The sequence below is a fragment of the Felis catus genome, chromosome X, assembly GCF_018350175.1.
Source record: "Felis catus isolate Fca126 chromosome X, F.catus_Fca126_mat1.0, whole genome shotgun sequence".
Lineage (NCBI taxonomy): Eukaryota > Metazoa > Chordata > Mammalia > Carnivora > Felidae > Felis > Felis catus.
The window spans coordinates 16589092-16733270 of NC_058386.1; the positions used below are offsets into that span (position 1 = coordinate 16589092).

Sequence of the window (144179 nt, forward strand, 5' to 3'; positions counted from 1 at the left end):
GGTGGCTCATTGGCCAGGACAAGAGCTGAGAAAGATCTTTCATTCGATTATTTTAATTTTTTTCTTTTTCCTGAAGTTTTATGTGGAAAATATAGACTTGGGCTCATCACCAAGCCATTTGCTGAGTTCCTACAATGAAAAAGGCACTGTTTTAGACACTGCTGCTTATTATTATGATCTGGAATCTCTTAAGGATGGGCTAAATTTCTGAAGATGGCAGTACAGTTGAGGAGGCCATTTGCAGTTTCAGATTTTGTGTGTGTGCGTGTCACTTGAACTGTATGCTCTCTGAAGCTGAGTTGCAGAACCGTATTACTGAACTCTTAAATTTTACTGACTAGCCTCTGAGCCTCAGCATTGTTCTTGTGTTTTCCACTTCAGGTACAAAGGCAGTTAAAAATGTTTCTTTATTAAACATAGTCATAAGTGAAAGAGAAAACATTAGTAAAAGTTGAAAAAGCAGATTTGTGGTGTGTGGACATGCACAGGAAATAAACTACTCTTAAAGGAAATATGATTTAGGAGATATCCAGGAACTTGTACAAACATTTCTGTCATATGAGAATTTGCATCTAACACGTTTTAGACACATTTTATTAAAAACTGTTCCTACAGAAACAATGGTGGTTAAATGATTTGTGTTTCAATTATCTGAAGGCTTTTAAAATGTGGAACACTAAATTTTGTACCACAAGTGACTGAATGGTTGTCATTATTGGAGGTAGTTTTTGTTGTTGTTTGTTGGATGGAATGGCAAATTGTTCATTTGAAATCTTTGAAGCAAATGTGGGTATCTTGCCCATACATAGTGTGGGATGTTTGCTGCTGATACTTGTTAATTGGAGGGACACAGTTAATCCTAGTATGATGCAGGCACAAGGGATTTGAAGTATGAAGAGTTTATTTGAGTCCTTTCTTCCTAATCGATCATCATCTTTGGGAAGTCACCTAAATCTTAGAGCCTCATTTTCTTATCTGTAAAATTGTTAATGCTGGCCAAAGGATTTTGTAAAAACCAAACAACATTTGAATGGGAAGGTACATTCTAAACATAAAAGTCCTCTTCCAATGTGAATCTTATTATTTAGCCATAAATAATAAAAAGAGGGGAATTGCATTCATTCATCCATTCTTTAATAGTTTCTGATTATCTGCCATGAAGCAGGTATTGAGCTAAGAGCTAGAATAATGAAATAAACAGGCGTTATAGTTTACAGGCCACTGGAGATGGTGGTCAAGATAATGTCCAGTCCACTCAAGGCTGTGCTGAAGTTGGCTCATTCAGGCTCACTAGAACTGACTGCTAAATTTTCAGGAATTCTGTGAGTGGGTTGCCAAACATAGTCATTGTTAAGAATTAAGTTATGTATATAGTTGACTCTCACTACTTACGGATTCCATATTCATGAATTCGTGTACTCACTAAAATTTATTTGTAAGCCCCAAATCAATATTTGAGGCACTTTTGTGGTCAGGTTGCCTGATGTGCACGTTCCCAGCAGAGGTCAAACCAGGCCTTCTTGTTCCAGCTCTCATACTGTAAATAAGTGTCCTTTTTGTGGTATATTTAGTGCCAGGTTTTCCACATTTTTGTGCTTTTTGTGGGTGATTTTGGTGTTGAAAATTTCTCCTAAGTGTAGTGCTAAAGTGCTGACTCACGTTCCTAAGCACAAAAATGTTGTGATGTGCTTTATGGAGAAAATACATGTACTAAATAAGCTTTGTTCAGGCTTGAGTTATAGTGCTGTTGGTCATGAGTTCAATGCTAATGAGTCAGCTACATATATTAAATAAGTTGTCTTTAAACAGAAACATGCGTAACACAAAGTCATGCACTGAGTGGTTGACAAATATTTTGACCAGAGGCTTGCAGGAAACTAACCCTGTATTTCCTCTAGAAGCAATAATTCAGTATTTGCTAATTCGGTGTTTGCAGCAACTTTACAGTACATAACAATCGTGAATAATGAGAATTGACTATATACACTTAAAATAAATTACATTACATAAAAGGTAGTAAAGACTCAAAACTCCTTACTTCCTAATTATTTTGCTACATATTACTATTATCTATGCTCTCGAAGTTATTTATGTGTATTCTATCTATATAGTACAAACACAATACAGTGGAGGGTCTGTTCATCTCTTTCCAAGCACCCATGGTTAGTGATGACAAGTTGGTAGTTGGACATTGGCCACAGTGGGAGTATTTACACTACAGAAATCAGCAAATGCTACAAATCAAGGCACCCCTGTCTCAGCCCCCAACCAATTGTTAAACTTTTACCAGAACTCAGCTGCCTTCAACTTTCTTTAGGGGTCTATCTTTGTGCTACCGGAGCCAACTTTCAGACACTAGTAGAGAACAAAGTTAGTGGGGGTTTGTCTCCTCCTACCGCTGCAGCAAGTCCATTAGCCAATGACTGACAGGTGCTCTCATGCCTCAAGGTGGGATTTAAGTTTCAGAGCTCCCCATTGGATCCACATGAGCTGAGATCCCCAGATACCTGAGATCCCACCCCTGTTAGGGTTCTTCGCCTTCTCTGTTATATTTCCCTCTTATCCTTACTGGTTTCTCCTGGGAGCTCTACCTTGATAAATCACATGTACATAAACCTGAGTCACAGTGTCTGCTCTTAAAGGATGCCATCAAAGACAGTACTCCAGAAAACCTGAGAAGAAAGTCAGGGGGTCAGCAATGAGTGTGTCAAGACCTGGTAGGTCTTGATTTTCTGGCTCGAACTCCTCTTTAAGAAGGCAGTGCTTTCCAGTTTTATCCTTCCATTTATATATCCTAATAACCTGTAAACAGGTGTGAATTAAAATCCTTAGGTTTTACACTTGCAACTTATGTGCTTAATGCATTCACATTTTGATGTGAATACAAGATTGCTGGAGTGTCCTTTATTCAGTGTAGCTTATTGGTGGGTTTGCCTCTGCTGAGCTTGGCTAGTGGCCCTGAACTCTGACATGCAATCATAAATCAAGCTTTCATCAAGTTCTTCTCAGCCTGTTGGGAAACAAAACCCCTGTAAGCAATGCTGCAACAACTTCCTTTGAAATTCTAATTTGTTTTAGCATGATAAATAATGTGATAAGTAGTCAAGAAGTCCACTGTGCTGTTGTATGCAGCTGGAATATGATTTTCTAAATAGTTTCTTTATTTCTAAATTATTCTTGGTATAGAGTTAACAAGTGGCAGTTCAGATGCAGGGTCTAGGTAATTGTGCAGTAATTAAATGCTTGCTTGGGAAAATAATTTTAGATCACTGAATTGCTTTATTGCATTGTGAAAAGCTGAAAGGGCCATTCAATCAGGTAGAGCCTGTGTGTGTGTCTTCTAAACCAGACTTGTCATAAATTATTCACATAGGCAAAGACTGAATTGGAAAAGGAAGAGACCTGGGGCATAGGGCAGTTATTGTTCCGACAGTCAATGTGGAGTTCAGTAGGCCTCATAAAAGGTGGCCTGGCTAGAAGATTCTTGGCAAGGTTTTTGGGATAAGGATAAAGTGTCTTCCTAGCAAATCTGTTTTTAAACTGAGACCACTCACTAAATGGAGGGATTTTGCTTACTCTCTTGGAGGCTGCTACAGCTCAAACAGCCCTGGAGAAGAAAGGGTTCCCATCAACTTTTGTTCAATTACATAATTTAGAGGAAAGTATAATAATATGATTTCACAACGTATGACATAGGTAAGAGAAATATTAGTGTAAACACTGAGCATCACATATATTACTGCATGCAAGAGAAATTCTTCTCTGAGACTTCTAAATATATCATTTTGTATTTGTCCTAGATTATTTTATTGAGGAATAATTTACCTATGGTAGAATACACACATCTTGAGTGTATCATTTGCAGAATTTATATCTATATACTCATATAACTGCCACCTAAATAAAGATATAGAACAATTCCATCACCCCAGAAAGTCCCTTCATGCTCCTACACAAATGACACCCTCTGCCAGAGGTAACCATTACTCTGAGTTCCAACATGACATGTTAGTTTCACCTGTTCCTGAAATTCATCTAATTAGATATACTTTTTTTGAGGGCAGGGGGTCTGGCTTCTTTTGCTATGCACAATACATTTGAGATTGTCACAGTATACATCCATACTTCATTCCTTTGTATTGCTAGGTAGTATCCAATTGTATGGATGTACCAGTTTGTTTATCAAATCTCTTATTGATGAGTTTTTCTGCAATTTTGGCCTACTATGAGAAAAGCTGCTAGAAACATTCTTGTATAGGTATTTTTATGGAAATGTACATTTTTAGGAAAATGTGCAAAACATGGATGTTTGGGCACTTATTGCTTTTGGATACATACCCAAGAGTAGCTTTGCTGGGTCTGTCTTTAGAATTTAGCCCCCACCCCATTATATATCTATTAACATGTATTAATACACACACACACACACACACACACACACACACACACACACACACCAGTCAGAGGAGTGAATAGAAAGTGATTGTTTTTCTAATATCTGTTCTTGGCAAAGTGAGGACACAGCCTTGTACTGCCTGATGGCATTATTTCAGCAATTGGACTTGAAATATTTCAAGTCATTGCTTAGCCATAGGGAATTGGAGAAAAAGAATTCCAATGGTTTCTTGGTGAGATGAATACAGGTCCTGTGTGTCTGAATAGATGGAAGCGTTCATGAGCCCTTGCAACGGAATGCTTAGTACCTTTGAAATTGGGTTAATTTGGGACTCATCACCTGCAAACAGTACAGTTTGGTTCACCTTGGGATCACTCATGGCTGAAGACAATCAAACTATGTTGGGGGAAGGAATCCAAGCAGGATGGGTTATGAGACCTCAGTACAGACAAAGGGCTATGGGGCTACCAGAATTGGCCTGGTTGTTCCCCACGGGATCACATTTGAGAGTTATTCTTTGCTACCAATCCTCTGATAATGGAACTGGGTTGCAGAACAGCCTCACCGCAGAAGTGGGTTGGTAGGTCTGTGAAGGGGTTATGGCGCCCCCCTGAGGGACACTGAAATGTTCCTCCTTACAGGACATAACTTCCCTGTCTCAGGCCAAGTTCAACTTGTGTTGAGTAATGTCTCAGACATCACTAGTTCAATAATCTTCTTTCAAGATTTCAAAATAAATTTAACGTATATTGGAGCTTTATCTGAAACAACCCAATTCAGAGAAGGCTTAAGAGAAACATATATAATGTTTAAGCTCTCACAAAGGGGAGGAGGAATCTTTTCTGGTTTCTTTCTTTATTGTTTCTGGATACAAGGGCATCACATGATTGGATAAGTTCTAATTTTTGCTTTGTTAATGAAGGCGGTAGGATAAGATGACAACTTCATCTTCAAAATTCTGTAGGCAAAATGCCTCTACAAGATGGCTGTGAGCCTTTTGTGTCTTGCTTGCTCAGGGTGTAAAATGAGCGATTCTGAACCCACGCCAGTACCACGCTTCCAGCGAGCATTTGGAAGTGTGTGGGTGCATTTTTGATTGTCACAATGACTGGGGGGCGTGATACTTCCATTTGCTGAAGTGGGGGAGAGAGTGAAAATGTCTAGCACGAGGAAGAGTTGTCCCATCTAAAATGCCAGTAGGGCCCTTGTTGAGAAATACTTTTTCTTTCCCCCTTCAAGCGATCTGGAGACGTTTATATGCAATTTATATTCAGAAGGTTTAACAACACAAACAAAATATGTCAAGTAAGTGAAAGTTAGCAGACTTAAAGAGCTTATTGAGACAGAAGGAGTGGAGCTGTCTGGTTTTGGACATTTTGAGTGTATGATCACTTTATATAAAGCAGAGATGGGGCAATACTCAGCACTGACCTTAAGTGGGATATTGAGGTGGGGAAATTTGTTTTCCAGGCTCCCCAGCATTTTTTTCTTTATTCTCCTCCAAACTTTCACTGATCCTGCCCTTCTTCCATGCTTCTTGGGATAAGGAAGCAGCTGATAAATTCATTAAGTTGTGAGAGTTTTCTCTTGCTCCTCCTAGCAGGATACCAGGAAGGAAAGAATCTCAAATGTTGGAATTTCAGATGTGGGGGAGGTAGGTAGGTGTTTTTGGCTGTGAGATATTTCTAGAACTTCTTAAATTATTCCTGGGCAAGTAATGACTTATTTTCCTGTGAGGCTGGCTTTAGATGTGGAAACCAAAGTGTTAGAATTTGCTGTAACCATGGCAAAGAGAATGAAGGGGGTGGGGACTGGATACCTTTGTGAGCTTATTGGCATAGGATTGAGCTGAACCAGACTTTTTTGAAGTATAAAGTTTAGAATGCACCATGTACTTTGTGAACTTTAAGGTTCTATGCAATTTTGATGTATTATTATTATACCAAAACTTCCTAGTATTTTTCATAGCACTTATTCAGAACTTTACACAAAATATCCATTCAGTAAATGTGTCCCAAATGAAACAAATGATCAGGCACAGGAGTTGCAGTGGATATTATGGAATAAGGTCTCATGTTGCCACATAATGTATTGATGGGCTGGCGTGCCTTAAGTCGGACTGAGAAGGAAATCTTACTGCAGCATTTCTTGGGAGAGAATTCTTTTCCTTTGTGAACAGGATTGATGATAGCTCTCCCCCAAGCTTCCAAATGACATGGAATTATTCTGTATCTATTTAATTTATAAAGGAAGGGTTTGGGGAACCACCATTAGTGTCATCATTATTTGGTGCCTGACCCAACTGGTGATCATGAGGATCTAAATACAAGAGCCCCTGGGACTACTGGACCAAGATTCTAGGATCAGAATGTTAGGACTATCTTAATCACTTCCTTCCCTAGTTGGGAGAGAATCAGAAATGGTAAGCTCTTTTTTTTTTTTTTTTTTTTAATTTTTTTTTTCAACGTTTTTATTTATTTTTTTTTGGGACAGAGAGAGACAGCATGAACGGGGGAGGGGCAGAGAGAGAGGGAGACACAGAATCGGAAACAGGCTCCAGGCTCCGAGCCATCAGCCCAGAGCCTGACGCGGGGCTCGAACTCACGGACCGCGAGATCGTGACCTGGCTGAAGTCGGACGCTTAACCGACTGCGCCACCCAGGCGCCCCAGAAATGGTAAGCTCTTAAATACATTGAGCAACTGTTGTGCCAGCCACTATGCTATGCAGCAAGGACATGAGATCAAGTATGACAACAGTAACTGCCTTCATGGTGTTCACAGTGTAGAGAGGGTGTTGGCCAGAGGGTCTGAACCTTGCTTGCAGATTATAGCCACCTTAAGAGCTTAAAAAAACTCCTATGCCCCAGTTGCACCAAGTTCAATAAAATCAGAATGTTTGGGGCAGAATCCAGACTTCAGCACCCAGACTCCCCAGGTGACCCCAAAGTGCAGCTGATGGAAAGGGGAGGGAGGCAAATCTGTAGAGAAAATTTTAGATTAAAACAGGACAAATGCTCTGGAGAGGTAAAAACGAAGTGCAGCTGGAAGAACACAGAGGAGAAGAAACTACTTCTCACACCCAAGAGCTCCTCATGTCATCAGAATTAGAAGAGCAGTGACAAATGGTGAGCTCTGGAGATAAGAATGAGGGTGGTATCTGAATCATTTTCTGATGGAACAAATTTCCCTCTGCATTTTCATCTTTTTTGGTGACTTTGGGGGTTTGAAAATGAGAGTTGAGAATTTGAGCAGTACACGTCCCACTCCTCTTCTTGCCTCCCTGTCCTTTCTTTATTACCACCTCTGGCACACAGAGTACACGGAATGCTACGTACAGGTTAGTGGTTGATAACATGTTAAAATAAAAAGGGAAAATGAAAGCTTGCTGTTTCTTTCTCCTTGTGAGAAAAATACCCTTACTACAGTATGTGGTGTGGTCTTGTGGCTAAGCCTAGACCTGAAAGTAGTAAAACAAAAGAACCATTTAATGTATTAAATTTCTATCTCTAAGTACATTAACTGTGATCCTTGTAACACCCTCTAGAAAGTATGATTATCACTGGTTAATATATGAGGAAACCGGCTCAGGGAAGATAGGTAACTTGTTAAGCCACATGTCTTTTTGGCGGCAGAAGTGGGATCTAAATCCGTGTTGGTCTCACTGGAAAGTGCTGCTTTCTATGTTGTATTTGAGCTTGTTATAGCTGTCAAATGACTTTGTTGAGGTGGGAACGTTGATGTATTTACGGAATTCATCTCAATGTCACACTGACACAGTGGAGCTGGCAACTAATTTAGTGCTTTCACCAACATCACTACCACCACCACTACCGCTGAGTGTATGGATCTGATGGATGAATTCTTGAATAAATCTCAGTGTAAGGGGGGAGATACCTTGTAGGGAGAAGTAATTTGAGGGTTCAATGGGCCGTGAGATTATAAAAATAATGGGAACTATAAAGTATCTAACTGGATTTTTAATTAAAAAAAAAACACAAGACAGGATTTAATTGTGCATCCTAGAGGAATAAGCTTCCAAAACATGCAACCATGTGGAGAACTGTACCAACTCCATGTAGAGACTCGTTGCCACAAGATTAATAAAGTGATCTGAGCTTCTGAGGGGGAAAAAAGAAAAGAATGAAAAACAACCTAAACTCTAAAAAGCAAACTGCCTCCACCACCACCACCACCACCACCACCACCATCACTAATGGCAAAAACAGAAGCTAAGTACTATGGGCTGGATGTTCGTGTCCCCCAGCCCCCAAATTCCTATGTTGGAATCCTAACACCTAACATGACGGTATCAGGACGTGATGCCTTTGGGAGGCACTTGGGTCATGGCAGTGGTATCCTGGTGAATGGGATTTATTCCCTTATGAAAGAGACCCAGGGAGTTCTCCCACCCTTTCAGCCATGTGATGATACAGGGAGAGGACATCCCCATATGATCCATGAAATGGGCCTTCACTGGACATAGAATCTACCAGCACCTTAATCTTGGAACTCCCAGCCTCCAGAACTGTGAGAAATAAGTGTATGTTGTTTGTACACCACCAAGTCTATGGTATTCTGTTATAGAAGCCTGAACTCAGACACCTAGTGATTACCCCATTTCCCCTTTTTTCTTGAAGAAAACTAAAGAATCTCATTTTTAAGGCTTTGTTTTAGATCCTTGTAGCAGAGTAATATTTAGATGGTGACCTCTGTGTTATTCATCCATGGGAATGTATATTTCCCTCTCTGTATCTTGCACCATTCAGGTAGCAACGAAATCTTTCTATACAGATTGTCACAAGTCAGGATGGCTATAGCAGGAAAAAAGAAAGACATGACCTCTCACAACTTTTGAGTTTCTAAACAGATTCACAGAAAAGGCTTTGAGATTCACCAGCATAGTTTTTAACAGTAGTAGAGCCCAAATTTATTCTGTAAACTAGTAGTTCTCAGTCTCCTCCTTGTATCACCATGACCTTGGGGTGTTTTAAAGTCTGCCAGTGCCTGGACTTTACCTGCAAAAATTCAGGTTTCATTGATTTTTGGTAGGATTTCATTTCATTTCATTTCATTTCATTTCATTTCATTTCATTTCATTTCATTTCATTTATTCATATATACACAAACTTCTGATAGTGCCAATGTGCAGCCAGGTGGAGAGCCAAAGCCTTAAAACAGTTGTTCTCAAACTTGTCTGCATGTTAAAATTACCTGGGGAGTTTTTAGAATCCCCAATGCCAAAGGTGCACTTATATCAATGAAAGAGAATGTGTGGAGGTGAAAAGTGGGTGCCTTAAACAGAAGATTTGGGAAGAATTCCTGTTAAGAGTTCTACTACATTTTACTTGGAAGTTTACATAGATTGACAAGTGAGAGGAGAAGTTAAAAGTACAGAGTAGCATAGATGTGACATGTGCATCCTACACTCCCCATCCCCATCAAGTTGTGAAGTGGCATGGGCAGTGATGTGTTGGTAAATGTTTAAAAGATGGCTATCCAAGAAAAAAGCCCTGATTTATAGTGTTTCCCACTTGCTGTGGTGTAAATACTCCCACCATACAAGGCCAAGTTCAAGTTATCAACACAACATCATTGTTTGTCGAGCTGGAAACAGATATTTACACCTGGCTCTAGCGACACCATATGACCTGGCTCTAGTGATACCATATGACCTGGCTCTAGCATGCCACCTAAGGTGTATGAACACGATACAGCCTTCATGCAAGTTTGGGGATCTGAGGGCAGAGAGTCATGTGCTTTATTTCTAGGCATGACCCAGAAAAGAGGAGAAAGAGCCTAAGGTTTCCCCATAATGTGCCATCTAGCGTGGACATTGGGGCATATCTAGGAGGGTCTAGGTAGCAAGGGCAGAAGACCACTTCCCATGTCTTTTGTAATTTCCTACTGAGAGCCAGATTTTCCTATACCTCTGAGAGCTTTGTGGAAGTGGCTGGACATAGGCTGGAAGAGCTCAAGGGCCTTGGGGTTGAGATGAGAAAGCCATAGAGAGTTTTGAATGACTGATTATTGGTGGGTGAACAGAAATAGGCTATAAATGTAAATAATGGTGCCAGCAAGGGCAAAAGACAGTAACAATTAATAATCAGTTACCTTCTTTTAAAGCCATTGAGCTACTAACCTCTATGATCCACAGTCAGAGAACGAACAGAAAGACTGGAGGTAACCAAAAAGGTGGTGGCTGTTAATCACTATAATAATTAAAGGTTATTACAGGGAATAAAGCCAGAATCTCTCTCTCTTTTTTATTTCTTGGCAGAAGACAAAAAAGGAAAACAAAACCCGATTTTAGATTCATCTTGTTAGAGCTATTGAAATGATGCAGTAGGATATTTTTCTCCTTTGTTGTTTCTGAAAGACATAACTGGCAGTATTTTGTAAATTTACTCTGACAAAGAACAGCTTGCCCCAAGTTCACTGCAATGACCTTACTGAAGGTTGATGTAAGATGGAATACCTTAGAAAAGTGCACAAGTAAACATACCACTTAGAATAGGGGTGTAATGTGAGCTTCTGTCTTCTATCTGGGATGTGCGTTGCTGAACCTCTCCTTGGCCATTTGCAGATGCCAAGTAGATAGTACTAATTGAGTGTCTGGTGGTGTTTAAGCTAGTGTTGGCCTTGTGCACTGTGGTCTTCACATACTGTGTATGGTAGGAAAATTTTTATTAGGAGAGGCCGAATAGTAAAAAGAACACTAGAGTGAGGATCAGTAGACCTCAATTCTCATCCTGTCTCCCTATCAGCTATGTGATCATGAGCAAATATACTTTTATTTTCTTTCTTTTTTTCTGTTTTCTTTTCTTTTCTTTCTTTTTTTTTTTTTGAGAGAGAGAGAGAGGGAGAGAGAGAGAGAATGCATGAGCAGAGGAGGGTCAGAGGGAGAGGGAGAGAGAGAACCTTAAACAGGCTCCACGCTGAGCCCGACACAGGGCTCAATCTCACAACCATGAGAGCATAACCTGAACCAAAATCCAGAGTTGGACACTTAACTGAATGAGCCACCTAGGTATCCTGCAAACTCATTTTTCTAAATAAAGTTGTATTGGAACACAGTCGTTCATTTACTTATCTATAGCTGCTTCCACACTCCAACAGCAGAGATGACTAGTTTTAAGAGATTAGCCTGTAAAGCTGAAGATAATTACCATTTGGCTCTTTACATAAAAAGTTTGCTGACCCTTGGTATAAATTAATGGGATTATAGTGCACTCAATTATTCAGGCACCAAACTGGAGTCACCCTTGACTCCTCTCTTTCTTTTACTTGGCCATCCCAATTCTTTAGTAATCCACTTGGCTCTTAGAAAAAGATTCTGGTGTCTTCTCATTATCACCACTGGTCCAAGTCAATGTCAGGTCTCTTTTTCCACCTTCATCTCTTGGCTGGATTGGTATCCCAGGTTCTAGTTTTTTCCTGTTTACAGTCTGTTCTCAACATAGCAGGTGGAGTGATCCTTTAAAAATGCCAATCAGATTGTGTCACTGTCTTGTCCAAGACCTAGAATGGTTTACCACTGCAATTAGAGTGAAATTGAGAATTCATAGTATGGCCTCTAAGGCCCTATATTATCTTCCCAGCCTCCATCCTGCTCCTATCATGTGATCCATCTCATCTTCCACTCTTCCTTTCCTTCTCTCTGCTCTGACACCCGGCCTCCCTGCTGCTAAACTCTCCTAGTACTAATACGTTCTTATCTGAAAGCCTTTGCACTTGAGGCTCCCTCTAACTGGAATACACTTGCCATGCACATCCATCAGCTAACTCCCTCCCAGCCTCCAGGGCTCTGCTGAAGGCATCCTAGAGAAGTCTTCCTTGACTGCTGTATCTGAAAGGGCACCCCTGTCCCTCCCCATCCCCTTACCCTGCTTTTTCTTCAGAGCAGTTATTTGCTTATTGTTCACTTCCCTCATTAAAATGCAACTCTAGATACTGTACTGCAAGCACAGTGTTCAATAAATATTTGAGTGAAGGGCCTCAGTTTCCTCATGTGTAAAATGAATGAGAGGGCCATCTGGCCAGAGCATCTGTTACTGAACTGGTTGCCAAGATTGTTTCCACTGATCTGACTGGCTAAGTGGGAGTCCCTTTCCTCCTTATGTCAGTCCCTCCCAAAGCATGTGGGTGGAATGGACTCTTCCTTTTCTTTGGTCAAGAGTATCAGAGTCCCAACACGTGCTTGTTAGAACCTCAAAACCAGCTCTCTCTCTTAAGGGGCCACCACAGTAATGCCTGTTCTGCCCACCTCTTGTAAGTATGGTGCAAATCAAATATAATAACAGATTTGAAACTCTAAAGCTCTATGTAAGTGGAAAGAAATAAAGAAAAAGCAACATAGGTGACCACTGTCTCTCTTATCACACAGGATCCCCTACCCCACCCTCACAGGCTACGTGAGACACAAAGCAGGGATTGAAAGCAAGATAGAGAAACAGCAGGAACCTGAGGTTAAGAAGATACTTGTTAAAATGATAAAAAAAAAATCAATTAATGAAAGGAAAACCCAAATATTTCTATCTTCAAGTTCTGACTAATCCCCTTACATTACTGGGCTCAAGTACTGAAAACAGAAACACCCGTCCTCCCCTAAAAGAAACCACTTTCATCACTTTATGATTTTATAAAATCAGTTAACTGGTTATTTAGACACTTAAATAGTAATAATTCAAAAGCCTAAAATTCTTATAAAATATTGAGACTACTGAAACACTACATTCACATCTAAGTTGTTATTCACTCAAAGGTAACTTTGACCTGTTCCTTAGCTGTCTCTTTGCCCTAATGGACCTCATGGCATAATGACAGTTTGTCTCTAGGTTTTGCAGGAGAGCAAAAGAGACAACTGAGTACAAATACTGGTGTACCTTCAACCAAGCTACTGCAGGTGGCTAATGATCATTTAACTCTGGCATTTTTCACCTAGGCAACAGTAACGTATGTTTTGGATCTCATTTTTTGGCTTTATCTCTGTCCTAATAAGGATAAAAGACTGAGTATTTTGAGTGCCTGATGGGATAGAACTGACCGAAAGCTATTTTAGGTTCACTTGGGTTGTGAGCTGTGTTTGGAAACAAGGAAGAGACATCAGTAAGTGAAAATAAAAATGCTACTTCTTTGATTGATAGGGTAACTGAAAATACCAAGTGTACCTGGGTCCCCAGTCTTTTAGGGCCCTGACTTTTGCTGCCTCCTGGATGGGAAGTGATAAAAATCTATATGTACTTGGACGCTAGACTGACTGAACCACCCAGGAGCCCCTAATTTAGAGGATTGTTCTAGGATTGGATTAGATCATTGTATTTAAGTACGTAGTCCAGTGCCTTGCACATAACAAACACTCGATAAATGTGAACTAGTGATGATAATAATGTTACTCCTTTTGAATTTAGGATGGGATGTTTGCCCAGTATATTCGTTTCCTAGGGCTGCTGTAATAAAGTTCCACAAACTTGGTGGCTTAAAACAGTAACAATTTTTTCTTGCACATTTCTGGAGGCCAGAAGTCTGAAATTGAGGTATTGGCGAGGCTCTGGAGGCTCCAGGGGAGGATCCCTCCATGCCTCTTCCTGGCTTCTGGTGGTTGCTGGCAATCCTTAGCATTCCTCGGCTTGTAGACACATTGCTCCAATATTTGCCTTCATTTTCACATGTGCTTCTCCCTGTATGCATGTAGGTGTCTGCATTTCCCTCGTTTTACAAGGACACCAGTCATAACAGATTTGGGGCTCACCCTATTCCAGCATGATTTCATCTTAACCTGACTACATCTGCAAAGACCCTATTTCCAAATAAGGTCACGTTCTGAGGTTATGGGCTTTCAAAGGACACTATTTACACCAGTACACCTAGTACAGGAAGGTACAAAGTCCTGCAAAAGATTAAGAGCAGATTTGCAGACCTCACTCTGAAGTAAGCAGAATCTGGGCAGAAAGGAATGTGACTGGATGAGTCACAGGGGGCACTGTCTCTCTTCCTCCCCTCCAGGAGAACTGTGCATATTCAGTAGGTGACTGCTTCACCACACTGTGTACAATAACATCTCTTCTGACCAGACTCCTCTGCTCAACTCTGGAGTTGAAAACTGGGAGCTTCCAGGAGCAGTTAGAAGACGAGAGTGATGGAGCACCTGGGTGGCTCAGTTGGTTAAGTGTCTGACTGTTGATTTCAGCTTGGGCCGTGATCTCATGGTTCATAGGATTGAGCCCCATGTGAGGCTCTGCACCGACACTGCAGAGCCTGCAGCAATTGACAAGTTTGTCACAACGTTCTTCAGTGTTTCCTTATGAAGTCAGATCCGTGCACTACAATAATGCTTATCAAAATGCAGTGTGCAGAGGAATCCCAAGGGAAACTTGTGGAAATGCACACTCTGATTCAGTAGGTCTGGGGTGATGATTGAGTCTGCATTTCTAACAGGCTCTCAGATGATGCTGATGCTGCTGGTCCATGAACCATACTTATTTCTAGGCTTGGCTTGTGCCGTACACCACTCTGAAGAAGCTACTGAATATGCATCTTTAAAAAATACCTTTGGCAAAATAACATGATCACACTTGAAATTACAATTATGCACATTTAAAATATGATCTAATATCCAGTTGATATTCAGATTTCCCCATTTGTTTTCAAAATGTCCTTTAATGCACCAGAATGCACTCTGGGACCACCCACTGCATGTAGTTATTTCCTTCAAGTCTCTTTTATTCCAAAAGAGTGTCTTTTTCATGACCTCAATGTACTGATGGGCAAAATCTTCATAAAAAATTATTTCATTCTCTGGATTTGTGTGGTTGATTCTTTATGGTGTCACTTTGCTATATTTAGTTCTATTTCCAGCAAATTGGAAGTTGGCTCTAAAAACCTGATGGGTACTCATTAAATATTTGCCACTAGAATTGGTCACAGATGCTGGTACCTTATAATGAGTCACAACAGGTGACATGTGAGACCTGCTTGTTCTACCATTAGTGATGCAAATATTGAACCCTGGATGAGGGTGATAACAGCTTGACCCTTCTGCCAGATACTTGAGTTTGAGTGTTTGAGACCTAAGTTCTGAGATTGCTTGGTTTTTCTTTGGACCCGTTATGAATGCCTTGTTCCTCATCTACCATTTCTCTAATAGTTGTTTCTTTCCTTCCTTCCTTCCTTCCTTCCTTCCTTCCTTCCTTCCTTCCTTCCTTCCTTCTTTTCCTTCCTTCCTTCCTTCCTTCCTTCCTTCCTTCCTTCCTTCCTTCCTTCTTTTCCTTCCTTTCTTTTCTCCCCTTCTTTCCTTCCTTCCTTCCTTCCTTCCTTCCTTCCTTCCTTCCTTCCTTCCTTCCTTCCTTCTTTTCCTTCCTTTCTTTTCTCCCCTTCTTTCCTTCCTTCCTTCCTTCCTTCCTTCCTTCCTTCCTTCCTTCCTTGCCTTCCTTCCTTCTTTTCCTTCCTTCCTTCTTTTCCTTCCTTTCTTTTCTCCCCTTCTTTCCTTCCTTTCTTTTCTTCCTTTCCTTTCCTTTCCTTTCCTTTCCTTTCCTTTCCTTTCCTTTCCTTTCCTTTCCTTTCTCTTCTCTCTTCTCTTCCCTTTTCTTCTTTTTTCCTCTTTCTTTCTTTCTTTCTTTCTTTCTTTCTTTCTTTCTTTCTTTCACACCAATTGATAATCCTTGCCTGAATCAATAATTTCTCTGGGGGCTGCAAAATGATGATCGTATAATTCTAGCACTCCTTTTACATTTATTAGCTGGCATTGTTCTGGAATGAAGAGCTATTTGGCTACCTTTCCAAGATAAATGCTTAACTCTTCTCCTTTAATCACCAACTTGCAAGCGAAAAAGTCAGTTTAAGAGCTGCCCTGAAGAGGGCCAAGTGAGTTTTCCTCTGGCTTTCTCTTTTGTGATTTACGGATTTTCATAGATTCAATACATTTCAAACAACTACATTGTCACCGCTTTGGCCAGTAGGAGGGGCACTTTCAATCTGGCCCCTGTGACTTTTGCCATGACCCAATTAATCTTGAAAAGTTCCCTTTTTTTTCTTGCCCACATGGTGTCTCAGACTCTAATTGTACTTTCTCTGCCCCAGGCCTGGAATCTGCCGTTTCTCCAAGGAGCCCTGATTCCTTGGAATGAGAGGTATTCAAGGAAAAAAAAAATTCAAGTTTATGTATTATGTTTGGGGTGACATTGCTTCTAGAGCATTTTAAGGCAGAGCTAGAAGAATAATTATATATATAATTTTTCTTACAAATGACTTCATATCGTTATCACCAATTAATTTTAACATCACTATTTTTACTTCTTTGATTTTACAATTCTTTTATTCTGAAAGTCTTGATTCTTAATATAATTGTTTTCTTTATCTTACAATATTAAAAATAGTTTCCGAATAAGAATATTCCTATTATGTATAACAATATTACTGAATGATTTAAAATTTTTTCATGACCTAAGATAAAATTTCCCCCTTAGACTGAGCTCAAGATTAAAAGCCACGATCTGGTTAGATATTAGAAACTCTGCAAATGTTACTTGAAAGAATAGCTTATTGAGTTAAAAAAAGTTTCAACTCCTAAATATGCCACACAACAGAACAAAAACGTATGGGGACATAGGCGAGTTATCAAGTGGACTTTTCAACGTCAAGTTCATTTGGTAAATAATCCATAGCTATTTGAAATCCATGAGCCTGTTTGCATAAAATTTTAATTTCCCATTTCAAATACATTGATGGAATTTAAGAAGATGGTTTATATAAAGTCCTGAATTTGGACTGAATCCTCATTAGCAGGATTGTGGACTGGAACTTTTTCTTCCTTGTTTCTGTTCCCATTAAAAGGCAGGAGGAAAAGAGCAGGGGATCATGGGAGGTTGTGAAGAACTAGGGCAGGGTTTTTCCCCGTCAAAGTATTAGCATCGTGTATGATGCCCAGCCTGCATATACTTCAGTTATCCATTTCTAACTTCAGAAATGAGTTCATTGTCATCTTAATCCTCTCAAATGGATCTCAAGCATTTAATCATTGCCCTTACATAGAAATATTAGCTTTCACGTGTGAAGAAGAGCAGAAATATCCATGAGAGAAAACCTCCAGGACCTTTTCTGATACTGTTTGGGTGTTGGGGATTTTTCTTCCTAGCCTATGAAGGGTCAATAATCTAGAAATTGTTTTTCATTTTACTCCATTCTGAGTCAGGGAAGACTTTCATAGTCATATCACACATGCTTCATTTGGTGATAAAATTTGAGAAAGGAATGCCAATCTAAACATGTAATTTAGCTCTGTTCCTGACAATAAGCAATGGGTGCAATTTATTCATCACACATCAGTACTCCTAACGCATAACAACAGGAAGGTTACTGAAGACAGTCATTTGGGAATTAAAGGAGTCTATACATGCTGACAGAACAAGTGGCTTGAAGCATTTTTTTTTTCAATTTATTATTGACCCGATGGTTCTTTTGAAAACACTCCACGCAGCAAAAGAAAATAGGGAGATGTGAAAAAGAAATTGTTCGTGGAGTCAAGATAGAAGCTCTTTCACATTGGGATGTTTTTTGTGGATTTATTGGCTTGAGGCATCCATCCCTCTCTGCAAATTCCCACTCTCTTCACTTCCTTTATAAGCATAACCTCGGGTCAGAAGCTGTGTGGCTAATTGGAGAATAAGAATTCATGTTATGTATCCTGGCATAAATGTCAGAGCCTGACAAGGATAAAAATACCCACTGCTTTTTTTTTTTTTAAACAAGGTCTTTATTGTGTCCCAGGGTTGTTGCTCTTTGATGACGTACATTGCTTGTCAGAGGCAGGAACTCTGTCTGTCCTCATGCTTTTTTGAGTCCTTAGCATGATGATAGGTAATGTAGTCCACTTCCACAGGGCCAAAGGCTCAAAAGTGAGAAGCATCTGTCAAAACATAAGGGTGGAAAGAGCAAGTGTGACCTTGCTACCTTCTTTCCTTGATACACTTGTTCACTGAAGGTGGAATTCCTGATCGCTTAAGACTTTCTTAAGGAAACCTCTCCTGCAGTGAGATTTGGGCATAACCTACTGATGAGACTCCAGCACTTTACTACGTATTGTGACCATATTTTCTCTATGAAAAATCAGTACCGGATCTGGCAAGATGATAAAATACTTGAATTTGGGACTACTCTAGAAATCATCCACATATGGCTGCCATACCTTGATGTCTTCAGAAAATCCACACTTGATTTGTGTTTGATGTCATCTGGATATCATATGATATCATATTTGAAATGTCCAAAAGGAAGCTGGGCTTTTTATGATTTGAGGGTTAACCACCATCATACAGAATTTGCAGTAAATGGAATATGTACATCAGTAGTGTCCCTAAATTATTTAGTTTTGGTATTTTTTTTAAATATATTAATCTTATGTTTCAGTTGCATCTTAAACTCCTGGAAGGCAGGTCATTTGGAACTGCCATGGGATCTAGAATGGTAGCTTTACTGTTTACTGATTTAATACATATATTTTTTCAGTACCTACCCTCTATCCTCAAATCCTCAGTGCCTGAACTTTCCTGCCAGAGCTGTTTTAGGCAATCACTGCCTTCTGATGTAACATCACTAGGACATAAATGCAAGCAGCGTACAGAGCTTATCAGAGTAAGGTGGCTATTAAGTGCAGGCTGAAATGTTACTCCTTTTACAGAAAAGCATCTCTGCACAGAAAATTAGGCCTTAGGGGCAGGTGGTCTTTGAATAAATGTCCTTGTCATCCCCAGTGAATGTATTGCTCTCATAATTATGCGTAGATGGGAGAAATGGGCTAATGCTCTTAGTCATCCATTTAATGCTTTAGGCATTTTAGAAATGGCAACAAATTGGGCCCTGCTAGTGCACAATTTTTTCTAATAGGTGTTTGAAAATGTCAGACGCGAGTTGGAAGGCAAGGTATGGTACACCTGCCCCCATTATGCTTGACACTGTTCACTGCTTTCTTTCTTCACAAGAGGCTGAACAATGAACCAAGACAGCAGCATAATGTACCTTTGTGCAGATGCTTGGAGTCTAGATGGGGCAGGAAATGAGAGACAGGAGTCAAATGTCTGAAAAACCCAAGTGTCTGTGATGCATGGAAGGAGGTTCCATGTGTATAGGAAAAATTCACTTGAGCACAAACACCAACTTCATGTTTCTATTAAACCTTCACTGAAAGAGATGTGACTTGGGCTTACTTTGCCTTCTACTCCTTGTGTCTTGGAGTATGCAGGGAATTTGCCAGTCACATTCAGGTCAATATGAACTTGCATTGCCTGACCAAGGACAGCTACAGCTCTGAGAGGGAGCTGGGGAGGACAAGAAAGGGGGTATAGATGGAGCTTGGTGATTTAAATGGATCTGTTCAAATTCTGTTCAGTAGAGAAAAAATGAAAATTAAGAGCTTTTCCTGGCTCTTACATTGAAAAGGAAAAAAAAACTCATGCTTTTTTAAACTTTGAGAAGGCATGAAAATACTCATCATCTTAACCTGTCATTAGCCTTTGAAACAAGAAGTACTGTCCCTTCACAGAGGTGGCACATTTGCTTTACTTTGCCCTGAACTGGCTGATGTTTCCATGGAGAACACTGATTGATCTTTGTGTGATCTTGAGAAAGCAGCGTGGGTTTTATTTGCCCCATAAAAAGTACCAAATGTGGAAAATGTACTTAGCATATGCGGACGAGCATGCAGTCTCGCAAGTGCCTCGGTTTGCAAGTCAGAGCGATTGTATTTGGTTTGTAGCTTCCTGTGGTGATCAGCAGCTTCATTTGTGAACTCGAGAAACCCAACCAGACCCCAGCCACATCACACATGTGTTAGAAAAAACCTCTAATGAGTAAAAGTTATTTCAGGAAAAGGTGGTATGTAAATTAGGTAATGGAAAAATTTCACATTATTATTAGAACATTTAGAACAGGGTTTTTCAATCCTGGCATTATTGACATTTGGGGCTGGGTAATTCTTTGTTGTGGGGGCCGTCCTGTGCAATGCAGGATGTTCAGCAGCAGCCTTGGCCTCCACTACCTAGTTGCTAGTAGCATCCTCTCCAGAGTTGTGACAACCAAAACTGTCTCCAGCGTCCCATGGAACGCATAACTGTCCCTGGTTGAGAACCACTGGTTTAGAATTTGATATGGAATAAATGTGTGCTCCCAAAGGCAATGAGTCACCCGAGAGACTTAAAGCTTGGAAGGATTGTTTAATTGATGATGATTATTTGTCTTTGCCAAAACCAGCTTCCTGCCAAAGCATAAGTAGATGGATAATTTTCTTTCAAGGGCTGAGAATTGACAAGAGGCTGTACGGTTCATTCAGCAAAGATAGGACATCATTTGATTAGGCAGGTGATCAAGACACTCCCTTTGAAAGAGAGCACAAACCCCTCTGCTCCACACTGGAGGTAGAAGACAGAATTCACGGTGGAAGTACTTAAGAGAACAATGTCTCTTCTCGATTTGTTCATTACCCCCACCTCCCCTTTTTATTTACCTCTGTCTTCTTTCCAGCCTCTCTCTATCTCTTGAAGAACAAAAATTGGGGGCTGCGTGGGGCATCTGGGAGGCCCAGTTGGTTGAGCATCTGACTTTGGCTCAGGCCGTGATCTCACAGTTCTTGAGTTGAGCCCCACGTGGGGCTCTTTGCTGATGGCTTGGAGCCTGGAGCCTGCTTTGGATTCTGTGTCTCCCTCTCTCTCTCTGCCGCAGCCCTGCTCATGCTCTCTCTCTCTCTCTCTCTCTCTCTCAAAAATAAATAAACATGAAAAAATTGGGGGCTGTGAAATCAGCTTTAAAAGACGTTACCTCACTTGCTCAACTTTTGGAATTGGTGCTGCTATGGTTCTGAGTCCTCGAGATATTCCTTGGGCACAACTGTAATGTCAGAAACTCCATGGTTTCCTAGACTCCATCTTCTTTGTTCTTTACCCTCCCTTCTTTGCCCACACCTTTCCTTCACCATGTGTTATATCTTCTGCAAATCCAGCTCCCCGGTGCCCCAAATGCCTTCTTAATCTCCTTCCTTCTCACTCTATATAAATCAGATTTGGGGCAAGGAGGGAATTCATTATCTTTCCACACTATAGCTAAATATACATCTCTGTTTTTTCACTTTGATAGTGGCATGCATTGTCTTAAATATTCTTTAATCAACAAACTATAAAATTATTTTTTTGATATATAATTCAATGAGTTTTAATACATGTATAGGTTTGTGTAACCACCACCACAGTCAGGATGTAGAACACTTCTATCACTTAAAAAACAAAAACAGGGGCGCCTGGGTGGCTGCTGGTTAAGTGTCCGACTTTGGCTCAGGTCATGATCTCACGGTTTGTGGGTTCTAGCCCCTCATTGGGCTCTGTGCTGACAGCTCAGAGCCTGGAGCCTGCTTCAGATTCTGTGTCTCCCATTCTCTCAGCTCCTCCCCTGCTCACATTCTGTCTGTCTGTCTGTCTCTCTCTCTCTCTCACACACACACACAAACACACACAAATAAATAAACATTAAAAAATTTAAAAACCAAAACCCAAAAACAACAACAACAAAAACCACGTCTGTTCTGCTCCTTTGCAAAACTCTGCCCTCATTCCTAAACTCTGGCAATCACAGATCTGTTATTCATCACTATACTTTTGCCTTTTCCATAAGGTCATGTAAATGGAATTATACAGAATATGACCTTGAGAGTAGCTTCTTTCACTCAGGATAATGCCTTTGAGATTCACCTATGTTGTTTTTTGCATTATCAGTCATTCCTTTTTCTTGGTGGGTTGTATTCCATGGGATAGACAGACTACAGCATGTTTATCCATTCACCTGTTGGAGGAAATTTGGGTTGAATGAGCTCTTGGCAGTTATGAGTAGAGCTGCTAAAAATATTCCTGCATAGGCCTTTGTGGGAATGTAAGGCTTCATTTCTCTAGGAATGGCATTGTTGGATCATACAGTAGTAAATAAGTCTCTTTATTTTCTAGAGGAATTTTTACTTTAATTGGGTGCAGGAATGAATTGGGCATTTGAACTGTAATAACTCTTTAAGTGTGGATTTCAGACTGTGATTTTGAGATTTACAATAAAGTGAACAAAATATGAATAGGTGTGTATGAGTGTGTGAGTGCACATGCTGAGTGTGGAAAAGGTTGGGAGCCCTGAAATCACATTAGCTTAAATGGATAACCTATTCTTGTCCACCTTGTGCTTGTGGGTCGACATGGCAATTTTTCTCCCAATGCTTTAATACTGACCTATGGTATCATACAGGAAGAGCTATTTAAATTGGAAGACTGTTTGACAAACAACCCTCTGTTCCTGATGAGTGGATTTCCTTCCATCTCTAAAATCCCATGACTATGACTGCAACTCTTATGCTTGAATCATTCTCTAGCTACATCAATTTCATGGTTGTCAGCAATGCCTAATCCATCTTCCATAGTCTGGGGCTACTCAGGCGGCAGACTCCCTTGAGGTGGGAGTGCTCCTGTGTTCACTGAGGTACCTGCCATCCTTGCGGTGCCTACAGTTTGTGTGTCCTAGACAATTATTTAATTTTAATTTTTGCCTCAAGAAATCTTTGGTGAAGGGAAACATGAGCAATGCATCAAATAATTCTAGTGATATCATTTCATTTTCTTTTTTAAAAAAAAAACTTTCATTGCCAGCGGTTTTGTTCTAAAGTTCTAAAATTCAGATTTTGCACAGACAACTATTCTTCATCTTAAATATCATTGCCAGTTGTGACTTATGGTCAGTGTTCGGTAATGTTTGTTGAGTTGAATGAGTGAAAAAATGATTTGATGGAAAACTCTAAGGTCTATGAAATGATCATTTTCTTTCTCCTTTTATCACTATATCAAGCCTTCTGTTTTTTTCTGAGCAAGAATTGACTTTAGAAATGTTTATTAACTATGTTTTGTGATTAGGTATTTTATATTGGAAATTTCAGAACTCACTTGTCTTAGGAAACAGTGACCCCTCTGAATTTTGAAAGATAGACTCACTGATTATTCTATAATTTGGGGTATTAATTTAACAACTCCAGTTACCAGAAAATGCATACTCATCCTTTAAACTCCAGATAAAACGCCACCTTCTCAATGAAATTATCCCAAACCACCCCATGCAAAATTGTTCTGTTATCCATATACCATAGTTCTATCATAATTTATGTGAATTCAGATCCACATCTCCCAATGGTCTGTGAGCAACTTGAGAGTAGGACACACGTCTCATTCTCCTTTGCAATTTAGCATTTAGCATAGTGCCTGGCACATTTGTGCTAAACATAAATATTTGTCACATTGAATAAGATACCTGAGGTATAATGATAACCTTGGCCACCTGAAATATTTCAATTTTTTGCATGGATTTTTATACATATGTATGTATATGTGTGTAATATATATTTGTGAGAAACTTACAGGTGGTGAAATTGAATGAAAGCAGAGCTCTTCCCTGGAGTTGTATAGACTGGGCAGGTGGATTTTTTCTAATGGGGCTGATAAATCATCAGCAAGAGGAAAAGTTTTAGAATCTTTTGTTATAGAGGGGAAGCAGCTCTTTGATCAACTTGAGAAGACAAGGGCCCCAATTCCCTCTGTTAATTCGATTTCAAGAACTCTCTGACCATGCCTTGAGCCAAAATTTCTTCACAAAATGGCTTTTCAAATTGCAAAAATAATTCTGTTGCCATCACTCGAAACCACTCTGTAGAGTGATGGAAAAGCTAACTACATGCGAAAAGCTGCATGAAAACTGTGGACCCCGGTGAGGCTAGCAGCACAAATCACATTCCCTGCAGTTCTATTTTGCAGAACAAGTTGACAAAATTCCTAATGAGATAAAGGTGCTAAGGGCTACATCAAATTATTTCAGCTGAAATGAGGTGGGAGTAGTAGCCATTTAGGCTGACACTGTGTGTTACTGCTTTCTATTCTAAGTGGAGATTTAGCTTTTAGCACAGTCTTTCCCGGGTGGCTCGCTATGATGCAGACGTCCATGTGATATGCCCTTAGACAGCAGTGAGGGTCAATGGGTTGCTACTTGAGGCAGCTGGCCAAACTGTCTTGGAAAGAAGTAGTCTGGTTACATTCCTTCTGAAGAAGAAGGCCACACACAGAAAAGTGGATTTTCTTACTGGAGGATGACTCCAGGTAGCGTGCTGTGACAGGCTGCTGGTGCTCCACTCAGATGCTTTTTACTGGGCTGGGGCAGTATAATGTTAGAGCTGGCTGCTTGTGGCTCATAGTTGCACTCTTCTTTGGAGAATCATCCTTGGTCAGTTGGAACTGCTTTTCTTGGAACTGCCTGGGAGGTTATGCCCTTCCCCTGAAGGCTTACACAGCCTGCTTTAGGGGGAGAGTACAAAATCCTGCTACCCCACACCCCAGCTGTTGCTTCAAGGTGGGACAATTGTATGGTGCCATTTTAAAGCTGAGGCCAAACTTCAGCTGAAACTACATCTTTGCTTGGATTTTTCTGTCCTTTCCTGTTTCCTTCTCTTCCTTGATCTTGAGAGTAGTTCTTCAATAAATCACTTGCACAAAAATCTCTGTTTCATGTTCTGTTTCTAGAGAAACCAACCTAGGCCACAGGTTTCTGGCTAAATGAGCTGGCATGACAGGGTACTAGAAGAATTGTCTACGTGGATACTGAAATTTCCAAGAATTTTGACAGGTGTAATGTCGGAGAGAAAGAGTTGCTTAGGTATTAAAATTACTGAGTATGAGGCCAAGAGTCCTGGGGTTCAAAACAGGACTTGGTTTACTCCACATCTGCACTGAGAAGGTTAACATGGTTGGAAAGAAACCCATAATCACCCAGTGATTTGCACTTTGAGTTATTGATCACAAAAGTCATGTCAGTTCTAGATGCAGCCTGGTTAGCTTGCTACATTGCCCAGTCAACCTGCTATATGAATTGACTATTTGCATTTATGTTATTTTACCTATTGAAAAGATAAACTCTCAACATTACAGCCTTAGTCCAACAAAAAGTTACTTTCTTTCTTCTTACATAAATCTCAAAAAAGTATTCCTGATTGGCAGGTGGCTCTAACTCTAGGTCATGATTCAGGGATCTGAGGCTCTTACCCTCTTGTCCCCTTGCCATCTTTGATTCTTGGTTGTCAAGCTTGCAGCTTGGGGAAGGAGGATTTTGTGGGTACACATTATTATCACAACTCATTGGCTATATGATGACTGTACACCCGATCTTCCACTGACCACATGACAGTATATCAGTCTCCCATGCTTTTGACACAATTGTGGGGAAGGGGAAGTGCTGAATTGCTGGGGATTAATTTTCTACCATTGACTGAATGGGGGCCTAAAAAAGGAAATTAAGTTTAGCTATTGAAAACAAATTAAAGCTTTTCAACTTGGGTTTGTGTATTGAGATTCATACATACTATATGGGTTTGAAATGATATCTGGAAGAGGCAGTTTTGGAGTAGAAGGGGGTAACTGAGGTAGAAGAGCATGGAATTGAAAAACCCGATGAAAAAGTTAAAATTATATCTAGTGGGAGGACAGTGACACAGCTTTTAAATCCTTTAATGGTGAATTTCAAAAAGGGCTCTACTAACCCATGTAGCACTTTTGTTAGAAAAAGGCCACAGTCCCATGCCAAGGGTACATGGCTTTGGGGAGTGGAGTGTGGGCTGCATTCCAGCCCCAACCACCCCTTTTGCCAGGTACTGTTGTGCACATTGCATCTGTGCATTGCTATGTGGCAGTCCTGATATTAAAGCAACTACACATCTTCCTTCCTAGTGGTAGACTGAATTAATGGCTCTATTATTTTTTACTTCTTCCTGTACCCGTACCGTTTACCATATGACTTTTCAGTTCTTCCTACTAAAGAGGTAGACTTTATTTCTCTGATGCTCGACTTTCACTTTGGCTATGTAATGAGCTTTGGCCAGTGGAATGTTAAAAAATGTGAGATGACCCAAAAGTTGAAGCACTTGCATGACTGGGCCTGCCCTCTTATACCTGTGCCAACACTTTGAGAAGCATGGGCAAGGCTAGCCCACTGATCCCAAAAAGAGGATGAGAAACATGTGGAACAGAGCCAAATCACTCAAGCCAAGCTCAGACTAGATCCACTGATATTCAGTCAACCTTACAGATGCATGAGTAAGCCCAGCAGACATCAGCAGAACCACTCAGCCAAAGCCCAGGCTAGCTCAGCTGGACTTTTGTTGACTCATAAACTCATGTGCTAAACAAAGGCTTATTGTTGTTTGTCCCCAAGATTTTGTGGTTGGTTGTTACACAGAATTATTGCAGCCATAATTAATTGGCACATCCTCTTTCTTCCCAAGAAGCAGTGGGAGTACGGAACATATAGATTGTCGCTTCTGCCATGACTGCCCTGTCCCATCAGAACTTTGTATTCCTTTTCAGAATCAATGTCTTCGCAGCTTTTCATTAGAATCAGTTAAAAACACACATTAGAAAAGATTTAGGGATACTAGGGGCACCTGGGTGGCTGATTCGGTTAAGCTTCTGACTTGATTTTGGCTCAAGTCATGATCTCGTACTTTGTGAGATGGAGACCCACATTGGGCTCTGCACTGACAGCGTGGAGCCTGCTTGGGATTTTCTTTCTCCTCTCCCTCTGCCCCTCACCCGCTCTCTCTCTCTAAAGGTAAAGAAATAAACTTAAAAACTGGTTTAGGGATGCTTGATATAAATGGTTCCAATGACAAATAAAGCTGGTACTAGATCCTAGACCTTGAGGAGGAAAGCAATCAGAACTTACGGTCAGATGATTCTGATAAGAAGTGTGGATGGTGCAGAGTAGATGGAGGGGAAACAAGTTAACCTCTTTATTCTTGGTGAGGAAGATTTCTCAGTACAACAACATTTCATTTCATAACTTTCCTTCTATTTATAATTCCTTTCATGTAGAATTTGGATATGTCATATAAATTTAGCAGGCCATAATTTTCTATTTATAGATAGGAGAGATGTCATTTTTCACCTTGATAGAATATGGGAAATGAATATATCTGAAGTCCCTCTACATAATGAGAAAAAACAAAGGGACTCAGAAATTCCTGACATGTGATGTATTACAGTGTTTTTATTTCCTTTCTATTTTGTTTGCCTATCCTTGCAAATGAAACAGTTGATGACACTTTTCTTGTCACTCTTCACATTAAAATACATTTCTATCATTATATCTAGTGAATTGAATAATTTTATCAGCTAAACAAACATTTTAGTCATCAGTAAAACTCTTCTAGCAGCAGATCAGCTGGATTAGATTGTTAGGCCAAAAGACAGTACACTGTAATAGTTGTCACCACTGTGGAAAATTTCAAATAATGACAATTTTTTCTTTTTCAGTCTTGAATGCTTTGGGGACCAAGTAGCAAGTCCACCCACAGCTATTGTCAAGCATTTCTTTTTTCATCAGTAATGAGAAGTGATCCTTACTTTGCCTAAATTTATCATCTTAGAAAAAGATCTAGAGATTTGTGTTGCAATGTTGGATTCCTTGTGATTTATTTTCTTCTTTTTAAAGTCTCCCAGTTTCTAAATTAGTCAGAATCTTTAATCTTAATATTCCATGGGATGTCTAGATTTTCTAAATCTAAATATGTTTACTATATTGAACATCCTTTCCTATAAGATTGGATGGTTAGGATTTTATGTTTTTTAAAATTCCAGTTTTCCCTATCTTTTCTGGTTATCAACCAGTATAGCTCATGAGAAGACATGGTTATGTGCATAAAGGAAACTGTGCTCTTTTGGCTAGTGGGTATTTTGGTTTAAAACTACCTGAGCCTAAGGTCTGACCATACTCAGATGAAATCATATTTAAGCTGAATGGGCAGAAACATTTTTATTTCCTTATGCTAAGTGCTATAATGCATAGCACCACTGTTATGAGTCGGGTTTCCCAGGAAGCAGATCCTGACATGGAGTTTAATGGACAAGATATTTATTAAGTATTGCCCTTGTGATAATCACATTATCACTCAACTATCCCCTCTGCCTAATTCTACTTCCTTCCGCTCCCTGCTGGTCACATTTCATTAGTTTGAAGACTATTATTTAAGTGTTTATTTATTTTTTAGAGACAGAGAGAGAAAGAGTGAGTGTGTGTGAGTGGGGGAGGGGCAGAGACAGAGAGGGAGACATAGAATCTGAAGCAGGGTCCAGGCTCTGATCTATGAGCACAGAGCCAGACACAGGTCTTGCACTCATGAACTGTGAGATCATGACCTGAGTTGAAGTTGGATGCTTAACCAACTGAGCCACCCAGACATCCCTGCAAAGTACTTAAAATTAACTAGTATACCTACAATTACAACTGGAATAACCATATTTGAGAACAAAAACCCAAATGATCTTTTTTTAAGCATACAACTTAAAAGATGGGAATGAGTTGTGTGGGTGGACTGGAAGGGAGCCTGGTATCTGAGGGCAATCCAAGTATCATGAGCCTTGGTCACATAGTTTTACATAGGAAATGATAGGGTCAGTTAGTAAGTTAAGCAGAAGACTTGCAAGGGAAATTCTATTCTACATTTTCGTCAGAGGCAAACTGTGTCTTTAGCTGTATTCATGCATTTGTGATACAATTCTACATGTTTAAAATTTTTTTAACCTTTATTTATTTTTTGAGACAGAGAGAGCACTAATGGGGGAGGGTCAGAGAGGGAGAGAGACACAGAATCCAAAATAGGCTTCAGGCTCTGAGCTGTCGGCAAAGAGCCTGATGTGGGGCTTGAACTCACAGACTGTGAGATCATGACTTAGCCGAAGTCGGACGCTCTACCAACTGAGCCACCCAGGCGCCCCACAGTGCTACTTGTTTTAAAGTAGCAATTCAAGACATTAAGAAATTGAAGAAGACACAAATGAATGGAAAAATATTCTGTGCTCATGGGTTGGAAGAAATAATGTTGTTAAAATGTCCATACTACCCAAAGCAATATACAGTTTCAATGCAATCCCTATCAAAATTCCAATGGTATTTTTCACAGAAATAGAACAAACAATCCTAAAATCTGTATAGAACCACAAAAGATTCTGAATAGTCAAAGAAATCTTAAGAAAGAAGAACAAAGCCGGAGGTATCATGTTCCCTTATTTCAAACTATATTACAAAACTATAGTAATCCAAACAGTATGGTATTGGCATAAAAACAGACACATAGACCAATGATGCAGAATACACGGTCCAGAAATAAGCCCACACTTATATGGTAAATTAATTCATGACAAAAGAGACAAGAGTATGCAATGTAGGGAGAGGGCAGTCTCTTCAATAAATGGTGCTGAGAAAATTAGACAGCCACATGCAGAAGAATGAAAATGGACCACTCTCTAATACCACACACAACAATTAACTCAAAAAGGATTAAACACTTGAATGTAAGACCTGAAATCATAAAACTCCTTGACATTGGTCTTGGTGATGATTTTTTGGATATGATACCAAAAGCAAAGACAACAAAAGCAAAGGAAACTATCAACAAAATGAAAATGCAACATACTGAAAGGGAGATAATGTTTGTAATCCATGTATCTAATAAGGTGTTAATACCCAAATATATATAAAGAACCCCTACAACTCAACAGCAAAAAAACCCAATCTGAGTAAAAATGGGTAAGTCTGAGTAGACACTTCTCCAAAGAAGTCATTTAGATGGCCAAAAGGTCTATTACAAGATGCTCAACATCACCAATCATGGAAATGCAAATCAAAACCACAATGAGATATCACCTCACACCCATTAGAATGGCTATTATTAAAAAAGCAAGAAATGACAAGGACTGGCGAGGATGCAGAGAAAAGGGAACCCTCATGCACTGCTGGTGCAAATGTAAATTGGTACAGACAATATGGAAGTTTCTGAAAAAAAATTTAAACATAGAACTACCATATGACCCAGAAATTCTACTTCTCAGTATCTGAAGAAAGCAAAAACACTAACTAGAAAATATATCTGCACTCCCATGTTCACTGCATTATTTACAATAGCCAAGACATGGAAACAACACAAGGGCTGGAAAGACGTTGGCAGGGATGTAGGAGAGTGTTGTGTGTGTGTGTGACTGGAAAGGTGGTTGGTGGTAGGGGCAACTTTTTTTTTTTATTTTGACTTTGCTTTTTAAGAGAACTTTTTGGTTCACAGCAAAATTGAAAAGAAAGTATAGAGCTTTCCCATTTACATCCTGCCCCCACACATGCATACCTTGCTCCATTATCAACATCCCCTATCAGAGTGGTATGTTTGTTACGATTGATGAACATATATTTACACATTATTATCATCCAGACTTAATAGTTTGCAATAGGGTTCAATTTTGGTGTTGTACATTTTATGGATTCATAAATAACTATCACAGTATCCATCATTATGGTATCATACAGAGCATTTTCACTGCCTTAAAAATCCTCTGTGCTCCACCTATTCATCCCTCCCCAACACTCCCCACCCCAGTTGCAACCCTGGCAACCACTGACTTTTTAAATGTCTTCATAATTCTGCCTTTTTCATCCTGTCATAATAGTTGGAACCATACAGTGTGTAGCCTTTTCAGATTGGCTTCTTTCACTTAGTAGTGTACATTTAAATTTCTTCCATGTCTTTTCATGGTTTGATAGCTCATTTCTTTGTAGTGCTGAATAATTTTCCGTTGTCTGGATGAACCACTATCCATTCACCTACATGCTGGCTACTTCCAAGTTTCATCAATTATAAATAAAGCTGGTATAAACATATGTGTGCAAGGTTAGTTGTGGACCTCAGTTTTCATCCCTTCTGGGTAGATACCAAGGAGTGGACAACTTTAATTTTTAATTTCATTTACTTCTAAGTTGTTTGAGACTTTTAGTAATGATCTACATTAATTTTATAACTGAAGTTAATTAAACACTTAGTAGCCCTATTTAATTAAATTAACTGAAAAATATACATGAACTTGTGAATCTAACAAACCCAGAGTGTGGGATGAATTTATTGCCCTGGGTTTAGCATGGCAGTGTTGGCTTAGGCTATTGACCAGAAACAACAGATTGTGCCTCACAATAGGCAATAAGGCACTATGAGTACACATGATTTGATTTGTTAAATGTATTCTCTCTTTTTTTTATATGAAATTTATTGACAAATTGGTTTCCATACAACACCCAGTGCTCATCCCAAAAGGTGCCCTCCTCAATACGCATCACCCACCCTCTCCTCCCTCCCACCCCCCATCAACCCTCAGTTTGTTCTCAGTTTTTAACAGAAATGTATTCTCTCAAACACACATTTAAATTAAATGATTATGAGTGGAATCATTCTAGTACTGGACCTTACAGATTAGTTTTCACAGGAAACAAAAAGACCAAGAAAGCATAAATTTCCACTAAAAGAATTCCCTAAGACTATGGAAATCTTCACATTTAATAGACAGGCAAATAGTTTTCCAGATAAGAATTAGAAATAACAGAGAGATCAAATGGTCCCCTGAAAGTGCAGCATGGTTCAGACAGTGACTCCTGTCAGGAAGCTGGGGAAAGAAGATGGCGAAGTACCCCAAAGATGGACGAGCACTCACTGCGTGGTTTTGCTGCATTTTTATATTCTGAGAGATCTGCTTTCAAACAGCTCTTTCCCTCAGAGCTCTCCTTTTCACTTAGTGCTCCCTTTGAGTCACTCATTTTCCAGGTGGCGAAGCTCAGGTATTAGCATAGCGTTTCCTCTATACTTAGTAAAGGTGCATTTTTGATGAGTTCATTTATCCTTCTCTTTAGCAGAGTGAAGCAGTAAACTCACCAAAGGCAAAATACCAAAGGTGCAAAGGGCAGGGGCAGAGGCGAGATGAGGGGAAATGAGTCATTGGCGGTTAGCCATGGAGCGGAAGTAATATTACTATGTGCTCAACTACACATACCAGGCATTGCATTTACTTCACCAGATTTAACCTTCTCAACATCCTGGCACCTAAGTGTTATCTACACTTTACAGAGGAGGAAAATGGGTTTCAGAGCACTTAGGAAACTTGCCTAGGTCACACAGGAAGCATAATAAGAATGTGCTGTAGATTCAAAATTCTAACCTAGGTGGATCTGGTCTCTGGTACATCCTTTTTCATTATGGCAGGCTGCTCCGGGAAAGAAGCTGAAGATAGAGTGCTGGGTAATGGGTATCTGGGGCTGGGTGTTTGACAGTGCCTCACCTAAAGGCATCTAAAGTCTAGTGCTTTAAAAACACCATCGAGGTTAAACTGAACACATCTGCAGAACTGAATTGGCACTAAGAATTAGCATGCCACGCCTGAAAATAAGGTTGGAAGAAAAATCACACAGATATTATCACATTCAGTACTTCTTTTCCTAAATTATTTAAGCAACAAGATGGGGGCTGCTGGTGGTGTAAGAAAAATACCCAGGCAAGTGAGAGAAGATAGCTTTCACTTCACAGAAGTTATTTAGTGCAGAATGACATGTCCTATTTTGAACACACATTAGATGATATTGTGTAGGTTAATGGAAAAGGGGTGATGACTTCTAAGCATCTATCAATGGCTCTCTTATTTTAAGGAATATTTGACACAAAATTTAAATAGAAACTAATTTTTACCTATGGAATGTGTAGTGAATATGACTTATACCAACCAAAGTTACTCACTGAGTCGTCCCTGGACAATTCCCAGTCCACAAACTGTTAGTGGTGTATGTTAAATACAGGGATTGAGAATGAGCATGTAGAAACTTCTATAAAAATCTGGTATTATTGTAATATGTGATCAGTGGGCTTGAATTTTAAATGCAAATATTTAAATATTTTTCTAATAACTTATTTTCATTGTATTTTATAAAGTTATTGGTCTATGACAATAATAGCTTGACAAGCAATGATCTAGGTGACATGTGAATTAAGAGGATATTAAGTTCTGTCCTAGTGCATGTTAAACCATATGAACATGCATGGCTTCTATCTCTGACTTTTTATTCTTTATTCTTTTATTTTGTTTTTATATTTATCTTGTTCTTTACAGAAAAATGAGTGCTGTTAGATATGTTTTGTTGTGTCTTCTTTTTGTTGATTGATTTAGTCTCAGATGTGATAATACAAGGTACAGCCATGCTGGCATACTACACGCAAACAGGATGGGTAAATTGGTACTCCATGTATGACTCAGTGTGTTTCAGAAAAGAGAAAAGCTCTATGCATGTTCTAACAAATATAATCATGATATCTTTAATTTAAGAAATATAATACTACTTGCAAGGGAAACAAAATCAAAAATGAACTATTGGGACCTCATTAAGATAAAAAGCTTCTGCACAGTGAAGGAAACAATCAACAAAACTAAAAGGCAAACTTCAGAATGAGAGAAGATATTTGCAAATGACATATCTGATAAAGGGTTAGTATCTAAAGTCTATAAAGAACTTATCAAACTCAACAGCCCCCCAAAACAAGTAATCCAGTGAAGAAATGGGCAGAGGACATGAATAGACATTTTTCCAAAGAAGACATCCAGATAGCTAATGGACACATGAAAAGATGCTCAACATCACTCATCATCAGGGAAATACAAATCAAAACTACAATGAGATATCACCACATACCTGCCCGAATGGCTAAAATTAACAACACAGGAAATAAAAAATTGTTGGTGAGGATGCAGAGAAAGCAGAACCCTCTTGCACTGCTGATGGGAATGCAAACTGGTGCAGCCACTTTGGAAAACAGTATGGAGGTTCCTCAAAAAGCTAAAAATAGAATTACCCTATGATCCAGCAATCACACTACTAGGTATTGACCCAAAGAATACAAATACACTAATTCAAAGGGATACATGCACCCTGATGTTCATAGCAGCATTATCAACAGTAGTCAAATTATGGAAAGAGCCCAAATATTCCCATCAACTGATGAATGGATAAAGAAGATGTGAGATATATATATATATGGAAGATATATATTCACAATGGAATATTATTCAACTACCAAAAAGAATGAAATCTGGCCATTTTGCAATGACATGGATAAAGCTAGAGTGTACTATGCTAAGCGAAATAAGAGAAAGACAAATACCATATAATGTCATGCATGTGGAATTTAAGAAACAAGACATAAAAATAGGGGCTGAAAGAGAGAGGCAAATTGTATAAAAGACTCTTAATGATAAAGAACAAACTGAGGGTTGTGGGAGGGAGGTGGGTGGGTGATTGGTATAAAAGAGGGCACTTGTGATGAGCACTGCGTGTTATATGTAAGGAATGAATCATTAAATTCCATTCTTGAAACCAATATTACACTATATGTTAACTAATAAAATTTAAATAAAAACCTGAAATAAACAAAAAACCCCAACTAAACAAACAAAAAACAAGGCTAAACTTACCAACTCAGAAAACTCACAAGTTTTAAAAAGCTTTATTAGGGGGGCACCTGGGTGGCTGAGTAGGTTAAGTGTCTGACTTCGGCTCAGATCATGATCTCGTGGATTGTGGTTTCAAGCTCCGCGTTGGGTTCTGTGCTGATAGCTCAAAGCCTGGAGCCTGTTTCGGATTCTGTGTCTCCCTCTCTCTCTGCCCCTCCCCTGTTCATATTCTGTCTATCTCTCTTAAAAATAAATAACAAACATTAAAAAAATTTTTTTAAAGCTTTATTGTGGTGTAATAAGAATAAGTTCAACTGTTTTAAGGCTATAAAAAATAAAAATGTTTTATAAAATTGGAAAAAAAGAAATATAATAATACTTGAATATTCTGACTCTTAAACAGCTCTTTGTTAAATGCCTTGACTGTGTTATTGTGTTTCCCTTAAATTTGTAAAATGAATTTTATTTTTATCTCAAGTCTGCTATAATACACATTTTATATTTACTTCTTTAATTTCTAATGTACTAATGAATGATTTCAGTACCCACAAATAAAGCCATTTGCTATTTAACTGTAACACAGAATTTGATTTCAAATGTTTATTTCAACCCACAGCCAAGTGGTCCTTAATTATGTTAAAAATCTCTGAAGTTTGGGGCAACTGGGTGGTCAGTCGGTTGAGTGTCCAACTCTTGATTTTGGCTCGGGTCATGATCCCAGGGTCATGGGATTGCATGAAGCCTGCTTGAGATTCTCTTTCTCTCGCCCTCTGCCTCTCTTCCCTGCTTACATGCTCTCTGTTTCTAAAATAAAAAAAAAACTCTTTAAAAAAATCTCAGAAGTTGTTCTAAAATGTCTGAGCATTGAAAGGCCTATCATCAACCATTTATCTTTCCATAAAATTCTAGAATTTTTAGCTGCTGTGCCATTATGGCAGCAAGAGAACCAATCTGGGGCTGGGACACAGGAAGATGGCTCACCTACAGGCCATTGGGTCAAAGCAAGCCTTGCAGTGGTTCTCCTCTAATTAGCAAGATGTCTATCAAGGCCACAGATCAACTTCTAGTTCTACCTCTGGGCCCCTGCTAAGGGACATGATGTACCCACCCCACCCCCATCTTCTTTTTTTAGACCTTCCTTTCTTTTATAAAGCCAGCAGCCTCTTGAGGTGGTCTCTCCAAAACTAGTTGAGGGGTTGGATGAGGTCTCCCTAGCTTCCCATTTGTTGTTATCATTGAAAATAAGCTGTCAGTTTCTTTGCATGTAGGTGTATTTCTTGACCCTGAACTCATCTCAGGGCATTATCCAGAAGCTACAACCACCCTTTCTTAAATCTCCACTCACCTTTAGTACTTGTCCCCTTCTAGTCTGAGGGCGGGTGATCCCTTTCTTTGTCTAGTGCTTTCAATCTGTATATTTTCTAACTAAAATAATTGATCTTCAATTGGCACTGAATCAGTTTTGATCAGTGATAATATTATTTCAAAAGAGACATATTTTTCTGAAAGTAGTCTACTATTTGTTTCTTATGAGTGGTGACAGTATAATTTAATTTTGCATGGCAAAATAAAATAGCAGTCCTTTCATAGCAATCCTTTCCCACCAGCTTTCTTGTCTCCATTAACCTTTTAATGATGCAATCATGGTAAATTTACAGGACATGAACAAATTAACAAATACTGCAGTACCTGCAGTATTTTATAAACAGCTATACCTGCTAAGAGTCAATGGGCATATTTAAAAAAATTCTCTAGAAGGGAGCATGTGAAATGTATTTATACACTGAACTCTGGTGACTCATCAGAATAAAGGACACAATTGTATAGAAGGAGTATGTCAATCATGAGTCCTACTTTTAGTAGTCAGAGCACCCTAGTAAAACAGTTTCTGACCTTCAGATTGTCATGTTTTATTTACAAGATCAGAGTGTGGCATACTTAGCTAATATTGCTTCAGGGACTCTGGGATCTGAACACATGAACACACAACACAAAGAACTTTTTCTTTTAACCAATGATCTTTGTCCTCTCAGTAAGTTTGCCTGGTGTTCAAAGCCACTGCAATTTCTATGGAATTTGTAAAACAAATCAATTCCATAATTTCATTCAGCAAAGACGAAAAATATGTGTTTAACATGTGGGGATTCAAGTCAGATTAGAACATTCATCTCCGTGGAAAAGCTCAGAGTCATGTTCCTTTCTTCTCACAATGAAAGGCCCAGCATATTAAAATGTAAATTCCTGAGTATCCTTGAACAATCCTTATATATAGTGTAAATAACTGATTTCAAGGATTTATACAGCCAGCTAGACTACATATTCCATTAGTTCAACCAATGTGCATATTTCTAATAGTTTAGAGGTCTTAAAGTTCAACATAGAATATGAAAATAAAGCTTTTTTTTTTAAGACAGAAAATATCAAAGTTGTCACCAAAGTATTTGTTAGCAGAAGTAGCTGATCATAAGGAGACTTTTTATCTTGGCCTTATCAAGGAGCTGCATTCTGTGATCATTCTTAAAAGCTTCTACCATGTGCATTGTTAGCTTAAGTGGGCTGCTTGCTATGTTTAGCTACAATATGCCTGACAAAGAATAGTGCACACACTTGATAAACTCTTCATAAATTTATTACAAGCAAGATCTACTTGTCAGTCCTTGAGTTGTTACTTTCGACATCAAGCTAAGATTCAAACGGAAGGTGAACATAAAGTCTCTGCAATTATTTTAAATGACTAATATATATCATGAGGAGCAGTTAATGAGAGTAAATGAAATAAATATTTTCCAGCAACATGACGATTGCTTTCATCAAACCAAGAAGTGGTTAAAATTTAAAGTTGACTTGGATCTACTAAACCAGAGGTAAGTGATGTCAAAATAAATCCAGATTAAAAACCACTTTTACAGAATTTTTTGTACATATTATATGTCTTTTCTACAAAATGTACTCAAGTTTCTCTTTTGCAGTGCTGTTAAAATTATGTTAAAATAATATTCATTGGCCACCCTTGTGCTAGGTACCACTGAGGATATGATCTAATGCTTTGCAAAAAGAATCTTAAATACATGGTTGTGATTAATTTGGTGGTTTCAATAAATCACTTTACAGATTATTGAGCTATTGTGGTCACAAATCATAGATCATCTACCTCCACTGGTCTCTGCCCTCCAAGATCTTAAATATAATTGGGAAGACAAGATATACAGACATGAAAAGTTAAATAATCATCCCAGACAGTGATCTAAGAGCTATCAAAAGGAAATACACGATTCAATATCAAACAATGCCTTCTGTCTCTGAACTAGTCACATTTATTGCTGCATACAGAAGAGATCAAGCCAAGAAGTGCTATAGGCATTCAGGGGGGAATGAGGCCTGAAATGCACAGAGACAATTTCATGAAGGAGACAGGGAGTAGAGATGGCCTGTTAGGGTAAGTGGATTTTGCAAAGATGGAAAGAAGGGCAAAGTGTCTCCAGTCACTCTATGGTTTGAACCTGGGTTCTCAATTATATTTCTGCTTGATTTTATTCTCAGTATTCTGTCTATTCCTGTGGAACAGTGTGCAGACTGCTTAGCAAAATCCATGTTCTCCTCTTCTTTGTGGGCTAGGCTACATTTCCCATCCTCCTTTGCAGGTATGTGTGGCCATATGGCTTATTTCTAGCTAATGAGTGGAGATGTATTAGTAATCTATTGTTGCCTAACAAATTACCCTGAAACTTAGCAGATTTAAACAACAGATATTTGTTATCTCCTAATTCCTGAGGGTCAGGGAGTCAGGAGTATATTAATTAGATGTTCTGATTCAAGGTCTCTTGTGAGCCTGCAGTTAAGATGTGGGCTGGGACTACAGCCATCTGAAGGCTTTCTCAGGGCCGGTTTCTGTTTCCAAGCTGGCTCACTTACATGGCTGTTGGTGGGAGGTCTATGGGCCACTCCAGGGGGATACTTGAATATCCTCTTAATATGGTAGCTAGCTTCCTTCAGAGTGAGTAAGTCAACAGAGTAGGACTCAGCCTTGGAAGTCACACACTGTCATTTCTACAGTATCTTATTTGTTACATAGATCAACCCCACTCAGTGTGGGAAGGAGCTACACATGATCGTGAACACCAGGAGGCAGGGCATATTGGGGCTACCCTGAAGGCCGGCTACCACAGAAAATGATATCTGCTACTTTCATTCTTGGTACAGAAAAACTCCCAAGTGCCCCTTCAATCTCTTTCCCCTTCCTGCTGGCTGAAATGAGATAACTCCCAGGGCAAGTTGGGACCCACGTGTTGAAGGTAGTAGTGCCTTCGGCAGCCTGGGTTCTGAATGACTGCATGGAGTAGAATGCCCTGTTGATCTGTTTGCCTGCCGAGTACTAGTGAGCAAGAAATATAGTTACAATGTATTTGAGCCACTGTACAGTTTCAGGTCTATCTGGTTCAGCAGTTAGACCACCCTAACTGTATAATTCCTATGGAGTGAATCTTTACAGTGTCCTCTATCAAAATAAGGTCAAGCACCACAGAATGTTGACGAAGCAAGTGACAATCTCAGTTGTTTTGTGGCAGTTTTTCTTATGTTTCTTAAAAATTTTGAACAAGTATCTATTGAGCGCCTACCATGTGTCAGGGATCATCTAGCTGCTAGGGGCACGGGTGTAACAAGACATTCATTGCTTCATGGAGCTCACATTCTAAAGGAATACCTAGTGAATGCCTCATGGTGAATGCACCAAACAAGTATGCTAATGTTCTTATTCAGGGGTTAAAAGATTTATTTTTGAGAGAGAGCACAAGCAGGTGAGGGGCAGAGAGAGAGGAGGACAAAAGATCTGAAGCAGGCTTTGTGCTGTCAGCAGTGAACTTGATGTGGGGCTCAAATTCAGGAGCCGTGAGATCATGACCTCAGCCGAAGTGGGATGCTGAACAGACTGAGACACACCCCCCAGGGGTTCAAATACTATAAAGGCATTTGCTGAATCTCCTGATTCAATGGGGAGCCTGATTCACGTTTCCTCTAATTGTGCTTTAAGCCAGTGCTAGCAGTTTCTCAAACTTTAACGTGCACATGAATCACCTGGGGATCTTGTTGAACTGTAAAATCTGATGCAGTAGGCCTGGGGTGCTGCCCAAGAGCCTGCATTTCTAATAAGCTCTCAGGTGTTGCTGAAGCTGCTGGTCCACAGATCACATTGTGCATAGAAAGGTCCTAAGGAACACTGGTTGCTTGGTGTCAGAGATATGCTATGTGAAAAGGATTTCACACTCAAAGAAATGAGAAGATGCAGCCCTAAGGAGAGGCCAGGCCAAGTTGCCCTGGTTCCTGATTGCTTTCTGATTCCTAGTGCCAGCCTCAGTACTTTTCACCATGTGTTCTGGGAGATAACTCTCTGTATTTATAATAAATTTACCTTTTTAAATTTTAGCCCGTTTGAGTTCCTGTAATTTGTGGCCCCCAAAAACCTTGAGTAAAGGCCAAGAGACCCAGACACAGGGAATGAAGGAGAAATGTAGCCATGCCCCAGAGCTGGGGATAAAGTCAAGAGCAATCAAGCTGCAAGAGTAACGTTAGGCAGATGCCCCAAGAGCCTAAAATGGCTTATATTCTCCTGCTCTAAGCCTCAGTTTCCCTATTGATAACATAGGATTTGCTAGGAGAATCACATGGGATAATGTGCTGGGATTACATAACACTGACACTCTCGCAACATGGCCATTTGATTTCTGTAAAATATTACGTGCGTCCTAGAGTTTGGGAGCATTATGTAGGATAATGACCAGAAAGTAAGTATGAATTTGCTGGCACTCAACAAATGTCAGCTACTGGGAACCCAGCTGGATATAACAGAGGAGGATTCAATACATTTTCTCCTCAGATAGGTGAGACCTAGCATGTTGAAAACAGAATGAAGAAATATCACTGTGGAAGGTCAGTGATGGAGGGTGCAGGAGGGGGTGGGGGAGTGATAGAAGGAACAAGGTTTGCCACATCCCATCTTAAAGCTAGCATCCTGAATGCACCAGGAAAAAGGGGATTCATAAAGGAATATCCCACCTTAACTAAATAGCAGTTGCTTACCAATAAGAAACAGTTCAGTTATTCTTAAAACATGTGTGTTCACATTATTATATAACAAAATTTGTCAATTCTCTACAATTCAAACTTCTCAATAAAGATTGTAACTTTCTAATATTAACCATTTTCTCTTTCTGTATCTAGAAGAAATAGCCCAATTAATATCAAGACATATGTTTGGTAAAGATTATTAGGTAGCAGTTGGTTTACCTACTATTGCTTAAACACCAGCCAAAGATTCCATTTCAGTTTTTGAGTATGGACTTTATTTTCATGTTTGTGTATCTTAGCATCCCTGACTGGTCAGCAAAGAGAGAAAAAAAGAATATAATGAGTTCACAAGGATACATCCCTGTAGTGCAAGAAGCGATGTGGGTGTGGATGGTGGTGGAGGTAGGGTGACTGTGTGTTTGTCAAAATGTATAGAACTGTACATGGATAAAGGGTGGATTTTACCGTATGAAAATGATGCCTCCATAAATCTGATTTAAACAAGAACCAAAACAAAGAACATCCCCTTGAACACAAAGTCTGACATAAGATGGCACATAAGCAAATTAAAAAACCTCAGTTTATGAGTGAACCAGGAAAGGAATCTCTGGCGTTGTAATCCAAATTACCACAAAGGAGAATCACCCAGCCCACCACACTTTAGCCTGTTGGATGGGCCAGAGCTCTGTACACACTCGGCCCTGACCAGCCAGGGGAAGCACAGTGCAAGGGCCTTCAATTAGAGCCTCTGGATGAGATGGGACACAGAAGGAATATATCCCTTAGCCACAGGGGTCATGGTAGGCCTGCTCAAACACAATCCCATGAAACATGATGTTTTCAAAATAGTCATTATGATTTCAAGACTCTTGTGGATGTAACTGTGTGAAAGTCAACTCCTGTCTAGGTCCTTGTCTTGCCCACACCCTCACTTTATTCAGATCTCTGCTCAAATGGCCCTGGGTGCAGGGTGTGGCCTGCACTATCCCCAGAGTATCCTCAGGACCTAGGTCAAATTACCCTCCATGAGGCTTTGCTGGCTGCTGCACTCTTGCTTGCTCTCTTTTCCTTCCCAGGCCCCCTTCCCATCTGCCCACTTGGGAATACCTCCTAATAAACCACATTCATGTGAATTCTCATCTCAGGGTTTACATCTGGGAAAAACCAATCTACGACAAGCTCCAACTGGGCCCTTTGATCCCCACCTATTTGTCATAAGTTGGGTTTTTTTTTTTTGAAAGTAGTTATCTTTTCACAAATTCGTGTCTCTCCTCCACACTTGTGAACTACAGAAATATTTACTTATTTGCTTTTAATATGTCCCTATTCATGGAGTTCTTTTCCATTTTCCCTGTATAACTTGGGATCTTTTCACTGTTTCTCAGATACGCTGCTAAGTTTCCCACTTTGCTTATTACTGATGGCTTGTCTAGCCAATCTCTCTAATTCAACCTGTTAAAGAAACATTACTTGCATTTTCCCTCCTATTTTCCATACCTTTTTCCCCCTCTATCTCTTCTATATTAGGTGCTTGCTCAAGATATCTCAAGGTCATTCTTGACCTTAATTTAACAGTCGAATCATTATTAATCATAACATAACCTTTTCCTAGTTTACATCTCCAAAATATAGAAATGTAAAAAAGGGAATATAATGAAGCCATCAGAACACACAGTGGTGTCTTTACTTCTTAACTATTTCCTAAAACATTAATTCAGATCAATTCAGTGAAACTTTTAGTAATTATCAGATCAATTTACATATACACCATGGTGGAAAATAAAACAAGTCCAGAGAATCTTTGATTCAGCCTCAATTAACATAAATATTGCAACCAGAAATTCCAAGTTTCAAATAGCAGTATATGAAAAAGCATGGGGAAAAAGTCTCAGACATTGACACCAGTATTTTGACAATGTGAAACAGTGGATTAACCATAGCCCTTTGCTTAGACAGATAAGGAAGAAATTTAGCAAATATTTACATACCAGTTTTCACAACATTTTAGCTAAATATTTACTTCTATATTTGTCACTATAAAGGTGAATTTTAAGTATAAGAAAGAACAAAGAGCATTTCTATAATATTGCAAAGTTTGTTTTACTAACTCTAAAGATTGTTGACCTGTAATTCTGAGAGTGAGTGTTTATGACAGGAAACTGCATGTTAGAATGTTTGGAGTATAAAATTGTACTTGTTTGCTTAAACTTGTAAACTATATGTTTGTCCTTAGATGGTTGATTTTACTCATCAACTCTTTGATAATTGATCTGCCATTTTTGACCTCACTGATCCAACTCTAATTAACTCGACAAGTAAAAGAGGATGTGCAATTAGATTGGAATTAAGGACCTAGCTGAAGGCATTCCTTGGGAAAAGTGATTCTACAACAAAATAAATAAGTGACTTAACAGAAGAACTTTAAAACACAAATACAAATCACAGCATTCTGTAAAAGCCCCAAACCAGAAACTATCTAAAGACTGTATGAGGATAGCAGGTTGGATATACTGTGGTATATTTACACAATGGAATACTATACAGAAATGAGAATGAACAAACTACAGTCACACTCACCATAGTTGGATCTCATAAACAAAATATTGAGTGAAATAAGCCAGACACAAAGACAACATATTATTTGCTTTTGTTCATTTAAAGTCTAAAAACAGGCAAAACTGATTTATAGTATCAGGATAGTGCTTATCTTGGGGCAGAAATGCCAGAAAGGGGGCACATTGAGGGTATTCTGGGGAGCTGATATTTTTCTATTTCTTGCGTTTTAGGTTTATTTGAGTGCTTTTCTATACTTATCCTTCAATAAATATTTTAAAAAACCCTATGTAATACAAAATCTTTATTTTCAATAGCACTTTAACTACTTCCCAAATCAATTTCATTAGTTATTCAGATTCAGGAAGGATGCTAGACACTGGGAACATCAAAGTGAGAAACAGACTCTGTCCTCAAGATCTCGAGGTATGATGAGGGAGTGGCTCTGGCACAGGGTGAATGAGGTAAGCAGAGGTGGGTAGAGGTGGGTATGGTACAGGTGGGTACCTTTCTCATTCTCAAGCTGAGAGGGGTCATGGAAGGCTTCCAGTAAGAGGTGAGGCTTGGGCCACCTCTTAAAGATTATAAAGGCATTAGCCAGGAAGGGAGCAAAGAAGGATCTCAGAGTGAGGAATTCTAAATGGGCAAATCCTAAAAGAACATGCCCATAACTGGATATGGTGTGAGTGCAGCATACAAATAAAGTAGTAAAGAGATAAGCAAGCGCCTGATCCCTGTGCTCATGAGTGAAGGGGGTTTGGACTTTATTCTGGGATCAATAGGAAGTCACTGAAATGTCCTAAGCAGGGAAATGCTGTGACTCTTGTGGTTCTATTGGTATTTTTTTCAGTTTTACTGAGATGTCAAAGACAGATAAAGTTGTAATATATTTAGGGTACAAGGTGGTTGATTTGATATATGTGTACTATGTATACATTGTGAAAGAATTTCCGAATTGAGTTAATTAACACATATATCACCTCACATTTTTACTTTTTTTTTTTTTTTTGGTGAGAACGCTTAATATCTCTCTTAGAATTTTTCAATATACACTTCAAAGCTGCTAAGAGACTAGATCTTAAAGGTTCTTTCCACAAAAAGAAAAAAAGATAATTATGTGATCTGATAGCGGTATTAGCTAATGCTTTGCTGGTAATCATACTGCAACACGTAAATGTGTCAAATCAACACACTGTACACCTTGAACTTATACAATGTTATATGTCAATTACATCTCGGGGAAAAAAAACTGTACAATACAGTATTATTAACTATAGTCAGCATGCTATATATTACATACTCAGACCTTTTTCATCTTATAACTGGAAAGTTTTACCAACCTCTCCTCATTCCCCTCCACCCTAGCCCCTGCCAGCCACCATTCCACTGTTTCTATGAATTTGACTTTTTATTTTTAATTTTTTTTAGATTTCACATATAAGTGAAGGGTTTGTCTTTTCTCTGACTGGTTTATTTCACTTTGCATATAAGGCCCTCCAATTTCATCCATGTTGTTGCAAACAGCAAGATATATATGTGTATATATATATACATTTTCTTTATCCATTCATCCATTGATATTGGCTATTACAAATAATGCTGCAATGAACATGGAAGTGCAGATATCTCTTTGAAGATGATGGTTTAATTTCCTTTGAATATATACCCCAAAGTGGCCTTGCTGGTTTACAGGGTAGCTCTATTTCTTGAGGAATCTCCATATCTCCATAATGTTTTCCACAGTAGCTGCACAAATTTATATCCCTACCAATAGTGCACAAGGATTCCCTTTTCTCCACAGCTTGCCAACATTTCTCTTTTGTAGTTTTGATACCACTCATCCTAACAGGAGTGAGGTGATTTCTCATTGTGGTTTTGATTGGCATTTCCCTAATGACGAGTGATGTTGAATACCTTTTCATATACCTGTTGGCCATCTATATGTCATCTTGGGAAAAATATCTATTCAGGTCCTTTGCCCATTTTTTAATTGGGTTATTTGTTTGTTTGTGGTTGCTGTTGTTATGCTTTCCAGTTGTATGAGTTTCTTGTGTATTTTGTATATTAATTCCTTATTGGATGTGTGGTTTGCAGGTATGTTCTCCCATTCCACAGATTGCCTTTTCATTTTGTTGATGGTTTCCTTTGCTGTGCAGAAGCTTTTTAGTTTGATGTGGTCCAACTTATTTTTGCTTTTGTTGTCTTTGATGTCATATCCAAAAAATCATTGTCAAGATCAATGTCAAAGAGCTTTTTCCCTATGTTTCTTATAGGAGTTTTATGGTCTTAGATCTTATATTCAAGTCTATAATCCATTTTGAGTTGATTTTTGTATACAGTGTAAGATAGGGGTCCAATTTTCCCAGCACCATTTATTCAAGACACTATCCTTCCCATATTGTATATTCTTGGCACTTTTATTGACCATATATGCATGGGTATATTTCTGGTCTCACAATTCTCTTTCATTGGTCTATGTGACTGTTTATATGCCAGTACCATACTGTTTTAATTATTACAGCTTTGTAATATAGTTTGAAATCAGAACATATGATGCATGCCTCCAGCTTTGTTCTTCTAAGATTTTTAGGACTGTTTTTTTTCTATTTCTGTGAAAAATACCGCTGGAATTTTGATAGTGATTGCAGTGAATCTATAGATGGCTTTGGATAGTATGGACACTTTAATAGTATCAATTCTTCCAATTGATGAACATAGAATATGGTTCCATTTATTTGTTTCCTCTTTAATTTCTTTCATCAATGTCTTACAGTTTTCAATCTACAGATCTTTCATATCCTTGGTTAAATTTATCCCTAAATATTTTATTCTTTTGATGCTACCATAAATGGGATTGTTTTCTTAATTTCTTTTTCCAATAGTTCATTGTTAGTGTATAGAAATGCAACACATTTTTCTATGTTGATTTTATTTCCTGCAACTTTACTAGATTATTAGTTCTAACAGGTTTTTTTGTGGGATTTTTTAGCATTATATATATATATATATATATATATATATATGTATGTATATATATATATATATATATGTATGTATATATATATATATATATATATATATATATATATATATATATATATGATCATGTCATCTGCAAACAGAAAAAAGTGCACTTCTTCCCTTCCAATTTGGATGCTTTTTAAATTTATTTTTCTTGCCTAATTGTTCTGGTTTGGACTTTCATTACTATGTTGAATAAAAGTGACAAGAATGGGCATGCTTGTTTTGTTCCTGATTTAGAGGAAAAGCTTTCAGCCTTTCACTGTTGAGCATGATGTTAGCTGTGGGCTTGTCACGCATGGCTTTTATTATGTTTAGGTGCATTCCATTTATACCTAACTTGTTCATATTTTTCTTTTTATCATGAAAGGATATTGAATTGTGTCAAATGCTTTTTCTGCATCTACCAAGGCAGTCATATGATTTTTATCTTTCATTTTGTTAATGTGGCATATCATATTTATTGATGTGTATGTTGAACCATCCTTGCATCCCAGGAATAAGTCTCACTTGATCATGGTGTATGAGCCTTTAAGGTACTGTTGGATTCACTTTGCTGACATTTTGCTGAGGATTTTTATATCAATGTTCAACAGGGATATTGACCTGTAATTTTCTTTCTTGTAGTGGCCTTGTCTGACTTTGGTATTAGGGTACTACTGACCTGGTAAAGTGAGTTTGGAAGCGTCCCAACCTCTTCAATTTCCTGGTGCTATTTTTTTTTGTCTTAGTGTATTTTATTTTATTATTTTATTTTATTTTTCAATATAATTTATTGTCAAATTGGCTTACATACAACACCCAGTGCTCATTCCAACAAGTGCCCTCCTCAATGCCCATCACCCATTTTCCCCTCTCCTCCCAACCGCCCAATCCACCCTCAGAGTGTTCTCTGTATTTAAGAGTCTTTTATGGTTTGCATCCCTCCCTTTTTGTAACTATTTTTTCCCCTTCTCTTCCCCATGGTCTTCTGTTAAGTTTCTCAAGATCCACATATGAGTGAAAACATGATATCTGTCCTTTTCTGAGTGACTTATTTCACTCAGCATAATACTTTCCAGTTCCACCCATGTTGCTGCAAGGGTACATGGTCCCTATACATCAGCACTCCTGTATCCCTTGGGTGAATTCCTAGTAGTGCTACTGCTGGGTTGCAGGATAGTTCTATTTTTAATTTTTTGAGGCACCTCCACACTGTTTTCCAGAGCAGCTGTGCCAGTTTGCATTCCAGCAATCCTGTTAGTATTTTTGAATGATCATTCTGGCTTCTGTGGGGCCCTGGTGAGTTCTCCTAGATGGGTGGGTGAACCTGGGCAAATACAACAACAACAACAACAACAACAACAACAACAACAACAACAAAAACAACAACGGGACACATTCAAACAAGGATGAAACCCCAAGATCTGGGGTATAATAGGATACATAGGGTGAGGTAGGGAAAAATTGGAAACAACTGCTTAGAGTCTTGTATGATAGGAAGGCATGGCTCCTGGTCCCAAACAAAGATATTAACAGTCCAAATAAGCCCACTGGTGGCCACTCAATACCACAGTGTTGCAACAGTCCTTTTGCTTTGCCTTAAACCCATAATCATTTACTGAAATATATCCATGGGAGCTTTTATTGCACAATTCTCCCATAGACTCATCCAAAAATTCTGACCATCAGAACTGTGAATAATTTTAGTTGTCTTCAGTGTCTTCAATTGTTTCAGGTTCCCAGCCCATGAGCCTGTGATCGAATAGAGAGATGCTTTGAGCACCTCAGGAACCAGCAAAAGCATGCCATCAAGCACTTGCCCATCTTCCAGTTTGGTCGGTGAAGTGTCAACCCACTAAGCCTGGGCCGTGAGTCCAGAAGGCTTGGAATCAGTCTAACTATCTTTGTTTCAACAGTATTTAGTAAGTTGTTATCTGTCAATAAATATCTAGATGAAGGTGAATCTCACTTTAAATAGGTGAGGAAGGGCAGAATAGGAAGCAACTGCTTACCCAAAAGCAACATCAGAATTTACAATTGGGTGTTCTCCTCATCACATTTATCAAATTTGTTTTTGTTTTTGTTTTTGTTTTTGTTTTTTATTTTATTTTATTTTATTTTTAATTTTTTTTTCAACGTTTATTTATTTATTTTTGGGACAGAGAGAGACAGAGCATGAACGGGGGAGGGGCAGAGAGAGAGGGAGACACAGAATCGGAAACAGGCTCCAGGCTCTGAGCCATCAGCCCAGAGCCCGATGCGGGGCTCGAACTCACGGACCACGAGATCTCATGGACCACGAGATCGTGACCTGGCTGAAGTCGGACGCTTAACCGACTGCGCCACCCAGGCGCCCCTATTTTTGTTTTTGTTTTTTAAACAGCAAAACAAAGACTAATCCACAGGGTTTTAGCTAGGCACAATACAGCAAGGCAGAAATTATGTTTTTTTTTTAAAGCTTATTTATTTATTTTATAGAGAGAGAGAGAGAGAGAGAGCACTAGCAGGAGATGGGCAGAGAGAGAGGGAGAGAGAGAGAGAGAGAGAGAGAGAGAGAGAGAGAGAATGAATCTCAAGCAGGCTCTGCACTGTCAGCACGGAGCCTGACGCGGGGCTGGAACTCACTGTGAGATCATGACCTGAACCGAAATCAAGAGTCAGATGCTTAACCAACCAATTTACCCAGGCGCCCCCAGAAATTATGGTTTTGAAATCCAAGGCAAATGTTTTGACTTTAATGCTTTTGCTTTCTTCTACAGACAAGTGATGAAAAATTAGAGGGGAAAGAAGCATTCCCTAGTGTTAGAAGAGGAATAAAATAGCCCTTCTAAGATGCTTTGTTTCTCCAAAACCCAGGCCCTCCATATGATTTATAAACTAAAAACTTCTGGGGCACCTGGCTGGCTTGGTCAGTCGACCATCTGACTTTGGCTTAGGTCATGATCTCATGGTTCGTGAGTTCGAGCCTCACATTGGGCTTGTGCTGACAGCTCGGAGCCTGGAACCTGCTTTGGATTCTGTGTCTCCTCCTGCTCTGTCTCTCACCTGGTTAAACTCTGTCTCTCTGTTTCCAAAATATATAAACATTAAAAAATATTTTACAAAATAACTAAAAACTTGTGCCCATTTTTAGTATACCAAAAGCAAAGTTTGCATGGAGAAGTGTGGCATGAGTCAATGTCTGAGAAGATAGCCCATGAAGTAATTTTTAACCAAGCTTTGAATGTAGTAAATGTCTAGTGTGCAGAATGAGAAACAATCCATGACTTAAAGTAGTTGATTCACAGTGTGAAATTTTAGAGCTAGATATTTCTTTAAAATTTTTTTTCAACGTTTTTTATTAATTTTTGGGACAGAGAGAGACAGAGCATGAACGGGGGAGGGGCAGAGAGAGAGGGAGACACAGAATCGGAAACAGGCTCCAGGCTCCGAGCCATCAGCCCAGAGCCTGACGCGGGGCTCGAACTCACGGACCGCGAGATCGTGACCTGGCTGATGTCGGACGCTTAACCGACTGCGCCACCCAGGCGCCCCGAGCTAGATATTTCTTGATAGATAATAACTAAGTACTGTTAGAACAAAGAATTAGACTGATGCCAAGCCTCGTGGACTCACAACCCAGGCTTGAGCTGACACTTCACCCAGTGAACTGGAGGGTGGGCAAGTACTTGATGACATGACATTAGGATGTCACCTTCTCCCACCCCCATTCCTCCATATGTGGGTCCAACCTGGATATATCATGCCAATCTTGGGGTTAGAACTTAAATTGGTAACCCCACTTGGCAAATGTTAAGTATGTAACTGGAATTTCAATATCTGTGTAATTGTTTTGTCTTTCCCAAACTCGTTTTCTAAATTAGTTTATCCTTGCAAAATGGAATATTTAATATTTCTGAAGTCTTCCAAAGATGTTGCTGAAAATTTAAAGTTGAAATTTTCTACAATCCCTTAGTTGTAACACATTTTCTTCATGATCATTATAAAATAAAGGCATAAATGATCCAAACTATCTGAGCAGAATAATGTTTCCCATGGTACACACAGGGACTAGAATTTAGGATTGTGCCACCTGGCACATGGTAGGCACAAAAAATGTAAAGTATCCTAGACTTTCTAACACCCAAATGAGCATAGCAATGTCTCATGAAATAAGTTCAGGCTCCTGGTTTCGTAGATCTAAGGGAGGAAGGGATACTGTTTGCTGGCTGACTTGGCACATACCTATATGCACAAAGTAGGGAATGGGCCTGCCTCAGGAGGGATTAGGGTGGGGAAGTTTTGTTCTCTTCTTTCAGCGGCAAGCTAGTTGACCATCCCATCCTCGATAAATAGAGTTCAAAAATGGAAGCAATCTGAGTTTTCATAAGTAACAGAGGGTTTTTTTTCCCATCAGGATTTAAGGGTATGCAAAGGGAAATAAGCAACGATTTTCTGGCCATTTAAAGAAGCCAAGGGAACTGCTTAAGATTGGAATCATAAATTTGGAGCCAAAAGATGGTGGTTCAAGGCAGAGGAACACTGTAGGCAGGATAGGAGGGTGAGGGTGAGGGTGGGGGTGGGGGAGAGGTGTACAACAGATGTGAAAACTGTAAGAAGTGGCAGTATTTACAACACTGGGGGTGAAGGGGATCTGTTTCCTTAGACAACTTGCAGATTTAATGTTTATGACATTTTTGTCTGTGAATTAACTCTCTTGGTAGCTTTGAGCTAAAGAGGCATTTTCTAGGAGCTGGCATCTGCCTGAAGAAAGTGAAGCATAAGCTAGACTCCTTCTCCCATAAAAATAACCCAGACCTTTGGTGCCAGAAGATTGGCAAAGCCATGGGTTACACTGGTAAGTGCTTTCAGCCCTTGAGTCTAAATATCAGTTCTTTTCTCAAGACGGATGCACTATTTCTAAGTCATTTGCCCAGCTTTACTATTTGACCCAAATCAATCTTGTGGCTTTGGGGGGATCTCAGCCATTCTCTTCATGTATATAACAGGCATACTGGCTCATCTTGAAGAGATTTAGACTGGATGAATAATTACCTTGAACAAAACAGAAGCAATGACTCATCATTCTAAAAATCCATACTGCTTGGCATTTACAGCACTCCTACTCTGTATCATAGGAGATGAAAAAAGAATTTGCTGTTGGTGCCCTCTGAAGAATGAATCTTCTTCCCATCCCTGGAAGAGGAAGTATATTATCAATGGAGTAGGTCATTTTGGACAAAACCTCCACTCCTTTCAAGGACACTGGGAGCAGGAAGTACACATCACTACAGGCTTGAGGTCTTGGACTCACAAGAATCCACCTTTGGGTACAATGCTAGGGACCAGGAACGGCTCTGGTAGCAGTGCCTTCCACTCCTTACAACTGGCCTGTCCTCAGGCTCTTCTTGGCAACCAGAGAGATTAGCAGAATTAAAAAAGAAAGAGGAAAGGCAAAGAGCTTAGAATTTGGGTCTTAAAGGGATCCCCTGGGACACATCGCCCCAACTGGGAGGGTCACAAGGGCTTCCCCATACCTCAGTTGTGGTGGACAAAGGTCAGTGGGGAAGAGGAAAAGAGATGGACTTCAAATGGCATTTGTGGCAGGAGTTGACTAGCTGTTCAACCAACCCTTTTCTTTTCATCCTGGCCCCTTACTAGACTACATTTCCCAGCCTCTACTGCAGTGGGGTCATGCCACACAACTGAGTTCTGGCCAATGCAATACACTATATGGGTAGATAAGTCACATATGCCACTTCCAGGCCTGGGCCTTTTGCAACCTCCTGTAAGCAATTTCTGTTACTCTCTTTTTATCGCCTTCTATCTCACCCCTCCCCACCATCTGCTGATTTAAATGGTGCTCAGCGTAGTCTTGAAGTCAAATTTTGAAGATTTTTAGAGCCTTTTCTGCCTCAGGTCCTGAATGACTGTAAGAACAGAGGCCCCCAGCTCCAACTTCCTGTACCAACTATACCTTTTATGATTAAGAAATAAACTTCTATTTTTAAAAAACCACCAAGATCATGGGGCTTATATATTGTAACAATTAGCTTTACCTTAACTAGTGCAGAATTCAAAATCATAGACAAACCACTTTTGTATGGCTTTGAAATTACTATTTGTATCTTCTTGAAGAGCTTCTTAGATTTTTTTTCTCCGTGATGACATTGTTTTAAAGACTTATGTCTCCCCAGGAAGAAGGGATTTCAGACACAGGCTAGGCCTAGAGCCTAAACACCTGAAGAATGGGCTGAGTTCCTTTGAGCACAGAAACATGACAGAAAGAAAGAAAACAAAGGTAACCTCATTTCTCCTGATTACAGATATGTGGGAAGAAAGGGTGGTACCCTCTTAAAATTTTTAAAAAGATTATTCCCAATTGAAGCAGCCTATGTTTAGGAAGTTCGAAAAACATATATTTTTAAAAGGTCTTTTAAAAGGTACATACTTAGAAACATGATCTTGACTGATATTCTCCAAAATTAGGCTGATATTTAGCATTGAGGTTTTGTACTGAATTCACAGAGAGTTTTTGGTAGATAGTATGTTTATCCATTTCATGCCATCAATTACAGCTTGGTTCTGCAGCACTGAATTGTCAAATTCAGGCTCACTTGCCCATCCTGCTTCAGGGCTCCAGCATGGTGAATCCAGCTTGTGAGAACTGCATCAGCAGCTTCCCAAAGCCTCTGTAGCCCCTTTGGAACTTCTCTAGGCCACCAGGATTGGTCTATCCATCCTCATCAGTCTTCTTGGTTTCTTGACTGCATTTTAATTTCTCAGTTCCCACTTTTTGCCTAGCCCTCTTGGGTCAGTTATTTTATACTTTACTGTCCTCTGACATGATCCTAAAATAATGCTCCATTGTCAACTAATGTTCAGTTATCAAAGCCAGAACGTGGACTGGCCAGTGGGGATATTTCCATGTGGTCACAGCAGGGCCTGTGGCAGTAATTCGGGTTACTGTAAGATTCAAGAACATGGTCAGGTAGTGCTACCTGAGGCACATTTCAGTGCACAGGACACTTGTCATTTATAGATATGCCCAAGTCTCAATTTTAGCCACTAACTTTACCCAACAGCTATACCGAGCCTCTAACAATGCTATTACAGAGGAGCAGAACCACACTTTGAATTTCCTGTGTTAAGTCTTTCAATGCATTATTGTAGCAGATGCTACTGCTGGCCTGCCCATATCTCCTTGGCATTGCTGCTATTTACTGTGAACACCTGTGACTCTCTGCCTAAGGGCAGGTTTTATGGTTGCAAGGCATACTCAATCTGAAGTGCTGAAGAGTTAATGTTCCCAAAGTAGCCCTCAACCAACAACTAGTGGGGAATTGGTAGGGAAGCCCCCTAGCTTCCCTAACCCTCAGGTGGACTAACTCTGAAGCATATTTTACATGATCTCCTAGAGTTTCCCAGTAGGATTGAGCTCCAGTTGCCTACAGTGGCAACTGTCTTATTAACACACCATTAATTGGCTTTCTTCCCTTCTTTCTCTCACCTCCCCACTCTCTCAGTGATGCTTCCTGGGATCACCTTCCAAATAAATCACTTACACCCAAATCCTTGTGTCAGGGTCCTCTTAAAGAAATACCCAAGCTAAGAAATCTATTCTTTTCTAATTATAAAATGAAGCAGAGAAATTACCCCCAAAAAAGTTAGCAAAAGAAGGAAGAAGCAATGATACAGGTCTATATATTCCATGGAACAAACAATGGGGCTCCATGATAGAGATTATTTATTATTCTACACTTGTGCTGTCTGATATGGTGGCCATTGAGCACTTGAAATGTGGCTAGAGCAAGTGAGGAAGTGAATTTTAAATTTTATTTAATTTGAATTAGCTTGAATTTAAATAGCCACACATGGCTAGTGGCTACTGGATTGTCCAGTACAGATTATGGAAGACTTTCATCATTGCAGAAAGTTCTATTGGGAAGCAATGGTGTGAAGCAAGGGTAGGAAACATTTTTCTCTAAAGAGCCAGATAGTATTAAAGATGTTGTTGGTTATATGATCTCTGATACAATTACTCAGCTCTGCTCTTACAGTGTAAAAGTAGCCACAGACAACATGTAAACGAAGAAGCATAGCTGTGTCCCAGTAAAACTTTATGGCCATTGAAATTTGAATTTCATGTAATTTTCATATGTTACGATATATATTATTATTCCTTTGATTTTTTTCCCCAACCATTTGAAGAGTAAAACCATCCTTAGTTAATGACACCTGGCAAAGGGGTTTAGGGCCATTGTTTTCTGGCTATTTATTGAGAGAGAGAGAGAGAGAGAGAGCATGCAAGGCAGGGTTGAGGCGGGGGGGGGGGAGAGAGAGAGAGGGAGAGAGAGAGAGAGAGAGAGGGAGAGAGAGAGAGAGAGAGAGAGAGAGAGAGAGAGAGAGAGAGAGAGAGAATCCCAAGTAGGCTCTGTGCTCTCAGCATGGACTCCTACGCTAGGCTCAATCTCACAACTGTGAGATCATAACCTGAGCTGAAATCAAGAGTCAGATGTTTAACCGCCTGAGCCACCCAGGGACCCCTATTTTCAGGCCTTTGTTGTAGATAATAGGATTATTAGTCATTACTGAAGGAATTATTATTATGATGCCCCAACAATAAAATGCAGGTGTGACATCATTGACCAAAGCATCAAATGAGGTGATCACTCTAAATTAAATCTGCCTTTGAAGACAAAGCTTAGTTCAGAGTGTGGATTACTGTCAACTGAAGTCAGCAAAGAGAAATTGTTTTCAAGTGTTTATAAGTTTCCTTCCATGGTGGTCACAGAATCATTCAGGCTGCTTTTGAAAAAATCATGGAAGCCCAGGGTGTTCCTGCATCACTCCCCCGTCCGATTTTGCTCCTCACAACAGCACTCTCCTCACATAGAGGAATGCAGTGGTGTTCTCCAACCTCTTCGTTCCCATTCATTTGTCCTATCTGCTACATTTCTTTCTCTACCTCCTGCCCTTGCCACAAAGATCAATACGTAGGCCTGGCAAAGATTCACTCAAAGCTTTCAAATGACTCCCAGCACAAAAAAAGGTTACTTTTCAAAAACACAGTGTTCTCAGAATATGAGGCCATCAAAATAGCTAATTTAATCTTGAGACACCCAGGACTTAAAGGAGTGTTATCTCTATGCCACAGACAACTCTTTATTTTTGAGACCTGTTTCAGAGCCAGCTCAAAGCAAGCTGGGGATGCAATGGGAGTGGGGCCGGGAGTGTTTCCAGCTGGACAATTTAACACAACAGTTCTTCACTGTAACTCAGCAGAGAATTGGCCACATCAAGCTAAAGGATCAAAAATGAGGTACCTGGCAGGGATCAATAAAGCAGTAGGGAAGAACCGTTTCTGGAAAAGACTGAGCTATCTGCTCAGTCAGCTCTCAAGAGCTCCCAGAAGAAATGATGGGCACTGACATTTTGTCAGCTCTGCCAACAGAGTCCAGAAACCCAGCTGGTGCCTCTGATGCTAGCTCTTGCTGCAGAGTCAAAGGTCTTGAGGCAAGGAGATGCAGGCTTTTTGTTTCCTTTTTTAAAACTGATGCATGGTGTTTCAGGAAAAAAAATACAGTGTAAAGGTAATATTCTCTTTGGCTGGGGTTTAAAACAGCCACTGAAAGCTCTTTGTAATCAATAATATAGATCTCATTATGGGGCCCGCATTAAAGAGGTAGGAGCTATGTTAACTTTACAACTTCCTTGTGGGAAGAACAAGCAGACATTGGCCACGTGTGCTTTTGTCTCACTCATACTGAATGCACACACTACGGCAGCACAAGTGTGGAGACAAATGTGGAGCACCTGTAGAGTACTTGACCCATCATGATGCAGCCACTCACCTCTCACAACTGTGCTAGGTTTCTGTAAGAGGTGGGGAAATGGAGCCTCAGAGAGGCCAATTTGGCTAAGTCTCTCGATGAATGGAAGGTAATGGCAGGTTGCAATCCAAGTTTCACTCCCGACTCCAGGCCAGCCCTAGCCTGCTCTTCCATGCCTGGGCAAAGATTCTACTATGGGCAGTGGTGCAGAATGTGCCTAACTTTGGTGCAGGTGCTGGTGAAGGCCAATGGGTAGACCTAGAGAGACTGGCCTGGGTGCTCCTCAGCTCAACCCTCAAAATGTTAACGGAGAATCCCTAAACAAATGATGTTGTTTTCACTGACATTCTAACCAAGGCCAGATACCCAGAGTGACTGCTCTGTGAGCTGCAGCCAGTGAGTTTACCTGATACATGTGCAAAGGAGATCCCCTATCCCCAGACTGGCTGCAGGCTCCCCCACCCCCCACCCCTGCCGTGGTCTCTTATAAATCCTGTTTAGGCCTTCTTTGACTCAGTCCACCAACAGATTCCCTCACACTCAGGAAATAATCTGCATGCAAAAGAATTAAATATCTCTGAGTTTTTCTTCAACATAGGTAAACCATGTCACGGACAGTGAGATTGTAACTCTAGAAGTAAGCAGTGTCTAAAATTTTTTACAGTGAACATATGTATTTAAAATTTTTTTAAATTTTTATTTATTCTGGAGAGAGAGAGAGACAGAGAGAGAGAGAATGAAAGCAGGGGAGAGGGGCAGAGAGAGAGGGAGACTCAGAATCTGAAGCAGGCTCCAGCCTCTGAGCGGTCAGCACAGAGCCCAATGCAGGGCTCAAACTCACGAACCCCAAGATCATCACCTGAGCCTCAAGATCATGATCTGAGCCGAAGTCGGACGCTTAACTCACTTGTTACTTTGAGATAACTGCAGATTCACACGCATTGTAAGAAATAATATAGAATTCCCGTGTGCCCTTTACCTAATTTCCCTGATGGTGCATCTTGCAAAACTATAGTACAATTGTATTTACTTCTTAAAAGGTTTTTTTTTTCCTTTTTTCACATTGTGGTGATTTGATATACCTGTATACTCCAGAAGGCTTCCTTCCATCTAGTTAATTAACACATCCATCACCTCACATCTTTTTTCTTTCTTGGTGAGAACATTTAAATTCTACTGTCTTAATTAACTTCAATTATACAATACAGTGTTATCGATGACAGTTACCATATTTCACATTAGATTCTCAGAACTTATTTATGTTATAGCTGAAAGTTTGTATCCTTTTACCAAACTCTCCCTATTTCCCTTATCCCCCAGCCCCTGGAAACCACTTTTCTATCCTGTTCCTAGGAATTTGACACTTTTTAGATTCCACATGTAAGTGATACCATGCAGTATTTATTTGTGTCTCTCTGCCTGACTTCACTTAGCATAATGCCCTCTAGGTCCATCCATGTTGTAAATGGCAGGATTTCCTTCTTTCTATATTAACTGTCATAAAAAATGAAAAATTATTTCATTGCCAGGGTAGGAAAGAGACAAGGGGGCACCTGAGGGTGAAGGCAAAGTCGTGAGAATGGGGCTGCTTCTTACTGGGAAAGGTGAGAGAGCTGGGCGACTGGAGGTGAAGCCAGGAAGAAACCAGGGGGGAGAGAAGATGGAGTCCTTGGGCTGCTCGCTGTGCTCTGCCCCACAGCGTCCTGCCTCTGTGCGTTGTGCACATGCTCTGCTCCAGTGGCAGAGAAGAGAGGCATATTTTATTTCCCTCTTTAAATCTCTCTGAAGAGAGATTTCCTGGTTGGGGCCCTGTAAATGGATCCCCCACTGGACAGAAACATGAATAGGATCATACTTCTGGTATGCTACCTTCACCATCTCTTTTCTGTCCTTCCCTCCACATTTTAGCTCATGGCCAAGTCCCTGTAGCTACATCAAGCACAAATGGGTGACACATGGCAGACCAGCTTTATGCCACTGAGCTGTTCATTACCCCCCAGTTATCTTCTAAACTGTATCTCAAAAAGGAAGGAAGGAAGGAAGGAAGGAAGAGAAAAAGGCCTACTCTCTGTAATTTTCTTTTCTTCTTCATCTTCACACAGTTTCATTAACTTCCTTTATCATGTGATAAAAGAGGAACCAAGAATAATGCAGGAGCAATTTCTATTTTAATTTTCAAAGACATGCTTCTGTGTATCATTTGCTCATCTTTAGTCATAAAGCAAGAAAACATTTTAAAAGACCATAACGAATAACTTCACTTTCAGATGCTACTTTAAGTACTACTAATCTCTGATAGCATTTTCTTGTTTATAAGGCATGTAAATATCCTCTCTTGGTATATAAATATGCTGAATAAATATTTTCTCTCATGGGGTGGGGAGGGAGGCCAGACTGGATAGGAGTCACTCAAGAAGCTTTATTCTGATCTATTTTTGAGGATTTATTCTACATATTCTACATTCATTTTAATGTGACAATTCCCCTGTGGTTGAAAATAGGATAGGCTTATTCTTTCTAGAATTGAAGGACACTAAAATAAATTTAACTTAAATATATCCACCTGAAAAAAAATGCACCAAGATATCCAGGGATAGCACCATAAGAATGAGATTTTGAGGGGTGCCCGGTGGCTCAGTCAGTTGGGTGGCCAACTTTGGCTCAGGTCATGATCTCGAGGTTCACAAGTTTTAGCCCCTCATTGGGCTCTGTGCTAACAGCTCAGAGCCTGGAGCCTGCTTCAGATTCTGTGTCTTCTTCTCTCTCTGCCCCTCCCCCACTCATGCTCTGTCAGTCTTTCTCTCAAAAAAAAAAAAGTATTGAAAAAAATTTTAAAATGAGATTTTGAAGCAAATCATACTACATACCTTTTTCTACTAAAATCCGATACAGATGAAATAATAGAAGACATCAGGGTATTCCACCCAGGCTCTGGAAACACCACCCTTGCTCAATAATTAGTAGTACAAGAACCCACCTCTCTTTCTTCACCACTCATCCCATTTTGCCTTTCCTCAGTTCAGGCACACAGTCACCTATAGCACTGGGGTGGTGGGAGGCACAATTTAATTTGGGGTTGAGGAGGTAGAGAGAGGGAAAGCACAAGACCCAGAGCAACTATCTTAATTTACAGTAGCCTATGAACAACTCTGATGTGAATTCCCAAATTAATGCTTTGAATCCACTCTTCTAAACCATGACCCGGAGCTTGTAGACAAACTGAGGGAAAATAAGGAGAAAATAGTTTTATCAGTTAGGACTACATTGGACTGCATATAACAGTAACTTTTTATAATGTAAGAAAAATAATAGCTAGAGATAGCAGTGCAAGATGCCACCAGTGACACAGTTTTCTTTTATCTTTCCTTTCTGCCACTCTTCGTCTATAGCTGTCATCTTGAAGGTTGCAAGATGGCTGCTCCACCTGCAGATGTCATGCCCACATGGCAGGGAGGAAGAAGGTGAGGGTGAAGGGAAAGACAATGAGTTTGCCCCTCTCTATCAGGGGCGCAATAGCTCTTGGGGAAGCCTCACTCAGTTGACATATGTTTACATTTCGTTGGACAAAACTGGGTCACATGTACACTAGCTGTAAAGGAGACTACGAAGGTATTTTTAATGGGACACACTATAATCCTGAACAATAACAGGTTCCCATCAGTATAAAAGCACAGAGAATGGAAAGACAGCCATAAGTATCTGGCAAAAAAAGTTAAGACAGTATCTGTCCTATGTCCACAAATTTAAAGGGTCAAAAGAGAGACCTTGGACTCATTGTCTACAACTTTGGGGAGACATACAAAGCAGTATAATGCACAGTGTCTGTAACTAAGGCTTTAGACTATGGAACATGTGTATCTGAATCTTAGCTTGGCTTGTTATCAACTGTGACCTTGAATAGATCATTTGGTTTCTGTTTTCTCCCCAGTACATTTCTCATGCCTACAGGAGAGAGCTATTAAGGATAAAATGAAATCATATTTTCACAATGCCTTTCCTCCATTCCCCTACATTACAAATCCCAGCATACAGACCCCAGCAGGCACACTATCAGGATTTCAAAGTGGAAAGCAAAATGATCAGCAGCCCATAAACAAGAGAAGCTTTAGATAAAGCAAAACAATTATCCTCTGAGTTTACATTCTCATGTCATGTGAAGTCAATTAAATAATGAGACATAATGAAATGGCAACAGCATATACCCCCCAATGTCTGGTCTCTATGTGTTTTGATGCATACAGAAAATGCCTACCCAAAGATGTTAAATGGCCAAATGGCCTCAGATACTATGAAGTCCAGAACTTCCCACCAAATAACATATACTTTAGTTTCTAGCTAAACTGTGTCTAACAGATATTGTAATATAATATAGTGCCTAAGGGAACAAATAATCCTCATCAGCTTCTATGCAATTTTTGAGAATGACAGTGAATGAATTGACAGAAGAACCCTGTCTAGGGAAATCACAAAATTACTATGAGCTTTTAAATGGCCCCAGTGGCTCTGATCCTCAGTAACATGTTCTGTACTCAAATACACATGATACCTTACTTAGAGTGCTTAGTTAGATATTTGACCATTTCTAATTTCCATATATTTTTACATTTCTATTAAAGTAATCTTATTCTATATCATAGTTCAGGAGATAAGCTTCTTTGATGGTATTGTTAAGTGATTAAAACAGATTTATAATTTTGAATAGTCTTGACAGAGTTTCCCATGGCTAGAGAATTGCATCCCTGGGCTGTGACCTCCGTAATCCCTCCACAATTAGGAACAATTATGCCAGAGCAGCTATTTGTGCTCATCCACAAGCTACACACTGTTAAGCTGTTCTAATGGAAGTGTCCCGTAGTGTGTGTTCTGTGTGTCTGTCACGCCAATAAATTATACAGTGTTTAAGCATTGGTCATTTTGAATGCATCAAGGGCAGGATCCAAAAACTGCATCAAGAAGCTAAGACTGAAGAAAGTAGGGATGTTTGAACTAGGTAAGCAGACACCAAAGGGAAGTATAATCACTGTCTTCAGATGGTTAAATGACTCTCAGACTCAAAAGAATAAGGTTTTATTCTATATAGCTTCAAAGGTCAGAGGTAAGACCAATGAATACAAGTTACCCAGGGAGGACATTCAGTTCAGAGTAAGAAAAAACTGTTCCAACAAGGAAATGAGCAGCCTCATAAGAACTGAGTTCCTGCGTCTTAAATGTCCATTTAGAGGCATGGCAATCATCTGTCAGGGAAATTGCATTAGGTGGGAGGATAGAATAGATTAATCCAAACATCTCTTACAGCCCTGAGTTGATTCTAACACTCACAGTGCTTGGTGACTCTGACTTTCCAAATTCAGGAAGAAAGCATCTCTAAATCTGAGATAGAAGCCATAATGATATTCCTTTGTTTTTAGTACATTTTAAACTTTGAGGATTACTGTCAGGGTTATTGTATTCTAGTAGCACAAATAATCTCTCTTACGGAAGTACCCAGAGCCCTTCAAGAAGAGCTACTCTCTTTTGATGAGTTTTTGGTAAGTACTCCTCTTTATCATGTGATCCATAGACATCAAGGCCAAAGTCACAGTTCCAAAGGTGTGCGTACCAAAAAACCAACGAATTTCTTCCATCCATTGCTCACTTTTCCATGCCCACTTTTTTCTGTCTCCTACTCTGTGCTCTGAAAAGGGAGGGCAGGGAGCACTTGGTCTACCAGGGCTCCCAAATCTTACCCCCTGGCCTATAGCTCCCTGTCACAGATGTATGGCATTCCCTTCTGATCTAGAACTTGATCTACAATGGGCCAGGAAGGACTGGATAAAATGGACACTAGAGGCTGTCAGCTCAGGATCCAGACTATGGTCCTACTCTCCCTTCTTCTCCAGGGTCAAAATGTTTTTGCAGAAACAGAAAGGATACATATTATCAGTAACATTAACATAGAATGCCAAGCACAATATGTCTTATATGTGTATTTATTGCAGTGAGTATATGGAATCAGCACAATATAAAAGGCATAAGTAACCTTGTCTCCTGCCACCAAAGAAGTGAAGGAGGCTAAAAATCCTTTAGTGGTCTGAGACAGATCAATACTGAACTCTCAGGCAGGAAATTGTGGTGCTCTCACACAGAAAGCTCCTCAGACATTGCCCGCACCAGACTTGGAGCCAGACATCCTGACACAGGCTAACGTAATGGCTCATAAGTGGCAAATGGCTCCTTAAATTGCAGCCTAAATTCTCCCACGATATTGCCAACTCAGAAGCCCCTTTGCATAGGAAGCCCAAGATGAAAGAACACTCATTATTTCCAAACAAGTTTTAAATTTCCTGATTTGGGTGAATTACATTCCAGAGAACTAAGAGCATGCAAATGAAGTGACAGAATCATTGTTTATTTCTTGGGGGAATTTGCAACATAAAAAGTCACAGAAAACTGAGACAGGAAGGTAGAATTTCCATGTTCAAAGGATGGAAGAGGATAGCTTTCACACAGTATGGTTGGGTGAACTTGTTATTGATTTTCAGAACCATTCTAGAACACATTATTAAAAGGGTAATTTGCATGTACTGAGAAAATGATGTAGCAGTCTCTAGGACCCAGCAGAAGTTCATGAAGAAGTCAAATGAGACTAATTCAATTCTTTCTTTAATCAAGTCATTATGATAAACCAGGGAATGCAATAAGCAATATATATGTATTTTAAAACCCATCTTTATGGAGGTGTAATTTACATAAAATAAACTGCACCCATTTAAAGTATATAGTCTGTTAAATTCCACACATAAGTGAGATCATATGGTACTTGTCTTTCTCTGACTGACTTATTTCACAAGCATTATACTCTCTAGCTCCATACATGTCATTGCAAATAGCAAGATTTCATTCATTTTTATGGCTGAATGATATTCCAGTGTGTGTGTGTGTGTGTGTGTGTGTGTGTGTGTGTACACCACATCTTCTTTATCCATTCATCAACTGATAGACATTTGGGCTGCTTCCACATCTTGGATATTGTAAATAATGCTGCTATAAACATAAGGGTGCGTGACAAAAAAAGGGAAAAAATAAGAGAAAAAGAGAGACAGGGAGGGAGAGAGAGACAGAGAGAGACAGAGAAAGAGAGAAAGAGAGAGAGAGAGAGAGAGAGAGAGAGAGAGAGAGAGAGAGAGAGAGACCAAGAAACAGACTCTTAACTATAGAGAACAAACTGATGGTTACCAGAGAGGAGAGGGGTGGCGGATGAGTGAAATAGGTGATGGGGATTGAGGAGTGCACTCATTGTGATGAGCACCGGGTGATGTATGGAAGTGCTGAATCCCTATATTATACACCTGAAACTAATATAACACTGTATGTTAACTGGAATTAAAATTAAACCTTCTAAATAAAAAAAATAATAAAGTATGTAGTCTGATGAGTACAAATGTGTACACCCATGTAGCTGTCACCATGATCAAGATACAGAACATCCTATCACCCCAAAGCTTCCTTTGTGTCTCTTTGCAGTCAAACCTCCTCCAACTTTTGGTCCCAGGCAAGCATTAATCTGCTTTTTGTCACTAAAAATTGGTTTAATTTTTCTGGAATTACATAAAACATAATTACACGGTACGTAAATTTTGTGTCAGGCTTCCACCATTCACCCTATTGTTTTTGAAATTTATCCATGATTTTGGATGTTACTTTCAAATCCTGGTCCATTGTGTAGATATGCCACACTTTGTTTATCTATTCACCTGTTGATGGACATTTAGGACTGTTTTCCATTTTGAGGTATTATGAATAAAGCCACCAAGAACATTCATATGTAAGTTTTGCGTGGATGTATGTTTTAGTTTCTCTTAGTAAGCAATGATCTCAATGCCAAAGACATTTTAACAGGTCTTATATGCAACAGTGAACAAGACAGAGATATGTGAGCCAAGTTCAAGAAAAAAAATATATACACACACATATGTATATACACACATATATATGTATGTACACACACGTATATATATATGTATATACACATATGCATATATTTATGGCAACTTTGTGAGTGATTATACCTAGGGAGTGCTAATTAATGGATCAATGCCAACATGGTAACAAGTTTCTGCTATGGCACAGGGCTCTATCCTCAGTATTCTTGTAGCCAGTATTCTTATCATGACTTACAGGCCCAGTATCATAAAATTTATACATTATGTGAAGCTAGAAGGATTAGCTCATCAACAGCATATTCAGGATCCAGAAAAATCTTATGATTAGTAAGTAATGCTTTTAAACAACTGAAACTAAATTTGACAGGGATAAATGGTAAGTATTGTGTATGATTATCAAGAAACAATTGTCTAAGTTCAGAATGAAGGAAACATGACTTAGCATATGTGTAAAAAATATTCAAGATTTCAGTGGATAATAGCTTCAATGTCAGTTGACAGTCATACTACCAAAGAAACCAAGCTGATTTAGAACTGCATTAATAAATTTAATGTCTTAATGAAAAAAATCATATTTTTTCTCTACCCTGTTTTTCTCAGAGCACATGTAGAGTATTAGATGGAATTCTGAAAAAAACACAAATTGAAGAACATACAGAGGAAAGGGGCCATGATGGTGGTTATTCAGGTCTTTGTTGTATGAAGACAGGTTGAAAGAACTGGAGATTTTGTCTGGGTATAAAAGACTTATGGTTGGGGGGGGTATGGATATAGCAGTCTTCAAAAATCTGAAAGACTATCCCATGTAAAAGGAATCAGACTCATATAATAGCTCTGAGGGCAAGAATCATGATTTAGGAGAAGCTACTAGAAGACATAAGAAAGAGCACTCCAGCTATTAAACTGGCCCAAAGATAAATGTGTATCTCAAAGATAAATGAATTATCGGTCAATGGAGGTATTCGGATATGGATTCAATGACCTGGTATATTATCTCAGCTGTATAATGGAATAATGATACTAGCATAAGTGGACTGAGAATAATGTGAGTGAATATACCTCTGTTAAAATAGTTGTCACATTTATTAGACTTATTGATTGACATGTTGGTATCAATTAGCTAAAGAATACCCCAAAACAAGGACTACATCCAATTCATCTTTTTATCTGCAGCATCAACTATTGGATCTATCTCATGAAAAATCATTCAATAAATGTTTTGTCAAATGGGTAAATGAATGGGTAGAGGTAACAGATATAGGAATACTTTAGAAATGAAGAAAGCACATCAATATTGTACTATTAATTACTAATATTAATAATTAATTTATTGCTAAGTTGCCTGTCAACTCATTTTTCTTTACATTCATAGTTATAACAAAAATTTATCCTTGACCTATGGCTTTACTGGTAAGTTCTTTCTATCTAGCAAGAAACATAATTTTTTTTTAATATATGAAATTTATTGACAAATTGGTTTCCATACAACACCCAGTGCTCATCCCAACAGGTGCCCTCCTCAATACCCATCACCCGCCCTCCCCTCCCTCCCACCCCCCATCAATCCGCAGTTTGTTCTCAGTTTTTAACAGTCTCTTATGCTTTGGCTCTCTCCCACTCTAACCTCTTTTTTTTTCCTTCCCCTCCCCCATGGGTTTCTGTTAAGTTTCTCAGGATCCACATAAGAGTAAAAGCATATGGTATCTGTCTTTCTCTGTATGGCTTATTTCACTTAGCACAACACACTGCAGTTCCATCCACGTTGCTACAAAGGGCCATATTTCATTCCTTCTCATTGCCACGTAGTACTCCATTGTGTATATAAACTACAATTTCTTTATCCATTCATCAGTTGATGGACATTTAGGCTCTTTCCATCATTTGGCTATTGTTGACAGTGCTGCTATAAACATTGGGGTACAGTGGCCCTATGCATCAGTACTCCTGTACCCCTTGGGTAAATTCTTAGCAGTGTTATTGCTGGGTCATAGGGTAGGTCTATTTTTAATTTTTTGAGGAATCTCCACGCTGTTTTCCAGAGCGGCTGCACCAGTTTGCATTCCCACCAACAGTGCAAGAGGGTTCCCGTTTCTCCACATCCTCTCCAGCATCCATAGTGTTCATTTTAGCCACTCTGACTGGCATGAGGTAATATGTGAGTGTGGTTTTGATTTGTATTTCCCTGATGAGGAGCGATATTGAGCATCTTTTCGTGTGCCTGTTGGCCATCTGGATGTCTTCTTTAGAGAAGTGTCTATTCATGTTTTCTGCCCATTTCTTCACTGGGTTGTTTTTCGGGTGTGGAGTTTGGTGAGCTCTTTATAGATTTTGGATACTAGCCCTTTGTCCGATATGTCATTTGCAAATATCTTTTCCCATTCCGTAGGTTGCCTTTTAGTTTTGTTGGTTGTTTCCTTTGCTGTGCAGAGGCTTTTTCTCTTCATGAGGTCCCAATAGTTCATTTTTGCTTTTAATTCCCTTGCCTTTGGGGATGTGTCAAGTAAGAAATTGCTGCGGCTGAGGTCAGAGAGGTATTTCCCTGTTTTCTCCTCTAGGGTTTTGATGGTTTCCTGTCTCACATTCAGGTCCTTTATCCATTTTGAGTTTATTTTTGTGAATGGTGTGAGAAAGTGGTCTAGTTTCAACGTTCTGCATGTTGATGTCCAGTTCTCCCAGCACCATTTGTTAAAGAGACTGTCTTTTTTCCATTGGATGTTCTTTCCTGCTTTGTCAAAGATTAGTTGGCCATACTTTTGTGGGTCTAGTTCTGGGGTTTCTATTCTATTCCATTGGTCTATGTGTCTGTTGTTGTGCCAATACCATGCTGTCTTGATGATTGCAGCTTTGTAGTAGAGGCTAAAGTCTGGGATTATGATGCCTCCCGCTTTGGTCTTCTTCTTCAAAATTACTTTGGCTATTCAGGGCCTTTTGTGGTTCCATATGAATTTTGGGATTGCTTGTTCTAGCTTTGAGAAGAATGCTGGTGCAATTTGATTGGGATTGCATTGAATGTGTAGATAGCTTTGGGTAGTACTGACATTTTGACAATATTTATTCTTCCAATCCATGAACACGGAATTTTTTTCCATTTCCTTATATCTTCTTCAATTTCCTTCATAAGCTTTCTATAGTTTTCAGCATACAGATCTTTTACATCTTTGGTTAGGTTTATTCCTAGGTATTTTATGCTTCTTGGTGAAATTGTGAATGAGATCAGTTTCTTTATTTGTCTTTCTGTTGCTTCATTATTAGTGTTTAAGAATGCAACTGATTTCTGTACATTGGTTTTGTATCCTGCAACTTTGCTGAATTCATGTATATCGGATTTTCGATGTATAATATCATGTCATCTGCAAAAAGTGAAAGCTTGACTTCATCTTTGCCAATTTTGGTGCCTTTGATTTCCTTTGGTTGTTGGATTGCTGATGCTAGAACTTCCAACAGTATGTTAAACAACAGCAGTGAGAGTGGACATCCCTGTCGTGTTCCTGTTCTCAGGGAGAAAGCTCTCAGTTTTTCCCCATTGAGGATGATATTAGCTGTGGGCTTTTCATAAATGGCTTTGAGGATGTTTAAGTATGTTCCTTCTATCCCAACTTTTCCGACGGTTTTTATTAAGAAAGGATGCTGAATTTTGTGAAATGCTTTTTCTGCATCGATTGACAGAATCATATGGTTCTTATCTTTTCTTTTATTAATGTGATGTATCACATTGATTGATTTGCGAATGTTTAACTAGCCCTGCAGCCCAGGATGAATCCCACTTGATCATGGTGAATAATTCTTTTTATATGCTGTTTAATTTGATTTGCTAGTATCTTATTGAGAATTTTTGCATCCATATTCATCAGGGATATTGGCCTGTAGTTCTTTTTTTTTTGCTGGGTCTCTGTCTGGTTTAGGAATCAAAGTAATGCTGGCTTCATAGAATGAGTCTGGAAGTTTTCCTTCCCTTTCTATTTTTTGGAATAGATTGAGAAGGATAGGTATTATCTCTGCTTTAAACGTCTGGTAGAACTCCCCTGGGAAGCCATCTGGTCCTGGACTCTTATTTGTTGGGAGATTTTTGATGACTGATTCAGTTTCTTCGCTGGTTATGGGTCTGTTCAAGCTTTCTATTTCCTCCTGATTGAGTTTTGGAAGTGTGTGGGTGTTCAGGAATTTGTCCATTTCTTCAGGGTTGTCCAGTTTGTTGGCATATAATTTTTCATAGTATTCCCTGATAATTGCTTGTATTTCTGAGGGATTGGTTGTAATAATTCCATTTTCATTCATGATTTTCTCTATTTGGGTCATCTCCCTTTTCTTTTTGAGAAGCCTGGCTAGAGGTTTATCAATTTTGTTTATTTTTTCAAAAAACCAACTCTTGGTTTCGTTGATCTGCTCTACAGTTTTCTTAGATTCTATATTGTTTATTTCTGCTCTGATCTTTATTATTTCCCTTCTTCTGCTGGATTTAGGCTGTCTTTGCTGTTCTGCTTCTATTTCCTTTAGGTGTGCTGTTAGATTTTGTATTTGGGATTTTTCTTGTTTCTGGAGATAGGCCTGGATTGCAATGTATTTTCCTCTCAGGACTGCCTTTGCTGCATCCCAAAGCACTTGGATTGTGGTATTTTCATTTTCATTTGTTACCATATATTTTTTAATTTCTTCTCTAATTGCCTGGTTGACCCATTGATTCTTTAGTAGGGTGTTCTTTAACCTCCATGCTTTTGGAGGTTTTCCAGGCTTTTTCCTGTGGTTGATTTCAAGCTTCATAGCATTGTGGTCTGAAAGTATGCATGGTATGATTTCAATTCTTTTATACTTATGAAGGGCTGTTGTGTGACCCAGTATGTGATCTATCTTGGAGAATGTTCCATGTGCACTACTCGAGAAGAAAGTATATTCTGTTGTTTTGGGATGCAGAGTTCTAAATATATCTGTCAAGTCCATCTGATCCAATGTATCATTCAGGGCCCTTGTTTCTTTATTGACCGTGTGTCTAGATGATCTATCCATTTCTGTAAGTGGGGTGTTAAAGTCCCCTGCAATTACCACATTCTTATCAATAAGGTTGCTTATCTTTGTGAGTAATTGTTTTATATATTTGGGGGCTCCTGTATTCGGCGCATAGACATTTATAATTGTTAGCTCTTCCTGATGGATAGACCCTGTGATTATTATATAATGTCCTTCTTCATCTCTTGTTACAGCCTTTAATTTAAAATCTAGTTTGTCTGATATAAGTATGGCTACTCCAGCTTTCTTTTGACTTCCAGTGGCATGATAAATAGTTCTCCATCCCCTCACTCTCAATCTGAAGGTGTCCTCAGGTCTAAAATGAGTGTCTTGTAGACAGCAAATAGATGGGTCTTGTTTTTTTATCCATTCTGATACCCTATGTCTTTTTGTTGGTGCATTTAGTCCATTTGCATTCAGTGTTATTATAGAAAGATATGGGTTTAGAGTCATTGTGATGTGCATAGGTTTCATGCTTGTAGTGATGTCTCTGGTACTTTGTCTCACAGGATCCCCCCTTAGGATCTCTTGTAGGGCTGGTTTAATGGTGACGAATTCCTTCAGTTTTTGTTTGCTTGGGAAGACCTTTATCTCTCCTTCTATTCTAAATGACAGACTTGCTGGATAGATTCTCGGCTGCATATTTTTTCTGTTCATCACATTGAACATCTACTGCCATTCCTTTCTGGCCTGCCAAGTTTCAGTAGAGTAATTGGTCACGAGTCTTATAGGTCTCCCTTTATGTGTTACAGCACGTTTATCTCTAGCTGCTCTCAGAATTTTCTCTTTATCCTTGTATTTTGCCAGCTTCACTATGATATGTCATGCGGAAGATCGATTCAAGTTACATCTGAAGGGAGTTCTCTCTGCCTCTTGGATTTCAATGACTTTTTCCTTCCCCAGTTCAGGGAAGCTCTCAGCTATGATTTCTTCAAGTATACCTTCAGCACCTTTCCCTCTCTCTTCCTCCTCTGGAATACCAATTATGTGTAGATTATTTCTCTTTAGTGAATCACTTAGTTCTCTAAGTCTCCCCTCATACTCCTGGATTTTTTTATATCTCTTTTTCTCAGCTTCCTCTTTTTCCATAATTTTATCTTACAGTTCACTTATTCTCTCCTCTGCTTCTTCAATCCAAGCTGTGGTTGTCTCCATTTTATTTTGCAGCTCATTTATAGCATTTTTTAGCTCCTCCTGGCTGTTCCTTAGTCCCTTGATCTCTGTAGCAATAGATTCTCTGCTGTCCTGTTCACTGATTTCAAGCCCAGCGATTAATTTTATGACTATTATTCTAAATTCACTTTCTGTTATATTGTTTAAATCCTTTTTGATCAGTTTGTTAGCTGTCGTTATTTCCTGGAGATTCTTTTGAGGGGAATTCTTCCCTTTCATCATTTTGGATAGTCCCTGGAGTGGTACAGAACTGCGGGGCACTTTCCCTGTGCTGTCTTGAATAACTTGCGTTCGTGGGCGGGGCCGCAGTCAGACTTGATGTCTGCCCCCAGCCCACCACTGGGGCCACAGTCAGACTGGTGTGTGCCTTCTCTTCCCCTCTCCTAGGGGCAGGATTCACTGTGGGTGGTGTGGCCCGTCTGGGCTACTTGCACACTGCCAGGCTTGTGGTGCTGGGGATCTGGCATATTAGCTGGGGTGGATCGGCAAGGTGCACAGGGGCGGGAGGGGCAGGCTCAGCTCCCTTTTCCTTGGTGATCTGCTTTGGGAGGGGCCCTGTGGCACCGGGAGGGAGTCAGACCCGCCGCCAGAGGGATGGATCCGCAGAAGCACAGCATTAGGTGTTTGCGCGGTGCAAGCAAGTTCCCTGATGGTAACTGGTTCCCTTTGGCATTTTGGCTGGGGGATGGGCGAAGGAGATGGCGCTGGCAAGTGCCTTTGTTCCCTGCCAAGCTGAGCTCTGTCATTCAGCGCTCAACAACTCTCCCTCCCGTTGTCCTCCAGCCTTCCCGCTCTCTGAGCAGAGCTGTTAACTTATAACCTTCCAGAAATTAAGTCCCACTTGCTGTCAGAACATACTCTGTCCAGCCCCTCTGCTTTTGCAAGCCAGACTTGGGGGCTTTGCTTTGCTGGCGGGCTGACCTTCTGCTCCGGCTGCCTCCCGCCAGTCTGTGTAGCATGCACTGCCTCTCCACCCTTCCTACCCTCTTTTGTGGGCCTCTCATCTACGCTTGGCTCCGGAGAATCCATTCTGCTAGTATTCTGGTGGTTTTCTGGGTTATATAGGCAGGTGTGGGTGGAATCTAAGTGATCAGCAGGACACGGTGAGCCCAGCGTCCTCCTACGCCGCCATCTTCCTCCCAGATTCGAGGAAACATAATTTTTAAACAATGTTTATTCATTTTTGAGGGGGGGTAGGGAGAGAGAGAGAAGGAGACAGAGGATCTGAAGTGGTCTCTGCGCTGACAGCAGGGAGCCTGACGTGGGGCTCAAACTCATAAACTGTGAGATCATGACCTGAGCTGAAGTTGGATGCTCAACCGACTGAGCCATGCAGGCCCCCCAAGAAACAGATAATTTTCATGCTATATGAACTGTTCAAGAATCGAAAAAAGAAGCAGAAAATCTTTTCCATTTATTATTATTCCCAAATTTATTATATGAAATTAGCATTGAACTGATACTAAAACTGGACAAAAACTCAAAAACAAAAATTATAGTCTCACTTCAGTATGAGTATAATGCAAAAATAATAAAGTAGCCAATCAAATTTAATAGCATATTAAAAGAGTAGCTCATCAAGTAACATTATCTCAGGGACATAAGGGTAATACAATATTAGTAAATATATTAATATAATGCATCATATCAGGATGACAAACAAGAAAATCACATGATTATAAAAGATGCTGAAAAAGGAGTTAGTAATTAATAGCCATCTCTGATTTCTTAAAAAAATTTTTTGAAAAAGAAAGATAAACTAGCACAGTGTTCATAACATTATTAATCTCAGAATAGTAGTAAATATCTAATTAAATGTGATACACCGAAAGAATTATTAATTAACATTGTTTTAGAAATTCTGGAAAACCAAAACCCTAAACAACAAAAACAAAAGAAGGTAGTAGAAACAGGTTTGAAAGGAAGGAAGAAAACCCAATGAATCAACTAAAAATTTTTATAATTATCATAGTGACTAGATAAAAGAACATGTGTGCAAAAATAAATAGAGCTACTCTCTAACAGAAATATCTAGAGATTATGGAACAGAAGAATCCGTTTGAAATAGGAACAAGACATAAACACTAGCATAAACTTAGTCAGAAAAGTTTAAGAGTTTTTGTGAGATATAAAAGAAGAGATGAATAAATTGAGAGATCATTACCTTACTTTCCTTTTTTTTCCCGAGAGAGAGTGTGCATTTGTGGGGAGGAGGGAAGAACAAAAGGAGAGAGAGAGGGAGAGAGAAGCTTAAGTAGGCTCATGACCATGAGATCATGACCTGACCTGAAATCAAGAGTTGGGAACTTAATCAACTCAGCCACCCAGGTATCCCTTGAGACAACATTATTTTAATGGACGGAAACACTAAATGTTTTAAATATACCCCTTCTTTTCTAGTTAGTATTTAAATTTGATGTAAATACAATAAATATACATCAGAATTTTTTGTAACCTGATAAAATGATTCTAATGATCATATGGACAATAAATGGATAAGAATAGCTGAGAAAATATTTGGGGGGAGAAGATCATAGTACTGTTCCCATCACAGATGTTAAAATTTAAGCAAGACCTAAGCAAGGCTTAATGTTAAGCAAGGCTAAAGTTAATTACAACATTGCGATCCGATTCTACAGAAGATGGTGGTGTAGGATGATGCTGGGCTCACCTCGTCCTGCTAACCATTTAGATTCTACTCACGTCTGCCTAAATAACCCAGAAAACTGCCAGAAGACTAGCAGAACGATTTTCCAGAGCCAAGCATAAACGAGAGGCCCACGGAAGAGGGTAGGAAGGGTGGAGAGGTGGTGTGCGCTACACAGGCTGGCAGGAGGGAGCTGGGGCGGTGGAGGGGTGGCCTGCCCTGCAAGGCAGAGCCCCCGAGTCTGGCTTGCAAAAGCAGAGGGCCCAGACTGCATGAGTTCTGACAGCCAGCAGGATTTAACATCTGGAATGTTATAAGGTAACAGCTTTGCTTGGAGAGCTGGAGGGCGAGAGGACCCTGGGAAGGAGAGTTGTAGAGTCCCAAAAGACAGGGCTCAGCTCGGGGGGAACAAAGGCACTGGCCAGCACCATCTCCCTCTCCCATACCCCAGCCAAAATCCCAAAGGGAACCAGTTCCTGTCAGGGAACTTGCTTGCACTGCACAAACACCCAACACTGTGCTTCTGTGGATCCATCCCTCTGACAGGTCTGCCTGCCTCCTGTCGCTGCAGGGCTCCTCCTGCAGGGGACTACCGACGGCAAAGCAACCTAAGCCTGCCCCTCCCACCCTGGTGCATCTTGCAGATCCACCCCGGCTAATACACCAGATCCCATAGAAGCAGCACCACAAGCCTGGCAGTGTGCAAGCAGCCCAGACAGAGGCCACAACACTCCACAGTGAGTTCTGCCCCTGGGAGAGGGGAAGATAAGGTACACACCAGTCTGACCGCGGCCCCAGCAGTGGGGTGGGGGCAGACATCCGGTCTGACTGCGGCCCTGCCCACCACCACAAGTTACTCCAGACAGCACAGGGGAAGTGCCCTACAGTTCCATGCCAGCCCAGGGACTATCTAAAATGACAAAACGGAAGAATTATCCTCAAAAGAAACTCCAGGAAGTAGCGACAGCTAACAAACTGATCGAAAACGATTTAAGCAATATAACGGAACAAGAATTTAGAAAAATAGTCATAAAATTAATCGCTGGGCTTGTAAAAAGTATACAGGACAGCAGAGAATCTATTGCTACAGAGATCAAGGGACTAAGAAATAGTCATGAGGAGCTAAAAAATGTCATAAATGAGGTGCAAAATAAAATGGAGGCGACCACAGCTCAGATTGAAGAGGCAGAGGAGAGAATAGGTGAATTAGAAGATAAAATTATGGAAATAGAGGAAGCTGAGAGAAAGAGAGATAAAAAAAAATCCAGGAGTATGAGGGGAGAATTAGAGAACTAAGTGATGCAATCAAACGGAACAATATCCGTATAATAGGAATTCCAGAAGAGGAAGAGAGAGAGAAAGGGGCTGAAGGTGTACTTGAACAAATCGTAGCTAAGAACTTCCCTGATCTGGGGAAGGAAAAAGGCATTGAAATCCAAGAGGCACAGAGAACTCCCTTCAGACGTACCTTGAATCGATCTTCTGCAGGACATATCATGGTGAAACTGGCAAAATACAAGGATAAAGAAAATTCTGAAAGCAGCTAGGGACAAACAGGCTCTAACTTACAAAGGGAGACCCATAAGACTAGTGGCAGACCTATCTACTGAAACCTGGCAGGCCAGAAAGGAATGGCAAGAAATCTTCAATGTGATGAACAGAAAAAAATATGCAGCCGAGAATCCTTTATCCAGCAAGTCTGTCATTCAGGATAGAATGAGAGATAAAGGTCTTCCCAAACAAACAAAAACTGAAGGAATTCATCACCACTAAACCAGCCCTACAAGAGATCCTAAGGGGGATTCTGTGAGTGAAATGTTGCAAGGACCACAAATTACCAGACATCACTACAAGCATGAAACCTACAGACATCACAATGACTCTAAACCCATATCTTTCCATAATAACACGGAATGTAAATGGACGAAATGCTTCAAGCAAGAGACATAGGGTATCAGAATGGATAAAAAAAACAAGACCCATCTATTTGCTGTCTACAAGACACTCATTTTAGACCTGAGGACACCTTCAGATTGAAAGTGAGGGGATGGGGAACTATCTATCCTGCTACTGGAAGTCATAAGAAAGCTGGAGTAGCCATACTTAGATCGGACAAACTAGACTTTAAATTAAAGGCTGTAACAAGAGATGAAGAAGGGCATTATATAATAATCACAGGGTCTATCCATCAGGAAGAGCTAACAATTATACATGTCTATGCACCGAATATGGGAGCCCCCAAATATATACAACAATTCATCACAAAGATAAGCAACCTTATTGATAAGAATGTGGTAACTGCAGGGGACTTTAATACTCCACTTACAACAATGGATAGATTGACTAGACGCAGGATCAATAAAGAAACAAGGGCCCTGAATGATACATTGGATCAGATGGACTTGACAGATATATTTAGATCTCTGCATCTCAAAGCAACAGAATATACTTTCTTCTCGAGTAGTGCACATGGAACATTCTCCAAGATAGATCACATACTGGGTCACACAACAGCCCTTCATAAGTATAAAAGAATTGAAATCATACCATGCATACTTTCAGACCACAATGCTATGAAGCTTGAAATCAACCACAGGAAAAAGCCTGGAAAACCTCCAAAAGCATGGAGGTTAAAGAACACCCTACTAAAGAATCAATGGGTCAACCAGGCAATTAGAGAAGAAATTAAAAAATATATGGTAACAAATGAAAATGAAAATACCACAATCCAAGTGCTTTGGGATGCAGCAAAGGCAGTCCTGAGAGGAAAATACATTGCAATCCAGGCCTATCTCCAGAAACAAGAAAAATCCCAAATACAAAATCTAACAGCACACCTAAAGGAAATAGAAGCAGAAGAGCAAAGACACCCTAAACCCAGCAGAAGAAGGGAAATATTACAGATCGGAGCAGAAATAAACAATATAGAATCTAAAAAAACTGTAGAGCTGATCGATGAAACCAAGAGTTGGTTTTTTGAAAAAATAAACAAAATTGATAAACCTCTAGCCAGGCTTCTCAAAAAGAAAAGGGAGATGACCCAAATAGAGAAAATCATGAATGAAAATGGAATTATTACAACCGATCCCTCAGAAATACAAGCAATTATCAGGGAATACTATGAAAAATTATATGCCAACAAACTGGACAACCCTGAAGAAATGGACAAATTCCTAAACACCCACACACTTCCAAAACCCAAACAGGAAGAAATAGAAAGCTTGAACAGACCCATAACCAGCGAAGAAATTGCATCAGTTATCAAAAATCTCCCAACAAATAAGAGTCCAGGACCAGATGGCTTCCCAGGGGAGTTCTACCAGACGTTTAAGGCAGAGATAATACCTATCCTTCTCAAGCTCTTCCAAAAAATAGAAAGGGAAGGAAAACTTCTCGACTCATCCTATGAAGCTAGCATTACTTTGATTCCTAAACTAGACAGAGACCCAGCAAAAAAAGAGAACTACAGGCCAATATCCCTGATGAATATGGATGCAAAAATTCTCAATAAGATACTAGCAAATCGAATTAAACAGCATATAGAAAGAATTATTCACCATGATCAAGCTGGATTCATTCCTGGGCTGCAGGGCTGGTTCAACATTTGCAAATCAATCAATGTGATACATCACATTAATAAAAGAAAAGGTAAGAACCATATGATCCTGTCAATCGATGCAGAAAAAGCATTTCACAAAATTCAGCATCCTTTCTTAATAAAAACCGTTGGAAAAGTCAGGATAGAAGGAACATACTTAAACATCCTCAAAGCCATTTATGAAAAGCCCACAGCTAATATCATCCTCAATGGGGAAAAACTGAGAGCTTTCTCCCTGAGAACAGGAACACGACAGGGATGTCCACTCTCACCGCTGTTGTTTAACATAGTGTTGGAAGTTATAGCATCAGCAATCTGACAACAAAAGGAAATCAAAGGCATCAAAATTGGCAACGATGAAGTCAAGCTTTTACTTTTTGCAGATGACATGAGATTATACATGGAAAATCCGATAGACTCTACCAAAAGTCTGCTAGAATTGATACATGAATTCTGCAAATTCGCAGGAGACAATCAATGTACAGAAATCAGTTGCATTCTTATACACTAAAAATGAAGCAACAGAAAGACAAATAAAGAAACTGATCTCATTCACAATTTCACCAAGAAGCATAAAATACCAAGGAATAAACCTAACCAAAGATGTAAAAGATCTGTATGCTGAAAACTATAGAAAGCTTATGAAGGGAATTGAAGAAGATATAAGGAAATGGAAAAAATTCCATGCTCATGGATTGGAAGAATAAATATTGTCAAAATGTCAATACTACCCAAAGCTATCTACACATTCAATGCAATTTCAATCAAAATTGCACCAGCATTCTTCTTGAAGCTAGAACAAGCAATCCTAAAATCTGTATGGAACCACAAAAGGCCCCAAATAGTCAAAGTAATTTTGAAGAAGACCAAAGCCGGAGGCATCACAATCCCAGACTTTAGCCTCTACTACAAAGCTGTCATCATCAAGACAGCATGGTATTGGCACAAAAACAGACACATAGACCAATGGAACAGAATAGAAACCCCAGAACTAGACCCACAAAAGTATGGCCAACTAATCTTTGACAAAGCAGGAAAGAATATCCAATGGAAAAACTAGTCTCTTTAACAAATGGTGCTGGGAGAACTGGACATCAACATGCAAAAGGATTAAACTAGACCACTTTCTCACACCATTCACAAAAATAAACTCAAAATGGATAAAGGACCTGAATGTGAGACAGGAAGCCATCAAAACCCTCGAGGAGAAAGCAGGAAAAAACCTGTCTGACCTCAGCTGCAGCAATTTCTTACTTGACACATCCCCAAAGGCAAGGGAATTAAAAGCAAAAATGAACTATTGGGACCTCATAAAGATAAAAAGCTTCTGCACTGCAAAGGAAACAGTCAACAAAACTAAAAGGCAACCTACGGAATGGGAAAAGATATTTGCAAATGACGTATCGGATAAAGGGCTAGTATCCAAAATCTATAAAGAACTCACCAAACTCCACACCCAAAAGACAAATAACCCAGTGAAGAAATGGGCAGAAAACATGAATAGACACTTCTCTAAAGAAGACATCCGGGGGGGCGCCTGGGTGGCGCAGTCAGTTAAGCGTCCGACTTCAGCCAGGTCACGATCTCGCGGTCCGTGAGTTCGAGCCCCGCGTCGGGCTCTGGGCTGATGGCTCAGAGCCTGGAGCCTGTTTCCGATTCTGTGTCTCCCTCTCTCTCTGCCCCTCCCCTGTTCATGCTCTGTCTCTCTCTGTCCCCCCCCCAAAAAAAAAGTTGAAAAAAAAAAGAAGACATACGGATGGCCAACAGGCTCATGAAAAGATGCTCAACATCACCCCTCATAAGGGAAATACAAATTAAAAGCACACTGAGATACCACACTGACCACACATGCCAGTCAGAGTGGCTAAAATGAACAAATCAGGAGACTAGATGTTGGCGAGGATGTGGAGAAACGGGAACCCTCTTGCACTGTTGGTGGGAATGCAAACTGGTGCAGCCACTCTGGAAAACAGTGTGGAGGTTCCTCAAATAATTAAAAATAGACCTACCCTATGACCCAGCAATAGCACTGCTAGGAATTTACCCAAGGGATACAGGAGTACTGACGCATAGGGGCACTTGTACCCCAATGTTTATAGCAGCACTTTCAACAATAGCCAAATTAGGGAAAGAGCCTAAATGTCCATCAACTGATGAATGGATAAAGAAATTGTGGTTTATATACACAATGGAGTACTACGTGGCAATGAGAAAGAATGAAATATGGCCCTTTGTAGCAACGTGGATGGAACTGGAGAGTGTTATGCTAAGTGAAATAAGCCATACAGAGAAAGACAGATACCATATGCTTTTACTCTTATGTGGATCCTGAGAAACTTAACAGAAACCCATGGGGGAGGGGAAGGAAAAAAAAAGAGGTTAGAGTGGGAGAGAGCCAAAGCATAAGAGACTCTTAAAAACTGAGAACAGGGGCGCCTGGGTGGCGCAGTCGGTTAAGCGTCCGACTTCAGCCAGGTCACGATCTCGCGGTCCGTGAGTTCGAGCCCCGCGTCAGGCTCTGGGCTGATGGCTCAGAGCCTGGAGCCTGTTTCTGATTCTGTGTCTCCCTTTCTCTCTGCCCCTCCCCCATTCATGCTCTGTGTCTCTCTGTCCCAAAAATAAATAAACGTTGAAAAAAAAATTAAAAAAAAAAACAACTGAGAACAAACTGAGGGTTGATGGGGGGTGGGACGGAGGGGAAGGTGGGTGATGGGTATTGAGGAGGGCACCTTTTGGGATGAGCACTGGGTGTTGTATGGAAACCAATTTGACAATAAATTTCATATATTGAAAAAAATGTGTTTATAAAGATTTTTTTAATAGTGTGCAGAAATTTTTATAATGTAAAAAATCAAGATGCAAATTTATATATACACACATGGAGTATATTTTCAAACAGCTTAAAATTATGTAGATAATTGGGCAAAAGAAGATGCCTACAGTGACAACTCTGTGTAGCACACTGATGGAGTCTTTTGTTGCAATCTTTACTTTCTTGTTTTGTCCAAAATGCATATATATTTCTCTTATTATCAGAAACAATATTTTAAGATAAATTTATTTTTAAGGGAAGGTTTAAAAAAGCTGTCAAAAGGAAAAAGATAAGAATCACAATGTATCAACGTTTTTTCACACTTTCTGACAGGTTCATTTTGAACATGTTGCATTTGAGATGCCAGTAGAAACCTGGTAAGGACAGTCAGTTGGCAGATGGAAATAATGTTTAGAGCTTGGAGGAGCAATAAAGGTTGTAAGTTAGTGCAGAGACATCAGCATATACATGTTAGGTAAAATCACTGGTGATGTAACCTTAAACAATTTAGCCCCTATGATTCTATTTCCTCTTTGATAAAATATGGATAATAATAGTAGTTAATAGGGCTGTTGTAAGGATTAAATGAGCTAATACAGGTACACCACCTAATCTGGTACATAAATGTTAGCAAATGTTGACAAATGTTAACAAAAATTATCACCGTTAATTTTATTATCACTAATGAGAGTAACCCTGAGATAATGGTTAAGATGAGGAACGAAGGCGGCAGATGTTGTCACTGTCCTTCCCATATCCCTCAGCCCTTAACATCCTGCACATACCAGCCTGTCTTCCAACAACTGGCACCTGCAACTCTTTGCCAGCAAGCAGGCAAGAAGTTCCAGGGAATTAATATAGTCCTCAACAAATAACTGATGGGACTGGTGGATACAACTTTAGCTCTCTCACCCTATAAGCAGGGTAATTCTGAGGCATGTGTTCTACAGTGGGATTGTGCTCCAGTTGCCCACAGTGGTAATTGCCTTGCTAGGACACTTTTTGTTGGCAGCCTCTCTTTACCTATCTATCTCACCTCCCCACTCCCTTACTGGGATCATTAGCCCAATAAGTGATTTACCTGTAAATCCTTGTCTCGGGGTCTGCTTCTGGGAGAACCAAAATCAAGACAGCCAAGGATGAAACCTGGTCTACGGTTAACATTCAAGGGATGATCAGGGGAAGAGAAGCTCATGATGAAACTAGAGAAGGAATAGATTGAGAGAGGCACTGGAAAACTATGGAAAGTGGTCTAAAAGCCCAAAGGAAAGGAGAGTTTCCCAAGTGAGGTAGGAGGAAACAGCATCAAATGCTATGGAGATGAGATTTAAAAAGAACTGGAAACTGTCCATCTGAGTTGGCATCTATGAGGTGCTAGGTGACCTCTGCCAGGAGATTTTTGGTATAGTGATGGAAGAAACCAGATGGCAGTGGGTTGAGGAAGTGAATGGGAGGTGAAAAGCAGAGGCAGCAAGTGTAGGCTATTCATTTAGGCTGTGAAGGGGGGTGGGGGAGGAAGAGATGGAGGTAGATACTAAAGGCACACAAGGAAATCTTTAATCTCCATCTTTAAGATGGAGAACTTGGGTATACTCTAGTTTAATGATGAGATAAAAAGAATCAGCTGAAATATGGTTGAAAAACCACATCATTCTTGGTATAATGCTTTAGCTATCACCATATTCCAGGAGTTTCCCAATTTTCTCATCTTCATCAATACACTTTTATTGAGCACCTACTGTCTGAACAGCTCTGCTAAATATTGAAAACAAGGAAGTATAAGACACAATTCTTGACCTCAAAGAGATTAGACTCTAGTGGGGGAAGTGACGTATCAACGTATGGAAAGGTTACTAAAAATGTAAGATAGGACATGATGATGATAATATGAGAGGTGCGGTTAATTAATGATTCAGAGGTAGATAGGACAGGCAGAGAAATCTTCTTGGGTTTGGGATACAAATGTTTTGGCAGAACAACTCCTGGTGAGAAGGGTTCAAAGGGAAGAAACTTAAGAGAGAGGTATAAGTTGGTAATGAACAGATCCAGAAAGGGTTTGAAACCTAAACTAAATTAAAAAAAAACTTGGATTTCATTTAGTATACCAAAAGGAGCCACTTAGGGCTTGTGAACAGAGTGAAAAGCAGTATTTTAGATACAGTAATTTCAAAAGGTACACAGCATGGTTTGGAAAAGAAAACAAAAGGAAGAGGGATAGCTGATCAGGGATGAGAATCAAGCTTGAAGTAGGTTAGGGGAGAACAGAGGGAAGGAACAGACCAGAGACATTTTATATTTTGGATATTAGGTTTGTCTTATTCCATCGTTTAGATTATAACCTTCTTGTACTGTTCCCTGGTCAAAACTGGGGCCCAAATCATGCCTTAAGAAAAGATCTATCACCTACATCTACCTGATTAACTGACTAAATCAAGTAATAGATGAATAAATAAATGCACATCAAATGAATGAGAATTACAAGAGATGAACTACCAAGTGGATTTTAGAGGAAGAAGAAATCAAAGAAGCATTGAGGGTTTCCAAAAGTGCTTAAATGGGGAAAACAACAGCACCATTAATTACACTGACTGATACCTAGTAAGTGGTCAGTGTGTGTAACCTTATATAATTATACACTGTAATCCTATCTATTTATGATATATATCCTATTTATGTTATATATTTATATACATTATATATTTATGATAATTATATTATATATTTATATTAAAAAGATAAATCTGGAAGGCACTGCATCCTTTGGGTTAGGGGAAAGCTTTTGGTTAGCAGAGAGCTAGCCTAACAGGTCTGAGTTGACTCAACAAATGTTAGTTACTAAGTTCCAGAGGCTCTGCCTTTCCAACCAGGCCACTTCCTCCAATGCAACCTTCTGTTGTTACATAGTTCATGATAATTCCCTACTCCTCATTCTTTACAAATATATAGAGTATAATGGGAGATGGAATCTCCCTTTTGGAATCCTGTCTGTCCAACCCTGCAATGGCCAACCTCTGTGTTCCTCTCTGGGGTAACGAGAGCTTCAGGGATTGTGGGCACTCTTTGCTTCTCCAATGTAAGTTTTCCTTCAAAACCTTTATGATATATTTACATCATATGGTCCTAGTGTGTGTGGGACTGAACAATCTAACATATCATAACACACACATATAGTTGAAATTTTAGAGGAAAAATATTTGAGGGAGATTTTAGTTTTATATGATCCAGAGAGCTATCATTTGTAAAAATAAACATCAACCCAATAGAAATAATAAAATACTATTTAAATTCAGTTGTAAATACTTAAAATTTTAATAGAGAAATTCCATAAAACTTTCTGATGAAAAATAGTCATTAAACGTGAACCCCAGATCAAATCAGGTACTTCTTTATTGAGTGTGGGCTTATGCTTGACAGTTTCATAGCTAGTAAATGCAGAAAGAATAGAATTAGAAAATTAACAATTTTCAAATTCAAATGAAATAATAGGTCTAGAAAAAATGACAATCAATGGATGCTGACATCGTTAGGCCCAAGGTTCTCAACTTTGGTTGCTCATTGGAGTCATTAGAATACTTAAAAAAATGTGAATGTCCATGTCACACTCCCAGTGATTCTGATTTAAATGTGATGGGTGTGGCTGTGCCACTGTGATTTTGTAAATCTCTACAGGTGATTTTTTAGAAGTTATCCCTATACCCAGTGTGGGACTCTAACTCATGACCCTGACATCAAGAATTGTAGATCTGTAGACTGAGCCAGCCAGGAGCCCCACTCACATGTGGTTCTAATGTGTGGTCAAGCTTAGGCAAAAGGGTGATGGAAACTAGACATTATATGTCTCATGAAGTGATGCAGTGGGATGTTTCCAGCACCAGCTAGGAAGTCTTCTTGCCAAAAAATTATTGAACCTAAATCTAAACAAGTCTCTAAAGAGAATCCCCATTTTATCAGGAATTTCTGATAAAAATCACAAATAGCATCTAAAAGCATCTGTAGAGGGGGGAGAAGCCAAGATGGCAGAACAGCATGGAAGCTTTTTGTGTGTCTCGCGTCCATGAAATACAGCCAGACCAACACTAAACCATCCTACACACCTTGAAAACTGGAAGATTAACACAACAACCTGCACAACCTGAACCACAGAATTAAGCAGGTATGTGACATGAAAAGCTGAACTTGGGGAGCAAGAAGCCCCAAAAGAAAGAGAAAAAACTCATTTTTATTTTCAATTTTTATTAAAAATATCTGTCTTTAATTTTTATTACTATATTTTTTACTTTTGTGTAAATTTTTTTCAAATTCTACTTTACTTCAATCATTTTATTTTAGTCTACTTCAGTGTACTCACCTTTTCAAATTTTCAATTTCCTTTTTTTCTTTCTTTTTCTTTTTTCTCTTTTTCATTTCTTTTCTTTTTCTTGAATTCAGAAAGAGAAAAACTTCATTTTTACTTTAAATTTCTTTTAAAAATACTTTTATTTAATTTTTATTAATAGATTTTTTGCTTTTATGTAAAATTTTCAAATTCTATCTTACTCCCATCATTTTATTTCAGTCTACTACAGTGTATTCACTTTTTCAAGTTTCAAATGATTTCTTTTTTTGTCTTTCCTTTTTATTATCTTTTTTCTCTTTTTCATTTCTTTTCTTTTTTCTTAAATACAGAAAACAAAAAAAATTCATATTTCTCTTTAATTTTTATTAAAAATATTTTTCTATAATTTTTTCTACTATATTCTTTACTTTTGTGTATTTTAGTCTACTTTAGTGTATTCATTTTTTTCAAATTCTCAAACAATTTCCTTGTTTTTTTCTCCCCCCCCCCTTTTTGTTTCTTTCTCTAATCTGTCAAACCACTTTCTACACCCATACCAAAACACACCTAGGATCTAGCATCATCTATTCGACTTTTGTGTGGGTGTGTTTTTCATTTTTAATTTTAATATTTTTTTAATATTTTTTTAATTTCAATTTTTCTACCTCATTAATTCCTTTTCTCCCTTCAAAATGACAAACGAAGGAATTCACCCCAAAAGAAAGAGCATGAAGAAACGACAGCCAGGGATTTAACCAACACAGACACAAACAGGACATCTGAACCAGAATTTAGAATCAAGAATACCAGCTGGAGTCGAAAAGAGATTAAAATCCCTTTCTGCAGAGATAAAAGAAGTAAAAAATAACCAGAATGAAATTAAAAATGCTATAACTGAGCTGCAATCGCGGATGGATGCAGTGGTGGCAAGGATGGATGAGGCAGAACAGAGAATCAACGATATAGGGGACAAACTTATGGAAAATAATGAAGCAGAAAAAAAGAGGGAGATTAAGGCAAAAGAGCATGATTTAAGAATTAGAGAAATCAGTGACTCATTAAAAAGGAACAACATCAGGGGTGCCTGGGTGGCTCAGTTGGTTAAGCATCTGACTTCGGCTCAGGTCATGATCTCACAGTCCATGAGTTCGAGCCCCGCGTCGGGCTCTGTGCTGACAGCTCAGAGCCTGGAGCCCATTTAGGATTCTGTGTCTCCCTCTCTCTCTGCCTCTTCCCTGTTCATGCTCTGTCTCTCTCTGTCTCAAAAATAAATAAACGTTAAAAAATTTTTTTAAAAAAAGGAAGAACATCAGAATCATAGAGGTCCCAGAAGAGGAAGAGAGAAATAGGGGTAGAAGGGTTGTGTGAGCAAATCATAGCAGAAAACTTTCCTAACCTGGGGAAAGACACAGACATCAAAATCCAGGAAGCACAGAGGACCTCCATTAGATTCAACAAAAACTGACCATCAACAAGGCATATCATAGTCAAATTCACAAAATACTCAGGCAAGGAGAGAATCATGAAAGCACCAGGGGAAAAAAAGTCCCTAACCTACATGGGAAGACAGATCAGGTTTGCAGCAGACCTATCCACAGAAACTTGGCAGGCCAAAAGGAGTGGCGGGATATATTCAGTGTGCTGAATCAGAAAAATATGCAGCCAAGAATTCTTTATCCAGCAAGGCTGTCATTCAAAATAGAAGGAGAGATAAAAAGTTTCCTAGACAAACACAAATTAAAGGAGTTTGTGACCACTAAACCAGCCCTACAAGAAATTTTAAGGGGGACTATCTGAGGGGAGAAAAGATGAAAAAAAAAATATATATAAAAAGATGAATAATATATATATATATATACACACGCATATATATATACATATATATATATATATATATATATATATATATATATATATATACCAAAAGCAACAAAAGATTAGAAAGGACCAGAGAACACCACCAGAAACTCCAACCCTACAAGCAACATAATGGCAATAAATTCATATCTTTCAGTACTCACTCTAAACGTCAATGGACTCAATGCTCCAATTAAAAGACATAGGGTAACAGAATGGATAAGAAAACAAGACTCATCTATATGAGGTTTACAAGAGACCCACTTTAGACCTAAAGACACCTACAGATTGAAAATAAGGGGATGGAGAATGATCTATCATGCTAATGGTCAACAAAAGAAAGCTGAAGTAGCCATACTTATATCAGACAATCTAGACTATAAAATAAAGACTGTATCAAGAGATGCAGAAAGGCATTATATCATAATCAAGGGGTCTATAGACCAAGAAGACATAACAATTGTAAACATTTATGCGCCAAATGTGTGAGCACCCAAATATATAAATAAATTAATCACAAACATAAAGAAACTCATCGATAGTAATACCTTAATAGTAGGAGACTTCAACACCCCACTCACAACAATGGACAGATCATCTAATCAAAAAATCAACAAGGAAACAATGGCTTTGAATGACACATTGGACCAGATGGACTTAACAGATATATTCAGAACATTTCATCCTAAAGCAGCAAAATATACATTCCTCTCCAGTGCACATGGAATGTTCGCCAGAATAGACCATATACTGGGACACAAGTCAGCCCTAAGTAAGTACAAAAAGATCGAGATCATACCGTGCCTATTTTCAGATCACAATGCTATGAAACTCGAAATCAACCACAAGAAAAAATTTGGAAAGGTAACAAATATTTGGAGACTGAAGAACGTCCTACTAAAGAATGAATGGGATAACCAAGCAGTTAAAGAAGAAATGAAAAAGTATATGGAAGTCATATGAAAATGATAGCACCACAACCCAAAACCTCTGGGACGCAGCAAAGGTGGTCATAAGAGGAAAGTATATAGCAATCCAGGCCTTGCTAAAGAAGGAAGAAATATCTCAGATATACAACCTAACCTTACGCCTTAAGGAGCTGGAAAAAAAAACGGCAAATAAAACCCCAAGCCAGCAGAAGTCAGGAAATAATAAAGATTAGAGCAGAAATTAATGCTATCAAAACCAAAAAACCAGTAGAACACATCAATGAAACCAGAAGCTGGTTCTTTGAAAGAATTAACAAAATTGTTAAACCACTAGCTATTTTGATCAAGAAGAAAAAGGAAAGGACCCAAATAAGTAAAATCAAGAATGAAAGAGGAGAAATCACAACCAACACGACAGAAATAAAAACAATAATAAGAGAATATTATGAGCAATTATATGCCAATAAAATGGGCAATCTGGAAGAAATGGACAAATTCTTAGAAACATATACACTACCGAAACTGAAACAGGAAGAAATAGAAAATTTGAACAGACCCATAACCAGTAAGGAAATCTAATTTGTAATAAAAAATCTCCCAAAAATCAAGCGTCCAGGGCCAGATGGCTTTCCAGGGGAATTCTACCAAACATTTAAGGAAGAGTTAACAACTATTCTCTTGAAGGTGTTCCAAAAAATAGAAATGGATGGCAAACTTCCAAACTCTTTCTATGAAGCCAGAATTACCCTGATTCCAAAACCAGACAGAGATCCCACTAAAAAGGAGAACTATAGACCAATTTCCCTGACGAACATGGATGCAAAAATCCTCAACAAGATATTAGCCAACCGGATCCAACAACACATTAAAAAAATTATTCACCACGACCAAGTGGGATTTATACCTGGGATGCAGGGCTGGTTCAATATCCACAAAATAATTAGTGTGATTCATCACATCAATAAAAGAAAGGACAAGAACGATATGATCCTCTCAATAGATGCAGAGAAAGCATTTGACAAAATACAGCATCCTTTCTTGATAAAAACCCTCAAGAAAGTAGGGATGGAAGGAGCATACCTCAAGATGATAAAAGCCTTATATGAGTGACCCACGCTAATATCATTCTCATTGGGGAAAAACTGAGAGGTTTCCCCCTAAGGTCAGGAACAAGACATGGATGTTCATTCTCGCCACTGTTATTCAACATAGTATTTGGAAGTCTTAGCCTCTGCAAGCAGACAACACAAAGAAATAAAAGGCATCCAAATCGGCCAGGAGGAGGTCAAACTTTCACTCTTTGCAGATGACATGATACTCTATATGGAAAACCCAAAAGATTCCACCAAAAAACTGCTAGAACTGATTCATGAATTCAGCAAAGTTTCAGGATATAAAATCAATGCACAGAAATCGGTTGCATTCCTATACACCAACAATGAAGTGACAGAAAGAGAAATCAAGGAATCGATCCCATTTATAGTTGCACTAAAACCCATAAAATACCTAGGAATAAATCTAACCAAAGAGGTGAAAAATATATACACTGAAAACTATAGAAAACTTATGAAAGATATTGAAGAAGACACAAAAAAAAAAAGGAAAAAAGATTCCATGCTCCTGGATAGGAAGAACAAATATTGTTAAAATGTTGATACTACCCAAAGCAATCTACATACTCAATGCAATCCCTATCAAAGTAACACCAGCATTCTTCACAGAGCTAGAACAAATAATCCTAAAATTTGTATGGAACCAGAAAAGACCCCGCATAGCCAAAGCAATCTTGAAAAAGAAAACCAAAGCAGGAGGCATCACAATCCCAGACTTCAAGCTATACTACAAAACTGTAATCATCAAGACAGTATGGTACTGGCACAAGAACAGACACTCAGATCAATGGAACAGAATAGAGAACCCAGAAATAGACCCACAAACGTATGGTCAACTAATCTTTAACAAAGAAGGAAAGAATATCCAATGGAATAAAGACAGTCTCTTCATCAAGTGGTGCTGGGAAAACTGGACAGCGACATGCAGAAGAATGAACCTGGACCACTTTCTTACACCATACACAAAAATAAACTCGAAATGGATGAAAGACCTCAAAGTAAGACAGGAAGCCATCAAAATCCTCGAGGAGAAAGCAGGCAAATACCTCTTTGATCTTGACCACAGCAACTTCTTACTCAACACGTCTCCAGAGGCAAGGGAAACAAAAGCAAAAATGAACTACTGGGACCTCATCAAAATAAAAAGTTTCTGCACAGTGAAGGAAACCATCAGCAAAACTAAAAGGCAACTGACAGAATGGGAGAAGATATTTGCAAATGACATATCAGATAAAGGGTTAGTATCCAAAATGTATAAAGAACTTCTCAAACTCAACACCCAAAAAACAAATAATCAGGTGAAGAAATGGGTGAAAGACATGAATAGAGAATTCTCCAAGGAAGACATCCAGATGGCCAAATGACACATGAAAAAATGCTCAACATCACTCATAATCAGGGAAATACAGATCAAAACCCCAATGAGGTATTACCTTACACGTGTCAGAATGGCTAACATGAACAACTCAGGCAACAACAGATGTTGGTGAGGATGCAGAGAAAGAGGAACTCTTTTACGTTGTTGGTGGGAATAAAAGCTGGTGCAGCCACTCTGGAAAACAGCATGGAGGTTTCTCAAAAAACTAAAAATTGAACTACCCTATGACCCAGCAATGGCACTACCAGGCATTTATCCATGGGATACAGGTGTGCTGTTTTGAAGGGACACATGCACCCCCATGTTTACAGCAGCACTATCCACAATAGTCAAAGTATGGAAAGAGCCCAATGTCCATCGATGGATGAATGGATAAAGATGTGGTATATATATATAATGGAGTATTACTCGGCAATCAAAAAGAATGAAATCTTGCCATTTGCAAGTACGTGGATGGAACTGGAGGGTATTATGCTAAGTGAAATGAGTCAGAGAAAGACAAAAATCATATGACTTCACTAATTTGAGGATTTTAAGAGACAAAACAGATGAACATAAGGGAAGGGAAACAAAAATAATATAAAAACAGGGAGGTGGACAAAACAGAAGAGGCTCATAAATATGGGGAACAAACTGAGGGTTGCTGGAGTGGTTGTGGGAGGGGGGATGGGCTAAATGGGTAAGGGGCATTAAGTAATCTCCTGAAATCATTGCTTCACTATATATTAATTTGGATGTAAATTTTAACAAATAAAAAATAAAAAATACACAGATTATAAACAACAAACAAAAACCAGATGCTGTTTTTGTAATATTCATTTCAATGATGAACGGTTTCAATTTTATTTTGAATATGTTATATAAAGCAGGCAGATCATTACATTAATAAAGGCGCACTTGAAATTTGTATAAAAAAAGCATCTGTAGATATGTGAATCACTGTTATACAGAAATTATATACAGGATAAAGGTACGACTCAAATGGTATCAAAACAAAGCAATCAACCAAATCCCAAATGCAGGACATTCTACAAGACTGAAAACTCAGTTTCTCCATTAATGTCATGTTAAAATATATAAATAAAAGAAAGGTGGGAACTGTTAAAGACCCTCAAGCAACATAACAACCAAATCCAATGTGTAGGCCTTGTTGAATTCTAGGCCAGAGATCTTTTCTTTTCTCCTCCAGATCTTTCTACCCTTCTTTCTGGCCTGGGACATTGACTTGTATGGACTGTGCTTTTAGGCTCCCTCACTCTCTGGCTTTTGATTGGGTTTGGCCAGTGGGACACCCCAGTAGGAGATCAGAATAGGGGAAGAAAGGGCGCCTGGGGCTTTATTCCACTGACTTCCTCTCTGTGAGGTCACCTGGGCTGGCTGGATCCCTCCACAGAAGGACCCTGTTGCTCTCAAGGAGTCCTTCTCTACAGACTTTTTCCTTCCAGGTTCAGTAACCTTGACTTTTCCCCCCTTATTCCTTCAAACCTAGCAATGGTAACAGCTTTGCCATTGCTAGGAAAAGACTACTGCATCATCTTCTTTGATTCCCCCACAGCCCATAGGGCTCATGTAAATAGACCCTCCTGAATTATCCTAAGCTGAGAGTTCTGCTTTCTGGTGGGATTCATATAGATCCTCACCAGGCCAAATCAATTATCCTCTGAGACAATGGAGACATTTTGAATATGAAGTAAACATTAAAAGCTATTAATGAATTATTGTTAATTTTATGAGGTATGATAATGGCATAGTGGTTATGTAAAAAAAAAACCCTTAGTTAGAGATACATAGTGAAGTATTTATTGACGAAATTACATGCTTCGGAATTGTTTTAAACATATATTACAGGAGAGCTAGACAGTGGGGAGTGGGACAGGGAAGAAAAAAGTATGTGTGGGGGTAGATGAAACAAGGTTATCAAAATGTTGATAAATGAATCAGGGTGATGGGTATATGAGGGTTTATGATACTATTCTCTTGATTGTGTGAACAACCGGAAATTTCTGTAATAGGGTGTTAAAACAGAGCAACTAATCTCTCTTATTTTTTTCCTAGATGAGATCTAGTTTGTGATTTTTCATTAGACAGGGGGACAAAATATGAATTTACAGCAAATGAAGGTTTGAAGGGTGAAGCAAAGGAAGGTTTGAAGGTTTAAAGCATGGTAACATCAACATGTTTCTACATTTATCTCTTCCTGCAGAGAAGAATTGATGAGAAAGCTGCATACACTTATTGGATGTAATTTTTCTCTCTCTTTAGATATTCAGATAGTTACCAAATTCTGTCAATCTGCCTGGGAGCATTTGCAAAGGGAGGGAGAATGAAGAGGGTCTGGGAGGAGTAGAGGGGTATGAGGGGCCAAATGTGCAAGGCCTGAGTTCCTCCTGTCTACATCTTGGGTGCTAGTGAGAGCCAATGTGCAATCTCAGTGACAAAATCTGTTACTGCTTGGAGCGTCAGCTTTGTTTTGGCTTTCTCTGGTAATAGATATTAGTAATGGAGCAAATTTATGTATAAAAACTGTCATTATTTATAATCCTCTCAGGGGATTTAGTCGCTCCAGGGGCAGCTCAGGAAGCAAACAGAATTTCTTCTGCAACAGATTTTGCCCTAACGAAAGGAAGCAAAGTGCTGGATTGGTTCTACTTCAGTAGCCTTTCTGCTTCTCAAACACCACAGATAAGAGAATTTTGCAGATATTTGAGGAGAATGAATATAAATTGAAAAACATACATATCTTGCCACTAAAATAAACTTCCTTTTACATGAAGCAAGTAGCACACAATAAGGAAAAACCAAGTGTAAAGAATGCTGTTGCACACTCAGAAATAAAACAAAATAAAAATAGAAGCCAAAGTATAATGTCTCCTGGGGTAATGAAGTTGCTTTGTTTTCTTATAATCATAAAAGTTGGCAGGACTCTACCTACATTAAAGTTTTTCCTGGCATGATTTTCTTCATTCTGCTTCTCCCACCCCCATTTTGCTAAGCTTATTTTATTGACATTACTGTTAATTGATGGTTACTATATATAACCACAGGGCAGACAGACAAGGAAGGAAAAGTTGAAGCTTGTTTATAAAACAGGAAAATACTGCTTTTTAAATTGTAGCATTAATATAGGAACCTCAATTCTCCAAAATAAATATAGTATTAACACAAGAACCTCAATTCACCAAGATGAAATCTGTACTTACCATAACTGCAGTGTAAGTTGTAGTAAATATTGACAATAAGGATCAATATTGGGAAAACCAAGTTGATTCAAAGGTGTTTTAAAATGTCTACCCTTCCAGAATGTATCTGAAAGAAAGCCTCTATCTCCATATGATTTGTCTAGTAGGTATCATTTCCAAGTGTTGGCTAGGATATGGGACTGGATATTTGGATTCAGGTATCTAGTGAAGTTAGTAGTGCAAGGGTTCTAAGAGCAAGGACTTTGGAGTCAGTCTGCCTGGGTTCAAATCCCAGCTGCACAACTTTATAACTATATCATTGTTGTAGAGTTACTGGATCTCTCTGAAATGCTGACTTAAACTCCTCATATGAGAAATAGGGAAGGCAATAGGGGGATGTTGCAAGAATTAAATAAAAGAAATAACTTATATGATATGACTTTAGATATTTATGAAGGAGCATAATCCAGGAAGGAAAAAGCTAAAACATACTACTTTGAAGAGTTGGCCACTTAGTTGTTCACAGGACAAAGCTATTATTTTGTCATCTGAAATAATTTATGGAACAAGTTGAGGAGTAGGTTAAGTAGCTGACAAACCAGCAGGACAAGAGAGATCAGTCAGAACGATCAATACATCAAAACTAGCAGCAATTCTAGAGGCTGATCCTAGGAGAAGATTTGCTCCTCTCTCCAAAAGAAAATGGTCAATAGCACTGATTCTGAAGTTGTTTTGGCATCAAGAATTATGGAATCTCATCAATCCAGTTAGTCATTATTTGGGATCAGCAGCTAATTTGAAATTAATGCTGAATATAAAAAATGATGGAGATTCAGACTGATTCTGAGTCAGGAATGAAGTCATCAGAGCAACTCTGAATGTTATGCCATCATTATTTCATTAAACTCAAAGGAGGGTTATCATTGAGTCAAATTACACCATATTTAAGTACAAATCCCAAGCGAATCCTAATTCACATTAATTTTCAAGTGCTGCATTCACGCTGTCTTTCCACATCAAGACCAAGCCATGATTCAGAGAGTCCACTGATGAGTCATTCTCTTCTGATATTTGGATGGGCCAGAACACTCTGCATGGGTTGATAAAGAGGAGGCAGAGAGGCCAAGGGCTTCCTTTGATGTGACAGGGAAGTGCTAGGGGCCAGGATCTGCAACCCAGGACCCAGGAGCAGGACCCAACAAGCAACATCCCTGTCTCAGAGAACTCCACTTCTATGTGTCCCCTGAATGAAGTTTCCATGTGTCCAGAGGATGTATGAGTCCTTTGACAAACATGAAGGCTCATGGGTAGAAAAAGACATCCCTTTCAACTTAGAGGAACAGTCTTCTCCCCAAATGTCTCTGGCTCTTGATGTCAGAGAAAGGGAACTACAGAATCAGAGAGCACCCAAGACACCATAGCTGAAAGTCCCCACAAGATGACATATCCCACTTGGGTGCTAAAAAAAAACATCAAAAACAAACAAACAAATATAAAGGTACTCTGAGAAAGAGTCCAGTTGTTGTGTTAGATTTCAGCTTGGCATTCCACCTTTCCTCTTCCTTTTCCCTTGATCTCCTCTTTGTCACACTGCCCAGTGGCCTTGTTCTCTGGGATTATACCTCTGTTGATTCTAATGGTGAGTGCTTGCTTCTAAGTTCTACTCCCAGTCCCCCATATGACTACACAATAGGCCAGCCTCTCTCTCACATCTGTCTATACTGAGAGGCTTGTAGCCTGTGAGAGTTTCTCAATTCCTTCATGGGTCACATATGTGGGTTAAACCAAACTCCATAAAAATCAGGACAAGAGGTACTTCCCAGACCTCTAGTGAATCAGGCAAGAGAGAGCACTTGTGACACTGGGCTCAGTGTTCAAACAAAGGCGAAGATGTTATAATACCAGGCTATAGGAAAGTGAACGCTGAAAAGAGAAAGATTTATAGCCTCCAGTTCGAATGGCCATTGTAGTTGTGGTTTCGGTTTCTCAGTTACTAGAAGGCATATACCACTGTCTGGGATTTGGAGGCCTACCTCTGTGTATTCTATCCTGTGTACCAGCACCCAGTAGAGCATTGAGCCCACAACAGATGATAGTTGGTAAATTATTTTTTTGATGTATCATAGAGACATAATCTATCATTGCGGTAATAATTGGGTAACTTCTTTATTACAGGAACTGGCTCTACATTCTGTGTATTCACAGGTGACAGCCTAGAGCGACTCAAGTCAGTAACTTGATACCAGTCATAATATCAGTCATGGTATTATGTGACTTAACTACTGCTGCATCACAAGCCACCACAAATGTTGGTGGTTTAAACAACAATTATTTATTATTGCTCACAAATCTGCAGCTGCCTGGGGGTTGGCTGATTTAGGCTGGGCTCTGCTTGGGAGGCCCAAGTCCATGAGTCTCTCATTCTCAGGCACGTTCTTATGGAATGGCAGACCCACAACAGGGCAAGCAGAAACATGCAAGTCTCTTAAGGCTGAGGTTTTCCTGCCACCCTGACACTTCTGCCCACGTTCCTTTGACCAAAGGATGTTACATGGCCTAGCTCAGAGATAAGGGGTGGCAATATACACTCTGCCTTTATGAAGGAACTCCAAAATCACATGACAAAAGGTAGGCTACAGGGAGGGGTGAAAAATTAAAGCTAATGATGCACTTTATGAGAATTACAATTTCTGAGAACATGGAAAATTTTACCGTGGAGAAAAAACTTTGTTGATTTTAAAATAAGAATGAGTTGGGGATGACATCAGTTGCAACATGCTCATTTTCTCCAAATGCTCATTCATTAAGTTCTTACAACTTCCAGGAGGATCACAATGGTTGAAACCAAAATTTGCTAGGTTCAAGTAAATGTGCCCTATGAGAGAGCCATGAGGGACCTGGTTTTGTATTGCATTCCTCCCCTCCACACCCCACACACTGGATAATGCAAAAGAAATTAACTTACTTGCTCAGAGAAATGGGTGTAGTTTGAAATTCCAAACCTTGTAAAAGTTCCAGCTGGTAAATTAGCTGTATTAGCTTTTCTACAGACGTCAGAATTTGTTTAATCAGAAACCCATGATAACCAAAACCTTTGAAACGTTTTTATTGATCTTTCCTTTGTTTAAGTCAATTTCCCTCATGGTCATTCAAATTAACAAGTTTATGTTTCTCAAATCAACAATTCTATTCAATCTATAATTCTGATTTACAAGTCTTTACCGAAGTATATAATAAAACACAAAGAAAGCTTATCCATAGAGTGTTTTCGGGGTTGGTATTTTCAATTGCATGATAAGCTATAATGTGAAACAAATGCTAACATACTTCAGAAACCTCTTTCTTGTTTTGGCATTGGCAATTATATAGCTACCTTGCTTTTCGTGGCAATTAGAATTTTTATATCTACCAAGGAAAAAATTTTCTCCCAGTGCTCAAATTTGAAAGCTCTGTGTTCTCCATGAAACAAGTGAAAAACAGCCTATAGTTATTAATTAGGGGTTAGGATGTTTAGAAATACTGCAGAACAAACTGCCAGGGCAACTTTTCTGTAAGGAGAAAGTTTCTAAACCTCTTGCCTCATTTGTACACATAACAAAAACAGCACTTTAGCTCCAGCAGCAGCCATGTTCTTCCCTTGAGAAGAACGCTTTCTGCAATAGCACACAAATTTCAGGTAATAGTAAAAGAACATCAAAGTCGTCCTTTAACAGAAAAACAAGCCAAATACCCACCCACTCAGCTCTTCCCAGAGCTCTTCACTTCAGGAAGATACACATGACTGCAGTAAGAAATTGATGCACTAAAGATCCTACTTATGTTACATTTACAACCAAACCCAGGGAGACAGCTAATGGTGCTCTAAAAATGGTCATTTTGTCAGAGCTTTGGTGTCGATTACTGATTACACACAGGAAACAGTGACATCAAAAACCTAGTGACAGCCCAGAAGCACCTGGCCAGGGCCTATGCGTGAGCACGGATGTTTGGCACACAGTTATATTTGGTTCCTGTGATTAAAACTCCTGGCATCATCAGGCAGCAGGGAGAATTAGAACTAGGCAGCTCTTTAATTTTTTTTTCAGTTCAATATCTAAAAATCTATTTCCACAAGGGATGAGGAAAACAATGATTAAAATTCACGAGAGGTTTATACAACCTGGCAGAGATACATACAGGATCTGGCCAGCAGGATACTGGTCTGGGAGTCGGAGCATACCTAATAACAACAGCTGGAATATGATCAATGCTGTTGAACATTTACTGTATGCCAAGTGCTTTATATGCAGCATCTCATTTGATTCCCTCCACAGTGGTCTGAGATATCATTAAGGAAATGGGGAATACCCAATTTCATGGAGAAAAATTGCAGTTCGAGAAGTTTGGTAACTTGCCTAGATTATAAGGGTTGTGGGTGGCAGATGGATCTGGGTTCAGGCATTTCTGACAACCAATCCTGCACTTGGAGTCCTGGGATGAATTACTCATCCTTCATTGGTTTGGGACTGCTCTCCCTGTTTCTAGGCTCATCTCCTTCCAATCTATCCTCTTCTTTGTTTCCTAAATGATCTACTCCTACCTTGAAATCTGACATGATGACTTCAGAGATTTCTGGATATTTTGATCATCTTACTGCAGTGCACCAGGCACTTCAGGATCTGGTTAGTTCTATGGTCTCATTTCCTGCCAGTGACCCGCCCCCCCCCCCCCCCCCCCGCTTTTCAGGCAAAGTGTGTCATACGGTTCCTCACATCTGCGTCTTCACATATGTTACTATTTCTTCCCAGAATGTCCTTTTCCTCTTTTATTTTTCCCCTCCTGGCTTAATTTGTTCTCCTCCCAAGCTCAGTTCAAGCATCTCCTCTTTCTTGAATTCTCTTCTGGCCTCAGTGGGGACTGTATTAGGCCACCCTTGTTTGTTTCCATGGTACCCAGGGCTCTCTTTAAGATAGTTAATTTGAAAGGTCACTTCCTTCTGAAGCATTTTCTAACCCTCCCATGTATAATTGACCCGTGTGTCTGATAGAAGCAGAAGAGACAGAGCTGGAGAGGGAGCAGGACCAGGCGATTTGCTTAGGGCTCACCATCTCTATCTCCTGCAGGCTGGCCCCAACCCCATCATCTCATCCCTTGAGCACGGCAATTGCTTCCTGACTGCTCCCTCTACCTCCATTCTACTGGCTCTTCTCAACACACAGGCCACAGTGATACCTTTGAACATAAGGTAGACCATGTGACTCCTGTGCTCAAAACCCTGCACTCACTCTATCCCTCACAGTCAAAATCCAGGTGCTCATAAGAGCCTTGAAAGCTTGACGTGAACACTTCTCAAATTTTCATGTGCATCTGAATTACCTGGGGGATTTTGTTAAAATGTAGACCATGATCCAATAGGTTGGAGATGATGGGGCCTGAGATTCTTCATTTCTAACCAACCTGCAAGTGAAGCTGATGCTGCTGGTTCTTGGGCCCCTCTGTGTAGTGAAGCTCTCCTTGACCTGGCTTCCCATCATCTCTGTGCCCATCTGTCTTGCCCTGTTCTTCTTGCTTTTCCACTCCAGCCCCTCTGGCCTCCCTTCTGTTCAAGGAACATACCAGAAATGTTCCCTTGCCTTGGGGCCTGTGCATTAGCTATTCCCTTTGTCTGGAATGCTCTTGCCCTAGCTATCTACTTGCCTAACTCTTTCTTCCTTCACATCTTTGCTCCAATCTCACCTTTTCAGGGAGCTCTACACCAAACACCACCTGATTTAATACGGTAGCCTGTCCTCTGCTGCTCCCAACCCTGGGTCCTGCACTCCTAAAGCCTTTATCTTGCTCTTCTGTTCTTTGCTTTGTCTTTTGCTTAGATTTTATGACCTTTTATGGCATACTTTAAAAATTTACTTATGTATTGATTATTTTCCTAATCCCATAAAGCCAGTTCTTAAGGAGCTCCCTCTCTGTGTGTTGTGTTCACTGATGTCCCCCAAGAGTCTACAACAGCTGCCAACGAATACTATTTGAATTTTGAATTTGAATGTGGTGGGCGAGTGAGAAGGCGAAATGAAGAAAATGTGGTGTGACTGCGCATCCTCCACTTTTCCTCAAGTGTGTTTTGCTTAGTGCGTGGCATACGAATGTGAGAGATTGCTTGGCACATTCCAAAGGCTTTTGTTGGTCAAGATGCAGCAAAGCATGTTGGCCTGGAGACATTTCATGTTTCCCTTTATTTCTAGAGGAGTTGAAATAAAATGTTAGCTTTTTCTAATAAACTTGCTGTTATCTTCAGGGACAAGTTTCAGGAAGGAAATAAAAAATAGTATTTGCAATTACTGTATTCCATCTCACCCATGACTCAAATAGTTAAGTGCTTCTTCTGTACTTCATGGGTCTTCAAATTTAGTAAAGCAGACAGGTGTGTCTTTTATGATGGCAGTTGATTCCCTTTTAATTCTACCAGTCACTTTATCCTCCTTCTCCCTTCATTTTTCTCAATCCTCCTACATTACCAACCTTTAACCAGGCATTGTTTGACTGACATTGCAGTCAGCACTTTTATATAACTAGGATTAGATCATGGAGTAATGACACAAACTAACTTCTCCACTGATTTAGCTCTGTCATTGAATTTGGGCACTGTGCACAAAGATCAATAGATTGCCTTATTTTTTTCCCCTGGATTTTCTACTTCTCTATCCTCATAAGGAAATATAATCTATTTCTTAAATATTAAGCCAAATATTCAACCATTTTCACTTACAAAAGTATCAATTTCATATTCAAATTAAATATAATTAGGGGAATTTCTTTTTCCTTCAGAGAACAATCAACTCTTTAAAAAAGAAGCAAGGCTTGTGGGTTCCAAAACAAACATATTTCTGGAAAATATTTCTGGAATATTTCTGGAAAATATTCCATATTCCTGACCATTATGGGCCCTCTGATCAAGCTCTGGAGTGGGAATAAAGTATAGTGAACAACAATGTATGAATAATGCTGTCAGGAGCCTGTCAGTGACCATTCACACCAGATAGAAATATTCTCAGTCTCTTAGCTCACTCAGAGAAATTAGTCTGTTTATCCTTTTCCCAAACCTTGTCACCAAACTTCTGATTTTATTTCCTTTAGGTCATGTTTACCCACTCAGATCTTTAGCCACTGCCAAGGAACGTGGATAGATGCCAACCTCAGGCCATCTCCCTTTCCACACATAGTAGACACAGAGATAAAGTGTTTGACATTCTATTGTGAAAAGATTTCTCTTTTTCACTGCCTTTTGGGCTATACGTGAGTGAGGCGACATTCGGGTTGTCTACTAATGTGTAACAAACTGTCCCAAACACAGTGGTGTCAAGTGACTGTTTTATTATGCTTGTGGATTTTGTGGGTCAGGAATTGAGATGGGCACAGCATTGTCTGGGGGCTCAGCTGGAATGCTCAAAGGCTGGAGTGGATTCCACACTTGGAATCTGTAACCGTTTGAGGGCATCTTCACCTGGGGGTCCAGTAGTTACTGCTGGCTATTGGTGCGATCCCTTCAGGCTATCAGCTAGAACACCTACACATGGCCTCTCCATGTGGTCTGAGTAAGTGATCTATGTTTCCTGTCAGCATGAGCAACTCAAGGGAATGAAGTAGAAACTATCACTTTTTATGACCTAGCCCCAAAGGTCACACAGCATCACTGCAGCTTTAGTAACAAGCCTTTCCAGATACACAGGAAGAACCACAGATTCCCCACTTCTCAAGAGTGTCAAAGGCACATCATAAAAGGACTATCTGGGACGGGCAAAATTGTTGCTACTCCCAAACACTAGCTATTGTTTTTTTTAAAAAAATTTTTAACGTTTATTTTTGAGACAGAGACAGAGCATGAATGGGGGAGGGTCAGAGAGAGAGAGAGGGAGACACAGAATCTGAAACAGGCTCCAGGTTCTGAGCTGTCAGCACAGAGCCCGACGCGGGGCTTGAACTCATTAACTGAGAGATCATGACCTGAGCCGAAGTCGGACGCTTAAAACCGACTGAGCCACCCAGGCACCCCAACACTAGCTATTCTTAATAGGAAGTCCTAGACCATTTTGTTGAATGCAAATTGTTGAAATAATTATTTCTAAAGATTGATTTTCGCACTTACTGAACATTTATAAGCATTATGTGATGAATTTTTCCATTTTTATGTGCCTTTAATCATTTTTGTTCATTTTTCAGAATTAGAAATGTAAAAAAATAGAGTAAAAATAACTAATTATTTAAGGGCCTGTGTGTACAGGTATCAGCTGTCTGCTAAAAAGGTGGCCTTCCATCAAAGGAAATTGAGGTTTATTTTTCATTGAACTCAAAATACAACTAGCTACATTGATTACTTGTGGCCCAAAGCCCATGAAAATTATATGAGGATCAATGTTTAGATACAGTTTTTTGGTAATCTTTCTTCAAATCCGGGAAGAGATTTCTGGCTTCTGCCCAACAGCAAGGCAAATGTCAGATCCATCTGCCTTCAGGTCAGCAGTGTAAGCAACCTTAATGCTTGTCCTTGCATTCACATTGTAGTTGCACTTTCTTTGTATTACAGCTTCAATCCTGACAGCAAACTGTACAAATGCTGCCCAAATAATGTCAAATACAGTGAAGGAAACTTTAAATATAAAATAAATGTTTATGAAAAGACAGTTAATACACATTAAGCCCTTAAAGTGTTTTAAAGTGTATTTATCCATTTTGAATCTTTGTTTTTTATTTATAATTTATTTATAATTTACCTTTTTACAATTTGTTTATTTATAATTCATTCTCATCCACTTACTCTTGCAGTTTAAGTGAACAGTGATGGTTGAAAATTAAGAGGATAAAAAGGCAAAGGAGAAGGTAGACGAAATTCTTTAGTGTGTTTAAGATTTGCACAATTATCCCAGGTTGCACAGAAATTATAAAAACATGAACTGGATACTGTAAATATGCACTCTCACACTAATTTGTTTTCAGACAATTCTTTTAGAGCTAGAGGCAAGGACAGCAATGTATTAACATGTTTGCAAACCAGCATTGCAAGAGTAAGTGGATGAGAATGAATTATAAATAAACAAATTGTAAAAAGGTAAATTATAAATAAATTATAAATAAAAAAATAAGATTCAAAATGGATAAATATACTTTAAAAACACTTCAAGGGCTATAAACCCATCCCATGCTGTAATCTCTTTAAGGGAAGACACTGTATCTGTCTTGTTCAACATTCTATCTCCATACTCTAAGTATTTCTCTAATTACTAATGGGTGTATTAAATTATCAATATTTACAAAAACAAGCTTTCAATATTCAGTTTAATTTTTAATCAATTTTCTTTGGCTAATTGTTTTCAAACCAAACATTTTCAACCAATTTACTTTCTACCAATTAACCTGGAGTCATGGCAAAATAACATCATAAATAAAAAGGACTGTGAGATATAATTCTTAGCTTCTTTTTTTTGTAATTTATCTGAAGAGAAAATGTATGAAAACATTTCTTAAGATTGAAATAGTAGGTAAAGACACCAATAGGGGATCTGTGACAAGGCTCTCTATGATTAATTATTGAATCAATTGTAAACTTCCATTTTTTATGTGATGTATTAGCTAATATTAACATTCTGATACAAACCACCGAGAAATAATGGGTAAAACATTATAAATATCCTTTATTGTAACAGCTGAGGTAACAAGAAACAACGACAGATCTCCTCAAGAACCAAAACCGAAGAGAAAAACCAAGAAAGGAAAGTTGCAGGGGTCTTGAAGTTCTTGTTCAGGGTTGGTGGGGGGAGGTTTGCTGGTTTCTGTAACTAAGGGGGTCAGGTTTTAACTGCCAAATGGGAATAAGACCTACACTTCAGGCTAGAGCAAAGCAGAAGGCAATGACTTCATAAAGCTAGAACCCTTAAAGGGTTATGCCACAATCAAAGGATAGAAAAGAAGCAAAATCTACCCACTGCCAGCAAGACAACCATCCTGTTCTCCATGTCCCCTCCACCAAAAAGGTGGGTCCCAAAAAGTTGGCCTTAGATTTGCTCTCAGTTGAATTGCTGGTTCAAATACATATTTCCTTTATGAATCAGTAAGCCAAAATCCATAAAATGAACATCAAAGGTGGTCCCCATCCAGTCATTCCCTGGTAGAAGTAAATGCCAATCATGTCTGGAAAGTCACACCCTCAACCCAGACCACAAAGGATTCCTCAAGATAAAGATAATATAAAGGCATGGGGATACACTGGTAGCCAACACAACCAACACTTCAATTAGACCTTCAAGTCTTTCAAATGAGGAGATTATTAAATATGTGCTATGAAGTATGACTAAACATATTTAAAAAAGAAGAAAGGTAAAATATCAAGGTATACCAAAATGACCAGAGGCTTAAAAACACACCCAAAGATCTGCTTTGAAATGAAGATGTCATCATTAAAATACAAACACAGTGAATAGATTAAATCATAGATTAGACAGAACTGAAGAGTAAATTAGTGAAATGAAAGCTAGAGATGAACCATTTATTCAGTATGCAACACATTCTGGGAGTGTGGGAGCAATCACTTTAGACTGGCACAATCAGAGGAAACATTGTGAAGGAGGCGGAATTTTAGCTGAATCTTAAAGGCTGTGGAAGAATAGGCAAATGAAAGTAACTCAGGGGGAGTGGCATGACATGAACCACATTTCAGAGACTACATTTGAAACTTATTTAGGTCCCAGTTAGTTGGCCACTTTGGCTGAAATGGAGAGTTTCTAGAGGGAGGTAGAAAGAGGTAAAGGCTGACTAGCAAAGTAAGGGCCTATGCCTAAAGCCACATATAAAATATGGCAATAGTTGCATAAAATTACTTTGTTTAAAACTAAAGCAGACATACCTGCTATGATGACATTATGATCCATTTGACATGCAACACTCCAGCTTGGCTAGTCTCCCTCCACTGAGCATGTACTGTGCATACCTACTTAAAATGGAGTGGTCTTGAACTCACCTTTCTCTTTGCCTTCCCTCACTCCACACAGAAGTACATTTCAAAAGCTTTCAGGTTGAAATCTGAATGAAAAGAGAAACAAAGTCCATGAAACTTGTAGTTGTGCCAGGCTGAGAATGATGCTAAGCATTTTATAACATATTTTCTTTTTTTAAAAAAAGACTTTATGTTATCTCCTTAAATTAATCCCCCAAAGTATAGAAGGCTTTGTTATCTTTAAATCCCTTTCAAATGTGATGGTAAAATGGATCCCAGAACTGGAAATTTAATAAGGCCTCAGAGGAAAAAGCAGATTTCAGATTCCCTAGCAAAGGATTAACTCCATTCCAGGTGAATTATCCCCATTTCCTTATTCACATGGCTTTTGCCTTTACAAAACAATGCAACACCTAGCCCTGCAACAGGGAGAGAGATTCACCTTGGACAAAGTAGAAAATAGGGCAGTTAAAACTTATCCACACAACTTCTGAGCAGACAGATTTGCAAAAAGCTGCTCATATTCAGCATTAACAAGATGAAATTAAATGGCAGTGAAATAATGAAATCACATTGTAGGTAAATAAATGGGTAGATAAATAAAGAGAAGGAAGGTAGCTAGAAACAAGGCAACACAGTAATAAATGAATGGATAAATAAAAGGCAGAAGACTCCCTAAATCTCAAAGAACAAGGAGGATATTTCTTAAGTGTACTCAACGTTATATAAAAGATGGAACAATATAAATTCAACAAAACAAGTAGTGGATGAAATGATAAAACAACAGAGTGAGACTGCAGCATTTGAGAAATTTGTTTACCCTTCTACTTTAAAAAATCAATTTGAGATGGCAAAAAGAATACTTAGGGCTGAAAATAAGCACAGAAAAATATTTCAGATAGTCTCAATATATGCAGAGGTGAAAAGATGAATAAGAGAGAAGAGGATAGATATGGAAGATAGACAAGGTAATTCAACATACTAGACAATTGTGTTCCTGAAATGTAGAAAGACAGAGTTAGAATACAGGAAAACGCTTTGAATTTAAGGTAAAAGGAAATGTTAAGATCAAAAGGGTTTCCTTTGTACTGGGGGGAAAAGAAAGAACATTGAACATTACATTTCAAGTAAAAAAAATTTCAGGTATGCAGATAAATTAAAAAAAAAACAAGTCTTCTATGTCGTGAGGAGAGGGGAGAGTAATCAGATTTTCCTTCAACCTTTCTATAGCTTTATTAGGATTGCCCAATGCAGTAAATAAAAATACAGAATGCCCAGTTAAATTTTAAAACTTAGATGTAGCATTTGGAACTTACTTCTACCAAAAAAAATTTATTGCTCATCTGAAATTCAAATTTAACTGGGCATCTTGTGATTTATCTGATAGTCATAAGCCACATTTAATGTCAGAAAGCAATGGAATAACGTCTGCAAAGTTCCGTAGGAAAGAAAATGGGACTCTTGACTATTATACCCAGTTAACTGATCATTCAATTAAATAGGCAACAGGCAGACATGAGAATCAAGGAATATAAGCACTCAATGAGGAAATTCTGTCAACCATGTGGATGATTAAATTAAAGAGCTCAGGAATAGAGAAGCCACAGTAAAAAGGATGGTGATTCTGCAAAGTTCTAAGGCAGTTTTATTTAGAAGATCACACATTGCCATGAGCTTTCCAAGCCTCATTCCTCTCTCAGTCTACCTTCCACTGGTAGCATCATTCTCAGGATGCTCTCTTCACATGGTGGCCTCCAGAAGCTCTAGACTGTCCTTCTACCAACCTGGCAACCTCTGTGGAAAGACGGTGCTTTTTCTTCAAAGCATTTCAGAAAAACTCCTGGCATGAACCTCATTTGTTTTTATTGGCTGGGCCAAGCAATGAGCCCATTCATCCCTGGACCAATTATCGTCACCATATAAATTGGCTATTGTCCTTATTGGCTAGACTGTATCACATGGAGCCAGAGATGGAGTAAGCCCACATAAATCACTGGGAGTGAAGGAGAAATGGCCCCCAAAAGAAATTCCGAGTGCTGTAACCAAAAGAAGGAGACTGGATCCTGAGCACACCAGAAGAGCAACTATTTTGTACACTATATTGTTATTTCCCCAAATAAAATGTAAACATCTTGAGAATAAAAGCTCTGTGTTCTATTTCTTTTTATCTCACACAATTACCATCTTAGTTCCTTATTATAGTGAAGGTGCTCAAAAATATTAACTTATCTTGATATAACTTCCTTTATTTGTCACATGAGGAGGTTGGAATACTTGAACTCCAAGGTCCCTCCAAGTTTAATAATGTTCTAAGAAAAATTCCATGAAAACGTATCATAAAGGGTCCCACATTAAGCATTTTTCATATACCCTATAGTAAAACATTTGAATACTTAAGGGTAGGCATAGCACAATACAGGTTTTCAATTTCAGAAATGTCAAAAGTTTTACAAAGTCTTATTCAATGACTGTATTCTTGTATGTTTTCTTCAGGTTTGGGATTCACAATAGGAAGGAACAGTTTTCCTAAGCATGCACCGATCTTTTGTGGTATTTACATTTTTTGTTGAAATATGTTTACTTCTTCTCACTTCTAAGGTTCTAAATAAGAAATGAGAGTCTATCCCTTCTCCTCACACTTATGCCTACATCAAAATTGAGACTTGGTTAATTACTTGGTTGTCTCCCATTCTGCTTAGTCACAAACTCTAACTTTCCTTCCTCCTCTCCTATCCAATTGTCTGCCACATCCTATTAGTTCTACCTAAATACATTTGAGATTTCTTCCCTGCTCTAAATTCTTATTTCCATCCTCACTGCCGTGGCTCAATTCCTGTAGTTACTTACTACAAATCTCTTCTATTGTACTTGTCATCTGAATAAATATATGGTGGTAAGGGAACAGGCTCCTGCCAATTGGTCTGGTTCAAAACCTGGCTCTCACACTTCCTCTGTGTGACTCTGCAGAAGTTATATAACCTCTCTGAGCCTCAGCTCCCTCTTTGGTAAGATGAGGTTAAAAATACTACCTCATAGGGTTATTGAGTACATCAGGTGAGCTAAAACATGTAAAACACTTCTATCAGTATCTGGCATGCACTGGACATTACAGAAATACTAACTGGTGGTACTGTTACTGGTTCTGTTTACAGCAATTTAAGTGGCTGGCTGATTCCTCCAGTATGCTGGGCACTCATCAACAGCAGAGTCCTATCATTATTAGCAGTGTTTTAAAGACGGTAGCATTAGTATTTTAATCACCGGCTCCCTGCACAGTGTAAGGGCACTTCAAAATCTCGTTCAGTTAATTTCGCTTGTCAGAATAAGACAGTTGTACACAATAACCACTAGATGGAAGCAAAACCTTTTATAAAATCAATCCTTCACCAGCAATTGCTTCAGCGTACAAAGATCTACCTCTTTTGTCTCCTTATTTGTACAACCTCATCGTTGCTGACAACAAAATATCATCATGACCATCATCATCAATAACAATAGCTACAACAAAGGCAGCTCATAAAGAGGTCCAAAACTTTGTATATTGAACTCAATTCAGATTTAAGGTTTTGGAAAATCTTTGCTGCAGAATTTAGAAATTATTCGTCAAAAAATGCTGAAAACAGCATCACTGAACCAAAAGCCAGCTACCACCCAGCCATATTTACATAATAAGAATCTCTAAAGGCTCATCACGGGAAAGATGTAGATTCCCAGCTCTATGCACAGTGACTGCCACAAAGTGATCAACCGTCCCTGTGAACGACATGGCTCTCTCTTCATTAACAAAGAGTTGTTTTACTATATTATTTGGGATGGAGGTATTGCAGGTATTCAGTGACAATTACTGGGTTTAGTTTCCTCTTGGAGAGTATCTATTTCATCTCCAAATACAGATCTGCTGTCTTTCATTTGCAGTGAAGAGATTTCATTTCCTTTTCCCTTGCTCATTTGCAGGGGTCCTCAGCCTTTTCTTTGTCCACACGAATCTCACGTATGACATTTTCACATCAGTGACACCTCCCATTACATTACTGTCATTATTGTCATGACACTATTGTCAGACAAAATTCTCAACGGGGAGCGGGCTGTGCATAGTCGGAACACCCCTAATCTCAGATTCTGTTGAGCTCCCATGAGCCCTTGGGTTCTCTAATTATCCCTCTCTCACTGATCAGTAACAGCAATGAATTGATATTCTCTTAGAGAAGAACTTGCTTACCTCATACTCGTAAATATTCCTGGACTCTTTACTACTTTTCTTTGTCCCCTCCTTTTTCTTCTCTCCCCCACCATCACCCGTTCTCTCCCCCATTTCCTCTTCCTCTTAAAATTCGAATTCTCTTTCCTACAATGCAATACTACCTTAAATATCTAACAAGAGAACATCCATAGAATATAAATTTTATCTCAAAAGTGAGAGAAGGCGGTTTTTTTGCATACTAAATATGTGTCCTATCTCGGTAGGAAAATCTCCCACTTGAAAGCAATGCTCAATCACTGCTCTCATTCTCCCTAAACTGAAAGAGCAGCAGCTGAATGCACAGCAGAGACAAAGAGCAAAGACCTACTTAGGATCAACTCAAATCACGTGGATGAAAAATGACTTCGGTTTTGGTCTCTCTCTCTTCTTATCACAATCTCTTTCCAGGTGGAGAGAGGTTTCACTGGCCTGCTCATTTCTCAAACCAAATCTCCATCTGAGATTTGGACTTCTTTAAATGTAGCTTAGAACCTTGGCAGCTATGATTCAGGTTATCTTAGAGGAATTCAATTTCTCGCGATGCCCTCTTTTCTTCCCACTGAGCAGCGAACTGAGAAAACTCAGGCAAAGAGCAGAAAAAACGAATTTGGGTTACCTTCCTGTGATCACAGCTGCTCTGTTCACCCCAGTCACTAAACAAACACGCACGGACCAGATAGTCAAACAAATGAGTTAGAGCCATCCCTAGCACACGGTTATCCTTAATAGAGTTTAAGGAATCTCAAAGGAGGAAAGCATGTTTCTGTATTCCCCCGAGGCAACACGAATTCTGCGAAATATCTCAATTTCGGAATACACAGATGTAGAAAGAGTTGCTATTCTACACCCATGTTCTCACTGCCTGCCACAAAATGTACGCACAGCCACAGAGGTCTGGGTTTGCTTCTTACAAGGGGCTGGTAGATTCTCCCGGGACGTGGGTGAAGCTGTGGCGGTGTGATCTCCCTTACTGATCTCATTGCTGGCCCCGCAGCAGCCTTATGTAATGTGGTCTGTTTGCTGATGGGCTCCTGCTTGATTGGCTCAGAGTGGGAACTGCAAAACCTGGGTGCAGCCCCCGTTGAGTGCCAGACGCAGGCAGCTGATTTGATTTAGTACTTCTCCTGCACCAAGAGGTTAAACTGAGCGTCGCTAAGGATATAAATGTGGGTGCTTGTGCACAGCGTGGTGAGGAATGATTTGCATGAATAACGGAGGCAGTTTAGGTGGTCTGAATTAGGAGTGGATGAGTGGGTGGGAAGCGTGCAAAAGAAAAAGCAAGAAAGGGAATTGTGAGGGAAAATTCTCTTGCTACTAGCAGCTAACCATAGATCATTGGAATTCGTTCCTTATCAAATGCAAGCAGGAAGCATGGACGGAATATTGCTGAGTAGAATGCCTAATAAAGGAGTTGGCTTTCTCTCACTGCCCTTTCAATCTGAATACTGAAGGAAGGGTATGCAGCGGATTGCAGGGCTTAAACACGGAGGCAAAAAGGTAGAAAGACAAGACTCTTCAATGGAGGCTTTGCCACTGAAAGCATAGCTTATTGTACCGTATTAAAATTTTTTTTCTTCATTCATAATTAGAACACTTTTTTAAAGTATCTCTATTTGCTCTGGAATTCTTGTCCATTTTCCCAAATTAAAGGGACCTACTTCTGACTATTTTGGCAAGAGTTTAACATACCTAGCCAAAATATTTACACTGCTGCCCTTTGGAGTTGCTTTATTTTCACTTCTCTATAAATATGCCCAGCAACAAGGTATTTGGAGAGCTACCCAAGTAACAGAAGTATTTTGAATTTCTCTTGTGCCAATCTCCATCAGAACTAACATCTCAGTGGGTCCTGCATAACCGCTAACTTATGACTATAAAGTTGAACATTAAGGAGTTATCTATAGATCTTATTCCCCTCCAATAAGAAATTCTTTAGGGTATGATAATTTTGTTTACTTCTCCCGGAGAGCAAATCTTTACCGAAATTTATCACCAGAGGGCGCACGTTCACAGAAAATACACCGGTTCCCTGCTGTCACTTCTCCCTTCCCCTCCCGTTTGCAGGACGGAAGAAACAGGTTTTATTCCGAGGTATTTTCAGTTCAAATTCAAGTTCTAGAACTTTGGTTTATTATTAGCCTGTTCTCTTACTTGGGTGGAAGGGAAGAGAGAAAAAGAGGTCTGTCTGCAACCATTGTGTTCCACCTCAGTTCAGGGATAGCCTCAGAAACTGCAAGTTTTCAAAGATAATGGAAATGAGCCTGATTGGATATGGATCTGAGAGCAAAGGCTCTGGCCTCACTAAAATGACAAATCGCCTCATGTTACTCAAGAAACCACAAAAGATTCACACCCACCCTCGCCTCCCCCAGGCCTTGTCCTTTTGCAAGTGATTTGCAATCCCAGACAAGTATTATATAACGATGAAGCAGAGCCTGGAACTTTGGCGTGTTATTTCTTTCAGAGAAAAGACATTAAAAAAAAACTGTTATTATAGCACTATCCTAAATGCCTGTGAGAAAAACATTTCTGAGAATTGTTAGAAATGCGGGGCAGTGGAACTGATCAAAATGTGCATCAGTGCTAAAAACTGTGACCATCTGCAATTGCCCAAGGTGGGGTGGGGGGAAGCTGTTCGAATGAAAAGACACAATCTGGTGGGGTGAGTGAAAAAGCTACAGATCTGAAGTCAGAGAAACCAGAATCTAATCATAGCTGACTGCTAACTAGCCAGCTGAGTGTCCTTAAGTTAGTTACTTAACTTTTCTGGGCCTCAGTTCTGCAAGCTGGTGATTAGATGATCTCAGAATTTCTTCCATTCTAACAAGTTGTCCTTCTAAGAAAAAATATAGATGACATTAATAATTTGGCTTCTTGTGGAGAATACAGCAGCTCTCATTAATAAATCAACCATTTTGCATGATATTTTCATATTTCAAACCTTCTGAAGTGCTATTTCATGTATATGACAGTAGCCAATTATTTAGCAATACTTTCTTTCGTGTTTATATGGCAATGGGTCCCGGACATTTCACTCCAGGGAATGCTAGAAAGGCACTGTGATATGGTAGGAAACAACCAGGGTTAGGTTTGGACCCTGGGTTGACTTTTTATTTGTTATGTGACCTTGGAGAAGTTATTTAACCATGTGGGCTTTTGGGGTTTTTTTCTTGTTTTTTGGGGCAAAGAGATGAAAGGAGGCCAAGGGACAGAAGGAGGGAAAATATTGGAAGGCAAGTTTGAGGAAAATGATGAAAGTTGATGTGCCAATAACTTGGGAATCACAGGAAAGAGAAGAGAACTAATTTTAATCTCCCCTACCTGCCTGGGCCAGCCTAGAGCCCTTTTTTCCCTACTGGCTATTATCAGTGTAACTCGGAGCCACTGGCCATTCCATCTGTGTGACTGGTGTCTCAAGCTTATAAAACATAAGAGTGTGTGCTCTGAGATGCTGATGGACATACCCATGGCTTTTACAAAACTCTCTTAGGGTTAGAGTGAGAAATAATGAGACAGCCAGATGGCCAGGAACATAGAGAGCCATCAATATATTGGAACTCTTTAGTATTATCAATATTTATCACTATTTAGGGTGCCTGGGTGTGTCAGTTAAGCATCTGACTCTCGGTTTCAGCTCAGGTCATGATCTCATGGTTCATGGGTTGGACCCTGCATGGGATTCTCTTTCTCCCTCTCTCTCTGCCTCTCCCCTGCTCACTCTCTGTCGCTCTCTCTCAAAATAAGTAAATAAACTTAAAAAAATTAAAAAATTTTTATCACTACTAATAAAATATCCAACCTATACCATTATTAGAGAATTATTTAACCCCAAAGAACTATGTGATTTTTAGCTCACTTGGTTATGTTTTTTAGTTTAGAAACTTTAGAATTGCAAAATCTTGAATGAGGAAGTTTAAGGATGGTATTTCAGACATAGGACCCTGTCTTTGAAAATGACCTCATGTTGGTCTCCAAAAGTTGGAATTTGGGGACTGTTTGAGTAGCTAGTTTTTGCTTCATGGGAGGACAGCATGAAAGATATTTTATTGGGGGGAGGGTACAGATTTCCACAGTGCAGGGTAGTGCTGGCAGGTAGAAAGTTCTGGTGTACAATGGTGGGTCCCATCATTTCTGGTTGATGCCCCATGGTGATTCCTGTATCTCTGTGAAAGTCCATATTGCCCAGCTAGAGATAGAAAAGAGAGAATTACTGAAAAAAAATGGTGAAAATTAGGGCTGAGAAATCCCAGTAGGTTAAGCTGAGTGCAGAGGATGGTGGGTAAAGCAGCAAAATTGATTGTGTCCAGGGAATGGGTTTTTCTCGCTTTCCTTTTTCTTTGTTCCCAGGGCCATATGCATGTATTGCAGATGGTCTTGGTGCCCTGCCCACATCCCTCAGTACTTACCTCTACTTGCTGTAGGCTGCTTTCTGTTGAACATCTGTGACTCTGTCTGAAGGCTTTTTCTGACAGGGAGCATGCTTAGTCTGTGCTCAGAGCAAGCTGTGAGTGCTGCCAACAGCATCTCTTAACCAATAACTAACATAGGAGTTCACAGAGAAATGTCTCAGTTGCCTTACCTACTTGTTAGATTAACTCTGAGGTGTGCTCTAGGCTGCCTCCTAGAGTTCTTCAGAGGATGCACGGCTTTTATTGGCTTCCTTCCATTCCCTGTATATAGAGCACTGACATTCTAATCCTTGTTGCTGGGTCTGCTTCTGAGAGAACCCAGCCTAATATACCACATATTGGCTTCCATTTCAAAATTTACATGTGATTTTCTGCACACAGAACATGAGTTATCATTCCTGCAGATCTAGGTCCAAAAGTGAGTCCTTTCATTTACTTTTGTGATGTCAGATCAAACTCTTTAACCCCTCCAAGTTTCGATTTGCTTGTGTGAAAAATGAGAAGTGTAGGAGAGTAGAGGAAGATGGTGGTGTAGGAGGACACTGGGCTCACCTCATCCTGCTGATCGCTTAGATTCCTCATCCTGCTGATTGCTTAGATTCCACCCACATCTGCCTAAATAATCCAGACAACCACCAGAGAACTAGCAGAACGGATTCTCTGGAGCCAAGTGTAGACAAGAGGCCCACGGAAGAGGGTAGGAAGGGCAGAGAGGCTATGAGCACTCCACAGGCTGGTGGGAGGCAGTTGGGGCGGTGAGGGGCAGCCCACCTGTCAAGGCAGAGCCACTGAGTCTGGCTTGCAAAAGCAGGGGGGCCAGACTGCTTGAGTTCTGACCGCCAGCAAGATTTAACATCTGGAATGTTATAAGTCAACAGCTTTGCTTGGAGAGCTGGAGGGTGAGAAGACCCTGGGAGGTAGAGGTGTTGAGCCCCGGAAGACAGAGCTCAGCTCGGGTGGAACAAAGGCACTGGCCATCACCATCGCCATCTCCCTCTCCCATCCCCTAGCCGAAATCCCAAAGGGAACCAGTTCCTGTCAGGGAACTTGCTTGCACTGTACAAACACCCAACGCTGTGCTTCTGTGGAACCATCCCTCTCATGGGTCTGCCTGCCTCCCGGTCGCTGCAGGGCCCCTCCTGCAGGGGACCACTGATGGCAAAGTGAGCTAAGCCTGCCCCTTCCGCCCTGGTGCACCTTGCAAATCCACCCCGGCTAATACACCCTTGGCCAGATCCCATCGAAGCAGCACCACAAGACTGGCAGTGTGCAAGCAGCCAAGACAGAGGCCACAACACTCCACAGTGAGTTCTGCCCTTGGGAGAGGGGAAGATAAGGTACACACCAGTCTGACCGTGGCCCCAGCAGTGGGGTGGGGGCAGACATCCGGTCTGACTGTGGCCCTACCCACCAATGCAAATTACTCCCAACAGCACAGAGGAAGTGCCCTGCAGTTCCATGCCAGCCCAGGGACTATCTAAAATGACAAAACGGAAGAATTATCCTCAAAAGAAACTCCAGGAAGTAGCGACAGCTAACGAACTGATCGAAAACGATTTAAGCAATATAACGGAACAAGAATTTAGAAAAAATAGTCATAAAATTAATCGCTGGGCTTGAAAAAAGTATACAGGACAGCAGAGAATCTATTGCTACAGAGATCAAGGGACTAAGAAATAGTCATGAGGAGCTAAAAAATATTATAAATGAGGTGCAAAATAAAATGGAGGCGACCACAGCTCGGATTGAAGAGGCAGAGGAGAGAATAGGTGAATTAGAAGATAAAATTATGGAAATAGAGGAAGCTGAGAGAAAGAGAGATAAAAAAAATCCAGGAGTATGAGGGGAGAATTAGAGAACTAAGTGATGCAATCAAACGGAACAATATCCATATAATAGGAATTCCAGAAGAGGAAGAGAGAGAGAAAGGGGCTGAAGGTGTACTTGAACAAATCGTAGCTGAGAACTTCCCTGGTCTGGGGAAGGAAAAAGGCATTGAAATCCAAGAGGCACAGAGAACTCCCTTCAGACGTACCTTGAATCGATCTTCTGCAGGACATATCATAGTGAAACTGGCAAAATACAAGGGTAAAGAAAATTCTGAAAGCAGCTAGGGACAAACAGGCTCTAACTTACAAAGGGAGACCCATAAGACTAGTGGCAGACCTATCTACTGAAACCTGGCAGGCCAGAAAGGAATGGCAAGAAATCTTCAATGTGATGAACAGAAAAAAATATGCAGCCGAGAATCCTTTATCCAGCAAGTCTGTCATTCAGAATAGAATGAGAGATAAAGGTCTTCCCAAACAAACAAAAACTGAAGGAATTCATCACCACTAAACCAGCCCTACAAGAGATCCTAAGGGGGATTCTGTGAGTGAAATGTTGCAAGGATCACAAATTACCAGACATCACTACAAGCATGAAACCTATGGACATCACAATGACTCTAAACCCATATCTTTCCATAATAACACGGAATGTAAATGGACGAAATGCTCCAACCAAGAGACATAGGGTATCAGAATGGATAAAAAAACAAGACCCATCTATTTGCTGTCTACAAGAGACTCATTTTAGACCTGAGGACACCTTCAGATTGAAAGTGAGGGGATGGGGAACTATCTATCCTGCTACTGGAAGTCAAAAGAAAGCTGGAGTAGCCATACTTAGATCGGACAAACTAGACTTTAAATTAAAGGCTGTAACAAGAGATGAAGAAGGGCATTATATAATAATCACAGGGTCTATCCATCAGGAAGAGCTAACAATTATACATGTCTATGCACCGAATATGGGAGCCTCCAAATATATAAAACAATTCATCACAAAGATAAGCAACCTTATTGATAAGAATGTGGTAACTGCAGGGGACTTTAATACTCCACTTACAACAATGGATAGATTGACTAGACGCAGGATCAATAAAGAAACAAGGGCCCTGAATGATACATTGGATCAGATGGATTTGACAGATATATTTAGAACTCTGCATCCCAAAGCAACAGAATATACTTTCTTCTCGAGTAGTGCACATGGAACATTCTCCAAGATAGATCACATACTGGGTCACACAACAGCCCTTCCTAAGTATAAAGGATTGAGATCATACCATGCATACTTTCAGACCACAATGCTATGAAGCTTGAAATCAACCACAGGAAAAAGTCTGGAAAACCTCCAAAAGCATGGAGATTAAAGAACACCCTACTAAAGAATGAATGGGTCAACCAGGCAATTAGAGAAGAAATTAAAAAATATATGGAAACAAGTGAAAATGAAAATACAACAATCCAAGTGCTTTGGGATGCAGCGAAGGCAGTCCTGAGAGGAAAATACATTGCAATCCAGGCCTATCTCCAGAAACAAGAAAAATCCCAAATACAAAATCTAACAGCACACCTAAAGGAAGTAGAAGCAAAAGCAAAGACACCCTAAACCCAGCAGAAGAAGGGAAATAATACAGATCAGAGCAGAAATAAACAATATAGAATCTAAAAAAACTGTAGAGCTGATCGATGAAACCAAGAGTTGTTTTTTTGAAAAAATAAACAAATTTGATAAACCTCTAGCCAGGCTTCTCAAAAAGAAAAGGGAGATGACCCAAATAGAGAAAATCATGAATGAAAATGGAATTATTACAACTGATCCCTCAGAAATACAAGCAATTATCAGGGAATACTATGAAAAATTATATGCCAACAAACTGGACAACCTGGAAGAAATGGCCTAATTCCTAAGCACCCACACACTTCCAAAACCCAAACAGGAAGAAATAGAAAGCTTGAACAGACCCATAACCAGCGAAGAAATTGCATCAGTTATCAAAAATCTCCCAACAAATAAGAGTCCAGGACCAGATGGCTTCCCAGGGGAGTTCTACCAGATGTTTAAAGCAGAGATAATACCTATCCTTCTCAAGCTATTCCAAAAAATAGAAAGGAAAGGAAAACTTCCAGACTCATTCTATGAAGCCAGTATTACTTTGATTCCTGAACCAGACAGAGACCCAGCAAAAAAAAAAAAAAGAGAACTACAGGCCAATATCCCTGAAGAATATGGATGCAAAAATTCTCAATAAGATACTAGCAAATCGAATTCAACAGCATATAGAAAGAATTATACACCATGATCAAGCGGGATTCATTCCTGGGCTGCAGGGCTGGTTCAACATTTGCAAATCAATCAATGTGATACATCACATTAATAAAAAGAAAAGATAAGAACCATATGATCCCGTCAATCGATGCAGAAAAAGCATTTCACAAAATTCAGCATCCTTTCTTAATAAAAACCGTCGGAAAAGTCGGGATAGAAGGAACATACTTAAACATCCTCAAAGCCATTTATGAAAAGCCCACAGCTAATATCATCCTCACTGGGGAAAAACTAAGAGCTTTCTCCCTGAGAACAGGAACACGACAGGGATGTCCACTCTCACCACTGTTGATTAACATAGTGTTGGAAGTGCTAGCATCAGCAATCAGACAACCAAAGGAAATCAAAGGCATCAAAATTGGCAACGATGAAGTCAAGCTTTTACTTTTTGCAGATGACATGAGATTATACATGGAAAACCCGATAGACTCCACCAAGAGTCGGCTAGAACTGATACATGAATTCTGCAAAGTTACAGGATACAAAATCAATGTACAGAAATGAGTTGCATTCTTATACACTAATAATGAAGCAACAGAAAGACAAATAAAGAAACTGATCTCATTCACAATTTCACCAAGAAGCATAAAGTACCAAGGAATAAACCTAACCAAAGATGTAAAAGATCTGTATGCTGAAAACTAAAGAAAGCTTATGAAGGTAATTGAAGAAGATATAAAGAAATGGAAAAACATTTCATGCTCATGGATTGGAAGAATAAATATTGTCAAAATGTCAATACTACCCAAAGCTATCTACACATTCAATGCAATTTCAATCAAAATTGCACCAGCATTCTTCTTGAAGCTAGAACAAGCAATCTTTTTTTTTTTTTTTTAATTTTTTTTTCAACGTTTTTATTTATTTTTGGGACAGAGAGAGACAGAGCATGAACGGGGGAGGGGCAGAGAGAGAGGGAGACACAGAATCGGAAACAGGCTCCAGGCTCCGAGCCATCAGCCCAGAGCCCGACGCGGGGCTCGAACTCACGGACCGTGAGATCGTGACCTGGCTGAAGTCGGACGCTTAACCGACTGCGCCACCCAGGCGCCCCAAGAACAAGCAATCTTAAAATTTGTATGGAACCACAAAAGACCCCAAATAGCCAAAGTAATTTTGAAGAAGACCAAAGCCGGAGGCATCATAATCCCAGAATTTAGTCTCTACTACAAAGTTGTAATTATCAAGACAGCATGGTATTGGCACAAAAACAGACACATAGACCAATGGAATAGAATAGAAACCTCAGAATTAGACCCACAAAAGTATGGCCAACTAATCTTTGACAAAACAGGAATGAATATCCAATGAAAAAAGACAGTCTCTTTAACAAATAGTGCTGGGAGAACTGTACAGCAACATGCAGAAGGTTGAAACTAGACCACTTTCTCACACCATTCACAAAAATAAACTCAAAATGGATAAAGGACCTGAATGTGAGACAGGAAACCATCAAAACCTTAGAGGAGAAAGCAGGAAAAGACCTCTCTGACTTCAGCCGTAGCAATCTCTTACTCGACACATCCCCAAAGGCAAGGGAATTAAAAGGAAAAGTGAATTACTGGGATCTTATGAAGATAAAAAGCTTCTGCACAGCAAAGGAAACAACCAACAAAACTAAAAGGCAACCAACGGAATGGGAAAAGATATTTGCAAATGACATATCGGACAAAGGGCTAGTATCCAAAATCTATAAAGAACTCACCAAACTCCACACCCGGAAAACAAATAACCCAGTGAAGAAATGGGCAGAAAACATGAATAGACACTTCTCCAAAGAAGACATCCAGATGGCCAACAGGTATATGAAAAGATGCTCAACGTCCCCCCTCATCAGGGAAATACAAATCAAAACCACACTGAGATGTCCCCTCATGCCAGTCAGAGTGGCTAAAATGAACAAATCAGGAGACTATAGATACTGGCGAGGATGTGGAGAAACAGGAACCCTCTTGCACTGTTGGTGGGAATGCAAACTGGTGCAGCCGCTCTGGAAAACAGTGTGGAGGTTCCTCCAAAAATTAAAAATAGACCTACCTTATGACCCAGCAATAGCACTGCTAGGAATTTACCCAAGGGATACAGGAGTGCTGATGCATAGGGCCACTTGTACCCCAATGTTTATAGCAGCACTTTCAACAATAGCAAAATGATGGAAAGAGCCTAAATGTCCATCAACTGATGAATGGATCAAGAAATTGTGGTTTATATACACAATGGAGTACTACGTGGCAATGAGAAAGAATGAAATATGGCCTTGTGTAGCAACGTGGATGGAACTGGAGAGTGTATGCTAAGTGAAATAAGTCATACAGAGAAGGACAGATACCATATGTTTTCACTCTGATGTGGATCCTGAGAGATTTAACAGAAGACCATGGGGGAGGGGAAGGAAAAAAAAAGGTTAGAGAGAGAGGGAACCAAAACATAAGAGACTCTTAAAAACGGAGAACAAACTTAGGGTTGATGGGGGGTGGGAGGAAGGGGAGGGTGGGTGATGGGTATTGAGGAGGGCACCTGTTGGGACGAGCACTAGGTGTTGTATGGAAGCCAATCTGACAATAAATTTCATATTAAAAAAAAAAGAAAAATGAGGATGGTAAGAATACCTAGTTATTGGAGTGATGTGACAATTGAATATGAATATGCAGGTGAAGAGCCTGGCACAGTGTCTGTCACATAGTAAGTCTTAGCTTTCAAATAAAGATTGTCAATCACTGACTATTATTGTCCTTACTTCCTCTCCTAATTCACATATGAGAGCTCTTATGTTGGCTGCCGAAGTTGTCTCCTAAGGCTTCTATGGAAATCAGAGGAAAAGAATGACTTGTAGCCTTTTCATTCCCATGGTAGAATATAATTTCCTCAGGAGCATTAAGCTTAATTTTTTAAAAAATGCTATTTGAGCAGGAAGAAATGGAGACACACACACATGCACACACACAGACACACACACAATGCCAATTAAAGTGATATGTCCCAGGTGGTCTCTGAACATGATAGGTGTGTAAATGGGAGCTAGAACAGTGAACAAAGCAGCATCTGAGTTGTTATTTTTAGAAGCTGGAGAAATGCTGCGGAAGAAGAGGGGAAATATGTAGCATTTTAGGTAACACATTTCCAAGTAGCTCTGAAAGGAAGTCTTATATTTAAGGGAGTTGTTAACAATTGGGATTGAATGCCTAAAATAGAAATAAGAACACTTAAGCAACTTGGGAGTATTTTGTTGGGTCTGCTGTAGAATATTAGGTTTGGAGAAGCTGTATGCAGGAATAGGTAATATACATGGAAAGTAACATAGCAATGTTCTTAAATTCATGTTTGATTTTAAGACTCTTACTAATGATTTTTCTCCATCCTATTGATTGAACTGTATCTCTCCCTACATGACACTACCATCCCTCCTTGCTTATCTCTTCTTTATATTCCCTTTAATAAAATAGTACTTTCAACTTCAGTGCTTTTGCTTATGTTGCTTTCCTACCTGAGCATGACTTTCTACTTACTTTCCTCTCACAGACGTTCTATCTTTCTTCATATTTCTTCTACTACTAGAATCCCCAGAAACTCTTTACTTTGACTTATGGGGCTAGAAAGACAAATTGGGTCCATGTAATGAAGGGCTGTGGATGCTGTTGTCTTCACAGCCTACAGAAATTGAAGCCATTGGAAGTCTTTCAGGAGGACAGTCACATTACCTACTGTGTCTTGGGAAGATATTAATAACAGTGGCATCAATGTGAATGACAGCTTCAGAGAGGAAGAAACTGGCACAAGATTAGGAGGCTACTGTGATAGCTTAGGCATGAGGAGATCAGAATATAAACTAGGCAAAGAGTAGAGCCAAAAGGGCAGAAGGGATGACTTTGAGAGACCTCTGGAGTACTAATTTGAGAGAACATGATGAACAATGGGACGTGAGGAATGGGAAGAAGAGAGGGTAAGTGTTATCACGGGGGGCCCTGAGATGTCCACAGATTATGGATGGCAGAAATGGAAAGCAAGAAGTGGGGGTAAAAGAGGTAATAATTTTATTTGGACGTGTGCTGCTTTGCTATTTATCTGCAGCTATCCTAGTGTGCAACCAGTGATGTGAGTCTGGACTCCAAGACAAGGACAGAGGAAGTGATGTACATTTGGTAGCCTTATCCCCAGACATGGCAATGAAATTGTTGGGAAAGAGAGTGAGTGAGAGAGGAAAGGGTGCTGGGAAAAATCAATAGGAAAACCCAACATTTAAAAGGCTGCAAATGAGAGTGAGAAGCACTCTGAGAGGTCAAAGGAGAATTGCAATGTATAGACTGAAATGTAGACAAGAGGTGTTTCAAAAGGAAGGAGCTGCTGAACAGGATGAAAACTGCAAAACCATCATGTGAGATGAGAACCAACTGGGGAAAGCCTACTCGATGTGACATGTCAGTTACCAATAAGAGATGGTGGGTAGCGGTTGGTGTAGAAATTAGACTGCAGGAGGCTAAAGAGGGAATGATATGGGAGAAGGGGAGAGGGTAGAGCTAAACAATCTATCAGAGGGCTTTGACAGTGAAGGGTCATAGCTGAGCCCAAGCTGGAAACAAACCAGGATCGTTTCTATGTGTAGAACCAGCTTCTCTGTTGAATCTGCTAAGTGCTGATTTGGTCCTTTTGTCTAAATCTTTCAACATCAAGAGAGAGGCTGGGGTGTGGCAAAATAGGATTAAGAACTCCCAGGGCATAAGTCCTGCTAGGTACTGTTACAATGAATTATTTAAAAAGTAGAACAAGAGCTTCCAAAGGTGTCTTATGCATACATTGTATGTATAATGTATACATTATACATTCCTTTTGTTCCTTATCACAGACGGGAAGAAAATATAATCATGCCTTAAATGCTCAACTGTGTAAGCAGGGATATAATTTGCATACACAGCCCAGGTAATACTATTGGGAAAATTGTACCTGAAGTCTTAATGAGGAAATTTAAGCAGATGTGATGGAAGAATTAAAACTAATGTTAGCCTTTGCAGCCACTCAGTTGCAGGCATAGCAATTTCTTCTTTTATAAATGTGAGGAGAATTTAATGACTAAATTAAAAAGAACAGGCAGGTCAGGTGTTGGGGTAGTGGTAAAGTCCTTGACTCTATAAAAGCTATTGATGAGAGTAGAAAAGCGTGCATTTCTTCAGATAAATTGCATTCTAGAGGAAATATTGGTTTTCCAATTAATTTGAACAACAGTTTTAGAGTGCCTGTGATGTCACCATGCTCTCAGTACCGGGGGTATAAAGAAAAATGAGGTATAGTCTCTTTCCTAAAATGGATAGATCCCTGTCATAGATGCCTAGCTCCTAATCAAGTCATATATAATTTCTAAAAAGTATTGGGATAAACCATAGTAAAATATTGTTTAAAAAAATTGCACCTGGACAATGATCATCAATGGCTAGCATAGCAAAAAGAGCAGCAACAGGTATATGCCTCCTAATGAAAGTATAAAATACCATCTATGCGGTTTCCTTGTCAAAATATCAAACCTAAATCGTATTAAGCCTCTAGATTTAACTACCAGTTAATAGGGGACAGAGAAACACACTAAACCATACTGGTAATAAGGATGCAAATAGCAAAATCGAGACTATCAAAACTCTGACAAGTAACATGCATTTTTCAACAACAAAAGTGTATTGAAAAATGTGTGTGTTTGTGTGTGTGTGTGTGTGTGTGTGTGTGTGTGTGTATGGGAGGGTAGGGTGTCTGTGTGTGTGGGTCTGTGTGAAAGAGGGAGAGAGAAGGAGAAAGAGGAAAAGAGAAAGAATTAGAAGCTAGAGACTGAGACTTAAAAGACATATCTATTGTTAAAAAGAAATGGAGACCAGCCTTGAAAATTTCCTGGAAAGACAAAACCAGTTTATTCATACAAACAAAGCTTACTTTAGCTTACTTTGCAAGGTGAACTTGACCCAGGTCATTTCTCGCTTATGCCTTTGGAAACCATAACCAAAAGTTAAACTATTTCCCAACTTGATATGAGGTAACCACCGACCAGTTCCCTGTCATTTAAGAAAATTCTAAAATCATAACCAATCACTGCAAATAATAAACAGTCTGCTTTCTCACTATATAAGCTGCTTTAAAACAATATACCCCTGAGCCTCATTCCGTGGTCTGGTTTGAGTGCTCCCAGTTTACAAACTGTCTTTTTGGTGTGCGCACAATAAACTTTTACTAATTACTACTTCAGTGATTTACTTCTTTTACTTTTGTTATTTTGTGACTTTTGACACGACTAATTGCAAAGTATGGACCTTATTTTGACACTAAGAAAAATTGTAAAAAATATGGGATCAGGGGGAATTTGAATACTCATTGGATATTTCATCATATTAAAGAATAATTATTAATTTCTTAGTGGGAATAATGACATTATAGTTATATTTTAGAAAAAGAGTCCTTGCTTAGAGTCACCTGCTGAAATACTTAAGGATGAAATGATATGATGTCTAGGATTTGTTTTAAAATAATCTAAAAGGAGGGGGGAAGTAGAGAAGGGTATATAAAAAACACACGAGTTGATAACTTTTTAAACTGGGTTATGGGTACATGGGGGTACTTTTTAACTTCTGTTTGTTTAAACATTTCCATAATAAAAAGTTTTTAAAAGTTAGCAAAAAAATAGGTCTAGCATCATTCAAGATGATTAAGTATTAAATTTAGACCTTTTCTCCAATCAGTGTACTAGTCATAGAGCTACTATGTGGCAGGTAGAAGGCACTTTTGTTCACATGGGAAGGGAAGGATGACAAATTTAGCTACGTTTCCCATGGCTTGAATTGAGACATCACTGGCATCCTTTTATCTGTTTTTCCTTTCATCTTGAAGATGTTACTTCAGATGGTGATGTGAATTTTGGCATTGAGTGGGCTGAGAGCAGTGTTACTGTATGGCAAAACAAACTCAGAAACTGGGAGTATGGGGAAAAGACGGGATGTTCTGCCTTCCCATTACCCAGACCTTTTCTCTTGCTCCATTTTCCTGGGAGTCCATTAGATGCTTTAAATACAGTGAGAAGGGACACTCCATCCACTTAATCTTGGGCTGAAAATGTTGACTAAGTAGAATGAAATGATGATAATTGTAATGACGATCATTTATTAAGTGATTTCCTACATGCTACAATGCACTAAGTATTCTATGGGTATAGCCTAGTTCATTCTTCACAAAACTCTTTAAATTAGATATTATTACAGTTATTGTTTTCAGCTTACACACCTGGAGAACAAAAGTGTTGTGTGCAGGGCCATACTGCTAGTGGCAGAGCCAGGTTTCTAACTCCAAAACTTTTGCTCTTTACTATAACACTGTATGCCTCTTATACTTTCCTTTCTGTAACTTAGGAGTTCTGATGAGGACAACCCAGCAGACTTAGAAGGTCACAATTGCTCTCATTTTCCTGCTTTATATTATTTGCAAGTTTTTCAAATGCTATTTCAGTAGGGACCCTGACTCTTTGAACAGAAGCCTCCAGAAGCTATGTATGGTGCCTAGCCATTAGGCACACGTACCTTGCCCTTTGGATATGAATTTTCCAAGCTTATCCTTTGCCCAGCTTGGGGCTCGCTGCTCAGGAGAAACCTACAAGTTGGTGGTATGCTCACAGTTGTCTGGGCTTTGGAAATCTGGTTGTATCTAACTGGGTAGAGAATTAACAATGAACACTGGGTACTTCTGTTGTGGAAAACTGTCCCCCATCATCTGCATTTAGTCTGGGATACATTTTTTAAAAAGTTTATCAGAGAGAGAGAGAGAGAGAGAGAGAGAGAGAGAATCTTAAGCAGGTTCCATGCTTTAGCCATGATTTGGCCAGTGAGAGCCAATTCACAGGTAAAGTTCCCTCCCTTCCTTCAGAGCTGTTCCTTAGGAAAGTACGAATTGCCATCTTCTATTTGAGTCTTTATAAAGTCTGAATAGTTCAGTTTGAATGATAAAGTGCTATTTGAAGAGGACCATTAAAACAATCCAAATCAATATTAATTTGGGAAATTTATACAGGTCTCTTTACAGATTGAATAAAATGAAAGTAAAGATATATAACACAGATTTAGCAATTATAACTGTGGTCATGACTCCATTGCAATCATCTGAGACAGTAGTAAATAAATCTTTTAGTCATCACTGTGTAGAACAATATATTCAGATGCTCTATCGATGATAAGACCCATAGGATCAATATAATTTTTAAAAAGTATACAAACGGGTGCTTTAATTTGGGATAAATTTCCAACAACCTTGTAATATATGAAACTAAAAGATGCTGTATGTCAACAGCCCAGAATGAACTGAAGTTGATGGTGTAAAAAATAACCAGAGTGACAATGAGGACACTGAGGCTTAGCTATATAAGCCTGTCCAAGATAAATAATTTCCTGACCCATGAGCTCGGGAAAAAAAAGCACTATTTTAACAATACATTACTTTATTTAATTTGTGATATTATATGTGTGTGTGAAATTATAGAAGTACGGTATTATAAGTAGACATCTGATTACTCAATCTATGGTGCTACAAGTTTATTACTCAGATAGGCTCCAATTTGTGGGGGGCAGAATTTTCTCTTTGGAAAACTAAGGGGTTGCTTTACACTTGGGCATATGAAGTAAGCAAATTCTTGGTATGTTAAGGGGAAAATAAAAAGGAACACATTAGACTAGTTGAGATGAGCAGTTATTCAAGGCCTGAGTTTCCCAGAAAAACAAAAACAGCATGGTATGAAGTTAAGAGCATTGACTATAGAGCCAGGCTTGCTCAGATTGGATTCTCTGCTTTGCCACTTACCAGATCCATGAGGTTGGGTATGTTACTCAACTTCTTTATGCCTCAGTTTCCTCACCTGTAAAATAATAATAATAATAATAATGTTTATTTCATATGCCATTGTAAGAGTTGAATGAATTAATATTTATAAAGGGCTTAGGCCTGGTACATTGTGAGAACTTATGTGTTAGATAGATTGGTAGATATATTGATAGATAAATTCTGTCTTTCCTTGATACAATTCGCCTTACCCAGGAAGAATTTGTGCTTCTGCTACCTGTCTCTGTGTTAAAGGAGATATATGTTTATTTGTTGGCTTATTTGTTTATTTGCTTTAGGAGAACTAAAGTAACTTCTTTTGCAATGGAGAAGATTGCAGATGTGCATGTGGCTGATGACTTCATGCAAGATGGGGCATTGGGGATAAGGAGAGGGAATTGTGGTTCTGGAGTCAGACTCGAGCCCCCACAGTTCTAGGTGCTGTCTTTAAAGGAAGAGATTTCTCAGCCACCTGGAGGCTGTGTCTCAAATCCCTTTTAGCCTCTGTTCAAGCCACGCTTTCCTTTATCAGTGTGTTGTCAAAGGTTGTCCTGTGAAAAATAGTGAAAGCTGGCAAAAATGGGGGGTGGCTAGAACACTCATATGCTGCTGGTGGGAGGGTCAAATGGTACAACCACCTTTTAAACTTGTCTGGTAGTATCTGCTAAAGCTGAGCACATGCCTATTTTATAAGCTAGCAATCCCACCCATGGGTATATTACTAACAGAAATGTATACATGTATTCACCAAAGTCATGAACATGAATGTTCATGACAATACCACTCATTATACCCAGATGCCCATGAATTGGGAAGCGGATAAATGCATTTTGTAATATTCATACAACAGAATACTACATAGTGATATGAGTGAACTATGACGCTGCACAACAGTATCTGTAATGAACATAATGTTAGAGGAGGAGCTAAGATAGCAGAACAGCATGGAGGTTTTCTGTGTGTCTTGCATCCATGAAATACAGCTGGACCAACACTAAACCATCCTGAACACCTAGAAAACTGATCTGGGGATTAACACAACAATATGCACAACCTGAACCACAGAATTAAGCAGGTACACAGCACAGAGAGGTGAACTGGGGGAGAGAGAAGCTGTGGAGGGCAAGGAGCCGCTTTTGTGTGTGGAGAGAGGACTGAGATGGGGGGGAGAATACTGGAAAAGCACCCCCCCCAAAAGCAGCTGGAGAGAAAGTGGAAAAATGGAAACAGCCGCAGGGACTGAACTAAAAAGGGAGAAAGGAGAGAGTTTAAATTCCATTAAGACTATAAATGGAGGGAGCACAGAGGCTGAAACTCTGCAGTTCAATACCTAGCAGTGCTCTGGTGGGAAGGACAAATCCCCAGGAGCAGAGTGGAGTCCAGGGGTCTTCAGGCCACACGGGGAGAGGCGGTTCCCCTGCTGGGAGGACACCTGGTAGAGGCTGTGTGGGTCCCACAAAGGCAAGGCCCAGAGGACCCAGGAGAACAACCACATTCGCTGGTGCTGGAACAAGGTCGTTAAGGGTAAAGCCTGGTGCCAGATGTGTGCTGTGATTTTCTATAATCCCTGAAATGCTGCTGCTACACTGTCTCGTGAATTTTTCCTGGGGCGGGACGGCACCTGGCCACAGTATCTGGGCATCAGCAACAGCATGGTCCCGCAAACATTCCTGGGTGTGGCTGGCACATGGCCATTGCTCAGTGAGACCCTCCTGCAGAGGGGCAGAACCGGTCAAAGCCACAGTCCCTCAGAAGGAAAGAGTCTGGAAAAACAGCTGCATCTGAGACAAGACTCAGGAGGGAGGTGCTGCCTGGGGCTTGGTCACGGACTGTGTAAAAGCAGGGAGCGGATGGAAGCTGAAGACAAAGGACGGTGCATGACTGCTGATCTGGGAGAACAGAGTTCTGATATTAGAGACTGGGTAGCTGGATGACACCATTTTCACTGCTCCCGCGTATGTTCGTAGGCACGTACAAGCGCCACAACAATCCACCCCAGTAAGCTAAGCAGCACCATCTAGTAGAGAATGGAGCTGTTACACTAAGCCCCACCCAACTGGGCCAACCTCACTCTTCAGGAACACAAGTCTCTCTGCCTGCTTAGTTTATGGACTATAAAGAGCTTCATAGTTTGACTTCTAGGGTAAAATGAAGTAATTTCAGCTGTATTTCAGTCTGTTCACTCATCCATTTATTCAATTTATTTTCTTTTTTTCTTTTTTCATTTCTTTTCTTTTTCTTGAATACAAAAAGAGAAAAAAATTCATTTTTATTTTCAATTTTTATTAAAAATATTTTATTTTTTTCTACTATAATTTATACTTTTGTGTAAATTTTTTTCAAATTCTATTTTACTTCCATCATTTCATTTTAGTCTACTTCATTGTATTAATCTTTTCAAATTTTCAAATGATTTCCTTTTTTTCTTCTTTCCCCTTTTTTCTCTTATCTATCAATCTACTTTCAACACCCAGACCAAAACATACCTAGTATCTACCATCATTTATTCGATTTATTTTGTGTGTGTTTGTTTTTAATTTTGTAATTTTTATTTTTTTTACCTCATTAATTCATTTTCTCCTTTCAAAATGATGAAATAAAGGAATTCACCCCAAAAGAAAGAGCACTAAGAAACAACAGCCAGGGACTTAACCAACACAGATTCAAGCAAGATGTCTGAACCGGAATTTAGAATCATGATAATAAGAATAATAGCTGGAGTCGAAAAGAGATTAGAATCCCTTTCTTCAGAAATAAAAGAAGTAAAAGCTAGTCAGGATGAAATAAAAATGCTATAACTGAGCTGCGATCTCCAATGGATGCTACGGTGGCAAGGATGGATGAGGCAGAATGGAGAATCAATGATATAGAGGATAAACTTATGGAGAATAATGAAGCAGAAAAAAAAGGGGGAGATGAAGGTAAAAGAGCATGATTTAAGAATTAGAGAAATCAGTGACTCATTAAAAAGGAACAACATCAGAATAATAGGGGTCCCAGAAGAGGAAGAGAGAGGAATAGGGGTAGAAGGGTTTTGTGAGAAATCATAGCATAAAACTATCCTAACCTGGGGAAACACACAGACATCAAAATCTGGGAGGCACTGAGGACTCCCATAAGATTCAACAAAAACTGACCATTAACAAGGCATATCATAGTCAAATTCGCAAAATACTCAGGTAAGGAGAGAGTCATGAAAGCGGCAAGGGAAAAAAGTCCTTAACCTACAAGGGAAGACAGATCAGGTTTGCAGCAGACCTATCCACAGAAACTTGGCAGGCCAGAAAGGAATGGCAGGATATAGTCAATGTGCTGAATCAGAAAAATATTCAGCCAAGAATTTCTTTATCCAGCAAGTCTGTCATTCAAAATAGAAGGAGAGATAAAAAGTTTCCCAGACAAACAAAAATTAAAGGAGTTTGTGACCACTAAAACAGACCTGCAAGAAATTTTAAGGGGAACTTTCTGAGGGGAGAAAAGGTGAAAAAACAAACAAACAAATAAATAAAGACTAAAGCAACAAAGACTAGAAAGGACCAGAGAACACCACCAGAAACTGCAACTCTACAAGCAACATAATGGCAATAAATTCATAGCTCTCAGTATTCACTCTAAATGTCAATGGACTCAATGCTCCAATCAAAAGATATTGGGTAACAGAATGGATAAGAAAACAAGATCCACCTATATGCTGTTTAGAAGAGACCCACCTTAGACCTAAAGACACCTTCAGATTGAAAGTAAGGGGATGGAGAACCATCTGTCATGCAAATGGTCAACAAAAGAAAGTCGGAGTAGCCATACTTATATCAGACAATCTAGACGTTAAAATGAAGACTGTATCAAGAGATGAAGAAGGGCATTATATCATAAATAAGGGGTCTATCCACCAAGAAGACCTTACAATTGTAAACATTTATGCACCAAATGTAAGAGCACCCAAATATATAAATCAATTAATCAAAAACATAAAGAAACTCATTGATGGTAATACCATAATAGTAGGGGACTTCAACACCCCACTCACAGCAGTGGACAGATCATCTCATCAAAAACCAACAAGGAAAAATGGCTTTGAATGACACACTGGGCCAGATGGACTTAACAGATATATTCAGAACATTTCATCCTAAAGCAGCAGAATATACATTCTTCTCCAGTGCACATGGAACGTTCTCCAGAATAGACCACATACTGGGACACAAATCAGCCCTCAACAAGTACAAAAAGATCAAGATCATACCGTGCATATTTTCAGACCACATTGCTATGAAACTCGAAATCAACCACAAGAAAAAATTTGGAAAGGTAACCTACTTGGAGACTAAAGAACATCCTCCTAAAGAATGAAGGGGCTAACCAAGAAGTTAAAGAGGAAATCAAAACGTTCATGGAAGCAATGAAAATGAGAACACCTCAACCCCAAACCTCTGGGATACAGGAAAGGCGGTCCTAAGAGGAAAGTATATAGCAATCCAGGCCTTCCTAAAGAAGGAAGAAAATGATCTCAGATACTCAACCTAACCTTATGCCTTAACGAGCTGGAAAAAGAACAGCAAAACCCCAAGCCAACAGAAGACAGGAAATAATAAATATTAGAGCATAAATTAATGATATCAAAACCAAAAAAATAGTAGAACAGATCAATGAAACAAGAAGCTGGTTCTTTGAGAGAATTAACAAAATTGATAAACCACTAGCCACTTTGATTGAAAAGAAAAAGGAAAGGACCCAAATAAATAAAATCAAGAATGAAAGAGGAGATATCACAACCAACACAGCAGAAATATAAACAATAATAAGAGAATATTATGAGCAATTATATGCCAATAAAATGGGCAATCTGGAAGAAATGGACAAATTCCTAGAAACTTATATACTACCAAAACTGAAACAGGAAGAAATAGAAAATTTGAACAGACCTGTAACCAGTAAAGAAATCAAATTCATAAAAAAAAATCTTCCAAAAAACAAGCGTCCAGGGCCAGATGGCTTTCCAGGGGAATTCTACCAAACATTTAAGGAAGACTTAACACCTATTCTCTTGAAGGTGTCCCAAAAAAATAGAAATGGATGGAAAACTTCCAAACTCTTTCTATGAAGCCAACATTACCTTGATTCTCAAACCAGACAGAGACTCCACTAAAAAGGAGAACTATAGACCAATTTCCCTGATAAACATGGATACAAAAATCCTCAACAAGATATTAGCCAACCGGATCCAATAACACATTAAAAAAATTATTCACCACGACCAAGTGGGATTTATACCTGGGATGCAGGGCTGGTTCAATATCCGCAAAATAATCAGTGTGATTTATCACATCAATAAAAAAAGGACCAGAACCACATGATCCTCTCAATAGATGCAGAGAAAGCATTTGACAAAATACAGCATCCTTTCTTGATAAAAACCCTCAAGAAAGTAGGGATAGAAGGAGCATACCTCGAGATCATAAAAGCCATATATGAACGAACCAGTGTTAATAACATCCTCAATGGGGAAAAACTGAGAGCTTTCCCCCTAAGGTCAGGAACAAGACAGGGATGTCCACTCTCACTACTGTTATTCAAGACAGTATTGGAAGTCTTAGCCTCTGCAATCAGACAACACAAAGAAATAAAAGGTATCCAAATCGGCCAGGAGGAGGTCAAACTTTCACTCTTCACAGATGACATGATACTCTATATGGAAAACCCACAAGAGTCCACCAAAAAGCTGCTAGAACTGATTCATGAATTCAGCAAAGTTGCAGGATATAAAATCAATGCACAGAAATTGGTTGCATTCTTATACACCACCAATGAAACAACAGAAAAAGAAATCAAGGAATCGATCCCATTTACAATTGCACCAAAACCCATAAAATATCTAGGAATAAATCTAACCAAAGACGTGAAAAACCTATATACTGTAAACTATAGAATGCTTATGAAAGAAATTGAAGAAGACACAAAGAAATGGAAAAAGATTCCATGCTCCTGGATAGGAAGAACAAATATTGTTAAAATGTTGATACTACCCAAAGCAATCTACCCATTAAATGTAATCCCTATCAAAGTAACACCAGCATTCTTCAAAGAGCTAGAACAAAAAATCCTAAAATTTGTATGGAACTGGAAAAGACCCCAAATAGCCAAAGCAATCTTGAAAAAGAAAACCAAAGCAGGAGGCATCATAATCCTGGACTTGAAGGTAAGTCAGTATGGTACTGGTACAAAAACAGACACTCAGATCAATGGAACAGAATAGAAAACTCAGAAATGGACCCACAAACATATGGACAACTAATCTTTGACATAGCAGGAAAGAATATCCAATGGAATAAAGACAGTCTCTTCAGCAAGTGGTGCTGGGAAAACTGGACAGCGACATGCAGAAGAATGAACCTGGGCCACTTTCTTATACCATACACAAAAATAAACTCAAAATGGATGAAAGAACTCAATGTAAGACAGGAAGCCATCAAAATCCTTGAGGAGGAAGCAGGCAAAAACCTCTTTGATCTTGGCCATCGCAACTTCTTACTCAACATGTCTCCAGAGGCAAGGGAAACGAAAAGAAACATGAACTATTGGAACTTCATCAAAATAAAAAGTTTCTGTACAGTGAAGGAAATAATCAGCAAAACTAAAAGGCAACCGACAGAATGGGAGAAGATATTTGCAAATGACATCTCAGATAAAGGGTTAGTATCCAAAATCTATAAAGAACTTTTAAACTCAACACCCAAAAAACAAATAATCCAGTGAAGAAATGGGCAAAAGACATGAATAGACACTTCTCCAAAGAAGACATCCAGATGGCCAACAGACACAGGAAAAAATGCTCAAAAGCACTCATCATCAGGGCAATACAAATCAAAACCACAATGAGATACCACCTTACACATGTCAGAATGGCAAACATTAACAACTCAGGCAACAACAGTTATTGGTGAGGATGCATAGAAAGAGGATCTCTTTTGTACTGCTGCTGGGAATGCAAGCTGGTGCAGCCACTCTGGAAAACAGTATGGAGGTTTCTCAAAAAATTAAAAATAGGACTACTCTACAACCCAGCATTCGCACTAGTAGGTCTGTATCCAAGGGATACAGATATGCTGTTTTGAAGGGACACATGAACCCCCATGTTTATAGCAGCACTATCAACAATAGCCAAAGTATGGAAAGAGCCCAAATGTCCATCAATGGATGAATGGATAAAGAAGATGTGGTATATATACACAATGGAGTATTACTCAGCTATACAAAAGAATGAAATTTTGCCATTTGCAACTACGTAGATAGTACTAGAGGGTATTATGCTAAGCGAAATTAGTCAGTCAGAGAAAGTTAAATATTGTATGACTTCACTCATACGAGGACTTTAAGACACAGAATAGATGGTCATAAGGGAAGAGAGTCAAAAATAATATATAAACAGGGAGGGGGACAAAACATAAGAGACTCTTAAATATGGAGAACAAACAGGGTTCCTGGAGGGGTTGTGGGAGGGGAGATGGGCTAAATGGGTAGGGGGCATTAAGGAATCTACTCCTGAAATTGTTGTTGCACTATATGCTAATTTGGATATAAATTAAAAAAATAAAATTAATTTTAAAAAAGAACATAATGTTGAACAAAAGAAGCCAGACACAACAGAATACATACCTCATGATTCCATTTACATAAAGTATAAAAACAAGTGAATGAATCTATGGTGCTATGAGTCAGGGTAAAGGTTACCCTCCAAGGAGACTAGTGACTGAAAAGGAACAAAAGCAGGAGCTTCCAGAATGCTGGTAATGTTCTTGTCTTTGACCTGTGTATTGGTTTCCTGTGTATGTTCAGTTTATGAAAATTCTTGGAGCAGTATGTGCATTTTTCTGTACATTTATGAGCCTTCAACAAATGTTTTAAACAGGGGACACAGGTAACTTTTCACATTCTGCCAAGTGGGCATTGAGCATATGGAGTAATTAATGCTGCCAAAATCTAAGCCTTATATTCTACTTTTGTAAATGGTTTTGATTTTATGTGTTTATGCCTTGTTTCCCTAATTAAATTTTAAGCTCTTTGATGGGGATGACTGTGTCTTGTTTTTCTTTGTATTCCTGCAGTGGGAGAACAGTGTGCATGCTCATTAAATATTCGTTCATTTATCACGAGGAACAGCAGTCTTGCCTATCTACCTTATGGAAGTGTATGGTTTTCATGTCCAATTGTAGCAGACTCTTTTAATAATTTTGTTAATTTAAGACAGTCTTGGAATAGGGTGGCTATTTTGAGCTCTTAACCTTGTGTTTTAGATGATCTGATGTGCCAAATGCTTTGACTAAATTCTCCTGAGGTAAAGTGCTAACTTTGGAATAGATTTTCTGAGAAGCCAACTTTGAGCGCTGTCAGAATGGAGTGGCCGACTGCCAGCTGGGGGCGAGAGAACCTGCTCTGAACTTTGGTTGACTACCTTGTTAACTTACTGTGCCATGGATGAATTCTGTCCGGTTCTCCAGGGCTTGGAGAGAAGGAAAGACAGAGAGAGAAAAGGGGAAGCCTATTTGGGGATTAAGTCACATTGGGAAATGGTGCTGGCTAAAGACACTGTTGGTGAAATGAGTCAGCATGTCAGCTCAGCCAGAGGACAAAGTCTCCACAAGTTAGCTATAGCTGGAGAGAAAATTTACATTAAACTGAGACCAAGCACTCATCCTCCACCTTCAAGTAAAAACAGCCCTTGGTAGAAAAATTTTATACCCTAAACAATGCACATGAAGTTTTACTTGTTAAACTGTGGGGACCTGTAGGTAGGAATTAAAAAAAAATCATTATTTCCTTTTTTTCCTCCCAGATTTTGCTCTGGAAAGAAAAGGATTGGTTCTTTTTACATGTAGAAAAATCTTTCCAGACCCTGGGTTACTAAATATTTATGCTGAAAAAAAAATGCAGACAAACACAGATTTTTCTGACATCTGTAATTCTTTTGACTGATTCCAATTTGAGATGCTAATGTGATTCTCTAGTATAATATTTCTCCACTTGGAATGCAGAGCTAACTCTGCCTGCTTTTGTACTCAACCTGTAGGAGCAGCAGAAGGAAAAAAGAATGGTGTCTTGAGTGATTCTAGAATTCTGCATTGATTTCTTGGTTTTAACTGACATTACTTTTGGGACCATGGAGCTTCTCTCACAATTTACCATTCTTTTTCTCTTTCTTGAAAACACACACACAAACACACACACACACACACACACACACACACACACACACACTCACTCATTGAAGGCAGAATTAACTTCATCAAAAATTCAGTTAAAGTTAGACTTCCTTTGCTGGGAACTGGTATAAATTTGTAGAGTGCCAAAATCTTGAACGAACTTCTAGGAGTCTGGAAAGTGCTGGAAACCATTAGAGAAGGCAGAGGAACTCTGAAAGCGTAGTTAGAGGTAATCTGCAAGTGCGTGCAGTTAACTGACACTCTGCCCTCTCATTTCCTTCCCATTCTTCCACACCCAGAAGTGCAAACTTGACAGTTGTTAGGCCAAGGCCACAATGTTGACTAAAGGTAACTGTTCCTCCATTCAGAAAAAGGAAACCAGCTGATTTTGAAACACTTGTAAACTCACATTAATTTATTCATTTTAGGTAAAGTAGGAGAGACTTTGATTCTTGACTCTTTGTGAAACTTCCAAAGCTTATCAGACTTGTGCCCTAATGTATACCTTTGGATTTTGTTTTTAGTCACAACCATATATTTAAGGAGGTATAATTTTGAAAGCCATCTTTCAGGATAGCCTGTTGTCACCTCTGCAATCCCAAATGCTAATGAATGGGACAGTTGTGTGTTCCGATGAAGAGTTATTGAATACTTACAAAGCATGGTATGAATAAAGTGAGAACATGACAAATTCACCATTTCAGACAGTTTAGGCCTCTGAATATTCAGCAGTTAGTAATGAACTTCTGGTTTTGTGGGTTTCATAGTAGGTGAAACTGCACTGAGGTGCAGTGTGGGCACACAAGTTTCCTAAAATTATCAGGGTAAGGAATTGGAAGCAACAAGATAGCTAGTGCAGTTTACACAGAGGCCTGTATGGAACAGTCCAGAGTCTACTGGTGTCATGTTTGCCTTCACCTCCCTACCCCATGATGTCAGAAGGAAACCAGCCCCAAGTTCCCTTGCATGCTGTCACTGTTTTCATTTCCTGCCAGGCCTCTTTTCTACAGCCCCCTCTCTTCTTTCTCCTCAGGCCTTGTCTCTTCTCAAACTCACCCACATCCTCCTAATAGAGTATTCAAGCATGTAGCAGCTTCAGAATCATTTAGATAGCTTCGTGATCTAGTTTCTTTGATTATGAAATCAGGTGTCAGAAATGGTTCCCAAAATAGCTACCAGATTAGATGGGGTTTCCAGCTACCTTTAAGATTTAGATGAGATTGACACCCATTCCCTGCCCTGAGGATTTCCAAAGCAAGCTACCCCCACGGTCCTAGGGGTTTCAGGATTGCTCTGGATAGTGAATGCCCTGTATCTCGGATTCTTCCTTTTTCTGAATGAGAATGTTTATTATTGTAATACTGTCTCATTCCACCTATTATGGTATTAATTCCTAAGAACAGGGATCACCAAACTTTTCTGTAAAGGGTCAGATAGTTAATATTTTAGGCTTTGTGGGCCATATGGTCTCTCTAGCAACTACTAAATCTGTCATTGTAGCATAAAAGCAGCCATAGACAACATGTAATGGGTATGGCTATGTGCCAGTGAAACTTGATTTACAAAAACAGGCTGGATTTGGCCTGCAGGCCAAATTGCTGCCTCCACACACATTTTTCTTTTCATTCTGAGACTCCTATTATCAGGATTTTTTCACTTCAAGTCTCCATATCACTTGGCTTTTATTTTACAATTTCACAATCTCTTTTCCCCCGGTCGTTTCCTGTTGTCTTATGGCAAAGTACTTCAATCTGATTTCTAGCTTAGTAATTTGGTCTTTGGCTGGGTCCATCCTACTACATATCTTAGCTGTTAAGATCTTTATTGCTATGATTATGTTTTTGACACTTAGCATTTTCACTTGGTTCTTTTTAAAGTCTTCCTTTTACTGCTTCATAATTCAAATAACCTTCCTTATCTATTTGAGGGTATTTAATATGCCTTCTGTTCCAGTAACTCTGGTTCATGTGGTATACATTGTTTAATTTGCTTTTGTAGATGTTGTGTTACTCAGAGATAAAATTATTTTGTCCAGTGTGGTCATGTTCCTTGGGTACCAACTACTCTGTCTAGTAATGTGTAATAGGAAGAGATGAAGCCCAGACTCTAGTTGTTTATGTCCCTCACGATGATTGTAAGTAGATAAGAGTAGATGAACCCAAGTCTGTAATACCTCAGAAACCACAGAACTAATGCTGATCACTTCCATTTGCTACCACTCCACAAGGCAACTCTTCTAATTCTTCTAAATCCTTTTAAAAATACATAAAGAAGCCATCTTGGAAGGTGGTGGTCTACTTAAATACCAGGTCTGGGAATTTAGGAAGAGGAGAGGAGTGACTGCCTAGGTGACCCTGGCCAATCCATACCTGTTTATCAACTCCTTGTTGCAATGGTGCTTTTGGGCTGCCTTGAGGGAGCCCCATTGACACTGGCATTCTAAGCTGTTTCCACCTTTTCTGTGTGAAGGTGATGAGGTACCATAAGGCAATCTGAGGGCCAAGCACAAGCTAACATTACCACCCTCCCCCCCAGGTGGGATATGTGTGACATTCCTCAGGTACTCCTGGCTGCTGAAGGACAATGGAAATGACAAAAAATGAATGGTTAAACTGATAGAGTCTCTATCAGTTTACAAATGTCTTGGTAAATTATAAGAAAAAGGTAATCTTGGGGCACCTGGGTGGCTCAGTTGGTTGAGCGTCCGACTTCGGCTCAGGTCATGATCTCACAGTTTGTGGGTTTGAGCCCCGCATCAAGCTCCGTGCTGACCGCTTGCTCAGAGCCTGGAGTCTGCTTCAGATTCTGTGTCTCCTTCTCTCTCTGCCCCTCCCCCACTCACACTTTGTCTCACTCTGTTTCTCAAAAATAAATAAATGTAAAATTTTTTTTTTAAAAAAAGAAAAAGGCAATTTTATCTACAGCCTCATCTCCAGAAACCTGTAGAGGCAGTTTCCTGGAGCCCCAACATCACCCCTCCTCCATGGTGATGTGGGGGACAAAGGCAGGAAGGAAATGGCAGGTAAAATTAAATTTCCTTATAACCTACGGCCCATTGACAAATACTTGAGGCAGGCAGACTAAAACATTTCTCCAGGAACCTCCTACTGTCTTAATGTTAATGCTTTGCTAGAGGGAAAAACAACCTTAGCTCGACACTAGCTAGGCCTCCAGTATCATGTGAGTCTTCTTTTGCATATGGAAATCTCTTTGGAAACTTGCCCATGACTTTACCTCCCCCAGCTCCCAAGTATATAACCAGTCACTCCACAGGGTCTGGGGCAGCTCTTCCTGCCCACAGGTCCTGTCCCTGTGCTTTAATAAAATCACCTTTTTGTACCAAAGATGTCTGCAAGAATTCTTTCTTATCCATCAGCTCTGAACCCAACGAACCCGGCCATCACTCCAAGACCTCATCAAAGGGATATGATCATATTACAAAAGTGTGGGAAAAGGTTCAAAGGAGAATGAACTTAAAGGCTCCCCCTCAGTCTACCTAATTCCTGCCATCCATTGCTCCAGGCTGCCACCATTCCCAGAGGCACAGATTCGTTACGCTTATGGCCTCCCAAAGCAGTCCAAAGAGGGCTTTTTTGTTGTTGTTGTTGTTAATTCCTTGGTTCCATCCTTTCCTCTCACTTGTGAGGTGTGTCCGTGGTTGATTGTGGGGGAGGGGAGCCAGCAGCCTATGTTAGTTGTCTACCTTGTCAATAATTAAAACCTCTCTGAAGCTATCTTTTCTAACCACTTTAAGACCTGTTTGGCTAAAAACTAATTAATTAAGAGATGTGTAATAGCTACATTAGTCCCTCTTCCAAAAGAAAACTATCACTGGTAATTAGAGAAAGAGAAAATAGGGAAACAGAAAAGAAAAACCATAAATGGATAACATAAAATATGATAGCAGAGGTAAATCTTAATTCAAAAGTAATTATAATCAATGTAAATGTTCTAAACTCACTATTAAAAGCCAGAGAACATTGTTTTCTTCAAAATAACATTTGCACTGTTTTTTTTTTTCAAAAAGAATGAGATCTTTCCATTTGCAATAACATAGATGGAACTAGAGTGTTTTATGATAAGTGAAATAAGTCAGACAGAAAAAGATAAAATTTCATATAATTTCACTTACATGTGGAGCCTAAAAAAGAAAAGAAAAGAAAAGAAAACAAACAGCCTCATAAATACAGAGAACAAACTGGTGGTTACCAGAAGGGCAAGGGGTGGGAAATGGGCAAAATAGATGAAGGGGATTAAGAGGTACAAACTTCCAGTTACAAAATAAATTACATCACAGAGATGAAAAGTGTAATCAGTAATATTATAATAACATTGTACTGACAGATGGTGACTACATTTATTATGATGAGCACTGAGTAATATATGGAAGTGTTGAATCACTATGTAGTACACCTGAAACTAATTAACGTTGTGTGTCAATGATACTGCAATTAAAAAAACCCAGAGAACATTTAAATTGAATTTAAAAATAATATTAAACAATATATGATCTAAATAAAATCAAACAAAACGGTACAGAAAGATGGAAAGTTTTGAAAATGAAAAGACACACCAAGTAGATATGAGCCAACAGAATCTAGGGCAGCAGTCCCAATTCCGATAAAACAGAATTAAGCAAAAACCTAAGGGATAAAAAGGTCTTTTTATACATGCAAAAGTTAAAACAGAATCAGAAGGAAAAAGGAATCATGAATATACTTGTGTCTAAGAGTATAGCCTCCAAATATATAAAGAAACTACTCATAATATTATGGGGGAAAATTAATTATTCAACAATAATTTATTCAGATATTTAAATACACCTATTTCTAAAATTGATAGATCAAGCCATAAAAACAAGCTGAGATATGGGAGGTCTAAATATACAAACTAATAATCTTCAACAATCATATATTAATTAAATTCAACTCAACACATTCTTTTTGAGTATATTTTCAAAAATTGACATTATAATAGGCCACTCTTTTTTCCAAGATCAGACATGGGCAACACAGGAAAAGAAAAATTGTTTACAAGCCTATCTCACTTATAAATGTAGATGCCAAAATCTTAAGGGAGGAAAATAATACTGTTCTCTCAGTTGATGCAGAAAATGCATTTGATAATTCAGAATCTCTTTATGATGATAATAAGGAAAAAAGAATTTTCCTTATTATGGGAAAGGTTATACACCAAATCCCTAAAGCAAATATTGTGTTTAATGGTGAAATCTTGGACAAACTTTAAAAATCAGGAACAAAGCAAGGATGCCTCCATCACAACTAAAGCTGAACAGAGAACTGGGACCCACAATGTTGTAGGAATGAAAAAATCAGTTTATAAAAATTGTAAGGTAAGCAATAAAGCTTTCATTATCTGTAGATGATATAAACACCTAGAAAAACTAATAGAATCAAGAAACAAGCTTGCCAAGGACAAGATCAACTTATGAAATCAATAGTGTTTCCTTATACTAGCAATAACTGTCTAGAAATAATTTTTGTAAAAAGATACTGCTTATAACATCAAAAACAAAACTCAGAAAAAAAATACCAAAAATGTACAAGAAACCTAAAATAAACCAAAAAATACCTGTAAAGCTGAGGTTGACAAACTATGGCCTATCAGCTAATCCAGCTAACTACCTGTTTTTGTAAATAAAATTTTATTGGAACAGAGACATGCCCATTAAATATTCTCCATGGCTGCTGTCATGCAACAGTAGCAGAGTTGCATGGTTTTAGCAAAGACTATATGGCCCACAAAGCCTAAAATATTTACTATCTGGCCCTTTATAGAAAAAATTCGCTGATCCCTGCTCCAATGTATCCATAAATAAAATAACCAAAAATATATCCAATGTATCCATAAATAAAATAATGAAAAATATACAACACCTGTATGGGAAAAAATTTAAAGCTCTATTAAAGGGCAGAAAAGATCATAATAAACAGGTAGACATTCTGTGCTCTTAGATTGGATGACTAAATTTTATTAAAATGTTCTGTCATCTCTAAATTAATTTAAATCAATTATCTAACTGATGTGAAACAATTCTCTAAAATAATTACAAAATGTAACCCAAATCCAGAATCAATCTGGATTTTCTGAGACACTCAATAACTTTACTCTAAAATTAATATGGCAGAAAATATCAAAATTTTGAAAAGAAAGAATGAGGAGAGTTACCCATTTATATATTAAGTCACACTACAAAGCCACAGCAAGAAGAATATACGTGATACTGGTGTAAGAACAAATACATCAATGGAATGGAACAGAGAACTCAGGGACAGATACTGTATACATGGGAATTTAGTATATGATCAAAGTGGCCCCAGAAATCAATGGGAGAGATGGTACTGGGAAAATAAGCTCACTATATAGAGAAAAAGAAAACTGGGACCCTACTTAGTACCATGTTCAAAATTGGACTACAGGTGCGTAAAATAACCAAATGTGAAAGAAAAACTATAAAATTAAACTAAGATAATGCTAGAAATTTGTGTTCAAAGGGAATGGACTTCTTGAATAAATCTCCAAGGCAAAAACAAAAGCAGAGAGAGAGAGAGAGAGAGAGAGAGAGAGAGAGAAAGATAAAGGAATTTGGTTATGTAAAAATTAAGGATTTCTGTCCAATGAAGAAAATATGGACAAAGCAAACAGATGACAAACTGGGAGAAAATATTTGCAGTGTCAAACTAAAAAGAAACTCCTGTAAATAAATAAGAAAATGAGTAGAAAAATATGCAAAGAGCAAAGAAGTAGCAATTCACAGAAGAAAGCAAATGACTATATCAGGTATATGAATATAAGCTCTAAATCATTAGTAATTAGTAATTAGAGAAATACAAATTAAAACAAGGAATATCATTTTGTATCTATCAGTTTGGCAAACATCAGAAGAGCGGGTAACACAGCCTTTGGGAAAATAAGGACCATTATACATCACTGAAGGGGTGTAGACTGCTGCAACTATGGTAGGGGGGTATATGGCAGCTTCCAGCCAAATTAAAAATCTGTATATATTATAACCCAGAAGTTCCACTTTTGGTCATACGTCCCATAGGATTTTCACAGAGGTCTGTAAAGGTGTTTGCATTCAAACATGTTCACCACAGCGTTACTTGGGGTAGTGGGAAGTAGGGCATCATCCAGATGAGCACCACTGGAGAACGGTTAATCAAATGTCAGGGTGCAATTCATGGAATCCTGCGCAGTAATTAGAAGCATCTGACCAGTTGTATGCAGTCATACGGATAACTTACAAACATAGCACTGGAGAAAAAAATTGAGGGCATATATGAGAATAAGGAATGAGACTGAAGGAATAAATTAATAAAATACAAGAGCAGGATCTTGCATAGACCAACAATGACAACATGTCACAAAGAGGATAGTTAACTGAATCCTCCCCCAACCAGTGTCTTCAGCTGAATGCCCACTGCCATCTTCTCTCAGCCCCGCTGATGTTGAGGTTATGCTTTTTCACTGAGAAAAGTCTCTTTGAAAGGTCCTTGCTTTTGTCTGTATTGTAAAAGGTTGGGATTTCCTTCACTTCCCAGCTCTTTTGGGTGTCACTGTCAGTCTGATCTGTTTGAATTTATAGCTACCAGATATTTCTTTCTTGTATGCTCTATTGTTGACACCGATCACAGACTCCCAACAGACTATGGAAGGATTATTTTTACACTTTTTCTTGGATGGCTTTTGTAGGAAGGAGAGGTAAATGTCTGTGTTCACTCAATTATCTTGAGTCACAAATCTGAAAGATTTATTATTTACTTTTTAATTTTGTGCTTCAACACTCCTAATCTAAATTTCAAACCCAGGGTTGTTGAAATAGCTATCTTAAATATTTTAAGCTTGGCTTCTGAGAAAATTGCTTTAAACTCAGAAGTCCAACAAGTTTAGACAGATCTACTATTTGTGGGTTTTTAATATGCCCTCACGCTCAACATCCTGGGTACAAATTTGAGAACACTAAGCTATCTTTAAATTGCTTTGGTACTTGAAGTGAAATTAAATTCATAAATCAATAAAGAAGAGAAAGCAAAAATGCATAAAAGCAGTGATTTATTTATGCATTAAATGCTAATATTGACACATCTTATACTTTTCTAAATTCCAAGAATTTTCTAAACTTGTTGATTATTTTAATCTTATTGCCACTGTGCTTATAAATGTAGTTTTTTTAGAATTAATTTTTTATGAAAGTATAACATTGTTAAAAGTGCATAAGCCATAAGTACACAGTTTGATGAATTTCTGGAGTAAACAGACCCATGTGTAATCACCAACTAGATCAAGAAACTGACAAATGGATAAAGAAAATGTGGTTTATATATGCAATGGAATACTACTTGACAATGAGAAAGAATGAAATCTGGCCATTTGTAGCAATGTGCATGGAACTGGAAGGTATTATGCTAAGTGAAATAAGTCAGGAAGAGAAAGATACCATATGTTCTCACTCATATGTGGATCCTGAGAAACTTAACAGAAGACCAGGAGGGGAGGGGAAGGGGGAGAAAAAAAATTACAGGGAGGGAAGGAGGCAAACCATAAGAGACTCTTAAATACTGAGAACAAACTGAGGGTTGATGGGGGGTGGGGGAGAGGGGAAAGTGGGTGATGGGCATTGAGGAGGGCAACTGTTGGGATGAGCACTGGGTGTTGTATGGAAACCAATTTGACAAGAAATAGGCTTTACTAACATCATAAAAGGGCCCCTCACATGAACCCCCCCCCATCACTTACTCTCACCCAAGTAGCCAATATCCCAACTTTTTAAACCATGGATTCATTTTGTCTGTTTCAGAACTTTAAATAAATGGGACCAAACAATAAAGATTCTTTTCTGTCTGGTTTCTTTCATTCAACATTATGTTTGTGAGATTCATCTATGTCCCCATGTGTAGATATAGTTCACTAATTTTCAATTGCTGTATAGGATTCCACTGTATGAGTGTGGCACTGTTCAGCCTGCTAACTTTGATGAATATTTGGGTTATTTCCAGGTTTTGGTTATTAAAAACAGTGCTGCTGTAAATATTCTTGAGATGTCTTTTGGGGCACATATACGTTCACTTCTGTTGGTTATGTGAGAGTTTTGGAATACATGTGTTCATACATAAGAATACCTGTGTCTAGCAACTGTGGATACCAAATAGTTGCCCAAAGTAGTTGTACCAATTGATATTCCTGCTAGCAGTGTATGAAAGTTTCAGTTACTCACATCTTTGCCAATACTTGATATTATTAATCTTTTAAATTTTAGCCCCTTTATTAGGTATGCAGTTGTATCCCACTGGGGTTTTAATTTGTATTTTCCTGGTGACCAATAGAGTACATTTTTATGTTTATTGCTTATTTGGATATCTACTTTTTAGAAATACTAATTTTTCATTGGATCATCTCTTTCTATGGATTTGTAGAAGTCCACTTTTCTCTCCTTCTCTCTCTTTCTTTCTTTTTCCCTCCACCCTTCCTTGTTTCTTTTTATAAAAATACACTCTGTGTATCAATCCTTCACCATTTATATGTGTTGAAAAAATTTCTCCTGATGTGTGGGATTTCTTTTCTCTCTTTTAATGATGTACATGCTCTTAATTGTAATGTAGTCCAATTTACGCATAGTGTAGTATAGTTTCTTTTCCCTGGTTTCCAGTTTTCTGTCCAAATTTTCCACTTGTAATTTAATTTCTTGAATGTATTATCTGGGCCATTTCAAAGTCTGTGTCTTTTTTAAAAAATATGGTTTTCAGTTATATCTTATTTCCTCAAATGTATGATGATTTTTGACTGAGAGCCACATATTTGCACTAAAAAAGTTACAGATGTTTTGATGTTACACATCATACAAACTCACTCCAGAGAGGATTTATTTTTGCATTTGTTAGGTAACTGGGTTTAAGGATGACCACCTTTTTCCAGTCAGGAAATGAAATGACTTAAAGCCATGCTTTAATCCTTCCAAGGGCTGTTTAATTTTCAGTTTACCCTTAGTCCTGGAGTGTAGCCCTCTGGGTCCTGACTGATAGTTGAGATGTTTGCCAGGATCTCTTTTCCTGGGCTGTTTGAACTCCAACCTTTGCCCCATTATGCTCTGGTATGCTCAGCTCTTCAGCCTCTCAGCTGCTGTTTTCACATTTGTAATTGGCAATTGCCTCAGTGCTAACAGTATTCCCAAATGCCCTTCTTAAGTCTTTTGGCTTCCACCATCTTCTGGATCCTGACTCTGCAAATTCTTACTACCTTGGCAGTCCTTTGATTGATTCAAGTTCAGGTT

At 39.2% G+C, this 144179-nt stretch overlaps 1 long non-coding RNA gene across 1 annotated transcript; it reads right to left on the minus strand.

The window, feature by feature from the left end:
* Positions 1-18145: 18145 nt before the first annotated feature.
* LOC109496455 lies at positions 18146-108285 on the minus strand. Its single transcript, XR_006593123.1, has 3 exons — positions 108207-108285; positions 103080-103141; positions 18146-18297 (listed from the first exon to the last, which is right to left on the minus strand). It is a non-coding gene; the product is annotated as an uncharacterized LOC109496455 (long non-coding RNA).
* Positions 108286-144179: the final 35894 nt, after the last annotated feature.